Raw genomic sequence first — 118627 nt, 5'->3', positions numbered from 1 at the left:
ATTACATGCTTTGTAATTACATTTACTGAATAGGTCCATGTTAATAAAATTAGCTAAATAGATTGGCTATTATCTATAAAAGAATAAAAAAAGAAATATATATAAAATTTGCCCATCAAGTATAAGACGTAGAGTAACTGCCAGATATGTATCAGACTCACGTTTGAGAAGACGGAGAAACGTCTGTTATAATAATAATAGTATTTCATGTGTACAATTGCAAATGTATAGTAAAAATACGTTTTAACCTTAATAATATTTCTTCTTGAACTATTGAGGAAAAGATTGTCTTGGCAGATATTCCAGATGTCACCTTGTCGTAAGTTACATATCTTTGTTTATAAGGATTTTGGGAGTAGGAGGGTTGAGCCAGTTTTATTATGAGTTACACATACTTTCAGATTAAAGATTGGCTAACTTAGAATATTATGTTACCACTTAGTATATTTGGCATTATAAACAGGCGAACTTTACCTAATATCCAAGCATTAGAATGAAAATCAGTACTTGTTTCAAACTCATATTTGGAAACATTCAGATATTTTGGAGTGCTGCAAATATAATCACTGATTTATTTCAGTTTAGAGTAGTTATGACTTGGCATTATCCCTAAGGTTTCATTTGACACCTTTTCGACTTTGTGGATGATAAAGTAAATCCATCACTTTTGCCCACTGGAGAGTGGTTCTTGGGGTAGTCGTGCATGGGGTCAAAGAGACAAACACCTGCTTATGGTCGTGAACAGAAAGTTATTTTTTAGACAGCCACTCCAAATGGAAAGCTCCGTTACTTCTACTGTATTCATGAAGATCTGATATTTGAGGCAAACTCTCCATAAACGTTTGTTAATAGTGATGAGACAGGTCACTTATTCCATCCAAAGTAGTGGTGGGTCATGATTTCATATGTTGAATATGTGAGAAAGACATGTTCTACAATTTTATTTTTGTAAATCTTCACATCTAAAAAAGAGAAGAAGATACTACTGATACTCTCTTAGTGTGCAGCCAGAGAGAATATTCGACTAACAGTCTTGTCTCCTTACAGTATGTTCAGAACAAATTCGGACGTGTTCCGAGTTTATTGGTACTTCATTAGTTTAGCAAAAAAAGGAAAATGTAAATCTCAAAGGTTAGTTATTTGCTGAGGTATATGATGATAAAAGATCTATTTGCTGACAGTTATTTTGTGTATGTGATAATATGTATATATATTTTATATAAGTATATATGTTACATTGCCAAATACAGCTACAGAGTACTACATATTATTTTGAAAGTTCGCTTGGTTTTGGGGCTGGTCCAGTGGCATAGTAGTTAAGTTCACGCTCTGCTTTGGCCGCCCAGGGTTCGCTGGTTTGGATCCTGGGCGCGGACCTGCGCACTACTTATCAGGCCATGCTGTGGAGGCGTTCCACATATAAAATAGAGGAAGATGGGCACAGATGTTATATCAGGGCTAATCTTCCTCAAAAAAAAAAATTTGTTTTGATCCTTGGCAGCATCTCTCGAGTCCTTATTGTATGTGGGGTGGTGTGCCGACCTCCTGTGGGCGTTATCTCATCTAATCCTCATAATACACCTTGTGCCGCACTGTTGCTTGGCCATTGAGAGGAACATGTCTGCAGGCGGGATGCCAGGTTGTGAGTCCTGGTTCTCCGACTTGGTGTTTGACCTTGGGCAGGTTACTTCAAGTTTCTGTGCCCCAGTTCTCTCATGTTTGAGAGGGCGATAGTCACCATGTGTACCTCAGAGGCTTGTTGAGGGCTCGTGGAGCATTGTATGTCATGCGTGGAATGGAGCGGGGGCCTAGGACATCTTGTTCTTCAGCTTCTCCTCCTCTTCCCAGCTTTACAGATGAGGAAATTGAGGCTCAGAGAGCTTGAATAAAATACACAAAATCACACAACTAATGCTTCTAGCAGAAAAATGCACTCTCATTTTCTGATTAACAAGGATGCAATGCAATATTTCAAATTACTGAAGTGCCTTTAAAGGTGGATGGTCATAACTACAATCATAGTTATTTAAAGATTACAGGCTTTGTTTAAAATTGGAAGTCAACAGTATAGAGATTACAAAAAAGAAAGATTCTCCATCTTTCATAAGAAGATCTCATAGTCTGTCCACACTGATCCACATTGATCCTGACGGCCGAGGGGTGCCTGGCCCCTCACATTGGGAGCAGAGTCCTTTTCATGTCAGTAGAAGGGGCTGTGTAATGGCAGATTCAGAGTACTTCCTGAGAGTGGCATGGAGTAGAGTAATACTTGAAATTATCCCACTGATGGTCCTCACTGAGGGAAATCCCAAACTGTGAAATAGTCGGTGCTGTGTCTCTACATGTACGTCATCTTAAGCAAATTCCCTTCCCCGATTGAGCCCTCCTGTTTTGATAAAATGAGGAGAGTACTCACCTCATAGAGTTTAGTAAGAGTCAAATGAGATGATAGTTGTAAAAATGCATTTTTATTTAAAGTTTACCGTAAGTGTGGGAAATTCTTATGATTCTTACTAAATCATTTCAGCTTTACTTACTGTCTATAAAGTGTGAATAAGTAATTGTCCCTTATTTTCTGATGCATTTTGGGACTCAAACACATGATTATGAGGAATATTTATTATTAAACATTTTCTCAGTCATTCAGGATCATACTTATGTTGTGTTCTATCCATACATACTTGAGTTACTCTCTATCTAGGTCACAGGACAGTTTCTTAATTTTATGGACAACTAACCAGTTTTCATTTGTTCGTGACCACCTTCATTCTTCTTGCTTACCTGCACCCATCTTTTATAAGGTCTTTGAAGTTTGTTGCAGGGAAGATGGTCGAGAAAATTGTGTTCTTCCCACCCACCGGCCCATCCCAATGTTTTATCCCTGGCCAGAGTGGGAAATACCATTAACCACTATCGGAGGCCATTTCTGGTCTGTATAATGGAGACAAGGATGGAGAAAGAAGCTGATTTAGAAGGAAGAGCACTTTCACATTAAGTATCCATTGAAGAGAACCAGAACTAAAGGGGACGTTTATGTCAGGCTACTGGGTAGCAAAGGTGAGGAGAGGAGAGGGGAGTGCGTCTCTTCCCGTCATCTGGAACGCATCCGACTGTGGGGGGGGTGGTTGTTTGCTTGCATTGGCGCATTTGATTTTATTCTGGATGATGGTGGCTGAAGTTGGACCTTCTAGAGAGCCAGGCAGAATTGCTAGCAGCACAGTCATTGTCCCTTTTAAAGATTTCTGATGTGGTGATCCCGTTATTGGTGCCAAGGTCTTCTAAAACTGCAGGCAGCACTGTGCCTTCACTTTCCAAGTATTCCCTGAATGCCCGCGCTGGGCTCGGTGCTCTGCCAGGGGCTGGACTGCCACAGTTGTTTCCAGAGGTGCCGCTCAGGATGTACAGAAAGCCTAGTGAGGAATCCAGCAAAGCCAGACACATGTCAGGAAATGAAGGGAAGGCCTCACCATGGTCCCATAAGGACTAGTGACTACACAACCATCCCGACCACGTCCCTCGTTCAAGTCTTGGCAGAGACTATAAGTATGATGCTGGAGGGGCCTGTGTGGGCACTAACTGTTTCTGACGCAATCCATTATTGGCTTGCTCTTTGTGGGAGGCCACTGTTCCCTGAACCAGAGAGTAAAGCAGTTGCTGCTGCTCCATGGGTGAGGTCACACCACTGACAGCACTGCCAGTTACACGCTCTGTGTGTCTCTGAAAAGTGTAGCTTCTGTTGTTCAGATGGTGGGAACACGGTTCTTTATCAGTTGTTCTGTCTTTTAATGTTTCTCATTTGTGAAGGTGATTTGGGGGAGGAGAGACTGGGGAGTAAGAGGAGGATGGGGCGAGAGATGGATTCAGAGCCAGGTCGCTGGGGTTTGAATCCCTCTGGCCGCTCCGCAGCTGAGTGACCTTGGTCAGGTTCCTCATCTCTGTGCCTCAGTTTCGTTAGTTATAAAATAGAAATGATGATAATGCTGCTTACCTCCTAGGGCTATTGTGAGGATTAAGGGAAATAACCCATGTGAAGCCCCTGGATTAGAGCCTGTCGCATCCTGAGCACTAGGTGTTAGCTGTTGATATCGGTGCTCCAACAAATCCGGATGATCCACAATGACAGCAGTGAACCGTGTCCCCAGGAGCCCCAGTATTAAATTGGGCAGCTAAACTATCAAATTGGTGTTATACCTGTGCCTTTTATTGTAAACCACCTCAAACACCATGTCCATATGGATGTCCATAAGTGAGTTCTGCCTCGCACTAGAACAAGTAACATTTTTTTTTTTTAAAGATTTTATTTTTTTCCTTTTTCTCCCCAAAGCCCCCGGTACATAGTTGTATATTCTTCATTGTGGGTCCTTCTAGTTGTGGCATGTGGGACGCTGCCTCAGCGTGGTTTGATGAGCAGTGCCATGTCCGCGCCCAGGATTCGAACCAACGAAACACTGGGCCGCCTGCAGCGGAGCACGCGAACTTAACCACTCGGCCATGGGGCCAGCCCCAAGTAACATTTTTATTTTAGGTTTTTGGTATATTGGTCTAATTTGGCATATGACAGACAAAAACTGGACACTGTGAAATGAAATAAAGAATATTTTGAAAAATCAATACCAGACAATGTATCCCTCTCTTCTTGTGTGCTAATATTTAATATCTTTACTCTTTTTGGTCTCTGTATTTCCTCCCTGTTCTCTATTTCTAGAAGTTGAGATAAATAAAGGATTTCAGATCTGAAATAAATCCAGTGGAAAGTGTCCCTCCGTGCATCTTTGCCTCTGGTACCTCTTGTCTCTGTGGTCCCTAACATGCTCTTACTCTGGTTGTCTGCTGGTTTTCTAACTTTCTTGATTGTGTCACTTTGGTTCCTGATGTGTTTTATTACTGGCCGCTAGCTCCAATCTCACGTAAAACAGCAACAGGGCTTAAACTGAACTCGGCCTCAAGGCAGAGCAGTGTACAGAAATATCAGTCTGAGAGTCAGGAGACCTGGAGTTGTGGCCAGGTTCCAGATGTGTGACGGTGGGTCACTTCTTTCTGGATCGCAGCGTCTTTTGTGACACGGGGCTGAGTCACATGGTTGCTGAAGTCTTTCCATCCTCCAGTCTGTCATTCCCCGGTATCCTCCCTGCCCCCTGGGCCTGATGCATGGGGCTGCCTTCAACCACTCCTTCCACCTGTCTCCCCAGGCTAGGCTGCTTGACGGTTTCTTTGGTTTCTTTATCCTGTCTTCATCGGTGTCCTCCCTCTCTTCATGCCCCCCCAAAAGCCCCCTACACTGAGTGCTGGGCCAGTATGACAGCTTCCCAGTTTCCCTCTTAGAACATGTAAGTCACACCCTACTCTCCACATCTGCACTTTCTTCTGTGGGAGCCACAGTCCCATGTGGCCACCGAGCCCTTGAAATAATGCATACTTCATATTTCAAAATTAGTACAAAAAAGATTGTAAAATAGTCCATTAATCTTTATATTGATTATGTATTGTAATAATATTTTGGATATATCATGCTCAATAAAATATATTAAAATTAATTTCACCTGTTTTACTTTTTAAAATGTGGCTACTAGAAAATTAAAAATTGCATATGTGTCTGGCATTATGTTTCTGTTGGACAGGCCTAGTCTACAAGATGGCAAAGGTCAGGGGCTTTTCCCTCCACTGTCATGTCCTGAGGCTCCAGCGCAATTCCAATTCCCGGCACAGTGAGGGGCTCAGCAGGGTTTCTTTAACTCGTTCAGTAGATACAGATCTGAGCGTTGCCTTCATCATTGTGATACCAGATTAAATATCAGTTGAAGGTTTTCTGAAGCAGCTATGTTTTAATTTTATAGTCTGAAGTCAGCAAATTCTTTTAAAAAGTAAATGACTTAATCAAATTTACTAAGTGATACAGAAGTTCTCATTTGGAAGGACCATCCAGTTATTGATGCTCTTCCAGACAATAAAGCACAACCAAGAAACAAAATCTGAAGAAACATGACAATATTGAGATGTATTCATTCTGAATTGGGCTTACAGTGGCTACTACATTCTACTAGTCTCTGTGTTTCTTTGTATCTTTAAATTTTTCTGAATTTAAAAATGTTGAATCCAGGCACATAGATTGTTTTGTTTAGCAGTATTATCTGAAGGTGATTCTATATCACATCACAATCACTAGTTAAATATGTCACCACTTTTCCTTGATCACTAGCCCAAGTATGAATGGAATCAGTAAAATCTTATGAATGCAAGTAATTGAAAAATCCTCTTACAAGTTTCTCTCTGGTATAGCTGAATGTAATCAGTGAATGTTAAGTGGTGCTATGATTCCAAACAATTCTTGGAAATATTTGTTTGTTGCATCTGCTTATAATGAAGAGCAAAAAATGTATTACTTCTCTCTGCTCCTTTCATCCCAAAGAAAATTACTTGGGATGAATTGTGTTGAAAGACAGTGTGTTTATAGTGGCCTCAGAAGACACATTAAAAATGCTGACAGCAAAAGAACAAGACATTTTAACAAGGTAGCAGTTAATAATTCCAAGAAGTGCCTAGGAAACAAGATAATTCCCTCTGAGTTGTTAAAAGAACACGTTTGTAATCTAGTAAATAATTTTGGCACTTTAGGTTAGGACTAATGGTTACAGATGAGATCAGTTTCTAGACAGGTCAGTGCAGTGAGACAACCCAGAACCTTGAGTGGGGGAAAGACTGTATCGGGGGAGGCGAGCACCCCTGGCTCGCTTTTCAGATGCAGAAACGACCATGAGGACTGCAGGAAATCAGAGCTCACAGGTCGAGGGGTCAGTAATAGAGACAGAATGAGAACCTCATCTCCTGATCCTCTGCCCGTTTGAACTATAATCACCAAATCTTGATGTGACTTTATTATAAGGAGTATAATATGCATAGAGGAATATATTCATATCTAATTTCATACCTATGGAATATATGTGTATATACATATATGTACAAGATTTACCATTGATAAGGACTTTTCAGACAATGCTGAATTGCCTTTCTTCACATCTTTAATGTCGAGTCCAGGATCTAGGTGACCTTCTCTGAAGAGGCCCTCCACGAATTGTAGGTGGGTGACCTCCCACTCTGTGCTCAGTGGCACAATGAATGCTTCAAGCAACCTCACCCTGAAGCCTCGCAGTGAATTTGGAGGCAGCTGACTTTGATGTAAGTGGTTTATCCTTGGGTTCCTTAATTTCCGCACATGCCCAATTACCATCTCTCTTAACCTCTTACAGAAATCTTCACTTAACAAGAACATATTACATTTATGTGCATTTTCCTGCCATATTCGTCTGTCTCCACCAGACTAGGGCAGCACTGGGTCTTTACGTAAAATGTTTAATCAAGAGTGTAAAGTATTCTATATTTGACAGAATTCTCAAAGCATCAGCCATATCCATATTCAAATAAAAGCCCCACTCATGATAATCAGAATAGCTGTCCTTTGTTTACTCTCTAATAGACACTGTGCAAAGTGCTTTACAAATATTCTCCTTTAATTCTCACAATAACCTTGTGAAGTGGGTTAGGGGTCCCAAGATGTCCTGCAATGAGTATTTATTACCTTTTTAAAATCTCATCGTCCAAAAGCAGAGTCAGGTCCTAAAAGATGGCTGACATTTGCTCTTATGCCGCACAGAGGAGTGAAACCGGTCTGCGGAGGCTGGGAACAGAAAACCGCCCCCCTGCTGCTGGGAGGCAGGGTTTCCCAGTCTCCTCCCAGTGGCCTCCTCGTGTCACCAGGGAAGTCACTAGCATGCCTCTGTCACTAGTTTCATAAACCGAAGGCAGCTGTGCCCAACCGGCTGAATCATCAAGGATCTGAACACCCAGCGTTGCCCTGGGTGACTCGCGTAACTTGTGTGGGCCTGTCTTCTAGTTTGGAAATGGAGGGAACTGCTTTGCAGAGAGATCATGGCACTGAGTTAAACTCACACCCTGGGCAGATGGCAGGCACAAGATAAATGGTAACCGTTATCACAAGTCATGATGGTGAAATTCCCAACTGCATGCTTGCCACCCAGTGTCATGGTGAAGATCAAGGAAATGTAAGTAAAAGCACTTAGCATGACTGCCTGGCACACAGTAGGTGGTCAACAGGTGTCTCTTCATAATAAAGAATCTTACGGTCTCTTTCCTGTAAACTCAACCCATTGAAGATGGAAATGATGGCTCTTGCTTTCGCTACGGAAGCCAATGACCGATGCCTGGAGCTGGAAAAAGAGTTACCTCCTTCCAAATTTGGTGAAAGAGTAGCTGTCTTTTACAGAGCCTCATTCTGTTTTTCTTCTGTGGTCTCATCGGTGGTGAGGGGAGGACTAGTGGGCTAAGAACAGGCATCTTGACCTCTCCTGGTTCTACCCCGGGAGACAGAGCAGGAAAGGCTGAGAAATCACAGAGGCCGGGGCCCCACTGCCTTATCTCCTCCAGACCTCATCAGTGCTTTATGGCAGAGCTCCTGCTGTTACCCACGTTAGCAATGGGGAGCCAGCGCGTTGGAGAGGAGAGTCATCTGCTGGAGTCGCCCTTGAACTGCCAGGTGTGACTCCAAAGTCTGTGCTTTACCCTCTGTGCTATTATTGCCCTCTAGTCTTGAGCCAAAATCCAGTGGAAAGCTGGCTCTGAAGACTTAAATTCCAAGGGCAGCCTAGGGGTTTAAGGGGTAAATGAAGCCACTGATAGCTTCCTTTGAAACCATAAACATGGAAGAGAAGAAAAGGCCTTGTTAATAGGCTCGTGCAGTATCTTAGGTTTTCACATGAAACAGTACTTGAAGCCTATCTCGACACACCATGTGGGTGGTGGTGTGATTCCTCTGCATCGATGGACTTTGGGGTGAAAGGCAGGAATTCAAGTCAAGGGAGTGGATGGGAGAGAGAGCAGGAAACCCCGCTGAAGGCGGACTTTGAATTGGAGTTCCTTTGCCACGATTGCCTGCCACCCCCTGGTGGCCACTTAATGGTTGGAAAGTGCTTCTCAAAGGCAAGGACCTCTGGTGAGAAGTCACGCTCACCAGGTGGCAAACCTTACACCTGCAGGCCCAGATGCTCCCACAGATGCAGGGGATCCAGCACAGTCATTTGGAGCAGAAAGGAAACTACCTTACCAGCATCTTCTCTCCTTGCTCCCAACCTGAAGGATTTCATCTCCAGTTAAATGCACCCCGGCCTCATTCACTGCTCCATGCGCCATAAAAATGTCATCACATTTGGCAGGCTGTGCCTCGCCTACTGGCAATTCGCAAAGCCCCGCGTCCTGCCAGCTCTGTGCTTGCTCATTCCCTGCTGGCCCCAGTCCCTCCCTTGGGGCTGCGTCCTCTTCTGGGTCACTTGAGGCACTGGGAACTCAGTCCTGGCTGGAAACGCCCCCGGAGCCCTGGGAGCAGCATTGGCAACATCCCATTCACTCCGATGGGACAGTGAACTAGCAAGAATGTCTCTGCGGCTATGTGTCTGGGTGGGATGTGTTTCCAGTCCCCTATAAAATGTTTCAGCTCCATTTCGGTGAGGTAACCATCTCCCGGAGGCCTGTCAATAAACGCATGGCAGACGAGGGTTCTGGCCTCCCTGAGCAGCCTGCTTAGCCTGTTGTTACCTTCAGCCACATCCATATGGACAGGCGGGCCTGGCTGCAGAGGTGGGAGCCTCCACTCTCCCTGGACCAAGGGAGCCCGCCCCTCAGGGCTGAGTGGAGAATGCAGAGGCCCCTAGTGTGGGCCAGTGACTTTCAGATGGGGAGACAGAGGCTGGAGTGGTAACAGCCTGGCCCGGTCACCTCTGAGGGAACCGGAACCTGGGTCCCCGACTGTTAGTCCTGTGGGACACAGTGCCATCAGGTGTTTTACTTGTCTTGCTTCATCCTCCCAAGTCTATAAAGTGGGCATCATTGTTCCCACTTTACAGACAAGAAAACCAAGTCTCAGAGCTGGGAAAAGACACGGCCACCGTTGTAGAACTAATCCCTGAAAGAGCTGCTGGGACTTGCTTGTATGTGTACTTGTCTGCAAAGCTTTGGGAGGCAGATAACAGGGAGGGGGTCGTTTCAGGCCAGGGGAACATGGGAGAAACCAATGTCAGTTGTTGAGACGCCCAGGCTGTGGCATTTTGTTCGTGCAGCCCCAGCTGACAGGACGCAGGTTGTGTGCCTCCCCACTGGAAGGGGCCTCCTGGAGGATTTCTCTGCACGCGGTGAATTAAGGAGCTGTCAGGACCCCAGGGATCAGGCCCAGGGCCCGAAGTGCCCTAGGAGGCTGTTATTTAAACTGGATATTGCTGTTTCAGTTCATTTTACATCGGGGGCAGAAGAAAACAAACTGGTGATATTTTAGGGTTGCGGGGAAAAGCCTCTATCCTTATCGGACAAGAAGACCATTCTCAAAGGTGATCAAAATACAGCCCAGGGCAGCTGGGAACGCTCTTTCTCTGAACCTCTCCCCAGGCCTTCCTGTTTATCCTGGGACCGCGCATCCTGCAGGCACTGACGGCAGAGGATGTCAGTCACAAACCTGCTCGGAGCCAGCGCACGCCCGTCCCAAGTCAAAAGTCACAGCAGCGGGCCCGGAAAGACAGTTTCCACAGGACGAGTCAAAAAGGCGGCACCTTTTCTGCCCATCGAGGGATGAGCCGCCTGTGGTAGGAAAGGATTTACAACCAGCCTCGTAAACACCGCGAGCCCCGGCGCCTGGCGTGGGGGAAAAGGCCCCTCCCGGGGACCCGGAGGCGTAAACAGCTCGGGTTTCCGCGGGGGATGGAGCCGCCTGAAAGGCCAGGCTGACGGAAAAACAAAAACCGACAGCCCGACTTCCGAGCCGGAGCCGCAGCTCCTGGGGAGGGAGGCCCCGCGCGCGCAGAGGGGTCGGGCCGGCGGCGCCGCGCCTCGTGTGCGCCCCGCGGATGCGCGGCTGCCGGAGCGCGCGGACGGGGCGCGCGTTGCAGGTGGTGATTCTCGCCGAAAGCATTCTAGCCTCTGGGACCCGGCAATGATTCTGGCTGCACACTTGTCCCCAGACAGGCTTCCAGATTTAGGACATTGTATTTGGGTTTTTTTCCCCTTGCTCCTTCGAGTTTATTCGAGCTTTGCCTTCCCTTCCTGCTTCTCTCCTTTAATGTGCCTCCCAGCTAAGGCGGGAGCTGTGGGTCCCAGACCGGGGATTCGGCACCATCTAGTGGCCAGCGGAGAGGTGTCGGCTCGCTGAAACTGCCTGGGAATAATAACAACTAGGCGTAGATCCAGGTCGTCCAGCATGAGTTTAAATAACAAAGATCAACAGAACAGAACAAAAACACTGACAACAACAACAAAGGACACAGTGAGCGCTCGGCGTCAGATTAATACCGAGGACATGGGGGGCCCTGCAGCCAGGCCCAACGAGGCCAGGTCTTCCATTCTTTCCTGGCCCTGCTTTAAAAGAAGCTGTGAGTGGGAGGCCTGGGCTTGACCCAAGGAGGTTTGCACCATTCTGCAGACCCCCGTTTCTCTCCTGCCTACCGTCTGCTCCAGAGCAGAACTTTTCCACGACTCTGCTGTCTGTTGGAGAGTGGCTTTCCGGCGCACTCCGGCCGTCATCAGTCATGGGTGCTTGTGCAGTGTGGGGAGAGGGTGGGTCAGACGCACCCCTGATGGCCTGGTTCTTAAATCTGCCAGGTCCATCCTCAGGAGACTGAGTCAGTAGGTCTGAGAGGAGCCCGGAAACTCGCTTTTTTAACCACCTGCCAAGTGATTGTGACACAGGAGGTATGTGGATGTAGGAATGAGGCCCATGGAGGAGGGGAATGGCTCCTAACCGTAAACCCGGGACGACAGATTACTTGTGTGTAGTTGACCTCATGCTTGCTGTCAGAGCCACCTGCTCTCATAATCTCGTACACCGGTAACATGGGGCCACCTCCTCCAGCTAGGATGTAGTCACTGCCTTTTGGATGGCGTGAGGCTGTCATCTCTCCAGAGGAGACCGGTTGTTGCTGGGATAACCGGCTTAGGTCAAGCTGACGTGTGGTGGAGGGGCTGGTTTTCACTCTGTGCAAAACACTTAAAAATAGATATTCCTGCTTTCTCTTTGGACACCAGAGGAAAGATATTTACTGCAAACATAAAGCAAGAGGACAATTTGCAAGAGCTGCTGAGGGGAATCTGAGAGAGCCCAGCCTTTGCGTCCTGTGGTGCACCGGGATTTCAGAAGCCAGGAGACATGGAGGAAACATCCCTCGCAATTCTCCTTCCAGTCATCCCTGTGCTTTCATAGAACAGTGGAAAACCATGCTCCTGAGTGCACATGGCGAGATCTGAAGAAGGTCCTGGGAGGAAAGGCGTCGCGAAATCTTATTAAAACTGGTTAGGGTCCCACGGATAGCCTGCAACAGATCGTAGTTCTGAGGGTTTCCATAAAAAGGTATTCATTTTCAGGTTGAATGAAGCTGGCACAGACAGGAAGCTGATGAAGCGCTCCCACGTCCAGTGGTCATATGAGTGTGGGCCCCCTGCCGCCAATGGGTGGCTCTGGGGAAGAGTTTCTCTGAGTCTTAATTTCCTCATTTGCAACATGGGAGAAAGATAACAGTTCTTTCCCCGTTGGATTGTTGGGAGGCTCATGTGACATGACACATGACAAATGCTCGATAAATGTTTGCTATTATGACCTGAGAAAAGTATAATTCATTCAAAGAAGTCCAAGGAAATCCAGGTAAATTTTAAGCCAGTATATTTTTCTGTGAATGGGAAACTATCATCTTTAGGCTAAAAAAAAAAAAGAACTATGTTATTTTTCTTTTTTGGTTTGGTTTTTCCTTAAAAAAAAAAATAGAAAAAGCAAAAAAACTGTCCCCAAACGTAAGCAAGCAAATGAACTAAAGGAAATTTACAACCATGGGGAGTCATGAAATTGCAAGGCGTCCCTGGGGACGAGTGGAAGCCCATTGCTCCATTGCTCCAGCCCATGGAATCATTCAGGAATGTCCTCCCCGGGACTGGACAGAATGATGCAGGCCGATTTTCCATCTGAGATGTGTGCAGTGCTGTGAGGATGGTTCCCACTGGCCACTGACCAATCTGAGGCCTGTGACTAGGTGACTGCTTTCTTTCCATGTGGAAAAACCACTTTTAATGGGAGAAATCAGGGTGGTGGAATCTTTCGCGTCTCATGATGGTCAGAAGCATTTCCTAGTTCTTCTCTCCGGATTCCGACCACCAGAAGGCATTGACCTTGTTGAAAGCATGAAAGTCCATCTGCTATAACTAGAATTTTCCCCAACCGCAGCCCTTTGACTCAAGTTGGGAGGCACTGTTATGTGGATGCTGCTCATCCTTCCTGGGGCTGCTGCTCAGGGAATGAATAGAAATTGGCTTTTGCACAGGCAACTGTTGAAAGAGCACTGGATTCCGTCAGAGAATCTGATCTTAAATGCTAAGGGCCATTTACAAATTGTGTGATCTTGAGAAATTCTTCCTTTTCAGCTTCTGTGTATTTATCTGTAAAATGAGGTAATAAAAACTAACAGGGCTACCAAGAAGAATAAAACCGAGGAATATGAGGTTCTATTATCCAGCTCGATGCATAAGTATTAGTTGAATATGAGTATGTGGGAGGGGATGGGGTTGACATGTTGATAAGCTTAAGACTACCAAGGGATTGTGGAAACCATAAGGACAAACTTAGAATGTTCGTAAATATAGGTCAAATACTTCCATTTACTCAGTAAGCTAGGTCAGCGCAGGGCAGCATTGTCAGCATGGATACAGGAGAAGTTAGTCTATTTCCTAGAGACTTCCAGAAAAGTCTCCAAAACTTTAGATGCCTGTTACTTTTTAAGAATGGTGGCCTCAACAGGCTTTCCCTCCAACATAGCTGCTATGGATTGAACCATGTGCGTTGGAAGAAAAACAGGAGATGTGCAGCATGAGGGTCAGAGGACTGGGCCAATGGCAGGCACACACAGACCAGGCTAGCAGGGGAAGGTCGACTGAGTTCCAGTCTATTTGGTGCAAGTTTCTGCCTGATACAGGCGCACTATATTGGATGGCAGCAAGTAACCCCATGGAGTCCTCTCACTGGGGATGTGTAAAATGCAGGGGAACCCTGAGAAGGGGGTGCCCTTGAGTTAAACTGGATTCTGGGCTGTGGGGAACCTCTGCCCTGCTTCCACGTACATCTGGCTGTGCTCCCCGTTCTCAGAAACCGAGAGACCCTGAATCCTCTGTGGCTGACCTTCCAATGACCTGTTCCAGATGGTGACGTCTGCATATCTGTTCCTTGCAGCCTTTACGACTCAGATCAATACATTCTTGTAACCGTAGGTCCTAGGCAAGACAAACAGCTTTTGTTTTAAAGCATCAGATGTTGGATTCCAGCCACTAGACCACCAGGGAACCTAAAGCAATCAGATATTGGAGACACCAGTTAAAAAATAGACATTCAATATAGTGCATAGGAGGGAGGTAGAGTTTTGAGAAATGAGAGAGCAAGACGGCAGGAAAGCCAGCGTTTTCTTGTTGAAATGAGGCTGGCATGACCGCCATGACACTCCTGGGCTACGATTTCCTGCTCTGCCATGTGGCTGGGGAGGTGGAAGAGCAGAGAGCCTCCAGCAGAGCAGAATTCCAGGGACTCTGACCGCCCTGAGGATCAAGAGCTGTCGGACGACGGCTGATGAAGGCTTTCCATGAAAAGCCTGCAGAGGAGTCAGAAGGACTCACTGCTGCGAGTTTGAGAGTGACTTTGAAGGGGTGTTTTGGTCAAGTCTGAGGAGGGAACAGTGGTTGGATGGAGGAAATGCTTAGTATTGGATGGTAATGGAAGACTGTTGAGAAGGGTTTCTAATTGCGTGGAAGTATATATATACTTAAAAATGTAAGTCCTGATTGTATTTCACGTCCATCGGGGTAAACACTGGCACAGAGGGGAGACAACATGAAGACACCCAGGAAGATGCCACGTGAAGACAGAGGATTGGAGATTGGCATCGACAAGCCAAGGAATGCCCAAGCTCCCCAGCGAACAACCAGGAGCTGAGAAGACGCCAGAGAGGATCCCACCAGGGTTTCAGAGGGAGCTCAGCCCTGCCCACACCTTGATCTTGGACTTCCAGCCTCCAGGACCGGGAGACAATGCATTTCTGTTCTAAGCCACCTAGTCTGTGGTGCTTTGTGACGGCTGTCCTAGGAAGCACACACAGGTTTGGATAAGGAGGTTTAGCTAATGAGGAATTCTAACTCCTTAGAGAATGAACTGAAGTGGAGAAGTTGAGATTCTCTTAGGTCCAATTCATCATTCTCTGGGTAGCAAAATTGATGGGCCAAAGAGAAACCCACTGCCAAAGGCAGTTAATTCTATTTTCAGGTGAAGTTCCTAAAAATCGATAAGCATATGAAAGCTGGCTATGCACACCAACATCTATAAAGTAGCAGGATTCACACACGCATAATTTTCTAGATGAACTAAAACAGGTGAATTAGAAAATTACTGTTTACTTTCAAAATGTATAGAATACCTTTAAATAGTAAGATTGCTATTGAATTTAAGATTACTTTTTTACTAATAGTATTTTATTTTATATGAATATTTGAGTTGCATGTCTGTTATGTAAAGTGCTGGATATCAATGGTTCACTTCAGTGCGAATTTGTTATAAAACCATCAAATGTACCTGATGAGTGTTTCACCTGCTCTCATCTACAGAAGAAAACAATTTACTCACATGTTCTACTCTAAACTTTCCTGTATCTGTCTATTAAGATTGTCTCCCTAAGTGTTAATCTCGGGAAAAATGTAATTGGTCTAGTTCCAGTTATTATGAAAACCAATAATCATAAAATTTCATTTTTAAAAGGATTTGATACAGACTGAGAAGAAGTTATATTAGGATAGGCAATAGGCTGCATAAACTTCCCAGGTTGACTCCTTTCCAATAAGTCACACAGAACAGAACACTTTACTGCTCAATTAGGACTTTTTCTATGAAAATAGAATCCTTGTGCTAGATCAGAATTTACCAAGGCAGATTAGAAGCCCCTTAGAAATGCCCAAAGGATGCCTTGCACAGGCTCTGAAATGGTTTCATACCAGGAACAAAATTGACCAAGATGCATCCATTGCTATTTAATCTTCTCAAGCAGACTGAGGAGACTCAAACTTGTCTGTTCTTTTCTTAACTGTGTCTGTGCTGAGAAAAAAGTTGAAATAGAAGATTATCAGGCCAGATGTCTGCTCCTTCCACCCCAGTCATGTTCTGATGACAATTAGCAAACACTAGGAGTGATGTTGGGGGGCCCATCCATACTCTGTCTGCTTTGGGACATTGATAAAGTTGTGAGTCTGTTCAGATGCGCACCTGACATTCATCCCTCAGCCACTCATCCATCCTTTCATTCATTCATTCAACTGGCATTTCTTAAGCAGCTTCTCTGTTGTGCTTGATACTACATTTCCATCAGATCATTTCTTTTGCTTCTTCATTGTGCAAAGAATAGATTAGACTTTAAGCCACAGCAGAGGCTGTTAAATGGTTCATTTCTTTAGTGCTCCCAAAACAAGTAGTGTAAGTTATCTCGTTCAATTACCTTAATAATTGTTACTGTTTTCTCTCCATTGTTTTATTTTATTTTATTTTCCAACAACTTTATTGACATAAAAATTGTATATATTTAAGGTGCACAACTTGATGTTATAGTATAGATGCATTGTGAGAAGACCATTACAATCAAGCTAAATAACTTATCCGTCACCTCTGCGCAGTTAGCATTTGTGTGTGTGTGTGTGTGTGTGTGTGCGTTGTGAGAAGGTTTATATTCTCATAGCAAATTTCAAGCATGTAATACAGTATTATTAACTATGGTCACCATGCTGTACATTAGATCCCCAGAGCTTGTTCCTTTGGCATAACTGAAACTTCCACCCTTTGACCAACTTGTCTTCATTTGCCCCTCCCCCTATTGTTTTACATAAATGACATCAGAGAAGCTGTGAGATTAAAGACCTTGCACAAAGTCACCATGTTATTGAGTCCTGGAGCTGCCACCTTAATAAGGTGTAAGGGGAGGTAATAGGTAAAATAGTTTCCCAGTTTTTGTCCCAACTTCCATCCAGCCATAGATATAAAAGCACTTGTCCCTAGTGCTTTTGAAGAGTTCAAAGCTCATGAGAGCTGACTGCTCCCTGTGCATGTTTCTTCCCAATTCCTTGGTCAGTGACCCCGGGTTGGTCGCTTGCAGTTGGCTGTGGTGGGAGTTTTTACACCATGGTAATTGACAAAAACTACAAATCAGGGCTCCCCACTCCCCTGCCTGAGAACCACTCATTTAGCATTTAGAGCCCACCACCAGGTCAAATGGGAATGACTGCCTTGCCGCTTGCTAGCTACATGACGCTTGGCCAATCACTTAACCCCTCTGAGTCTTGATTTTCCCGTCTGTGTTAGTTCACTCGGCTGCCATCACAGAGGGCCACACGCTGGGGGTCTTAAACAGCAGGCGTTTGTTGTCTCACAGTTCTGGAGGCCAGAAGTTCAAAATCAAGGTGTCAGCGGGGTTGGTTCCTTCTGAGGGCCATGAGAGAAGATCTCTTCCAGGCCTCTCTCCTTGTGGATGGCCATCTCCTCTCTGTGTCTCTTCACAGTCGTCCCTCTTTGTGTGTCAGTCTCTGGACGCCAGTGCTATAGACGGAAAGTTTATGTTCCCCTCAATTTCATATGTTGAAGCCCTCACGCTCACCGGGACTGTATTTGGAGATGGGGCCTTTAAGAAAGTGTTAAAGTTAAATGAGGTCATAAGGGTGGGGCCCTGATCCAATAGGATTAGTGTCCTTATAAGAAGAGATCCCAGAGAGCATGCTTTCTCTCTCTTGTCTCTGTTTCTCTCTTTCTTTACACGTGAGCACACACACACACATGCACACTCACACTCAGGAAAGGCCATGTGAGGATGCAGCAAGGAGGCAGCCGTCTGCAAGCCAGGAAGAGAGCTCTTCCTAGAAACCGAATCAGCCAGAGCCTTGATGTTGGACTGGCAGCCTCAGAACTGTGAGAAATACACTTTGATGGTTTAAGCCCCCAGCCTGTGTGAGGGTATTCTGTTTTGGCAACCCTAGGAAACAACACGACTGGTCATACTGGATCAGGGTCCACTCCAGTGACCTCGTTTTAACTTGATGATCTCTGTGAAGACTCCCTCTCCAAATCAGGTCACATTCTGAGGCCCTGGGGTTGGGATGTCAACATATGAATGCTGAGGGGACACGGTTCGGCCCGTAACATTCTCTAAACATGGGAGCTAAGCATATTACCCATCTCACAGGCTCGTTTCAAATATTAAAAATGCATATAAAGCACCTGACGCACAGTAGGCCCTCAGCAGTGGTAGCTTTTGTTCCCATAACTGCAAATCAGCATCTAGTTTATGCTCTTGATCCGCTCCCAGTGCCTTCCCTTTGCTCCATTACACTAGTGGGGCGGAAATGACTGCTAAGCGGGAAGGGAGTCAGGAGAGAGGACCACAGGGTCTACACTCCTGGAGGAGGCCCAGTCCCTGGACCCATCCAGAGAGCGGTGGCTATTGAACTTGGCCATGGGCACCATGTTGAGCCTTGCACAGACCTGTCGCCTGTGATAAATGCTCTGGGAATATTAGAAGGCCTTCCCGAAAGACCAGTAACCACGTACCTTTCTTTCTTCTCTCATCTACTTTTAAAACGTTATGGCAAAACACACACAATCAAATTGATCATTTCAGCCATTTTTAAGTGCACAGTTCAGTGGCATTAAGTACATTCACATTGTTGTGCAACCGTCACCCTCCATCTCCAGAACTTTTTCTTCTTCCCAAACTGAAACTCTGTCTCTGTTAAATAATCACTCCCTGTTCCCTCCTCCCCAGCCCCTGGCACCCACCATTCTACCTTCTTCTTTTTTTCCCCTTCGCTTAATTCATTAATTTAAAAAAAAATTTTAATTTTTTATTTTTGTTGAGGTAACATTGGTTTACAACATTATATACATTTCAGGTGTACATCATATTTTGATTTCTGTGTAGACTACGTCATGTTCACCAACCGAAGATTGCTTACAATCCATCACTGTACACATGTGCCTTATCACCCCTTTCGCCCTCCTCCTTGCTCCCTTCCCCTCCAGTAACCACCAATCTAATCCCTGTATCTATGTTTGCTTGTTGTTGTTTTTATCTTCCAATTATGAGTGAGATCATACAGTATTTGACTCTCTCCATCTGACTTATTTCACATAGCATAATACTCTCAAGGTCCATCCACGTTGCCACAAATGCCAAGAGTTCATCTTTTTATGGCCGAGGAGTATTCCATTGTGTGTATATATACCACGTCTTCTTTATCCATTCATCCGTTGATGGACACGTAGGTTGTTTCCACCATTTTGTTTTTTGTCTTTATGAATTTGCCAGCTGTGGGTACCTCATATAAGTGGAATCATACAGTATTTGTCCTTTTGTGACTGGCCTATTTCACTTAGCATAATGTTCTCAAGGTTTATCTATGTTGTACATGTGTCAGGATTTCCTTCCTTTTTGTGGCTGAATACTATTCCATTGTATGGATGGATCACCTTTTACCTATCCGTTCATCCTTCAGTGGCCACTTGAGTTAATTCCAGCTCCTGGCTGCTGTGTATCTTTCTTGAGACCTCACTCACCCTCAGACCCACATGTTCTAGGCTCTTTCCTCCTTCTCACAAATCCTCACATATAGTTGCTAGTCTACAGTTGCCATTTATAAATTATGCTTTTTTCCTTAAAAATTGCTTTAGCTCATGGAACCAAAAAAAGAAAAAAACAACGGAATGCTAAACACACCATCCGTGAGTGAGTTACCTCCTGAGGGGGCAGTGGGATAGATGCAAGCGGGTGGTGATGTCCCAGCTCTCAGGGGCAGCGCTAGCCTCACCGATTCATGATATTATGTTACACGCCCTTTTTTATATATCGAATATGAGGGCAATAATATGGGAAATTTTTCTTCAGCCTAGTAGTTTTCCACGTTGACATTGGGGTGAGGTGCAAATGGTACAAATTATCAACTGATTTGGCTGAAGTTCACCTGGTTTTGTTTCAGGAAGTGACCCTTTTCCTTTTTTTTTTTTATCCTCAAGAGGCAAAAAGCCACCCAGCCATGCTCACTAGCAGGCAGTGGAGCAGGGAGGGCCCTTCCCTCCGCTGGGTCTCCCTTGGAGCCTGTCGTGCTTCTCCGAGTCTCAGCTGAGCCTCCAGGACCACACAGCCAGGTTCAGACAGAGCCGCAGGCTGGGGTCCTCCTGGAGCATCGTCCTCTACTCTCTGTCAGCTCTGGCGAGGTGGCCTCTGGGCTCACAGGTGACCACCACCTTGTGCACTCGTGTGTCCCTGGCCATCCTTCCATCCCTATCCTCTCATCCTGCATTCATCGCCTCTCGGAAAGAAGTGCCACCACCACACTCCAAGGCAGGGCTGGGATGGGCACGTGGTCTCCAGCCCTTTCCTCCTCTGCAGCCCCAGCGGTGGCAGCTCCAACCCCACTGGACACAGCGCTGCGAGCCCGTGGTTTGATGCTGTCAGGAAGCTTTCTGACAACGCAGCCCACATTTCCTCTTCCTTAATTACATCCCATTACTCCTACTTAAATCTCCTTGTGCCAGGCCAAATAACTCCTTTTCCTGCTGTTGATACCTCTCAGATGTTTGCGGGCTGTTACCACATTCCCTTCGCCCTTGGTCCCACTGTGGCGAAATTCCACTGATTTGGCTGGCCCAGTCTTTCTTCCTAAAGCGGTCCCTCCTGTCCACTCACTCTGGGGCTGTCTTTTGGGCTATCTCTACCATGCACAGCCACATGCACACACTCACCAGACACAACTCAACAGACTCGAACATGCACGCACACACCCACTCACACCCCACCGTGCACTCTCCCTTGTCTCTCATTCCACTGCACACACTTCTCTCTATATTTCACAGTCCGTCTGTCTGCCTCCAAGAGTCAATGCAGTCACTCAACAGGCAAGAAAACTTGTGATTTGGCTGACCCAGCCAGAATTCTTTTTGTCAAATAGATAGATTTTATGTGTGTGTGTGTGTGTGTGTAACATTAGCCATGAGCTGACATCTGTACCAGTCTTCTTCTATTTTATATGGGGTGTCGCCACAGTGTGGCTTGACAAGCAGTGCTAAGTCCGTGCCTGGGATCCAAACCTGTGAACCCCTGGCCACCGAAATGGAGCACGTGAACTCAACCAGTATGCCACCTGGCCGGCCCCAGATAGATAGATTTTTAAAACCACCTTTCATCCTTGATGCCTCAACTCCTTTATTCTAACAGAGGCTGCCATAATTAGGATGAAATAATTCTCCTTAATGACTAAATGAGATAATAACAGTGGGACAGCCACCACCTCCCACCCTGTCTAGCTTTTTGTTTGAGTTGCATTCATTCAATCAACAATCATTTATGGAACTCCTTCCATATGTCAGAAGCCATGCTAGTTGATTACAAATCAGACAGCCAGGGTCCCTGCCCTCGAGGAGCCTACAGCCTCATTATAAACAGAAAACGAGAATGCAGACAAATAACTATGCATCATACCTGTGGTGAGGGCTGGGAGTGAAACAGGCTCCTATGGAGAGCGTGCCCTTGGCACCAGCCTCAGTCCTTTCCTCCCATGATCCATCGTGTCCTCCCTCCTACTCAGCCTTCATGCCTGGGGCCACACCCTTAACTTTGTTGTTATAACAGGTGCCATCCCTCCAGAATCCCAATGTCCAACACCCCACTTTTCAACCACTGCCTTCTTTCCCTGCTGCTCACTCCCTTGAGCACCCCAATTCCAGCCGTCCTTTGATGAAGGTCCCCCCCAGCCCCAGGCGCCAGGGTAGATCCCGTGGTTGTCATCACAGTGGCTGTCTTGTATTCATCCAGTTCCCCTGCGATGCTCTGCTTTGTCCTTCTCTTGTGACAAAGTCATGGCCCAGGGGCAATGCAGCTCCCACTGTGTGTGACCCCGAGAGGCTGGAGGAGACTGGACAGCACTGTGCCTGTCCTTGTCTGGGTCTTGGTCATTGTTCCTGCTGAAAGCTGCCCAACAGTTATGTTCTACGTTCCCGGTTAGTCACCCACCCCTCCCTAGGTCATGCTGCCCCCTCTCTGCTGCTTCTGCAGGTGACCTTGCGTGCTCTGGCTCCCAGCCCTGCATGTCTGCCAGAGCCTCTCTGCTAGCCAAGGAGACCACTCCCCGAAGTTCTCCTCTCTTCTGCACATTGGGCTCCCCTCTCAGCTGGCTCAATCCCCCTGTGTGCACACATGCTGCCATTTCTCCCTTGCTAAAAACAGAGCCAAACCCCAAACCCTTCTCTAACCCCTGTTCCCCTTTCATTTATAGCAAAACCTTGAAACGGCCTGCTGCCCCAATCACTCTCCTCCCATTCCTTCTAGAAACCTTTCTAAGCTGGTTTACCCTGACCCCTCCCCTGGAACCGCTCCTGCCATGGTCACCAAGGTCCCTGCATCGCTAAATCCAGTGGTCATTTCTCTGCCCTCAGAAGATTTGACACGGTCAGTCACACTCTTCCCCTCAAAACGCTGTCTTCACTGGGCTTCCAGACCCACAAGAGCCTGGCCTTCTAGTGTCCTGGACGCTCCTTCTCTGCCTCATGTGCATCGTCTCCTCTTCTCTCCAAACTCCTGCAGAGTTCAGTCCTTGGTTGTCCTCTCTTTGCTGTCCACACTCCCTCCCTGATGACCTCCCCCAGTCTCCTGGCTTTACACACAACCCACAAGCTGACCAATTCCAGCAGTGTATCTCAGAGCACACCTGTCCCCGAAGGCACTGTTGGTATGTTCATATGCCTGCCCTCCGTCCCCATGCAGATGTTGGATGACACTTCACATGAAACCAAATGGGAGATCTGATGCAGGGTGGTGGTGTCAGTCAATACTCAGCTACTTGCCTTTCTTTAAATCTTATTCAGTCGTGTACTGTATTTACCCAATATGTGTGAAGTAAAGTGTGAATGCACTACAGTTGTCTTAATAAATTCTTTGTTAATTTAGTTTTATTTTTTTTTTAGCATAATGGCCTCGAGTTCCATCTATTTTGTTGCAAATGGCAGGATATCTTTTTTATGGTTAATTTTCCATTATATATCTAAAATATATTTCATATCTATTATATATTATAAAATATATAAATATATTATACACGATATAAATATATGTCTATATGTCACATCTTCTTTATCCATGCATCTTTTGATGGGCACTTAGGTTGTTTCCATGTCTTGGCTATTGTTGACAATGCTGCAGTGAATGTGGGGGTGCACATATCTTTTCAAGTTAGTGTTTCTGTTTCCTTTGGATAAATACCCAGAAGTGGAATTGCTGGATGACATGGTAGTTGTAGTTTTAGTTTTTTGAGAAACCTCCATACTGTTTTCCATAGTGGCTGCACCAATTTACATTCCCACCAACAGTGCATGAAGGTTCCCTTTTCTCCACATCCTTCCCACACTTGTTATTTCTAGTCTTTTTGATAAGAGCCATTCTAACAGGTATGAGGTGATATGTCATTGTGGTTTTGATTTGCATTTCCCTAATGATGAGTGATGTTGAACACCTTTTCACATACCTGTTAGCCATCTCTATGTTTTCTCTGGAGAAATGTCTATTCAGATCCTCTCCTCATTTTTACATCAGATTGTTTGTTTTTTTGCTATTAAGTTGTATGAGTTTCTTTTTAACATTTTTAAATGTACATTTCAGTCACATTAACTACATTCACATTGTTCTGCGTCCGTCATAATCACTATCTATCTCCAGGAACTTTTTGCCTCTTTTAAATAGCCTTTCTACTGTAGAGCAGTTTTAAGTTCACAGCAAAATTGAGCAGCAGATACTAAGATTTCCCATATACCCCCTACGCCCCCATGTGCATAGCCTCTCTCATTATCAACATCCCCACCAGATGGTATATTTGTGACAACTGGTGAACTTGCATTGACACATCATCATCATCCAAAGTGCATATTTTACCTTGGGATTCCCTTCAGCTGTTGTACATTCTATGGGTTTGGACAAATGGATAATGACATGTACCCACCATCGTAGTATCATACACAATAGTTTCACTGCCCTAAAAACCCTCTGTGCTCTTCCTATTCATCCCCTCACCCCCCAACCCCGGCAACCCCTGGTCTTTCTACTGTGACCACCATTTGCCTTTTCCAGAAGGTCTCATAGTTGGAAGCATACAGTATGTAGCCTTTCAGATTGGCTGCTCTCACGTGGTCATATGCATTTAAGATTCCTTGCTGTCTTTTCACAGCTTGATAGTCCTCTCCAGAAGTTTGTCATCATCCCAAATTGAAACTCAGTAAGGCTTATATTTCTTAATTGATGTAAATTTGATCAAGAAATAGCCTCTGAAGAGCTTTTCTGTCCAGTGCTATACTAGGGTGTCACCAAGGACTAAATGACCTGGATCTTTCCTTTATTTCAATATCCCAAGTAGCCATCACCTTAATCAAATGATTTCAACAGAGAACTAGACGCATGATGTAAGGAAGTGCTCTCCTCCCTTTCTTAGGGGGCCCCTTCTCTGCCTCGTCCCCATTTCCACCTCCTCCCTGGCGTCCCGCTTCCTTCCTGTCTCATTTTCTGTTTCATAATCAAGTGTTTCTATGAGAGTATTAATCAGATGGGCGAGTTTATGGTATGCTAACAAACAACAAAACACCAAAAATCTCAGGACTTAGGACAAAAAGGTTTTTTTTCTTGCTCAGATTACATGTCTAGTAGGGTTGACAAGATGTCCCTGCTTATGGCAATCCCTTAGAGACCAGACTTATGGAAGCCCCACTGCAGCACGTGCTCCCACAATCCCTGTGCCCGGAAGAGGGAATGTAGCTAATACCACACTAGCTTTTAAAACTCCCCCCGGAAATGAGACGCATCATACATCATTTGCTTTTATATTTCATTGCTCAAAGCAAGTACATGGCCATGCCTAAGCTCAAAAGGGGCAGGACATACCCTAATTCCACATGAAGGAAGGAGAGCAGAATTGGAACATTTAAGGTAATCCCTAATGACCATCATAATGAGCATAGAACCATTAAAACCACTATGCATATGAACGTTTTTTTAAAGGATTCAGATGATCAAATCTTTGTCTAAAATCCTGATTCCCCAATTTCTTCAATATGTAACATCTTATTATGCAGTCTTTGTTGGAAAAGTGGCCTGGTAACATGCTGGGTCTAATTTACACCCTTTCCTGTTGTGGGAGAAGCAACACCGACTGTCAATGTTTACAGGTGAGTTGGTGCCTCTGTGGCCACCAGGTCGCTTCAACCTGCTTTGGGATGATTCCTAAGTGAGTTTCAAAGAATCAGCAAACTTGATAAATAAAGCCAAGAGAGGTGCAGGTCACATGGGGCAGGAGAAGTGACTGTGTGCATCCTCAGTGGGTTGACGAGGCTTTGAAGAAGAGAGTGAATGTGTCTGGGGGATGATGGGGTGAGGGGTAGAGGACCACGGGGAGATGCTGGGGTCGGTGAGGAACCGGGATCAAAGGATCAGACAGAGTGGGTTCCGTTCCCGATTCTGCCAAATGCCAGCTTGGGACACTGACAGAATCCCTTAGTTTTTCTAAACAGCGGTTTCGTTATCTGTAAAATGAGGATACTATGACCAATTTGAAGATTAAGTTGAGATGATGCATGTAACATCCTTAGCAGAGTGCCTGGCTCAATGAATGACAGCCACAGTTATGATTTAATGTCATAGCCATAATTTATTCTAGGCATTATAGCCACCTGGATAATTCAGCCTTCTGACATGCCCACCTCCCCAAAAAGTCCCCCATAACTGAGAGAGAAGCTTTGATTGTTCTAATCTCCTCTTCCCCTCCCCCAAGGGAATTAATGAATGTCCCACTTGAGTTCAAGCCAAGAGCCATGCCCGCCATGACCGAGCGAGATTTCCCCTCGTATGCCAGCCCCACGCACGGGCTGGGGCCGCATGATGGTTTGCACTCTTCCAGGTTTCCATTTTCCAGGCCGAAATGAATTGACAGAACTCCCAAAACAGGTTGCAAAGAGAGCAGCCACCCAGTGCTACACTGCACAACTGTGTCTGGCGGACACAGACAGGCTGCACCTTCAGGGGCTGAGGAGGGACGGGAAGCCTCTGAAGCTGCCTTGACACCTATTTGGATGCCTCCAGTGTTCATCCAGGGACTGCTTCCGCACTGCTCCTGCCAGCACTGTTTAATGCAGGCACTGCGACAGCTCCTTTCCCAGCTTTTCCAGCAGATGCCGTTTTTCCTAAGATCTACCATCATCCCAGCTAATGCAGGGCTGCGTTCCCGCAGGCACCCAGGCCTCCGCCAGCAGGAATTTTTGGTTAGGTTTTGTGAGAGGAATTCAAAGGCCCATTTGTGTGACTATCTGGCAAACATCCCAGGCCCCATGGAAGCCTTTTAAATTGGGGACGAAGTGGAAAATTAAGCCCTGAAGGTAACTACCTTCCTGCAGAGAGCGAGACCAATCGATTAGGTAACTGAATGTGCAAATCCATCGAGGGGACTTAGAAGCACTGACGTCTAGCATTGGGTTGCTGGGCACAATTGTGTGAGTTGAATTTTGCAGGAGGCGCCGGGCCGGGGGGGAAGGAGGGAGCAAACCCACCCAGACAGGGAAGTTTTCCTGACTCGTGCGCAGAGGCCATAGGGCTAGTGGGGGCTCAAATCTGGGCACCTGCCATGCGGTGAGCGCAGGGGACATAGAGAGGAGGGAAGTGTAGGCTCAGCCTCAGGGACCTGAGAATCTAGAGAAGGGAAGAAACTAGTGTCCAGAGGGAGGTTGCTGAGGACTGGCTGGCAGTGATCCGGAACCTGTGTGGAATCTCAAATAGGATGCATGTGTCTCCTTTGTCTCCCGCAGAGCCGTGCCATCTCCCCGCTGGGAGCTGGATGCGGAGGAGGCTGGAACAGCCAGCAGAGCCTCCTGGACTTCTTCTGTTTTCCTCTGAGCCCACGGTGGCCCCCTGCCCCGGTATTGCCTCTAATCTGGAGGGTGTGCTCTCTGGACCTCGTCCCAGGGGGCCGAGGTTTCTCCCAGGGCTGGAAGGCTTTTCTCTGTGTGTGGCGGCTGGAAATGTTTCAACTGAGGGCAGGAGGAGGCTCTGCCAAGACCGTCTGTCCTTCCTCACTGTCCTCCGAGGCTGCACCGATGGACGGCGTCTTCCTGCAGCGAAATCTGTCCCTTGGGGCCCTCAGGCTTCTGAGGAAAGACGAGGGGAGGCCACATCTGTGGGTATTTGCTGTGGCACCTTCCTGGGGCTGCTCTGTGAGGCTGGTTTGTATTCCGTGGTGTTTTCCTTGGCTCATCACCAAACACAGCTTGCTTGGAGGTGGAAGAAACGAATTTGTTAACAATTCTCAGGCAGAACAGGCCAGAGGGAGGTAGGGGGCAGAATTAGAGGCAGAACTACGGCCAAGACTGCAGGCCGAGTGACAGGCCCTGGTCCAGCTGCTGCCTTGGCCTCTGGCCTCAAGCCAAACCTCACCCTCATGCCCTTCAAGGCCCCTTCCACCAGGAAGCCCTCCTGCTGTTCCACCCCATTACCAGCACTCTTCTGCCTCCAGGACGAGGCCTCCACAGCAACTGGCTGGGGCTCGATTTGTCATTTTGATTTGGTTTTGTTCTCAAGGTGGAGCAGCCCTGTTTCAAAGTCCCCTGCTCCCGAGTTACAGGGGTGAATGTTTCCTAAGCCCAGGGCACCGTTGTTTGTCTGTTTTGTTTTTAATAGACTTTACTTTTTTAGAGTAATTTTAGGTGCACAGCAAAATTGAGGAGAAGGTACAGAGGCTTCCTGTATACCCTCTGCCCCCCAACATGAACAGCCTCCCCCACTATCCACATCCCAAACCACAGTGGTCCATTTGTTCCAACTGATGAACCTACACGGACACATCATCATCACCCAGAGTCCAGAGTTGAATTAGGGCTCACTCTGGGTGCCATACATTCTGTGGGTTTGGACAGATGGATAATAACATGTATCCACCTTTATAGTATCAGATAGACTATTTTCACTGCCCTAAAAATCCTCTGTGCTCCACCTGTTCATCCTTTGCACCCCCCACCCCAGGCAACCACTCATATTTTTACTGTCTCTACAGTTTTGCCTTTTCCAGAATGTCATATAGTTGGAATCATACAGTATGTAACCTTTTCAGAGTGTCTTCTTTCACTTAGTAATATGCATTTAAGTTTCCTCCATGTCTTTTCATAGCTTGATAACTCATTTCTTTTTAGCCCTGAATAATATTCCATTGTCTGGATGGACCACAGTTTAGTTTTCCATTCACCTACTGAAGGGCATCTTGGTTGCAATCAAGTTTTGGCAACTATTAATAAAACTGCCATAAACATTGGTGTGCAGGTTTTTGTGTGAACAGAAGTTTTCAGCTCCTCCTTTGGGTAAATATCAAGAAGCATGATTGTTGGATCATATGATAAGAGTATGTTTAGTTTTGTAAGAAACCACCAAACTGTCTTCCAAAGTGGCTGCACCACTTTGCATTCCCCCCAGCAATGAATGAAAATTCCTATTATTCCACATCCTCGCCAGCATTTGGTGTTGTCAGTGTTCTAGATTTTGGCAATTCTAGTAGGTGTGCGTGGTATCTTGTTATTGTTTTAATTTGCATTTCCCTGAGGACCTATGACGGGAGCATCTTTTCATGTGCTTATTTGCCTTCAAGGCATCTTTGTCCCACACAAGAACAGAGTCACTCTGGGATCTGAGCACTGGCCTTGGTTTCAAGCTCCTCGTTCCTGAAATTAGGGAGTGAGCTTCTTGAGAGCAGAGCTTATGTCTCCTGTTTGCCCCCCACAACCCGCGCCGGGTCAGAGCTTGGCCCTGAAGAAGCTGGGAACAGCAGGTAAGGGCCATGTCTGCTTGTGTGACCGCTGACCTTCAACTGTGGAATGGGGCGAACAGTAGAATCTACCTTAGAGAGGCATTTCCAGTAGCACATGTGCTCGTATCGATGAAATAGCAAGAGCCTGGCCCCTGGAAAACGCTTAGGAAAGATTTGCTGATGGTGACAATGACTATTCAACTTGCATTTTGGAGAAATGACCAAATTCCATCAGTCCACAGGACAGCTGAGCTAAGACAGGGCAGCTGATGTCATTCTCTGGCCAAGAAATATGAAGCCATCAACCAGGGAGCCTTCTTGTGTCTCATTATGACTATTTTTTCTAAAATGGGGGCCTAGGAGTTTTTGGGTGATAGGTAGGTAGTAAAGGTTAAAATAAACCAACCATGTCATGGTGGCAGTTCAATTAACTCCACTTCCCAAAGAATATGGCTGGAAAAACACAGTTGCAATTTTAGGATTAAATTTAGAGATTAAGAGAAATTGCCTAATTATGGGATTTCACCCAGGAGTCAAGCTCAAATGTCGGCAAAGGGGTCAGCTGATCAATAAAGGACCCGTTCACGTGTCGCTCACTCACTTTCTCGACTCCAGGCCAGGCGAGCCGGGGGCTGGCCTTTTTCCTCACACCATTAACACGGACAATTAATGAAACTCTGGAACAGACCCAGACGAAAACCTTGTTGAGAACACTTCCTCTCCACTTCACCGGCACAAACATCTATTCTGGGTTTGGGCTGTTTTCCAAGTTGGGTTACATGATGATAAACAAGTTTTTTTTGGTAAGTGAAATTTTAACCGGGTACTTCGCAAAACACAATTACAAAAAAATATTTGAAGAAGCTATTAAGTGGAAAAGTTAGAGACGTAAAGAAGTGCATGTGGTTATGAAAATGTTTTCACTAAGCTCTGTTTATTCCTTGGCAGAGCCGTACTCTGACAGATTTCTGACCAGGAATTTGCCTTTCCCATAGATTTGGGGACTTTCTTGTATAGACTATCAATAATTATCTATCTTATTTTAAGGATAAAAATGGAAAGTGAAAAGTTCAAGAAATCAATTAGCTGGCTTGAATTTGCTGAGAAATTCAGGATAATGTTCATGGTAGAAATTTGAAAAGTAAATCAACATAATAAGAAGAGGTAAATTAGCCCAGAATGACAAAATGAAAGGATGGTTCCCATGTAACCTCATAAATTTCCTGCTCAATGCATTTCAAGTCTCTGATTTCTAATAAAATTCTCATGAGAACATAGTATTACTCCATAAAAACTCCTGAACTCTCCCCATGAGAACCAGCTGGTTTATAAGGGCACATGGGTTCACGGCTGTGGTTTATTTATTAAAAATTTCTCAGTAAATATATCATGGTCCACTGGATAGGCCCCCACGATTATGGGGAGGCCGTGTATCATTTCTGCTGTCCCCGAGTATTAAGAAAAACAAGAAGAAGCACGTCAAGAACTCTCTGGGCCAGAAAAAAACTGTAACCTTTTTTTTTTTCCCTAAAGAAAGTCCTATGTGAGCTGCTCCTTGCCATTACCTTTGACCTTTCAAAAGTCTGAAAATGCCTGCCCTGGTGGTTGACAGTGAGCCCTACAAGATGCAGAATGGGGGCTGGGTGTCGTCCTTGTCCCTGCCATGGAGCATGCCCTCCTGGGGACATAGGGCAGGCAAAGACTGCCACGTGGGTATTGCAGATTTTGAGGGATTTCAAATGTGTCATAGAAAAGATGTGCATTTATGTGGAGTCATGAAGATAATGAATTCATGGCTTACTCACCTCTCCCCACATGCCTACCACCTGGAAAAACAGTGCTCACTAACACACTGTGTTTTTAATCTGTGCCAAAAGCTTGGCTAAGTGTTACCCTACTTGACTGTACACACAATCCTATAACATGGGCTGTGTATCACCTTCTTCTTCTTTTTTTTTTGGTGAGGAAGATTGGCCTTCAGCTAACATCTGTGGCAATCTTCCTCTATTTCGTATGTAATATGTTGCCACAGCATGGCTTGATGAGCGTTGTATAGGTCTGCACCTGGGATTCAAACCCAAGAACCTGGGCTGCCAAAGTAGAGCATGTGGACTTAACCACTATGCCACCGGGCCAGCCCCATCCTCATTTTAGACAGAGGGAAACTTCACACAGAAAGGTCACATACCTCACAAGGGATGGAGCAGGGACTCAAACCCTGGAAGGTAGAGTGACCAACCAGACTTGAGGGAGGTCCACCCAAGGAGGGTGACGTGAACCATGGAGCCTGTTAAGGTTTTATCCTACTCACCCTGGAGCCTCTTCCAACTAACCCACAGGTTCGGATCTACAGTTGCAAAGCCCTGGTAATGGGTTAAAAATTGTGCTGATCTGTTCACGGATGGGCCGCATCTGATCCTCACAGCAACCCTGCGAAGGAGACGAGCCCTCTGCCTTTTGTGCGACTGTCTTCCACTGGACTCTAGCACTCAAGAGCTAGACCTTGTGTTGTCAGCACTTGGTGTGGGGCCTGGCACATATAGGTGCTCAACTAAACGTTTCAACGGATAAGAAGAGGTTTTGGTCCATGGCTGAGAAGAGCATAATTAGAAAAATTTTTAAAAATAGACTTTGTTATTTTAGAGCAGTTTTAGATTCACAGGAGTATTGAAAGGCAAGTACAGAGATTTCCCGTATACCTCCCTTCCCCCCACACACGCACAGCCTCCCTGACTACCAACATCCCCATCAGATGGCACATTCCTTACAACCACGAACCTCCATTGACACATTATCATCACCCTACGTCCGCAGTTTACATTGGGGTTCACTCCGGATGTTTATTCTGTGGGTTTGAACAAATGTTTAATGATGTGTATTCGTCATTGTAGTATCATACAGAGTAGTTTCATTGCCTAAAAATCCCCTGTTTCTGACTATTCAACCGTCTCTCCCATCCCAACCACGGCGACCACCGATCCTATTACTGTCTCCACAGTTCCGTCTTTTCCAGAATGTCCTATGGCTGGAATCACACTGTATGTAGTTGTTTCAGATTGGCTGCTTTCACTCAGTCACATGCATTTAGGCTTCCTCTGTGTCTTTTCATGGCTTGATGGCCCATTTCTTTTTAGTCCTGAGTAATATTTCATTGTCTGAGAAGAGCACAATTTTCACCTCATAGAAATGAGAAGCACTTTCTAGATCCATAAAATGTAGACTAAACGCGGGAGCTAGGGATACCGTAGAACTCGTGTCACCTTTCACAGCTCACTGTCCCTGAAGAGACACAGAAAATGCCTTTTTTTCCTTAATGACAATAGCCATAGGAGCCTGATTCATGGGTCCCCATAATAAAAATGAGCCTATCTGACCCCGTTACATAAAACCTGGGCCAGGAATTGTGCGGGTCCAGCCCCAAGAATGAGCATGCTTAGCTTCGTGAGTAAGCCCTTGCTGGATACGTCATAACTGCTGACTTCAAATTTGAGGGCACTTGCTATTGACAATGTGAATTCGTATTTTCTTTTTCCAAAAAATAGATAACTGCATTTGAACACCTAATCATCTCAATAAACCCTTAAGCACAGGACTTCAACAAAGACAGGTCCTCCACTTGCCGGGAAAACGCAGCAGGTACTGCCTGTGTCAAGCCTTTCACCAGCCCATGTATGGTCCACATGGGGTGTTTGTGTGTGTGACTGCAGGCAACGAATTGAGACTCAACCAACCAAGCTCACACTGAAAAGGACAAGAGATGGAGCGTGATTCATGAGAACTGGCCTCCAGGAAGTGTGCGCGTCTATGCGAGGCTGGCAGTGGGCTGATGGAGGCACAAGGGCGCCACCTACTGAGCAGGGAGCCAAGTGCCAAGCTTGAACTAAGCTTCCAGTCCTCCGTGGTCCCCGATCTCTGTCCAAGATTGGGAATTATGTGAGATTACAACAGCATTAGGTCTTAAAGCAAAACATGAATGTGAAGTATGCTTAACTCCATAATATACGACTATTCAAAGAGCGCCCCAGAATGCCCTCGTTAGGAAAGTTGACAAGATTGATAGGTGCCTAATGCATTAATGTGTCAGTGCAGTGTTGATCTCTACACAGACCCGGCTCTTTGCAGCTCAGAATTATGGCTAAATATTATCATGAATTAAGTGAGAGAAGGAGGCAATTGCCCATTTATCTTAAACCCAAGTCAAAACTAAGCCAGATTAAGCTTTTAGCTGACAGTGATTTTAAAAAAATGACTTAAAACCCTGAAAGTTTTCATAACCTTACAAAATTCAACTTGGACCTTTGACCACCTAGCTCCATTACTCAGATTAATCACATTACTTCCTGACGGCTGGGGAAAAAATATATTGACCTTCAAATTCTTAAGACATGTGAGAATGGAAAGTGGGGTCCAGATATCCGAGTAGAACTTTCTCTTTGTGATTCACTTTGCAATGTGATTTAAAGCCAACACGTGATCTGCAACCTGAATTGACCCCTCTCCCTTCACTATTCCTAGATATTCTTGGGACAAGAGGGGAAGACCGGGACCTAACATTTTTGAAATTCCTGTTTTGTTTATCAGTTGTTTTGTAAGGGTCATTTTATCGCTGTGCGAACCTACAAGGCTGGAGAAGTGTCTCTGCCCCACCCGCAGGGCTCCATGGATGAAGTCTTTGCCCCTCCTGTCCTTCAAGGTCACAAGACCATGGCAGGATGCCCCAAAGTGATTTCATGGCTTTGGAGCAATTCCTGTAAAACTTCTTAGTAAAAACAAGCTTAAGCCTCCATCGGGGTGCCATATGCATTTGCTGTGGGATGAGTCAGTATCCAGAACATGGTGTGGAGGTGTCTCCCTTCTTCTGTGGTCTCAGGAAACATGGCTCTGACTATATAGGATGACTCTCAGACTCCACTCCAAGAGGGCAGCTAGGACGTCAGCTTGAGGGGTGACAGAATGAGCAGAGGACCTGTCACTGGGGTAAGACAGTGCATACCCATCGCCTCAGTGGCCACACATAATTTCATAATCTAGCCAGACCAACAAACAGCATCCTTGATTTTTAGAAGAGGAAACTGAAGCTCAGAAAGATGAAGTGATTTATGTACAATCACAGAATTAGCTAGAAAAAGAGCCGGAAGAGAACCCGGGTCTCATCTCCCGCAGTGATCTCCCCACCACGCTGTTTCCCTCAAAGGCGCAGGGAGCCCAAAGCTCATTTCTTCCTTGGTTGACCAAACTTCAGGTATGAGAAAAAAAAAAAAAAGCAAATCTCTGTTCCTTTATTGAACGCTCCATCTTTTAAAGTAAGTTAAAGACAAAGGGTCGCCTTTAAATCCAAAATTTTCAGGTCAGAGTGACATCCTTGATTGACCTTGGTTGCTTGGTTGTTGTTTGTGTTCTTAGTTTCAGTTTAAAGAACACACTAAGCACAAAAGTCCGTGTTGTTTATTCCACCCCCAAGCTCATCTTCCCCCTCTGACCCTCCCCCAACTCCCAGCCTGGCCAATTTGTAAACAAATCCACAATGGGCTGAAAACCTGTCCATGGCTTACTCCAGCTGGAAAGAATTGTGTTCCACCAAGATTTAGATCCATTTATAATGGAAACCCTGACGGCAATGTTGTAATTACAGTCTCGCCATAATGAATGGATCCGTGTGGTCAAAGTCAACGATTTTCCATGGTATTTTTCCATGGGAAATTTCCTCCCTAAGAGATGTTAACTGAAAATCTGGATTATGGCTCTGACTTCAGAACAGGATCTCTCCTGATTGCGTGTAGCTTGAAGTCAACAATTCTATGGACCTTGTGGTCATGCTTAACAAGGGGGACATTAGTCAGATTGATTTCTGCAAGATTGATGGGGTGGGGGATGGGGGCTTAGTGGTATAGGAGCTTATTTCAGGAAACGCATTTTCTCCCAGATTTTTAACCGCAGAGGATTTTCTCTCCTCTCTGACCTGGTGGCTATGTTAAAGTAGAAACAGTGAATGGGGCTAATAGTATGAGTGTGACCAGTCATCCTTTCTGGCCTGGAACTATATGGTTTTAGGCCTAAAATCTCACCTTCCAGAAAACTGCCCAGTCCTGGGGACACCAGGGTAGTCGGTCATCCTAAACAGTATGGAAAGTAGAACGAGATTAGGGAGGACAGAAAAGTAACAGCCTATTTTAAAGAGAGCCACCAGACTGGGTTTTAAAACAAATCCTTTCTTGGTGCTTAAAAAACCCTAAGTGTAATCAGCATTTAGCTTGAGAACTGACTCAGGAAACAGCTCAAAAGGAATTTAAAAATTTCATGCTTGGCATAGCAGAATATAATACGAAAAACCAAGACCGCTGTTCTGCCTGACAATTTCTTAGGTTAACCTACCCCCTTGGTCTACGGAGCATGAGCAGAAACGAGGTGTTTCACGGGGGGTTCACACCCTCCCAGGGGGCTGCTGCCCAGGGCCTCATGGCTCCAGGACTTTCTGCAGGCAATTGACTGCTCTGTAAACACCCTCTCTCTCCTCTAGGAGAGAAGGGGCTCGGAAGCCAACTAGGGGAGCCGGGTTTCCTGTCTCGACCCCACTCAGTGCCCTACTTTCTGGATCTTCTCTCAGGTCGCTCCAGTTGCCTTTCCAAGTGCTATGAAAACCCCCTACTTTTAGGAATTGATAGGCCGACTGGGGTTAAAAGACAGGAAGGAATGTAGACTCAAAACTAAGGCAGAAATGGGCAAGCCAGGACAGAAATACGGGTCATGGAGCCCCTGACAACTCTGTGGCATGGTGAGCGGAAATGTGTATCAAATCTCTTTTTTGACTTTTAAAAACAGAGACGTCAGGGTGTGACCATTAAACCTGTCTCTGGAGTTAGAGGCTCCAGGGTGTGCGTTGAATCTGTTTCTGGATTTATAAATCCACAGGTTTGGGGAGGTGTGCGTTGACTTTTCCTGCTGTTTTAAATTCTACAGCCATGAAGTCCAGGATCGCGAAACGGAGAAACAGGACACGAGTGAAATGGTGTCGACTGGCTTCGGTAGACTATTGTTCTAACATCGCCCATGGAAGTTGGGCTTGGCTCTGTGACTTGTGGAGGCCACACAACATGGGCAGGAGTGGCAGTGCATCGCATTTCCACCTGCCCCTCTGGGAACGTCTGACCAGCGTGTCCACTGCCATCTACCCCAGAATGGGGTGCACACGTGACTTTGACCTGCAGCCTGACGAGGAGCCCCCATAGATGACATGCAACCCAAGTGAAAAATAATCACTTGCTGTTTTATGCCACTGAAGTGTTGTGCTCTTCGTTATGCGCCCAAAGCTGACAAATACACCTGCTTTTAAGGAAGGAACTTAAGCCAGGTACATCATATCTGATTCTTTTCCAGCTGTACCACTCCAGTATGTTACAAAACGGCTATAACAAGGTCTTCTAAAGTTGCCCTCTTTCCAGGCTCCCTTTTGATGTCATAAGCAGACAGAAGATGTAAAACTTCCATTTGTATTTTCCTGCTTCTTACCAGAAGTACCTGCAATGAACTATGTCGCTGTGCCTGCAAAAGCCAAGGAAAGATGTTAACCAGCAGTTCAGATCTTAAGTAACTAGATACATAAAAATAAATTTTATTTTCCTCTTGTTTGAGGGGTGAGGACAATGACAAAAAGCAGGCACACATTTAAAAGGACCACAGCTTGGGTGTTTGATATAGAGGCCAAGTGCCCCACAGCCTGTGAAGGATGTCCTGAGGGCGTCGTGTGGTGACTGTGGTTGTTCCCAGCTCCCCCAGGCTGGTCTCTCCACGATGCGCTGGCTCGGGGAGCTGATTTTGGAGACAGCACTGTGAGCTCCATGTCCTTGGCTCCCGGTATGTCTGGCCTGGCAGTACCAGCCAGGGAGTGGGGACAGGGCATTCATTTCCTTGACTTCCTCTTGCCAGGTCACTGTGGGTTGGCCTCAGTCCCTGCCAAGACCACAGCGCAGATCCCTTGGCGACCGGGCAGCAGCTAGTGCCCTCCTGGGTCTGATGGTGGCCCCCTCTCCTGCCCCCAAGGGCGTGACAGCAAGCTGGGGTGCTGCCCAGCCACCCCTCCTTGGTTTCTGCAACTCCACCCCACGACGTTGCAAACAGTCCCTTTATTAGACTTTCAATTACCCTATGTGAGCGTGAGAGACGCAGTCCCGTTCTGAGATGCCGGTGTCCTCCGCTGAAAAGGCAGGGGGTGGTAGTCGGTTTGCAAAGACCCGCTTCCAAAATGGTTGTCAAGAAGCTTTGCTTATGAGAGGTAAAATCCTTAGTCAGAAATCAGAAGAACCCAGACATTCAGCTCTACTTATGGGGTGTTTACTGAGTGCCTGCCACGGCCATCCGTCAGGCCAGGCCTCCCCAGGGCGAAGGGCTGGAGAAACGAGCCTGCCGCAAGGAGGGTACAAGGTTACGGAAAGATTTAGGGAAATAAATCAGCCCTGATTCCCAGCAGGTCCTGGAGAGCCAGGGTTGCCTGCTTTTGGTGGAAACGACAAGGAAGGGAATATCTGTATAGCCTGTAGTGTTTACGGAGACCAGAGTCCTTTTGCTGCTTCCTGTGTAGCTTCATGGGAGAAGAGGGAAGTGAGAGAGGCTTAAACAAATGTGAAAAGTAGGTGCCACAGCAGATATAGGACAAATGCTCTTAGAGCCATTACCATGGGAGCAATGCACGTTTCCGAGTTCTGAGTGACAGCCACTCCCTGAAGCAGTAGCGTCAATACACTAGAACAAACATACCCCACTTGACCTAACAAACAGCGGTCAAGCCACTACTGACATTCTGAGGGAGGAAAGAGCAGCCCTGACATCTGGGAGCTCGTCTGATGCCCGCAATCAGGCCACATGTTCTGTTGGCCACAAAAGATCTCACAGAATATCAGCTTCAATAAGGCCACACGGAGACCTGATAGATGAGACAAAAGTAGGGTCACCACGCAGCCTGCAAAACACCACACCCTTTGAGTCCAGAGGGTGATGCTGCTTCTTCCCCAATCACAGGTTCCTTCTCGCTCTAGTCTGCCCTCTCTGTAGATGAGGTTTATTGTGATACACGATAGTAGAATTGCACCCAGTCCAGAGGGATCCCCCACTTCCTCGGGCCCTCTCCAAATCCACCCAACCAAAGCCCAAATCCTCTAAGTCCTTCTAACACCCTCTTCCTGAGATGACCCCCTGGGTGCATTCTCCCTCACTGCCATGAGTCATAAACTCAGCTGGCTCAACGCTAGATGGTTCCTGGTGGTCCCTGCTTTGAGAGCATTGGCACTGCCAAAGTCTGCTGATGCTCCAAATGTCGTAATTGTGCTCCATGAATTCTGGCCACAGAGATTAAGACAAGCAATATAGTAATGCAGAACGCTCTGTCCAATAACTATCTTTCTCCAGGTAGCGGTGAGCATTCAGTCCGTGGCAAGCCTTCGGGGTAGAGGGGAAAGGCCAGACATCCTGGCTCAGAGAAGGCCCTTCTGTCCTGGGCAGGGTCACCAATGCTGCTCTCCACATCCCCCTGAGAAAGACTCTGTCCTTGACCCAACACTATTCAGGGTCCTCTGGACTTGTCACTAGGTCTTCGTCCTTATTCCTCTCTGCATTGTCCCATTTTAGCAGGAATCCTGCTAAGTGAATTTAACCAGAATCCCCTGCCCCCAATATTTGATCACCTTCTCTATCTAGTCAAATTCCTCATCCCCCATGACACCCAGCTGATGTCTGACCACCTGGCCCTGCCTTCAGCAAGATTCCCATTAAGTTGATTTAGCCTGAAGCTGCCAAGGTTTCCTCTTAGTAATTTTCCACCCACTGAGCCCACCCTGCTCCTTGGCTATAAACCCCACTTGTCCATGTGGTATCTGGAATTGAGCCCAGTTCAAAGCAAGGTCTCTTTTCCCCTATTGCAATAGTCCTCAAAAAAATAATTTTTTTTACTGTTTTAACTTCTTTCCAGCTCTGGTTTTCCTGATTCTCCTTCCATCAGGCTGAGACCTGAGGTCTCCTGGGGTGGAACGTCATGGATCTCCGTGGGCTGGATATTCTAGATGACTCAGAAACCTGGCTGGCGGGCGTCTGGAAGGGCGGGGAGGCTGACGTGCCGTCTTCAGATCCCCCTCAAGGCGCTGGTTTTGATCCTCTAGTTCTTTTCTTCTCCCTGAGGGAGGAAAACTCCCCAGAACAGACACTGAAGTGTCTGTGGCCCCCACTTGCTCTTGCACAGAGTCATGGGGTCAGGATCTAAAAGATCATTTTGAGCTGAATTTTCTAGTCCTTGAATTCCCTCCATGGCCTCTGGGCGAAGGGACTGTCCAGGCTTTCTTGGAGCACCTCCCATGAAGTATAACCCCCTTGACAACTGACAGGGCCTTTCCGCCTCCGGAGAACTCTGCCTTGAAGACCCCATGGTGAGCCCTGATGTGCTTCTCAGGGTGCGCGTCACCCTGCAGGAAAAACCCCAAGTCCTCTTCACAGGATGCCCCGTCCCTGAAGACGGCAACCGCGTCATTCCTGCCGAGTGAGCCTGCTGCCGGTTCCCGCAGCCCCGTCTCGGAGTGGACACAATAAGCTCACCAACTCGCTTCCCTGCTGAGTGTTTGCTGAAGCTCCTCGTGTGCAGCTGTGCTCCTGGTGACTAGCATTCAGTAGACGCTCAATAAGCACTTTTTAGAATTAAGTGTCCATTTATTAATCTTCGCTAACAAATATATGTATATTTTCTGATTGTTTTCACCACCTGGGGATACACTTTCTGGAGGTGTGAAATGAATAGGCCATTGGAGAGGCCCACACTGGTCTACGGGCCCCTTAACAGCAAATAAACACCTTGGTTTCTGTCTACTTAGTGCCTGCTGTATACTCAATACCAATCTCTTAAATGAGTGAATGAAGAGGATTTCTAACCTGTTCAAGGGCTGGAAAGTTTGAAGAGAATAAGCAAATTCCCTGCATGCCACCTCTACCTTCCCCCATGACACAAAGGCCCTTCGAACAGGATATGCACTGTTGTGGACTGAACTGTGTCCCCTTGAGGCCCTAACCCCTGATGTCATGGTGTTTGGAGGGGGGGCCTTTGGGAGGCGATAGGTTTAGCTTGGGTCATGAGGGTGGGGCCCTCATGATGGGATCAGTGCCCGAGTAAGAAGAGACACCCCAGAGCTTGCTTCCTGTCTCTACCGTGTGAGGACACAGGAGAAGGTGGGCGTTTGTGAGCCCACCTGCAAAGGGGTCCCCCCAGGAACTGGATTGCTGGCAACTTGATCTTGGGTTTCCAGCCTCCAGAGCTGTGAGAAATCAATGGCTGTTGTTTAAGCCCCTGGCTTATGGTATTTTGCTATAGCTGCTTGAGAGCAGTGAGACACACACAAAGCCACAATTCATGGCTAAAGCAGCCGCGAATTAATTCACCCTATAGTGTCCCAGTGCCTGCTCCGTGCCAGGCCCTGTGCTGGGCCCCACAGAACTCAAAGCTAGGATTTGCAACCCTTCGTCAGCCTTCACAGGAGCACCTCATTCAAGTTTAGCAAGGGATCACCAGAGGGCAAACCCCTGAGGACCTGGGGCAGAAGGCAAGGTCATCACCAAGGGCAATGCTTGAGTTGTCTGGGAGGAGGAACAGGGGGTGGGGGTCTGCTAGGAGTCAAGGAAGAGGCCCAGGTTCCTGGTTGGGTGTGAGACTGGGTGGAGGAGGAACCAAGATGCTACAACAGTATCGGAGAGTAACCGCGGATGGTTTTCTGTTCTGTTAATAAACTCGCCTTACTCTGTATTTACCTGTTGCTCCAAAAGTGCTCAGTCACTGTCTGCTGTCTCATAGTGGCTTATGTGGCTGGCAATGGAGATGCTGATGGCCCGAGAGCTTCCTGCAGAAAATGTTGGCACATGCTCTTGGCATGTGCGAGTTGAGCTAGTTTACTCTACAGGGAGTAGAGCCTCTTTAGGGCTCGAATATTGTCCGTGAACCCAGAGGTGTTTGGAAAAGGTAAAAAAAAATCACTTCTTGGCCTTTTGGCTAAGATCAAGTGTGTAGAAAAGGTAAAATGGGCCAGAACCACATAGTACCCAGCCCTCCGAGTGTGGACTGCCTTCCACTTCAATGGTTTATGATTGGACTTCCTTAACGGGCTATGAAGGAAAGTTTACAGAAATGATGCAAATATTGATCCACAAAGAATGCATTTAAGGGGAAGAGTTAGAAAGAGAGAGCACGAGGGGAATGAGACATTAATTCCCCTCTCGTTGGATGAACTTAAATCACAGAGAGTATCTCACTCTGAATGGAGGAGGGAGCAGAGTTTGGAGATAAAGGAAATGGAGTGTAAAGTCAGTAGCAGAGAAGAGGGACCTGACACAGAACTTCTGGCTGCCTGGTGAGGAGGAGAACGGTGTGTTTAACAGAAAAATGTCATTTAGGCTCTGCCAAAGAGATAGAGGAATCTCAGAATGGAATCTGCTTAGATTCCAACTTAGGTTGGTGATTGTAAGCATACATTTCACATCAACTTCTAGAAAGGGCTTGTGTTATCTTAGCACAAGATTTCAGAAAATAATGTAGCTAGAATACATTAAAAAAAAAAAGAGAGATTAATAACCACCTAGTGTCTGGAGAAGCTAGTTGCAATAAGAACCCAGAATAAAATAGGACAGTGGGTTTTACCTTTGAGTTTCCTAGAAGCCAGAGCAAAAGAAAAAAAAAAAAGAAAAGAGAAAAATAGGGATGATATAGTTTGAGAAAGGAAGCAGGCAATTTTGACTGGAAGCCTTTCCTCCTCCCACACTGTGTCAAAGAACGTCTTCCATGCATACATGTGGTATGTGGTGTTCACAGGGGATCTTAGAAATAACCTAATCTGGTTCTCTCAGTTTTCAACTGTGCAGAGGTCGAGAGGGCCACGTGATGGACGCAAGGGCGTAGGTGTCAGCAGTGGGGTTCCTCCGATCTCGACACCCGATGGCCAGCTTGGCTTGCCAGCCTGCTGTGTTATCCCACCATACCTGAGGTCAGATGAAGAAACTTGTCTCGGTCTTCAGCCTCCCCCTGCCGCTGCAGTCCCTCTGGGTGGACTCAGACTTGGGGGTGGACGTGAGGCAGGGCTCGTCTGCGGGCCTCAGGCTCACCTTTGGCAGTGACATCTGTGTGCCAGTGGTACAAGAAGGGTTCAGGTTCCTCGTGGGCTCCTGCTGCTCTTCACGCTCTGAGCCACCTGGGGCTCTGCCAGGGAAGCCTGCACTGGGGCGGAAGCTTCTACCTGGGCCCGTGCCAAGGATTGGGCTGATGTTGGCCATGGTGATGGGAAAGGGCTGAGTGGCCGGCCGAGGGGAGGCAAGCTGGGCAGGGCTGCCCTTTCCCAACCTCCTCCCAGAATGGAGTGTCTTTGGAGTTGCCTGCCCACCTTCTGGGTTTGAGCACGTGACCTCTTCAGTGGTGGCACTGAAGTACAGCGTGGAGCTCTCCTGTCCTTCCCCTCCTCTCGGCTGCCCACTCGCACCCCTGCCCCATGTCCCAGAACCAGCCCCGGCTCCTTCCTTGGGGCTGCCCTCCTGTGGTGTAGCTGACAGCTTCTGGGCGGGAGCATCATCATGGTTATCACTGGCAAAAGAGACATAGGTTGAGGTTTCCAACAGGTTAGAGGCTGCTTTCGGGATGCCTTGAAACTCAGAGCCTTTCTCTGAGGTCAGGAGGTCATGGGGCAATGATGGGAGCTCTTGCTGGGAAAACGGGGGCTTCTGCTGCTGGTAGTGTTGGCTCAACTGCCATGCAGGGGGACAAAAACATCCAGGATAGTTGTCTCCAAAGGCTGCATTGATCTTAGACACATTTCCTGTTTTTAGGGCAAGTTTCATCAATAGCCAGTGGTGGTGACCTAGGAAAGAGTCTTCCCCAACAATCTGGCTTTCCAGCCCAGCCTCTGGGGGGCCCCACTGTGGACTGGGGGGCTTCCCCAGACTTGTCAGCTCATAGCCTTCCTCGTGGCTCTCTGCTGGGCTCCCCGGCCTCTCCCCAGCTGGAGCCGTGGCCCATGGAGAAGATGCTCTCTCTGCTTTATCACCCCCTGAGGTGTCACAGGACTCCCTTACAAAGCCCTGACAGATGTCTGTGGATTTAGGATGTAGCAGGCTGTAGTAAATTACCAGCAAGACACTGCCTGAAAAAGAAGCAGCAAAGAAAAGAGAGCACAAGTTATGTTCTTCGAAGTCCTGTATCTTCCCTGTTGTTGGCAGAATTCTAGGTTCTGGAATTGTGAGTAGAGTAATACAGTTTGGGATCCCAAACAGGGCTCTTGTTGGAACATTGGAACTGGATATTTTGGGGATAATTTAAGAAGCCTCCAGCTTCCAGAAACTGACAATGTTTCGTACTTAAAAATGCAATAATAAAGTTTAATCCTATTGATTCTGTGTCACTTCTTCTTTTAGGGTGGCTCCAACTGAGCACTCTGGATGTGTATGTGGGTCCGTGTGTGCATGTGTGTACAAGCGTGTGTATATATGTGTGAGATGTTTGATAGAAATTCTAATTGTACTGTCAAACAACTGGACACAAATATTCAGCATTCAACAATCCACACATTGGTTTAAGGAGGGGGAGGTAAGGAATAATCTCAAAAACAAGACCCAAGCAGAGGTTAAACATTTCCATCAAAAATCTCCTATCAAGGAATTTCCATGAGCAGCAACAACACTTCCTCTGTGCATAAACATCTTAATCACATTGTTGTCAGTTTAATTTATTTTGATCAGAAGTGTTGACTACGGCAATAATTTCTTTAACAGAGCATTCCAGTAATCCTCCCACGTTATTTCCAGTTTCCTGTTGTACTGGAGCAAGTGCCTAGTGCAGGGCGCTTGTTATAAACAGCATGAAACCTGAAATAGGCTGGGGGAAAAGCCTGGGAGGGGGCCGGGAAGTCCCAGCGCCACAGGGCTGGAAGGAACCTGACCGATCCCCTCACGTCCTCTTCTAGTATCTTTGGGGGATGAGGAGAGGGGGATAACAAAGTGGGCCTCGAACTGGGAAACGAGACGGAATTCCTGCATGATGCGTGTTGGCTCTGCAGCCTTTGCTGCTCAGACCACTTCTGGACGTTGTTCTGAAGGCTCACAGTTGCTGGTGAGAGAGACGTTAGAGCCACCCAAGGCCAAGAAAGGGGAACTGAACAAGTCCCAAATACATGTATTAAGTGAAGAGAGACTTTCTGCAGGGCTACATCATTTGCAGGGCTCTTGGTTGCAGCCTGAGGCTGGCATGCAGTAGGTACTCAATAGATGTTGGTCAAGGAAACCCAAGATGTGAGCCAGAGCTGCCTGCTTTAATGCTTGTGCTCCTTTGACTATGATTCACACAAGATCTTCCCGCTGAGGACTCCCTCCAGGGCCCCTTGGGAGTCAGGGGTTCAGGCAGCTCCAGGAAGCAGAGCGGCAGGACCAGCAGGCCTGGCTCCATCCGAGCCCCTCTGGCCGTCTGATCCCCGGGTGCTGAGCCTTGGCCCCCAGCTTCCACTCCCCGCACCCTGGGTCAACAGGTTGAGAATGAAATCACCTTCTCATTGGAACTAAACTAGGTGGGGAACCAGCGCAGTGGCTCCCAAGAGTGCGACACACTTTGGGAATGGTGTTGGACATCTGGATTGCAGTGTTAAAATGTGTAAAGCAGCTGGGGGGGGATGTTTTTACTCCCTACGCTGCAGTGCCCGCAGGCCTCAGTTATGCCTCCCGAGAACTGGAACATCCAATGAGCGGTTAGTCTTCCCAGCCAGCAACACCCTTCATCCCAAGTGTCATGTGCCCCAGGCCCTCAGGAAGGACCGATGAGAGGTGCCAGGAACACTCAGACTGATGTGCCAGGTGAGTGAGTACAGCTGGGTCACACCTGGGCAACCAGTGGCCTCAACTTTCTCTGTCATTTACACACACACAAGCAGCTTAGAAATCAGCGCCCTGCTATGCAAACTAATATTTTAAAAAGGACTACCAGATGTCCTTCAACAAACAGGCAAATGGCTAGTGAACTGTGCCTCGGCACCATGGAACAGCACTCAGCAATAAAGGAAGGGACTGGTGATGCCCAGGACAGCCCGAGTGAACCAGAGAATTACGCTGAGTGACGAGCCAGTGTGCAGAGTTTACATAGTATACGATTTCATTTGTGTGACACTGTTGCAGTGACAAAGTTATAGAAATGTGGAACAGATTGGTGGTTGCCAGATGTTAAGGAGGGGTTGTGAGGAAGCAGGTGTATTTAAGAGAGAGTAACAGGAAGGGTCCTATGGTGACAGAAATGTTCTCTCTGCATCTTGAATGTGTCAGGCAATATCCCGGTTGTAATACTGCGTTATAGTTTTGAAAGATGCTACCATTGTGGGGAACTGGGTAATGGATACAGGGAGGCCTCTGTATTCTTTCTCTCCTTTCTCTCTCTTTTCTTCCTCCCTCTCTCTCTCTTCTTTCTTTCTTTCTATTTCGCCTCTCATCCTTTCCCTCCCTCCTTCTTCTCCTCCTCCTCTTTCTTCTTCTCCTCTCCCTCTCTCCTCTTTCCCTCCCCCCTCAATCTCTCTCTTTCTCTTTCTTTCATGCACAATTTTGAAACATTTTCCTGTTCTTTATCTCAGCACCTCCCATGGATCCTCCTAAATCTGGCTCGAGTTATCTCATTGGTGAATTCTTTTCATGCATTTCCAGGTACATCAGTTGTCCTTGTGTCATTTCTCACTTTATACTTTTTAAAAATTTTTTCAAAAACATTTATTGATGTGGATATCTCTGTATTATTTATTAAAACCACAATTATCTAAAAAAAAAAAAGAACTTAATTTGAAAAAAGAAGGGGCTGACTCAGCCCTAATCTCTAACTAGCTATGTCTCGTGCCATCTACTGAAGAAGGTCGGAGCTTAAAGCCCAGGTGGTTTGTGGCTCTCGAATACTTGTCTTAAGGCCACAACGTATGAATCTGCTCTGTCCCCTGAATAGTCTCGTCATCTCTCTAAACACTGGGATGCTCAAGGTCATTTCCTTTCCCTGGTCAGCTACTTGCAAGGGTACTCTGACCCCCAGCTGCCATGAGCAATAAAAGGACTCGAGTCCCCTGACACCCATTTCTCTGAGTCAGGCCCCAGGCCTGTCCAGGTGGTGCCCACCACATCCACATGCCTAATTCGGGATGCAAGTGACCAGAGGGCTTTGGGGTGAGGGTGGGCGCTCAGGCCCATGAGTCATTGCAGATGACTGAGGAGTCTCTGCACTGGATGGTGTTTCAGAAGGACGAGGACCCTCATGAGGCATTTGGGTGGCTGTCCAGGACAGTCTAAGCACAAACCCGCAGAACGAGAGGCTGTGGTCGCTGAGCCAGCACGTGCTGGCTTGGGGCAGTGCGGGCTGACAGCAGGGGCGTTTTTTATTTTTATTTTCCAAGTGTAGGAGAGGAATTCCCTTTGGAGCTCACATCGATCTTAAGCCAGGTTAACACAGTGGGGACAGCATCGACCCTGGAGTCCCTCACTCATTTATTCATCCATGAAATGTAACTGATTATCTAACACTGCCAGACAGCGTGCTAGATGCCTGAATTGGAGCTGGGTGCAAATCCCAGCTTTGCCACTTAGAAACCGTCTGATCCTGTGGGACGTTACTTGACTTCCTCTGTGCCTCACCTTCCTCAACTCTAAGTTGGGGGCAATTCAGCACCATCTCCCAGGGTTCTTGTTGACACACAGCACGTGGTGCAGTGTCAAGAACATCCCTGTTCTGCACCCCGATGCCAGGATGCTGAGGTGGGAAAGGAGAGAGCAGTCACGTCTTTGACTCCTGCCATCGCTGCAGGGACGAGCCTCGCCCATGAGGCATTTTGGAGAGAAGTGGACAGCCCCTGCTTGCAGTTCTGAGCACAGCCAACACGACAGACAGAGGCTGAGTTCAGCTTCTCACGCTCCGGTGGGGATGGCCTTGCCGCCCACGGTGCAGCGAGTCCCATTCCTTGGTCTCCATGTAACCACTTCTGAGCAGTTTCCTACCCTTGGAGCTAGTTCAATGTGAAGAAACAAATTGGGGGCAGGGAGGGAGGGAATGAGAAGGCAACACTGGGTCTTACCAATCAGAAATCCAGACAAGGCTCCTGCTGTGGTCCACAGGCTGGTCCACGAGGCCCCCTGGAGAAAGTCAGTGGCCAATAGCAAAAGGATGACGTTCTCCAGCAGCATTATCTGTGGGACCAAAAGGAGAGTCACCACACCTAGTCAGGTGCACCTGGCCTCAGGGATGCTCCCCGTCCTGCAGTGTTGTGGGCTCTGTCCTCAGTGCCCACTGGGGCTCCCATGGCTGACCGGGCCCTCCTAGAAGCAGAGTCAGGGTCCAAGAGAGTTTCTCTGGCACAGGGGGATTCTCCTTGTGCTCAGTGCAGCTCATTAAAATGTCTGCAGAATATAAAATCACAGGAAATGTAAGCACAGAGCCCATATGGTACGGTGGCTCCCCTTGGTGAGTCAGATGGGGCTGAGAGAGGAGACTTTTACTTCCAGCTTTATATATTCAAATTCTCATGTTAACTGGACCCATATACCAGCTTTGTAATACAGTAAGTAAAATTATCTGCAGAGCTCACAGTCCCACTGAATTCCTATAAGTTAGAGTCACAAACTTTCATAACTTTAGAATCTTTTTTTCCAAATATTTGCCTCTTTAAGGGTAGATTTGGCCTGTGGCCACCAGGTGGCACCAGGGAGAGAGCGGCTGCTGGGTGCACATGGATCCTCCCTCTGCATCCAAAATGGCCACAGCTCTTCTAGAAGGCTCTTTGCACCTCCCATCTAGGCTGGCTTATTCACCTTGGTTTCCAATTTTTAACTATAAAACTATATTTCTTAAAATAAGTAAAGAAGCTGGACATAATTCAAATATGATATATTTAAATACTGTGTATGAGACATTAGAAATACTAAGTTGTAATACTGTTATGCTAAGTCTTTGAAAGCTTTGCCATGGTCATTCATTGGCTTCATTTTAACTCTAGAAAAGCCGAATTAGGAGAGAATTAAAAACGTTACTGGCAGCTGCTTAACAATCCTGAGAATGCCTTTGGGCTCCGGGTGGCAGTGTTTCAAAGGTTCAGCAGGCTTTATTTCCAGACTAAAAGGCATTGCCCAGCAGCCCAGTCCATAAAACTTGGAGTTGTTCTCATCCTACTCCTTAAGTCAACTACATTTTATCAGCTGTCTGGTCCTGCTGATTCCAGTTCTTAGGTTTGTCTTAAATCCATTGCCTTTTTCCTGTCCTTACTGCCATTTTCATAGTTCTGATCCTATGACTTCCTGTCTGAGTCCTACCATGTTCTCTGTCTTCATTCTCTCTCTGCAATCTCACCTCCACACCATTGCTGGGTGATCTGTTTCACCTGCAGATCACACCTTGTCATCACTCCTTAACATGCCTCAAAATAGCCCCATCTCGACTCAGGATCAAGTCTGCACTCCTCGACAACACAGGCAATCCTATTTACAATGTATCGCAATTTTCCTTTCCAGGGTCATTTTCCAACATGCCGCCCCCAAAATGACTGTGATATGTTGTGTAGCAACTTGACTGGGCTAAGGGATGACCAGAGAGCTGGTAAAACATCCCTGGGTGTATCTGTGAGGGTGTTTCTGGACGAGATGAGCATTTGAATTAGTAGTCTGAGTAAAGATCACCCTGCCCAGTACGTGTGGGCATCCTCCAATCCTTTGAAGGCCTGAATAGAACAAAAAGGCAGAGGAAGGATGAATTTGTTCCCTCTCTTCTTGAGTTGAGACATCCATTTTCTTCTGTCCTCAGACATCAGAGCTCCTGGTTCTCCGTCCTTCGGACTGGGGCTAATCATACCACCAGCTTTCCTGGTTCTCCAGCTTCAGAAGGCTGATCTCAGCTTCCATAAACAGGTGAGCCAATTCTCATAATAAATCTCCTCTTACATATCTCTATATATCCTATTGCTTCTGTTTCTCCAGAGAACCCTGACTAATACAATGACATTCCACCGACAAAGACTCTCCTGGACCAAACTTGACTCAGACAGGCTCCCCCAAGCCCTCTTCTTGTGAGGCCTCAACCTGCAGACTCTTAGCCCAAATGATTTCATACCCCCTCCCCATGCACATTAACAGACTTGAACAAACACTAACATAGTTTCTAACAGCTCAAGGTCGCATCCCTAGGATGATGACCGTAGCCCCAGTTAAGTTCCTGTCTAAGAAAGCTCGACGCTGCCAGGAAAGTTTATTTGTTCCATCCAAAACCTGGTAAAAGGCAGATAAGCCTGGAACCCTCTCTCAGGGCACTTACTTTAGAACATTTGTAGTTATAAGTCCTTTCTCTGCCCCTTTGAGATGTAAATTCTCTCCCATCCAGAACTGTCTTCTCAAGGACCTGAGAACCACGGAGACGACTCTCCCAGCTCGGTGGGCACCCTGCTCTATAGGAAGACAGGAGAAGAGTGTTTCCTCTCCCAACAAGCGCCAGTTAACAACGCAGATGGTACAGTCACACTAACCACCTCCTTTCCCACTTTTGGTAAACTTCCACTTCCCTGAGTCTGCTCCAGCCCCCGACATCCCCCGTCTGCCTCACTCATTCTCCCTCTAAAGCACCATCTCCTCTGCACAAATTGAGGTTGGGGTCAGTTCACGCTGGACCCTCTTCCCTGCTGCAATTGGCTTAATGAACTCTGTTTTCTTCGCCTTTAACGAGTGTCTGGCTTTGTCTGTCTTTGTCCTGTGCACACTCACTTTCTTGTAGACTCCTTGATACTTCATGGTCTTTATTTTCCTTCTGTAGCTTTGCCTGAAATGCCTCAGCCACTCCCCACCATGCTCGACTTCGGGCAAACCGTACTCGTTTCCCAAGACCCAGCTTTTGTGAAGCTTTCCCTGACCTTCCTCTTTCGGCCTCTCATATTCCTGCAGGATTTTGATAGCAGCGTTTCTCTGGTCACAGTGGATCCATTCATGTGTTCATGCCTCTGTGGCCACCGAGACATGACCTTCTCACACTGGCATCTGAGTCTGTTTCCAGCACTCAGAGGAAACTGGAGATGCATGTTTAAGTGAATTATCAATGACGAGCGAAGGAGATTAACCGAGCTTTCTAGGACATTCACGAATTACCCAGAGGCTGGTTTCCACCTCCGTGAAGGAGGACGTGAGTATAGCTAAGGGCTTCTCAATTAGGCGTATCATCAGCGCTGCCCAACGCTCTTTCCAAAACACTGGTCCAGGGCCCACTCAGACCTGCTGGGTCAGCATCGCTGATGAGGTGCCTGAGAATTTGTACGTTGGAAAAGCGGGGCTGGGCCCTGACAATGTAAACACATTCAGTCCTCATCCTCACACAATGAGATGGGCGTTATTATTTCTGGTTTTCAGATGTGGAACTGAGGCTTGGTGAGGCCCTGTGACTCACCCAACATCACAAGTCCTCTTTGGTCTGTTGGCCCCATGGCCCGTGTGGTCACTAAGCTAGACGGGGCTCTCCTAAAACTGGGAAGTGACCATGCCACCCACCTTCTCCGGAATAGGAGCTGCATGTCCCCCTTATGTTCGTTCACGTCTCCGTCCTGGAGCGCCTGCTTCCCGGAAAGTCTCTGCATCTTTTATGATCAATAATGGCTGCTATTTGTCAGGTATTTTGTGCCAAGTTGTTTATTATTTTATTTAATCTTCACAAGGACCCTCAAAAGTAGGTGGATCTTATGTAATCATCACAGGAATGCGGAGGAGGGGGCAGCCTCATTCCTGATGTATGGATGAAAAAATAGGTTCAGAGAGTTGACATTCTTGGCCAAATCAGTCGGTACTGGTGGTCGGCAGAGCCGGGGTTCCGATGCAAGCTTGTCCGATTCCAAAACCTGTGCTCTGAGGCCCTGGGCTGCATCTTCTCTCCTGTGCCGTTTGCAATGCAGCTTAGCTTCCACCTTCTGGTCAACAGCGTCTCTGGTCATCCCAGCGGGAAGTGATATTCACCATATTCCCCTGTGTTCTAGGCATGTTTTCCTCTCCCAGCATTTACCCATGATTGGCATTGTTTGTTGGTTATTTGCGTACATAGCTTCTCTCTTCTACTGGACAAGAAGCAACCAGAACACAGACATTATATCACCCTTGTGGTTCTCACACTGCTGGGACCCGGGCTGGAACTCAATAACAATCAAGTTGATTAACAAGGACACTGTGTATATGATACAACGGAGTAGAATCGGGATTATATTTATCAGGTGGGCTGATACAGACAGTGTCTAAGAAACATCGCCAAATCTGCCAGTTTTTGCTGCGGTAACCATGTGGAACAACTGCTTGTCAGGTTACTATTTCCAGAGTCCATCATCTCTGTTCAAGACTATAATTCCCTCTAGAGTTTTTCCTAAACTAAGCTATCCCTTCTTAATAGATGTGCATGCACAGGCGCACACAGGCACACGCACACATGCGTGTGTTCTATATATACAGTAAAGGTTGGCATTAAAGAAGGCCACCATCACTACTTGCCGTGTAGAACGTGGCCATCCTATTTCTGGAAGGGCTGTCCCAGAAGTTGAGGTAGCAGAAGACGTACACGGCTCCCACAAGCAGGTTGAACAGCCTCCAGTGGCAGGTGCTGTCGATGATGTCACTCTGTTGTGCCACCAGCCAGAAGGTCATCACCAGCCAGTGAGCACCTGGAGGGAGGAGGAGAGTCAGGGTCCACACGGGGAGATGGGAGGAGGTTGGGCAAGGACCCAGAAACCAGGGCCTTGTGACCCTCCTCTCTGTTCTGACCGCACCTGAGTCAGCATCCGAAAAGAGATTCAAGGGGCACGAAGAGCAACACATTTGATCTTTGCACGGATTATCTCATTCGATCCTTATAAAGGGCAGCTGACCTAATTTGGGGATGAGCAAACAAAGACTAGCTTCCGTAACACTCACCAAACCTTACGGACTTGTGCCCTTTGAGATCTGGAAACTGTCTGACGAGGCAGTTCTAAACTGATTGCCCCATTTTTTTAAATTGCTGCTGCAAGAGCTAAAACCCTCTGCGTCCAAAGGAAAGATCTGGATGTGGCCCAGCTGTAATTTTTATCCCTTTATTTTAAGATGAATAATATCATACTGGAGTTTGATCTGAATTAAAAAAAATGAATATAAAAGTAATCTCTCTTTAGGAGCACTATTTCTTTCAAAAATTTCTCCTTTCTATCAATAAATGTATTAATGTTTGCTTTAGGCTCCAGGTCTAAAGATTTCTAATGCCTCCAGTTCTCCTTAAACAAGGGCACACTGTTCCTTCTTGCAGAGCGTATTCACTGATGGCCAGAGATTCCTCTCCTTGGCAGGGACTACAGGCCCCTCCAGGGCTCTGCACAGTCAGGCAGACTCCTTGTCCTCACCGTTCACATCAGCAAGTGACTGGACTGAGGACCGAGGGAGGGTTTGGGTTCAGTGGAGACGTCCTATTTGAAACAGGCCAAAATTCAGCATCCAAATGAAATGGAGGGCTTTGGGAGGCTATGAGCAATATCACATATATAGTGAATACTTTCGTATTGAGTCAGGGTAGGTGGGACCCTAAGCCTCCCTCCCGTTTGAGTGACAGCCTGATTTCAGAAAAGATTTCAGCCTGAGATACAGAACGCAGTCTTCCGAGGAGCCCTCACAGCAGCCAAAGCTGTGCTCTGGAGCTGGCTGGGACTTTGAGGGTTGGGCTATAAGCTATGGGCATGTTTCTCCAAAGAGAGCCACCAGAGGTTCCTCCCCTCCTTGCGCATCCATGGGGGCTGGAGTCCACTCCTCCAGGCCCTTGAATCTGGGCTGGCCGTGACTGCTTTGATGGATGGAAAACAGCAAAGCCGTGCTGAGCCAGGGCTGGGCGAGCTTCAAGAGGACTGGCAGCTTCCACTTCCCTTCTCTTGGAATTCTCAGCAGCCATGTCCAAAGTCCAGGCGACTTTGCAGAAGAGAAAGGGCACAGGAGGGACTCTGGGGCACCAGGCGTATAAGCAAAGACGCCGTCCATACGGCCAGCACAGGGGGCCTCCCTGTGAATCCAAACACCCATGTGAGGTCCCCTAACAAGAACCCCCTACAGCCCATTCATACATCAGAACCAGGATTGATGGTTATCAGTGGTTATTTTAAGCCGTTAAGTTCTGGGGTGGTTGGTTACACAGCAATAGACACCTGGAGCTCAAGCTCGGCTTACCTCCAACAACTAAAACCCAGATGTGGTAAGTTTTGAAGAACAGAACCAGACTGAGGACGCGGGCTGCCAACATGCCCATCCTCCAGAGTTGCTGGCAGAGGAGGGCAGCCCACGGCATGGAGAGGCGACCTGGCTTCATGGAGTCCATGGAACGAGCATAGCACACCAGGGCCCAGGACAGCGCGGACCAGGAGCACAGGGCGCTCACCCCTGGAAGGGAAGGGACAACAGTGTTTGTGGGACGTCTAACCTCTTATTAAAAAAACCTGGCTTTACGAAGGGTATTCCTCACCAAGGCCCTGATGGGCGGGTAACACAACTCTGTGTACAAACGCGCACGACTATGTGCGGGAAGAACCGAGGACGAGCAGGAGAGGCTGCCTCTGCAAACTGCAGTGGGGGCTCTTCCGCAGCGAGCGAGCTGGGCTCTTCCCTTGTCACCCTTTAAGCAGAGCGCCTGAGTCTCTGCTCCTCTAAGCCCTCCTGTCTCAGCTCTGTTATGAAGAAGCATATCCTCGGGGCTCTGAACGTGGTATTCCATCCCAAATGTACTTTGCTGTTCAACCCATCGGAAGGAGGTTTAATCAAAGAACTCAAACCAGAACATCAAACTGTACCAGGCCCATTGAAAAGGATGGATGGACGGACAGCCAGGACTCTCAAGCATTTAACTTATGCACATATCAGTGTGGACACTCGGCAAAGAGAGAAGAGAAGAGAAAGGAGACGAGGGGAGAGAGCAAGAAGCGACTGAGAAAACGAGAGAGAATGAGCACGCCCACGCCCTGGAGAATGTGCGAGCCCGGGACACACATCTGCTGGGCCCTGAGCTGCTCAGTTTCCGCACGGTTCTCGAGGTGTAAGCTTCTGGCTGCGCTGAGTTACTCAAGTTACTAAAGTTGCAGAAAAAACAGACACATTGATCTTGCTGAGAAGCAGAGTGTGGCACCTTCTCAAGGTGTTTTCAGGGTCATTTGAGCATCCACAACTTCTACCTTAGGGACTGACTTTGGAATCCAAGCCCCAGGAAGGAAGCCCCCTCACTCTGAACTAATCGCCACAAACGGAAGCTAATTTTAGCCATCCCCTTGCACTAGTGAGCTCGGGCTGCCCTAATTCTCCCAAGCAGAGGAAATCTTAGATTGTGGGGTTTTGATAAATAAGGCACTCGTTTCTGTCCCCCTTGAGAAGTCGGACTGTCTATGCTCAGTGGTGGAAGTCACTCACCTGGCACAACATCAGTGAAGTCCGAGGCGAGAAAAACATACGTTTGAAGCAGCAGGTGGGGCCCAGCCTGAAGCAGGGCTTCTAGGAGGCGGAGGGCTGACAGGTCGGCCTCCTGCAGCAGCAGCTGGCCCCGGTGGGAGGCCTTCCACTCCTTCGACAGAACAGTGCATGCGGCGTCCCAATGCCTGAGGAGGAGCAGGGGTGACATGGTGCTGAGCCAGAGGGTGACAGCTTAATTAGGACACCGCCCCTTTCCTGGCTTACCATTTAGAGACCTTTCGCATTCTAGAGAATAACCTGTCTACACACTAGAGTCTCTGAGCTCTGACTCTAGCCTGAAGATGCCAGCTCTAATCCAAATGCTGCCATGGGTAATCCTGCTCAGCAAGGCCTGGCCGGCGGACTGGCAAGCTGCCCCCGTGCGGGAGGAGGGCCAGGAGCTGAAATGAGGCTGAAGCAGACGCAGCTTAACAGGAGGGGCTAGGTTTGCAGGGGGCCAGTTGCCAAGCAGCCCCCTACCGAAGGGCCAGGCCTTCACAGGTGGACAGCAGGAAGGGCAGGCCACTCTTGAGAGTCTGCAGGACAGGGCTGGCCGGGGCCACAGGGACACTCCAGTGCCCCCAGGCTGGGTGACCTCCCCACGGTCCAGGGAAGGGAACCAACACAAGAGAGAGAAATTAGGAAATGTTCTTGTTTCATTCCATTTCTCATAGGCCCGTCCTGGGAACCTCTCCTGAAGCTCCCATCTTATGAGAGAGGTCTGGAAGGTGCCATGGGCCACCAGCCTGTGCCCTCTGAAGGCTCGGGTGGCAGAGATGAAAATGAGGCCACTCCCCAGGCACTGTGCACTTGGGGTTTCCACAGCAGATTCCCCCCTCACCCTCCAGTGTCCCCCCTCGGTCTACGCCTGAGCCAGGACGGGGCGATTACTACACCTGCCTGCACAGGCGTGGGCGTGCCCACAGCCTCCATTTGGGATTGCAAACTTCCATGTCGAACAAGTTAAGAAAAACTAGAAATCATTTTAATTTAAGGACTCCTGAATCAGAGCTGGATGCCCCTTTAAAGTCACCTGGAAAGCCCCCTCCCGAAGGACCCCCGAGGACTCTGGCTGTGCAGATGACACACCAAGCTCCGGTCTCTGCTAACACTTCTACGGCCAGAGCAGAAGGGGGTCCTCTTTGAAACGGCTTTATTCACGGTACCCAGGGCCCAGGAAAGACACGTAAGAAAAACAGTGCTCCTTTCTCACAATTTGGAGTTGTGGAGTGAACTGACTTCTTACTGAGTCTTTGAAGCTGTGATCTCTGACACAAACGTCATGTTAAGAAAAAAAATATGAAACCAACAAGTGTAATCGTGACGGTAGGTTGCAGCTTCGCTTTCGGTCTTGAATCATTGGTTCAATTGCTCGTCCCTCTTCCTACCCTCCCGGAAGCCTCCATTCCTCCCATATGCATTTTTATTGGGCTTCTTTTCCCACCTCGGAGACTGTAGAAGGTGCAAATGAAATGAAAGATGTTCCCTGGAAGCCCAAGAATCAGTCGTGGAAGGAAACCATACACATGTGAAAAGTTTGAGTAGGAAGAAAAACACGTTAAAGTGAGCAGCTTTAATTCACTTTAAGGGAGTTTAAGGGGAGAGTGACGGGGTGAGACCCAGGGAGAGGACAGTGTGGGCAGGGAAGCCTTCCTGGGAGAGGAGGACAGGCCGTGGAGCAGAGCCTGAGGGAGCAGGTGTGGGTCCAGGGGGTCAGTGGGGCAGGACGAGGGCCTGAAGTGGAGGGTCCAGGCTGGGGACAGTGAAGGGGAGCCGGACAGTAGAGGCCTCTGTGGGTCTAGTGAGGGGTTGGGGTTCCTTCCAGGAAATGGAGAACCAGGGGGATGTGACTCAGCTGGTTTTCCTGATCCCACTGCAGAGGGAGGGATTCAGGCTGCGAGGATGGAAAGCCGTCAGGGTGCCCAGGTGAGAGCTGAGGCGAGATGGGGGGGGGGGGGGGGGCGGGATGGAAAGGAAGCAGTGGTGTTGGGTGGTCAGCAGCTCCCGTCAAATCCCATCATCGTAGTTGCTGCCTCATTCGGGTCCTCACAGCTCCTGTCTGGACTTCTGCCCGCCTGCCTGGCCCTCAGTCTCTCCCACTCTGCTCCATTTCCTTCTCCCTGCAGCCATCTCTCGAAAGGCCTAATCTGAGCAGTTTATCTCCTTGCTTAAACTTTCCAATGGGTCTTTGACACATGGAGGATAAAACCCAAACTCCTCACCTAGTACACAAGTTCCTTCACGGTTGAGCCCAATCTATCTCCGACCCCCTTCCTCTCATCCAGAACATTCTTACCCTACACCCACATTACAACAAACTTCTGGTTTCCAAGCACACCATTTCCAGCACGCCTTTCTGCCTCTGTACCAGCTGTGGCTGCTTCCTGGGTCAGAAGTGCCTCCTCCTCCCTCGTGGATGGAAATCCGCCTCATCCTCAGCCTTCACTCAAGGCAGTGGTTCCCAAACTCGAGTGGACATCGGAGCCACTTGGAGGGCTGCTCAGTACAGGCTGCTGGGCCCCAGGCTCTGAATTTCTGATGAGTGAGACAACGTCTGCAGAACTAGGAGAAGTTTGCTGTGACGTGATGTTGGTTGGTCCAGGTGCAGTTCGACAACGCGTATCTTTAACGAGTTCCCCTGGTCCATGATGTGGATGCCGGTGCGGGGACCGCTCCCGAAGGCAATCCTCGGGGCACCCCCAAGACTGCAAACTTCTTCGCTTTGTTCTTCTGAGTTCACTGTTTTGTTCCCAGTTCAGCCTCAGATATTGTATCTTAATCATGTGTGTCTCCAGTCCCTTCGGTCACACATAAGTTAGTAAATGTGGACAAATCAATTCTGAGCATAAGGAGGTGTGTTGAGGACGGTCTAAGATTTCTAGTTGCATTAAGAACATATGCTCTGGGTTGACATTTGGACACATGACAAATTATCTTAACTTAGGCCTTTTGAATGAAGTTTCTCAGCAAGCTCTGATCTTTCCTAATTAGCAGCTCAAGTAAAAAGCAAACACATCCACTTCACCTAGAATAATCGATCATAGTCCCATGACTTGAAAAATAAGCAATGCTTCTCTCCCTCTTAACGCTTTTTGGGGATGTTAAAGCTGAGATAGCAAACAGCTCAAGATTTGGCTATGGCTGGGCTTTTTATTTCAATTTTTTTATAGTGGTAAATACATGTAATATAAAATTTACCATCTTAACCATTTTAAGTGTACGTCAGTGTTATTAATAATTCAAATTTAATAATTTATTAAATTATATTGATTTAATAATAATTGAATCGAACTTAATAATTTATAATAATTCATAATGGTGTGCAATCATCACCACCACCCATCTCCACAACTTTCTTCATCTTGTAAAACCAAAACTTTGTACCCATTAAACAGCCACTCCCCATTTCCTCCTCCTCCCACCCCCTGGCACCCACCATTCTACTTTCTGTCTCTGTGAATCTGACTACTCGAAGTGGAATCATATAGTATTTGTCTTATTGGGGCTGGCTTATTTTACTTAGCATAACGTCCTCAAGTTTCATTCACCTTGTACCATATTGCAGAATTTCCTTCTTTTTCAAGGCTAAATAATATTCCATTGTGTGTATACATTTTTCTTATCCATTCATCTGTCGATGGACACTTGGGTTGCTTCATGTTTTAGTTACGGTGAATAGTGCTGCTATGGACATGGGTATACAGATATCTCTTTGAAACCCTGCTTTCAATTCTTTCAGGTCTATACTCAGAAGTGGGATTCCTGGATCATAGGGTAATTCTATGTTTAATTTTTTGGAGGAACGGCCATACTGTTTTCCACAGCGGCTGCACCATTTTACATTCCCACCAACGGTGCACAAGTGTCCAATTTCTCCACATCCTCGCCAACACTTGTTTTCTGTTTTTTCGATAGTTGCCATCCTAATGGGTGTGAGGTGGTGTCACATTGTGGCTTTTGTTTGCATTTCCCTGATGATTAGTTATGTTGAGCATCTTTTCATGTGCTTATTGTTATGGCTGTATTTTACATACTTTAAATATTAAGTTTCTACTATCTGTGCTGAGCTTGCCTTACATATCCTTAAAGTTCACCTCCACTTTCTTTCTAAGAACTTTTAGCTTCCACTGAAAAAAAATTCCTAAACCAAGACACATGCTAAAGATGAGAAGAGTTAGGGACTCTTCTAGCACCTCATGCTGAGTTTCCAAATGGATTCATACGCTTAAAAAATGAAAACGATGTTGGTAACATATAGCATTTGAGTGGAAATAGAAAAGCTAAATAGAAAAAAGTAACTAACTTTGTTTACACAAGTAGTCACTAATGTCGGGCGCTCTTGAATAGAGTCAAATTTAATATTAGTTTACTATGTATTATTTGGCATTTAAAAAAGGAATATATTTATGTTTTAAGTCCTCGTATTTTTCATAAGCTACCTTAACTCAGGAGGTTTGTATTTATTGGTTTTTCTGTTCTTAGTAGATTCTTCTGCTTTGTTATGAAGTCACTTAACATGATCCCTTTTTAGATGCTATTCAGGATTGTGCAAAACACAATTGATTTGGCTCCTCCTACAGGCACTTTTGTGAACTGCAACCACCCGAAAAGCTCCTTTGCAGGCCCTGATTAGAAACAGTCTTCAAAATTCAGGCTGGCTTTGCTGAAAGACACTGCTGCCCCCAGGGTTTTCTTTGTGAGAATCCAGTGAGCTGGTGTCAGGAGCAGGAACAGATCTGCTGCTTTCTATTTAACTGTCAAAGCTTTCTGTAAGGAAGAAGATTTCTGACTGTTTGGCTTACTTTTAATCTCAGAATCATTGCAAACCATGTAGCTCTTATGCTTGCACTGACTGTTTGAAATCTTAGAGCCAAATCTGTGGTTCATCTCAAATAATCGTATATTTGGCTCTATCTTCTTTTCTAACATTTCCTCCCTTTTCCTGACTTTCCTAACTTATTTCTTTTCTGTTTTCCTCTCCTTTTAAATTACATATATTTTTAGTCATCTTAACTTTGTTTGAAAATCACAAGAGATATAGATGAGTAGTTGTTTTTTTCCTAATTTCTAATTTTCATGTCCCTATTCACATATCTATTTCAGTTTTTATTATGTTTAATATTCATGACATCATTTGAGAAACTCCTGTGGGAGTGTGGGGAAGATGAGAGTGTGGAGTCCCCGTCGGACACCAGCAGCAAGAATCTGGACACATCAGGGGACTGATGTGGTCCCCATCACGGGATCAGTTCGGCCCCAGGGGCCCCACAGAGCTCCAGAAGGCACATTCATGTGGCATTTATTCAGGAAGCATCTCTCCGGTGGCCGGTGTTGACTTAAGTCTCCTTTGAGCTATCAGATGTTTGCTTGGGTGAACGCTGAATCACTTTTTCAATAGGGTGTCTGTCCTCGAGGTCACATTCTTGGTGATTACAGGGGCCCGACCCCTTAGGTTTCCTCCCCAGGCCGGGCTGAGGGAAGGGCTGATGTGGTAGGTAGTGCTCAGCAGAGGCCCCATCCTCTGTGAGTCGAGCGAACAAACCATCTTTGCTCTCTTCCCACTAGTAAGGGTCCAATCTTCTCAGAGGAACCGCACTGTGTGGACACAAAGGCCCAGGTTTGGGCAAAATGGCTGTGGCTCAAATGTGCTTCTGCTGTCTTTAGAATCTAGGGTTCCAGCTCCGAGGGCCCATGAAATCCGGGGGGGTGGGGACTGATGTCCTTCTCAGCAGCACCCTCGGCCTCTTACATGAGACTCTGCTCTGGGTGAGAAGGGAATCATTCCCTCCTCAGACTCACCTCAGAATCAGAAACTCACTTCATCTCCTTCAAGGAAAGCCCTGGGACTAGCTCGAAGGCACCAAGAAGAGCCAGGAGCACAGCCCGAGATCCGAGACTTGGCAGTGACTCCCTAACACCCTTCCAATCTGTGGGGTCTCCAAACTCACGAACACTTGCTGCACGGCTTCACTGACAGGATCCCCCTACTTTTCTCCCTTCTTTTATTCCTGACAACTCAATGGAATATGAGGCAGCTGAGAGCTGAAATGGGCCTTTTACATCAACCACAGACAGATCTCTCCTGACACTCCAGGCATGCAGGTACCCCAGTGAGAAGATTACCTTACCTGAAGAGGGGACCACAGGAAATCTCATCAAGATGGTGATGTAGGCAGACTCTGAACTCATCTCCATTCATGAACACCACCAGGTTACTATAATTCTTGGGAAAATTACCCCAGAGTGAGAACTGAAAACTAGATAAAAAGAACCCCTACAACCAGGGGCAGTCCTGACTGAGGCGTAGAGGCAGAAATTCCTTTCTGGAGAGAAAAAAGTCACCTGTGCCAGCCATGGAGCTTCATAGCTGAGTGGGAGGAGCCCTACGGTACACAGCCTTCCCTGGAGGAGTGGGGACCTGAGCGGGGGTGTGTTACTGCTCTAAGCATCCTTCAGACTCAGCACAACTGAGACGAGTCTCATAGTATCTGGCTTTGCGAGCTATTAACTACAAAGGGGAATATCCCCAGAAAAGCTATCAACATAAGTGAAAAAACCCAGCTCTTAAAGGGCCCATGCACAAATTCACCCATCTCAGAGAGCAACTTAAAATCACCAAAAAGAAAGGTACACAATCCTTTGGTGAAAAGAGACTCACCTGGTAGGCTCTGGGTGCACCTTGGTGAGAGGTGAGACCTCTCCAGAGACTGAGACATTAGTGACAGCCATTGTTGTAACCTAGTACAGGCATGCTGACACAGATGCTGGCAGCCATTGAAGTTATTTCCCTGGCCTGTTAGCCCAGATGTGTGCCATGCCAAGTAGAGTGCCAATTTAATCCAGCTCAGCCAGGGCAGGCATCTTTCCCTAGGGACTGGCCCCACCCAACAGCAAACCCTCAGACTACTTGTCGGCCTACATAGTCTGGGTGCCTTGATCCTCTGAAGGCAGGTGAGTGTGTCCACCTCTGTGGGGCATGACCTGCATGAGGACCAGGTGAACTGTGGGGGTTTGGGTGTCTCTGCAGTGGGACAATTGGATATGCTCCAGGGGTTCAGGAAGTGTGCACAGACCAGGGCTGCATTGACGGTGTGTGTGGACCTGCACGGGGTGGGGCTTATCAGTGGCAGAAGACCTGTGCTTCACAAATAGCCATAAAATGGATCAGCCCCAACTTCCAAAGCCTCAAACAATTAGGGGCTCCCAAGCCTGGGGCCAGCACCACCCAGCTGCAATCCTGAGAGAGCTGATAACAGGCTTGCAGGCTTGAGGCCTACAGCAACTGTAAGCCCCTGAGCCTAGCAACCAGCCATGCTGGGGGCCTTCACATAGTAGAAAAACTGCAACAAGAGTGTGCTGTTAGACCTTGGAGCCACACCCAATTTACAAATAGTCAGCCAGAAAGGGAAAGGCTAGACTCCCTGGATTCCTGCAGCAAGATCAACCTGCCACAGCAGAAGGATACATGTAGCCCACACAGGGGTCACTCCTGGAACATTTGGACTGGTGACAAGAGGGAAGCACACTGCTAGGCCTCAAAAGGCATCCCTTACATAAGGCCACTTCTCCAAGAGCAGGAGACACAGCTGACTCACCTAATATATAGATATAAGCACAGAGAAAGAGGCAAAATCAGGAGGAAAGGAATCATTCCAAGCAAGGGAACAGGACAAAACCCTAGAAAAAGAACTAAATGAAACAGAAATAAGCAATCTACCTGACAAAGAGTTCAAACAAAAACTCATAAGGATGCTCACAGATATTGCGAGAAGACTAGATGAACACAATGAGAATGTCAACAAAGAATTGGAAAATATAAAAAAGAACCAATCATAAATGAAGAATACAATATTGGAAATGAAAAATTCACTAGAGGGACTTGATAGCAGAGTAGATGATACAGAAGAATGGATCAGTGATCTGGATGAAAGACTAGAGAAAATCACCCAAGCTGAACAGATAAAAGAAAAAAGAATTTAAAAGAACGAGAACAGTCTAAGGGACAATATCAAGCACATTAACATTCAAATTATAGGTGTCCCAGAAAGAGAAGAGAGAGAGAAAGGGGCAGAGAATCCATTTGAAGAAATAATGGCTGAAAACTTTCCTAGCCTAAGGAAGGAAACAGACCTCCAAGTACAGGAGGCACAGAGAGCACCAAACAAGATAAACCCAAAGAGGCCCACACCAAGACACATTATATTTAAAGTGTCCAAAATTAAAGATAAAGAGAGAATCCTAAAAGCTGCAAGAGAAAGGCAACAAGCGGCATACAAAGGAAACCCCATAAGGCTATCGGCAGACTTCTCAGCCAAAACCTTACAGGCTGGAAGAGAGTGGCATGACATACTTAAAGTGCTGAAAGGAAAAAACCTACAGCCAAGAATACTCTACCCAGCAAGGTTATCATTCAGAATCGAAGGAGAGATAAAGAGTTTCCCAGATAAGCAAAAGTTAAAGGAGTTTATCACCAAGTAACCAGTCTTACAATAAATGCTGAAGGGACTTATTTAAGTGAGAAAGAGAAGATCACAAATAAGAATGAGAAAATTATCAAAACAAAACCCAACAGGTAATAAAATCACTGATAAAGCAAAAGTAAAGTAAAGGTAGCAGATCAACCACCTGTGAAGATAATATGAAGGTTAAAAGACAAAGCACTAAAATGACCTATTTCAATGATAAGAGGGTAATGGATAGACACACAAAATAAGAGATTAGATATGATTTCAAAAACATAAAATGTGGAAAGAGGAGAGTAAAAGAGTAGAGCTTTTAGAAAGAAGTCAAAATAAAGGGACCATCAACTCAATATAGATTGCTATAAATGTAGGTTATTATATATGAACCTCATGGTAATCACAAACCAGAAAGCTATAATAAATAAAAAAATAATTAAGAGAAAGGAAATCAAATATATTACTAAAGAAAACCATCAGATCACAAGGGAAGAGAGCAAGAGAAGAAGAAAGGAACAGAAAAGAACCACTAAAAATCCAGAAAAAAAGTAACAAAATGGCAATAAACACACATTTCTCAATAGCTAATTTAAATGTCAATGGACTACACGCTCCGATCAAAAGGCATAGGGTGGCTGATGGGATAAAAAAACAAGACCCATATACATGTTGCACACAAGAGACACACTTCAGACCTAAAGACACTCACAAACTGAAAGTGAAGGGATGGGAAAAGATACTCCATGCCAATGGCAAAGAAAAGAAAGCTGGGGTAGCAATATTCATATCAGACAAAATAGACTTTAAAACAAAAGCTGTAACAAGAGACAAAGAAGGGCATTCTACAATGATAAAAGGAACAATCCAACAAGAGGCTATAACACTTGTAAATATCTATGCACCCAACATAGGAGCACCTAAATATATTAAGCAATTGTTAACAGACATAAAAGGAGAAATAGACAGTGATGCAATAATAGTAGGGGATTTTAACAGTCCAGTTACACCAATGGATGTATCATCCAAACAGAACGTCAGTAAGGAAACATTGGCCTTAAGGAACACATTAGACCAGATGGACTTAGTAGATATATATAGAACATTCCATCCAAAAAAACACCCAGAATACACGTGATTTTCAAATGCTCATGGAACATTCTCCAGGATTGATCACATATTAGGCCACAAAACAAGTCTCAATCATTTTAAGAAGATTGATATAATACCAATCATGTTTTCTGACCACAAAGGTATGAAACTAGAAATCAACTACAGGAATAAAAACAGAAAAGCCACAAATATGTGGATACATGCACACCTATGTTCATTGCAGCATTATTCACAATAGCCAAGACACGGAAGTGACCTAGGTGCCCATCAAGGGACGAGTGGATAAAGAAGATGTGGTACATAGACACTATGGACTACTACTCAACCATAAGAAATGATGAAATCCAGCCATTTGTGACAACGTGGATGAACGTTGAGGGATTTATGCTAAGTGAAATAAGTCAGGGGGAGAAAGTCTCATAGCGTATGATCTCACTCATGAGTAGAAGACAGAAGGTAAAAACGACAAACACACAGCAACAGACATTGGACTGGTGCTTACCAGAGGGGAAGGGGGAAGGGAGGAGGGCATAAGGGGTGATCAGGCGCACATGTGTGGGGATGGATTGTAATTAGTCTTTGAGTGGTGACCATGATGTAATCTACACAAAATTTGAAATAGATTGCGATGTACACCTGAAATATATGCAATGTTATAAACCAATGTTACTGCAATTAAAAAAGAAAAAGAAAAGACAAGGAGAAAAATTAAAAAAAAAAAAAAGGGGACCACAGGTAAGCCTAAAGGACACTAGGCCAACCAGGTGTCTTTTTTGTGGGAAAAACTGGCCCTGGCTCCCAAATGGCTTCTTCCTGCAATAAAGCCTTGATGCAAATGTCACCAGGCCAGCTCCGCTCCTAGTCTGTGGTTAAATCTACGCCACTTCTGTGACTATGGTAGTAGGTGTTTAAATGGAACGGCCTTAAGCAGGTCACCTTCTATGGCTCCAAGGCCTTGAGCCATGAATGGAAACAACAGAAAGATAGAATTTGGCTGAAGTCAAGGAAAGCTTTGGAAGGGCCATAGCTATATAGGGTAGGAACCCCTGATGATAGAGATGCTCCAGGAAGTGCAGGCTGGAAGAGGGGGGCCCATATTGGAGCAAGGGTTCCACGTGGTGGCTCTGAAAATCGCCCATCCTTGAAATTCTAGGACCATAGGATAGAGTCCACGTGCACAGAATAGCCCTCCTACTGCACTCATGCAATCCTGCCTCAGAGTCGAGAGGAGGCTGCCAGTCCTTACCGCTTCCACACGCCAAGCTGTAGGCCGTGCAGCAGGACCAGCAAGCAATGACCTTGATGTCCATCTGCTCGGAACCACAGATAACTCAGGCCCTGTACCAAGCAGCCGGGCAGCAGCACAGCCAGGGCCAGTCCCCCCCAGAGGAGCTGTCCTGCGGAGAAGTAGTAAACCACAGTGCAGAGGCCTGCGGGAGGGAAAAGGAAAGACCAGGGTCAGGGGAAGGCTGGAGGGAGACTGGGTCCCCAGCCAGCACTGCATCCCTGTCCCCAGCAGGGCTCTGGGCTAGACCCAGTCCAGAGGGGCATGAGGTTGAAGGAAAGGCCAGGCCTTTCCAGGGTACCCAGAGGATCAGACACCAGGTCCTAGGAAGGGACAGTTGGATGGCACAGGACAGCAGGAGCAAAACACACCTGGAACCTGGTGTGTGCTCAAAAAATGTTAAACCTCCTCTCTGTGGCTGCTGTCTTTATTTTATCTTTGAGGATGGTAGGGTAGAGAAACAGAGTTGAAAGTGTGAGACAGATCCAGGTCAGGATCTGTGTCCCTGTCACTGACAGTGGGGTGGGAGCTTGTATCTGTCCAGCACCAGCATGTGCACGATGCACAGTCATTGTTTTATGTGGCTATAATTCGGGTTTTCCATATTAAAAGTTTAAAACGGATTTATGGTCACACGAAGCTGCAACAGTGGAAAGAGAGCACGGGCCGTAGTATAGATAGGAATCCTGCGGGTGTGGACAGAGGAGCCAGGGCTCCAGCAGCCTTTCTTGGTCCCCAAGCCCTGTCATCTGTTCTATCCACCCTGGGCTTCGTGCCACACACTGCAAACCAGGGTACCTGCACAGAAAGTCGGTGGAGGAGTTACTGCTCCGCCCAGGCTGAGGATTGCTGAAGTCCTGGCTGCTCCAGGCTACAACAGAAGGGAGCATATCCATGCCACCAAACGGGGTGGGTGCTGAGACGCGGGGGTCCTGTCTTGTCTTAGCCCTTCTCGGAGGGGGCGCTGGACCCGGGAGCTTTGGTGCCGACCTCACAGGGGCTCCTGGTGTGGCTTTGAAACAGCGCGGCGGGGGCGCCCCTTTGGGGACCCACAGGGATGGCTGTTCAAACAAGGGACCCCACTAACCGGTAAGCAGCAACTGGCTCCTAGGGATTTAGTTGAAAGTCTGCGCCAGCGAGGGTCTCTGAGTGCGTGGGTGCTTGGGAGCGGCGCAGGGTCCCAGGGGGTCCCGAGGCCAGGGCCTTATTAAATCCACCCCAATCCCCGGGGACCGCGCCAAGGAAGAGGCGTCTGCAGGGAGCACGGCGGAAGTGGGCGGAGGCTTCCTCTCTGGCACCGAATGAGTTACCAGTTCAAACTGGAAAGGCGCTAAACAGTGTTGCCGTCTTGTGTGGCCGGGACCCGGCTCCTCGCGGCACTGGGGTGTCCCGGGCAGGTCGCCTCTGACCGATCCTAAGCCCCGAAACGGAGATACAGTCCTCCAGGGCCGCGCGGACACCGAGCCCGGTCCTACCCCCCACACAACTCGGGTACCCAATCGGCCTCGCCCGCCGCTGAGACCCCCAGGCCGGCCCTGGTGGTGGGAGAGCAGGGCGCACTCGCGGCGGTCTTCAGTGCATCTCGCACCCGCAGCACTTGGCTGAGTCCAGGAGCCCGTTCTGGAGGGAAGGGCGGCTACACGCGCCCAGGCTCCAGGAGAGGATTATGTATCCTTGGGGGACCAAGCATCCACGGAGGATCATGCATCCGCGGGGAGACCGGGCATCCCAGGTGGTCTCATGCACGGGGGACCATGCATCCTTGGTGGGAATCACGCATCAACAGCAGGATTGTGCATACGCAGGGATCCACGAAGGACTGGACTGGGGTGCTCAGCCCGGCGGGAGGGGTGCCGCCCTGCACGCACTGGCCCGCAGCGCTGTGCCCGGGCATAGATAGGCTGCCTGCACCTACAGGGATGGCGCGTACGTCCGGGGGCATCTGGGTGGGTTAGAGTGTTGGAGGGGTGAGCACTGCAGGCGCCCAAGCCTTGGCTGCCCCGCACTCACGCGCGCTCTCGTCGGCCGCCAGCAGCAGGGCGGAGAGCCCCAGGACCACCGCATGCATCCTCCGCGCCGGGCCCGCGGCCCCCACCTCCTGCCGCCAGGCCCGCCTCCTCGGCCCCCGCCCCTTCCCCTGCCCGCCGCCCCAAGGCGGGGAGATTTCCGGCCAGAGACCCGCCTGCCAGGGGCATTTGGGCCTGAGCTGTTAGGATAACATGTCTGGTTCTGCTTTACCCAAGTTGCCAGCAGGGCGGGGAGGGAGGGCAGCGTTTCTGGTTCCCAGGAGGAAAGTACAAATCAGATCCCGCTTCATCATGTGGGCAGCAGCCTTTTCTCTGCTCTTCCCAACCTTCTAATGGGCCCTGGAAAAGTGCTTCCTGGTGGTTGTGACTGCAGGTAAGTTAGTCAGGGGGTGGTTAAACTGGTCACCGCCTCTGGGCCACTGAAAGGCAGTCGGGTACCCACCAGTCAGAGAGTGCCCGTGTCTGTGGGAGGAGTGGGATTCCAGGCCTTAATTGGTCCTTAGAAGTCTTACAGGGGATGTTAACTGGCTACTTCTCTGCTTCTCTTGCCCAAATCCATTAGGGTCTCGTCCTCACTAAAGATTTTCCGGATGGGCTTGAGAGTTAATCTAGATTCCAGGATGTAAGACGGAAAGGTGGGTGGTGGAAAACCTTCTCTCAGGATCTTTATCTATTTGTCCCTCTATCTATCTATCCATTTATCTAAATCTGTCGTATAATTTAAGGAAGAAGTGGTACTTTGGCATGCTGATGGTGATGACGAAGATGGAGTCTTTAACTCCTAAATCAGGCAATAGCCAAACTCTTGCTCCTTTTTATTTTGGGGAGTTTTTGGTGCCGTCCTTGAGTCAAGGGCGTTTCCCATCCCCAGGACCTTGCTGCGCTGATCAGGTGGTGGGTGAGGTGGAGCGCTCCCTCCTTCCCTGGGCAAGTCCTGCAGCAGAGCCACCCGCCGTGGAAGAACGCACCCTCTTGAAGGGAAGAGCAGAGTGGACGGTGCAGCTGAACCTGTGAAACTCTTCTGATTGTTTCCCATTTACCAGAATAACACCACAGAGTCAGACATCTCTGGTTCCTCCCTACAGTTTCACTGTGCTTCTGATCAAATGCTTTATTTCCTTAAAGGGAATGTTTACTTATCCTGAGAGCCTTTCCTCCCCTCCTCATGCCCAGTTTGCCATCAGGCTTCAAAGCATTTCCTGTTTTCTCGTCAGAAGTTCCAATTCTCGTCTTCTACATCTCTCTCCTTTTCAGAGAGTCAGCTCTACCACACAGACAATCAAAATGTCCTGTAAATATTCTGAATCTCTTCCCTCTAATCCAATACAAGCGTGCAGTCCCGAGGTCTGGGTTTCCAGTCCTTCAGCTTCATGTCCCCCAAAACCTTATTGACAAAGTCCCACTCCTCTCCTCTGCTACAACCTCCCCTTTCATTGATTCCAGTCCCCAGATGCTCCTTTCCAAGTTGTCCTTCAAAGGGAGAATGTCACAGTTTGTACACACTGGGAGCAGGACCCTAGCTGCTAGAAAAGGAATATAAAATTGAAATCACGTACAGGAGTTAGGATTGGGAGTAGGGGGTGTTTATGGTTGAGGAGTGATCACTGTGGTATTCCATATACTCCTCAACATTTCAAGTTTTAGAACAAAATGTTTGCCCTAATACCTAGGTGTTATTCAAGGCATCTCCACGTGTCCCATATTTCATATGTGCAAAAAAGAAGGCAAAGCTTTAAAAATTTGAAGGTGGGTCTTTGTCTTGGGACAGCAGCAGTATGAATAAGAGCTCTAGTCAGTGTCTTCTGTCTTGAATCTGTGGGAGGTGTTTTTCAAAGGAAAAGTAGAAAACATCATGGGGAAAGTGGTATATTGTCCCTGGGGAATAGCCTCAGCTCAGAAAATAGTGGTTCCCACCCCAAATCAGAGCCATGGGATGAAGTAGACGGTGAGTGGGAGTGGGTGGAGCAGAAATCTCAGAAGGTAGAGAAGCGTGTCTGACTAAGTGTCCACACCTGACCCCTTAACTAAGCCTTTTGTGGCAGATATGAAAAAGGGACCACATTTCCTTCCATCTTCACGTGATCACCTCTCTGCCACGTGACTTTGCCACTTCTGCAATAAGAGGAGAAGCTTTTTCTTCACCCCCTGGGATTTGGCTGGCCTGTGAGTTCCTCTGACCAAGAGAATGTGGGAGCAGTTATGTTGCAGGAGTTCCCAGCGCAGGCCCAGAGGCCCCGCAGCTGCTTCTCTCTTTCTCTGTCTCCGTGTCTCTATCTCTGTCTCTCTATATGTCTCTGTCTCTCTATTTCTGTCTCTCTCATTCTCTCTCTCAGCACCCGGATCCTGTCCTGTGAAGAAGCTGGACCAGCCTCTGACCATCCAGCCTTGATGTCCCCTCAGTTAGACTAAACTAGAAGGGACTTCCTCCTGATTCCAGGCCCCTGACTTCCCCTTCCTCAGAGCATTTACTTAGAAAACTTGTCACTGTAAACTCTTTCTCTGTCCCTTGGAGAGGTATATAAATCTTTTGAAAAGTCTCTTGCCAGTTTTACAGCCCAGGAATGTCTTTCTTAGGGCCACAGGGCTCCTCTCTGAAATGTGACTGGGAAAATAGAGCTGCTGTCTCCTTGTCTCTGGGGGGTAGTGGAGGCCTAATTTGGGGACCTCTTGGAGGTACAGCCCAACTCCAGACATGAGTGAGGCCATCTGAGACAGCCCAGTCCAGTCCCAACGCCGTAGGACCGCACGTGATCTCCTCTGGGAGAGCCAGCCCAAACTACTGGGCCACAGAATGAGTAGCACCTAAAATCTGTGTTGGTTTAAGCCACTTCTGGTTGGAGTGGTTGGTTACGCACTAATGGATGTGGATATCCTTCCATTGAGTCATGGTTATGGTGCCTGGACGGAAGTAATTTGACTCAGCTTGCCGAACTGCCAGCAAATCGAGTATCGTCCCTCAGCTCCAGACAATTCTTCAAAGCCCACCTTGTGAGGCCAAGGTTGAGAGTCTGCAAAGCGTGTTCCTCCTTTGCCTGCCACGTCCCTTGGGTTCTGCAGACAGGAGCCACAGAAGACGGGAAGGAAGAGGAGGAGAGGGTGATTGCTCTTTCTGCTGGCTTCCTGCCCCTGTTCTGGATGCCCCAGCAATGGCTCTCCGCCCTGGAGCTTTGATGCTTCCAGGCTGTCTCTGTTGGTACTCCTGGAGCCAGCATGTGGTGCCCCAGAAGAGCTCCCGGAGAGGCAGGCTTGTAGCTGGGTGAGGGTCCTTCTCCGAGTCCCTGGGTTCTGGTAACCCAAATGTTTTAACACTGTTCTCCCAGTCCTTGGGGTGGGGGCTGCATGCTGTGGTTGTCTCCCCACTCTTCCTGTTTTGCTTTTTGAGTTCTCCAACTCTTTCATCCAGTTCCCTCCCTGTGGAATTCTCCCTGTAGAAATTTCTAGTTCAGATTCTATAGAGACACAATCTTCAAAACTCTAGTGACTCAAAGGTTGCTCCTATGTGGCACGGTGCAGTGAAGTAAGTAGTGAGAGGAAAGTCACCCCAGCTCCCCCTTACCACGGGGTTGTGCCTAGGATCCATGGATAGAGCTGACTGGAAGGCAGATGATGAGAAAAGCTAATGGATTGTATGAGCATCGGGGGAGAAGGCCAGGAAGCATCAAAACCCAACTGAAGGGAGAAGGTATTGAGAAAATTTCCAGAGTGTATGTCCTTTACCACATCACAGGATTCTGCTTGAGCACCGTCTCTCCTCCTGCCTTCAGCATCCAGGTGGTGGTTATAGCGTCATGAAATGGCTGTCCCAGCTCACAGAAGGAAGAGGGATTGCAGGCCAGAGCAATTTTGCAGTGTCTGCTGACCTCAGATCTAGGACCTTTCTGCTTATGTGTCTCCCTTTTCAAGACTTGCTCAGACTCTCCATCCTTTCCTGCCTGAATCTCATTTGAACTTGTTTGGAGGAGAGGATCATGAGCGGGGAGGGTGCTGCTGACGTGAAGGGCATATGCTGCCAAAGGGGCATATTTAACTGCCAGGAAAGTTCTGGAGATCATGAAGCTCAGGCTCCCAACTGCAAGATATGTTTCGTTTGGACGAATTTGGAAGCATCCTCCTACCAGAGACAAGGAACTACCTGTGAGTATGTTTGGGGCAATGGCTCATGCCCACACTGTCCCTCATCACAGACCAGGCAATATCTCTGGGAGAAGCAGACCACTCTGTCCCATGAGTCAGCAGCCTTCCTGAAGATGTGGGGTGAAGTGAGGGAGGAATGTGGGGCAGCTCCCTCCCCTCCAGCAATCTGTAAACGGGCTGAGTCCAGTGCTGTGTCTGTGTCAGGGGGTCTGAGGACATCGCTGTTCTCTCCTCCTTTGTAAGAGCTATTACAGGAGGTGGAGGAATTCCTTGGTGCAGGTCCTACCGAGAGTGTTAATAACAAACTGACATTAATTACCAATAGAAAACACAAAAAAGAGGCTCATGCAGGCCACCCAGTATAAAATAGCACCTCATGGACACTAGGCATCCCCTTGCTCTGCTTTCTTCTTCTCATCACAGGTGTCACTTAATGAGTTGATTTTCTCATTGTCCATCTGCCTCTACTAGAATGTCATACCAGGAGGAGGGATGTTATCTGAGTCCTTCATCCCAGGACCTGGCAGAGAGGCAACACAATAAATACCAGTGGTGTGAATGCATGCAGGGGTCTGCGGTTATAAAGGATGGTGATTTGCAGACATCCTGTTCCCTCAGCCAGTCATTGTGCAGACTTTCCCTTCTCCTCTCCTCCACCCTTTAGGATTCAACAGCTCTGCTCGATGGATGTTCAGGGAGAACAGAGGAAGAGGTGAATAAGCCCCATGGGTAGCAGGAAGGGGAGCTACAATTAAGCTGGGGAAGGGCCTTCCCTGTGGGCATGAACACAGCATGGACATGCAGGGTGTGTGCGGTGAGATGATTAGACAGCAGGAGAGGGCAGGGGGCAGATGCAGCAGGAGAGTTAGGCTGTGACTTGGAGCGTGTTCTGATTAAGGGGCTGTGGGCAGAGGCGGGGGCTCCAGAGGTCTACATAGGAAGCATTTAGACAGAGCAGTGAGGTGGAGGGTTTGGGGGATGTTTTTGAAGCTGCATTTGTTTTGCAAGTTCTCGGCTTTATCTCTAGTTCATCCTTCCTTGGTCAGCTGTAGGGAGGAGCCTGCAGGAGATGATGGGGGTGTTAAAGACCCCGCCTTCACCTCCCCGACTCAGTCCTGGTCCTGGGTGTAAAGAGAGACACTAGCCTCCAATGACACAGAGGTCCCCAGGGAAGGGAAAGATCCGGATGAAGTCCTTCGGGGACTTTCAGCACAGATGGCATTATAGGGTCCCTGCCCTCTAAAAATTCCAAAAATCAGTACAGTATAAAGGGCAAAATAAGTATGAAGGACTCCAGAAAATTCTGATTTTCTCTACAAGAACTAGTCATGCATGATATTTTCAGCAAGCTCCTCCACCAGCATCACAGCCCTGGACTATACTTGGTAGGACTCTGGGTCTTGTCTCCAGAGCAGAACCTTGATCCATCTGGACAGTTGTCCAGAGAATCTTGTCTCTAAGGCAGCATTTGTGAAGGTCTGAGCCTTCTCCTGAGCCGAGTTAAGCCCCTCACACAACACACAGGCTCATATTGGTAGAAGGGCCCAGGATACTCTTTGTGGTTGATGGAAGAGTGGCCATCATTGTACCTCTCTCCCTGAATCGGACCTCAATGGTGTGACTATGCATGTCCTCCCGTCTGCAGGTGGAGTCTGTTTCCATAACTCTGGAGTGGCCCTGGCCTTTTGCCTTGCTTTGGTCAAGAGAAGACAGCATTGGGGTCACTTATGAGCCTAGACTTCAAGACACCTTGCGTGGTTCCTCTGGTTCTGCTGAGACCCTGGAAACCACGATGAGAACAAGCCTGGGTGAGTCTGAGATGAGACGAGACTCAGCTCAGAGTTTCCCATTGTCTCAGCCAGAAGGCAGCCCCAGTCAACCTGGAAGCTGACTGCAGGTGTAGGAGTAAGCCCAGGTGTTCTGTGATGAATTGTGTCCCCCCAAATTCATATGTTGAGGTCCTAACCCCTAGTACCTCAGAATGTAACCTTATTTGGTGAAAGGTCTTTAAAGAGGCCATTAAATTAAAATGAGGTCATTAGGGTGGGCCCTAAGCCAGGATGATTGGTGTGCTGACAAGAAGAGGAAATCTGGACATAGGTGTGCACAGCGGGAAGACCATGGGAAGACACAGGGAGAAGTCAGCCCTCAGCAAGTGAGAGAGAGAGGCCTCAGAAGAAGCCAGCCTCGCTGACCTCTTGACCTTGCACTGCCAGCCTCTAATTGTGAGGAAATCAATTTTTATTGCTTAAACCACCGAGGCTGTGGTGCTTTGTTATGACAGACCCAGGGGACTAATGCCTGGTAGATGTGACCAGAAGAATCACTCACCTGAGCCCCGCTCCTCTTGCCCACCATGTAATCATGAGCTTACTCAAGAGCAGGGTGTTTTAAGCCTATATGTTCTAAGGGTGGGGTCTCACAGAATAAGGTGAATTCCTGATTGAATGTCCCTCCTTTTCTCCCCCTGCACACACATCTGCCATATACGGGGACACCACCGTCACCTTCCCATAATTAGGGATCTTGAATCCCCTCTTCCAGCACACACCTGAAACTCCAACATTTCCATGTAAAAGCATCTACCATCTCAGGCACGCCAGGCCTCCCCTCTCCTAGGCCCGCCTTGCACGCGTCAGTTCCCTCTCTGCTTCCACACACACGTCTCTCCCAGACACCGTCACATGTAATAATCACTTTTTTCAAATACAGCACAGGTCATTTCTTTACTTTTGGGAAACAATACCACAGCACTTTCAGAGTTACAGTCAGGCCTTTATTTCATTCTCCGGGCTCCTTGTCCTCCCATGTTCTTCAGCTCATTCCCAGCGCAGACAGCATTTCTTTATCCCAAACCAACAGGTACCAAGATGGTGATGATTTTCTGGGCAGTAAAACCATTTACACTCGGCCTCTCTTTTATAGCACTCCTTCTCTGAGTCTACATCCTGGACCTGGGCTGTGGAGAGGAAACTCTTTGAGTCACACAGTCAGGAGCAACATTCCCTGTGAATTCGGGGTCATGACATGTGCACCGCAGAGCCCGCAGGAGAGGCTCCTTCTGCAGGCGCCTCCCTCAGAAATCCTACGGAGCCCCGGCTCCTTCTGCTCTGCTGCCACTGCTGCGTTGGTTCCTGGCGGGCAGGACAGCCTCTGCTCTAAAGAGGGCAGGTACTGAAGTGTCTGCCCTGAATGCTGACTCAAGGCTCCCCTGCCTGCACCCCAGCGTCCAGTCCCTGCTCAAGATGCTCAAGGGGACTCTGTGTAGCCTCATGCAGCCTGATGAAGACCAACCCACAATGCACACCCCTACATGCCCTGGGCACAAAAGGGCAGGAGAGATTGGGTCAGAGGAACAAGGCAGAAAGAGCAGACAGGCGTCAAGGACCTTCTGTCCTGCCATGTTTTGTGCAGCATCCAGGCCTCAGGAGGGGCTGGCATGTGGGCCTGTCACCATGGGCTGTCAGACAGAGGCCACAAAAAGTAAAAAGGCAGGAATCACAGAGGGGGAACACACCTGGCGTGTCTCTGCTGCTCTGCAAGGCCCTGCCTAAGTTCTCCCTTGTTTGCCCTCAACCAGACTCTGTATGATTCTGGGGTTTGTCTTCCTTTTCAGGAGAAGACAAAGTTGAGTCTGAGGACAGCTCGGTGACTTGTCTAAGTACACACTGCGAGTCACCATTGGAGCTGAGAAACACACAATGGTATTTTGGCTCCTGGGTTCAGCTCTCTCTTATATCCTGGGCTCTCTCCCTGGCACGGAAGTTGGACAGCAAATGAGCCCTGGGGCCGGCACCTCCTACGTGGTTATTATCCCCTTGGCCTGTTCCAAAGCCAGCCACACCTGCCAGCCTGAAAGCCTGGCCTGGCCTAGTGGTGTTGTCTCTAGCTACTCACTGGGTCCATGTCAGGGAAATGACTCCATCCTTAACCTGAGAGATACTGAGGACCATGTTTCAGTCCATTAAGATCAAGCTAAGAATCTCCCCTGAGACATTCATTCTTTGGTTGATGCTCTCCATGATGCTCAGATTTATTACTTATTTCCAGATCCTGAGCCACTCCCCCATACGGCCTGGTCCCCATTCCCTGGGCATGAGACCCCTGAGACCCCACACCAGCCTGGTTTCAGAGCTCACCTGTGGCAAAGTGAGGAAAGAGGATGAAGCAGGTCAGGAGCACGAAGCAGAGGCCCCGCATGGTGAACGCCGGCTGGATGCTGGGTGGTGGGAAGAGATGGAGGAGCTGCTCTGAGACTGGGACCCAGCGAGGCTGCTGCAAGTGGGGGGAGCCACTGTTTATATGGCTCCTTGGTGATTGCACAACATTTGATTCTGGAAGCTTGCCTGCTATGATCCTGATTACAACACAACTATTGATGTCTGTATCTGGGACGCTGTCCTTTACCCAACCCCCCTCTCTCAGACACACTGTTCAGGTGGGAATGACCTCACTTCCCGCTCCGGCGTCGGATACTTGACCCACACACCTGACCTCAGAGAGTGTTCAAGGTTGTACCCCTACCCAAGGCCCCAGCAACTAGAGGGGAGATTCCATTCACCAAAATGATGATCGGGTTGAGGGGAAGGTGGTTGTGGTGGAAACTTCCATGACTGTGAAGCTCAGTATGTTTGTTCAGTCGTTGGAGAAATAAAAGCTCTTATTGTCTTGAAAGGTACAAAAACAATGTTGCCCCAGGATTGCAGCAGCCCTCTCACTTTTGTAAAGAAGGGGAGCTGGGCATAAATCAGACACTGGTGAAAATATCCTGGGTTCTTGCGAACTTGGTCCCCAATGGGTCCAAGGACCCCTAAGCCTGACCTTCTGGATTGCTCCAGCTGTGGCCCTTGTTTATTTCTTCCAGCTTGAGCTGAGTTCTTGGTTATATACAATTGCAAGTGTGTTGGCTGACACATGAGATTTGAGGCTTCAAGGCAGACAAAGCCCAGTCATGATGGGGGGCTCAGCATGGTTGGTGGGGGACCCTAGGAACAGAGTTGCACTTTTGTAGTAGTCAGGTAAAGCAGTGCTTTCACATCTGATATGGGGGGAGTGTTCTGGATTCCTGTTAGATATCGCGGGACCCCTGGAGATGCTTGGGGGAGGTATTTGCAGCCATAGCTTTGCTGTGCAGTCTTCATGCACATTCTCATGGGCCTCCTCTGCTGTTCACGCCTGCAGTAGAAGCAGGTGTGGCATGTCACAGTGGTCATGAGAAGGATAAGTGCACAAGTGATCTGTCACGATTTTCTCCCATAACAGCAAGTCCTGACAAGATGGACCCTCTTGTTGAAGTAGTGAAGTCTCTTCTTTCTCAGTGAAAATAAAGACAAACATAAGCTGTTTGCTAGTTGCTTTTTAACCACAACAAATTCGGAAGGAGCATGCCCTGTATGAAACAACAAGGTAAAGGTTCAAAGATCGAGGTTTCTCCCTCAGGCGAGGCAGAAGACTCCAGTCCCTGGTATTTGGAATATAGGCCACAGTACTTGTTTTGGGATGGATCACTGGGTGTGTGGCACATCCTTGCTTTTACCCAGATTTGAACAGCAGAATGGCCCCTTGGCCCAAGCAGATGTAGATGAAGTGTGTGGTTTCCTGTGTCACGTAACCTGAAGGTCCTCCCCACAAGGCAGTGCCAGGTGGGGTTGTACTTCTCGTCAACGTCCTTCTCCATAGGGGCCACAATGTCCTTCTCTGTGTTGTGTTTCTCCAGTGCCTGGTGGGGGTTAGAGCTGGATTCCTTTCCTGAGGCCACTGTCACAAATGATCATAAATGTAGTTTATTCAAACAACAGAAAGTGATTCTCTCAGAGCCGAAGAGGCCAGAACTCTGAGATCAGTGTCCCTGGGCCGAAGTCACGGTGTTGTCTGGGCCACACTCCCTCAGAAGCTCTAGGGAGAGTCTGTCCTTTGCCTCTTGCAGCTTCTGGTGGTTGCCAGCAGCCCTTGACTTTTTGTCACACCCCTCCAGTCTCGGCCTCTGTGGACCCGGTGCCTCCTGCTCTTCTGTGGGTTCTGATTTCCCTCTGTATATCTGTCTTATGACTTGTGCTGGTGTTTAGGGCACATTGGAAAAGTCCAGGATAATCTCCCATCTCAAAACCCTTAACTTAATCACATCTGCCATGACCTTTTTACAAAATAGGTCCGTTCACAGGTTCTAGAGCTGACAGCTGATGCCCTGGCATCATTGTTCAGCCTTCCACAGGGGCTTTCAGATGTCTCCAGTTTCTTCAAAAAGGACCAAGGAAAGCAAGGCTCAAGCTTCATGGTCACAGCACGGCATCAGCCTTATGTGGTGGCAGGAAGTTGTCACCCACCAGACCAGCGGCTGCTTCCAGAGAAGCCTCTGGAGCTGCCTTCCTGCTCCAAGCTGGGAAGGTGGGAGCCATGGAGGATCCACACCCACAGCAGGGACATGACGGGCTCTTTTTGCTGACCCCTGGGGAAGGATCAGGAAGCAGGGCCTCACCTTAGATTTTGAAGTTCAAATGGGGAGACTCCCCCCTGGGTCTGACTGATCTGGGTCTCACTGGCCTTCCCATCACGGGAGAAGACATTTCCCAACACTGCGTGGGCAGTGCTGGCAGAGTGGACCGTGGTCAATGTTTATCCTGTTATTTCATCAGAAAGTCACTTTTCCCACTGTCCACTTGTCACCAGAGTTCTGCATTCCTCACTGACCTATTGCTTCCCAGGAGGTGGAGAAAGGTGGGCTGTCCATGACTTTCATTGTCAACAAGTCCTCAGTAATGTCAGGAGCTCTGCTCCTCCTAGTTCTTTACCAGGGGCGAATGAAAGATCTGATTTTGGATGGGTGATTACTGTAGCACTAGTTTAAAGTGAACTGACAGCAGATCTCTGGTCCAGGCTCACAGGGGAGGATTATACTGTAAAGGGCAGAACAAGGTCACTGAAGGTAAGGTGTATGATTTGTGTTCTTCACAATCATGGCCCACATGTGTGTGTTTCATGTGACAAGGCCCAGATGCAGGTTTGCTGTGTGGAATGACAGACCTCTCACATCTGGGGTTTCAGCCCCAAAGTCTTCCATCACAGTGTGCATAGGGCCACTTTTTCTCCCCGAAAAGAAGCAGCTCAAATTTGCTGAATGAGGTGAGGTACCATAGACACTCCCACTGGGCCTGTTTGTGAGTCCTCCCCTGGCTCAGAGGAGGCCCACGTGTGGCCCTTGGGAGTTACCTTTCACAATGGTGTCTGGGAAGGTCCTCATGGTCCATGTTGTCCCTGCCGGGCCGCCTCACCCAGCTCTCAGCATCTCTGGTCACAAGGCTTCCAGCTCTGATTCTCAGGCTGCTTGCGTTTTCCCTGGAGGACCAGTAAGACTTGTTTCTCTCTCAGAGAGAGATGCATGGGAAATCGAAGGTTTATTTACACAAGTGCTCACTCATGGCAGGTGTTCTTGAATAGAGTCAGACTTACCATTGATGAATAAATGAAAATCAATCGGATGTATTGGAGTATATGAGGAAGTCATGTGACTTACAACTAATTTGGCCTGACCTTGTTTTTCCAAAGGGGCCTGAGGCAGTCTGTGGAGCGTGCATTGTCCATCTGCTTGAAACATTTACTATGACCCAAAGACAAGAATGATGCCCTTAAAGATGAGGATGTAACTTCCCCCCGTATCAGCATTTGTTTAAGGATTAACATCTCTTCCTGGGAACTAAGCATCAACTACCGACCTTCTGTGCTCACCTTGGGACCACCGCCCTGCTGTGCCAGCGAAGATCCTGTGACAGTTTTAAAGAGATATTCTTGTCATGTGTGATGTATGCCCTTTGTGCTAAGAGGGTCTATAACCACTCTGTACACCCCACTTCTTTGTTGCCCTTTCTTCCCTTGGGAAGAAAGGCCACTTGGCTACAGTCCTCAAACTTGGCTCATAGTAAGCACACCCCAATTTTGACTTATAGATTAACTATGTAAAATTTGCATTGACATTTCTTGGTGTCACTGCAGCAAGATTTCAGAGAAACCCAGCAGAAACCACTTGGAATCTACACTGAACCGGCCTTTGGTATAAACTGCCCATTGGCCCCAAAGAATCACTGCGTTCTTCAGGTGACCCTGGTGAGATCTCCCGAAACTCAGACCTCTTTATTCTAAGTCAATAGTCCAGAGTTTATATGAGCTGTTTCCAACTTTAAGCCTGGGTGTCTTATTGGGATACTGGGTCATACCCTAGATAAGAGGAACCTGTGGGAAATTCCTAGGAAAGGGAAACCTATGGGAATTTCCTAGGCCTTGGGAGCCTATGGGGCGAACTTTGGAGTGAATAGGCAGGCTGACTTTTAATTGGGCTTTAAATTTGGAAGAATTGTGTATAAAGTCTGATCAAACTGCCTGACTGAGAAATGAGAGCCTGAACTTGTTCAGCTCTGAAGAGAAGGGCCACCAGCTTCTCCCAGCTGTAAGGTGTTCTGAGGTGACTGAGAACCTCATGGGAGTGGCAGACCCACTATACTGCCCCTAGGAATTGGTCAGACTTTATAGTAAAAACAAACTAAAAGAAAGAGGGGAAATTGAGCTTCTAAAAGCCTACCATTCCCGAATGGGCAGCCTCCCCTCGGCACTCTGGCTGGCTTCATGCTGAAACTTGCAAGTGCTTAATGAAATGGGGATAGCTGTAAATGGTTGACAAGATAACCCGGAACGATTTAAAGTTGTCTTATAGATTAACTATGTAAAATTTGCATTGACATTTCTTGGTGTCACTGCAGCAAGATTTCAGAGAAACCCAGCAGAAACCACTTGGAATCTACACTTCTGGGCTCCTTTATAAGATCCAAGTAAGAGGGAAATTGTTTTAAAAGTCCAGCGCCCCACCTTCCAGCATAATTGCTCAACTAAAGGTTCCAAAAGCTGTAAATATTTACAAAGAAAGAAAAAAAAATTCCTCCCATGCTTGTTTGTGTCCTGAGGGCTTGACTCAATAATTGTCGGGTCAAGGTCTCTATATACAATCAGACAAAGCGTAGTGGCACCCCATTTTGTAGTCAGAGATAGTCAGACAGAAACGTGGGTTGCAGTCATTCTTGGGTAAGGGCCCTACCAAACTGTCGCCAGCCTCAGAGGAATTATAGCTGTCAACAGAAGGAGCATCCTGATTAGATCAGATTATTTAAGAGGTGCACTTAAAAGCAAAACCTTCAAAATTCCAAAATAACCTTATTGAAAGTTTTATTGCAAAAAGCTAATAGAAAATTAAGTTATAAAAGGTACCTAAGGGAAAATGTATGGGACCATAGTTTACAGACACCATCAAAATATACTCCCAGAGTTAATGAGACTCTGAGAGGCATTCTGGGAGACTGCTGTGTTAAAGGTAATGGAATTATTCAATACTGTCAGGTAGTTACTGTTTGTCCCTCTGAAACCTGACAGGACATTTGAAAGTATTTAGCACCTTATGATGACAAATTCAGCAAAACTGGAAGCTGATATTCAAAGCCTGATCAGAATTTTTTCGACTTCTTCACTAAGTTAAAATGAAACTAAGCACCCAGAGGGAAAGAAGCCAATTAGGATGAGGGAGTTGGACAGGTAGATTGACCTCCAATGTCATTAAAGTTGCAACCCAAATTTCTGAGAAATTGAGAGCCAGTCTCTTCAACTTACAAAACTTTGCAAAAGTAGCAAGCAGTTCTAGAGGCAGTTCAGATTCCACCCATTTCCCTTATCTCAAAAAGGCTTATTGCCTCACCTTTCTGGGAACTGTCATCCAGCCCACCTCCTATTCCTAAGATTGAGGAAAAAACAAAGAAAAAACACAAATGCATAAAGGTACGTGCACGCCTATGTTCATGGCAGCGTTATTCCCAACAACCAAGACTTGGAGGCAACACAGGTGCCCATCAAGGGACGAATGGATAAAGAAGATGTGGTATTTATACACAATGGATACTACTCAGCCATAAGAAATGATGAAATCCAGCCATTTGTGACAACATGGATGGACCTTGAGGGAATTATGCTAAGTGAAATAAGTCACAGGGAGAAAGTCAAATACTGTATGATCTCACTCATATCCGGGAGATAAAAACAATGACAAACAGATAGCAACAGAGATTCGACTAGTGCGTATCAGAGGGGAAGGTGGGAGGGAGGAAGGTGAAAGGGGTGATGACGTGCATGTGTGTGGTGATGGAGTCTAAGTCTTTGGGTGGTGAACATGATGGAATCAACACAGAATTTGAAACACATTACGATGCACACCTGAAATATATACAATGTTATAAACCAATGTTACTGAAGCAAAAAAAGAAAAAGAAAAAGAAAAGAAAATGGGGACAAAGAAAAAAAAGAGAAGTGAACCACAGGTAAGCCTGCAGGACACTAGGCCATCCACATGTCATTTTTGTGGAAAAAACTGGCCCTGGCTCCCAAACGCCTTCTTCCTGAAATAAATACGATGGAAATGTGACCAGGCCCACTCCGCTCTCTAGTTTGTGTGTAAATCAATGCCACCTTCTGTGACTAAGGTAGTAGGTGTTTAAATGGAACGGCCTTAAGCAGGTCACTTTCTATGGCTCTAAGGCATCGAGCAATGAATGGAAACAACAGAAAGACAGAATTTGGCTGAAGTCAAGAAAAAGCTTTGGAAGGGCCACTGCTGCATGGGGAAGGAACCACTTGATGATAGAGATGCTCCAGGAAGGGCAGGCTGGAAGGGGATGCCCACATCAGAGCAAGGGTTCCACGTGGTGGCTCTGAAAATTCCCCCATCCCTGAACTTCTAGGACAATATGACAGAGTCCACGTGCACAGAAGAGCCCTCCTACTGCACTCATGCAATCCTGCCTCAGAGTCGAGAGGAGGCTGCCAGTCCTTACCGCTTCCACACGCCAAGCTGTAGGCCGTGCAGCAGGACCAGCAAGCAATGACCTTGATGTCCATCTGCTCGGAACCACAGATAACTCAGGCCCTGCACCAAGCAGCCGGGCAGCAGCACAGCCAGGGCCAGTCCCCCCAGAGGAGTTGTCCGGCGGTGAAGTAGTAAACCACAGTGCAGAGGCCTGCGGGAGGGAAGAGGAAAGACCAGGGTCAGGGGAAGGCTGGAGGGAGACTGGGTCCCCAGCCAGCACTGTTTCTCTGCCTCCAGCAGGGCTCTCAGCTAGACCCAGCCCATGAATGTGCAGAGCCAGCTGTCAGTCCAGGACAGGTGTGAGGTTGAAGGAAAGGCCAGGCCTTTCCAGGGGACCCAGAGGATCAGACACCAGGTCCTAGGAAGGGACTGTTGGATGGCACAGGACAGCAGCTGCAAAAAACACCCAGCATGAGGTATGTGCTCAAAAAATGTTAAGCCTCCTCTCTGTGGCTGCTGTCTTCATTTTACCTTTGAGGATGGTAGGGTGGAGTAACCGGGTGGGCAGAGTGAGACAGATCCAGGTCGGGATCTGCATCCCCATCAGTGACAGTGGGGTGGGAGCTTGTATCTGTCCAGCACCAGCAAGTGCACGATGTATAGTCATCGTTTTATGTGCCTATAATTTAGATTTTTCCATATTAAAAGTTTAAAACGGACTTATGGTCACACGAAGCTGCGATAGCAGAAAGAGAGCACTGCCCGCACGCTGTACAGATAGGAACCTGCGGGTGTGGACAGAGGAACCAGGGTCCTGCAGCCCTTCCTTGCTCCCCGAGCCCTGTCATCTGCTCTAACCACTGTGGGTTTCCTGCCACACACCGCAAGCCAGTGTCCCTGCACAAAAAGTCTGTAGAGGAGTCACTGCCCCGCCCAGGCTGAGGAATTCGGAGACCTTTGCTGCTCCAGACTAGGGGAGAAGGAGGGAGAATACCCACGCGACCGCCTGGAGTGGGTGCTGAGACGTGGGGGTCCTGTCTTGTCTTAGCCCTTCTCGGCCGGGGGGCTCGACCTGGGAGCTTTGGTGCGGACCTCACAGGGGCTCCTGGTGTGGCTTTGAAACAGCGCGGCGGGGGCGCCCTTTTGGGGACTGACAGGGATGGCTGTTCAAAGAAGGGACCCCGCTAACAGGTGTCAGGAACTGGCTCCCAGGGGTCTAGTTCAAAGCCTACGCCCGCGAGGGTCTCTAAGTACGTGGGTGCTTGGGAGCGGCGCAGAGTCCCTGGGGGTCGCGAGGGCGGGGGCCTCCTTAAATCCACCCCAATCCCCGGGACGGCGCCAAGGAAGAGGAGTCTGCAGGGAGCAAGGCGGAAGTGCGCGGAGGCCTCCTCTCTGGCACCGAAAGAGCTACCAGCTCAAATTGGAATGGCACTAAACAGTGTTGCCATCTTATGCGGCCGGGACCCGGCTCCTAGCGCGACTGGGGTGTCCCGGGCAGGTTGCCTCCAGCCCGTCCTAAGGCCCTAAGCGGAGAAAGTCCTCCAGGGCCGCGCGGACACCCAGCCCGGTCCCATCCCCCAACCCCTCAACTCGGGACCCTAAGCTGCCTCGCCCACCGCAGAGACCCCCAGGCTGGCTGTGGTGATGGGAAAGCAGGACGCACCCATGAGGAGTTCAGCACATCTCACACCCGCAGCACTTGGCTGAGTTCAGGAGGCCGTTCTGGATGAAAGGGCGGGCTCCAGGCGCCTAGGCGCCAGGCGAGGATTATTTATCCTTGGGGGACCATGCATCTGCGGAGGATCGTGCATCCGCAGGGCGATCGTGCATCCGTGGGGGTCTCATGTGATGAGGATTTTTAGGCTGGTTACTTTTAAAACTACAGATAAGAAGCAGGCTCCGAGGAGTGGAATTTGTTTGCCCTTTGACTCACATACCCATGCCTTAAATTTAGCCCTAACCCTCAACTTGGGGCAGCAGCAGGAGCTCTGACTGCCCGTGGGTCCTGTCCCCACGCACCAGCTCTGCCTGCCCATGGGCCCTGTCCCCATGCCAGCGGGGGCAGCAGAAGCACCGGCAGCAGAAGCTCTGACTGCCCGTGGGTCCTGTCCCCATGCTATTCTATACTATTCTCTAAATAAAAGAGCACTCCTGCCAGATCTTGAGAGTCTAAGAAATCTTTCTTTCGACTCCTCGGCTCACCGACCCCGCATCATCATGCACGGTGCACCATGCATCCTTGGGAGGAATCATGCATCCACAGTAGGATCGTGGATCCGCGGGAATCCAGGAAGGACTGGACTGGGGTCCTCAGCCGGCGGGAGGGGTGCCGTCGTGTTTGCACTTGCGCGCAGCGTTGTGCCCGGGCATAGATAGGCTGCCTGCACCTACTGGGATGGCGCGTGCGTCCCAGGGCATCTGGGTGGATTGGGGTGTTGGAAGGATGAGCACGGCAGGCTTCCAGGCCTCGGCTGCCCCGCACTCATGCGCTCTCCTGTCGGCCGCCAACAGCAGGGCGGAGAGCCCCAGGACCCCCGCGTGCATCCTCCGCGCCGGGACCCCGGCCCCCACCTCCTGCCGCCAGGCCCGCCTCCTTGGCCCCCGCCCCTTCCCTTGCCCGCCGCCCCAAGGCGGGGAGATTTCCGGCCAGAGACCCGCCTGCCAGGGGCATTTGGGCCTGAGCTGTTAGGATAACATGTCTGGTTCTGCTTTACCCAAGTTGCCAGCAGGGCGGGGAGGGAGGGCAGCGTTTCTGGTTCCTAGGAGGAAAGTACAAATCAGATCCCGCTTCATCATGTGGGCAGCAGCCTTTCCTCTGCTCTTTCCAACCTTCTAATGGGCCCTGGAAAAGTGCTTCCCGGTAGTTATGACTGCAGGCAGGTTAGTCAGAGGATGGTTAAACTGGTCACCGCCTCTGGGCCACTGAAAGGCAGTTGGGTACCCACCAGTCAGAGAGTGCCCGTGTCTGTGGGAGGAGTGGGATTCCAGGCCTTAATTGGTCCTTGGAAGTCTTATAGGGGGTAGGGGGGTTATCTGGCTACTTCTCTGCTTCTCTTGCCCAAATCCATTAGGATCTCTGTCCTCGCTAAAGATTCTCTGGATGGACTTGAGGGTTAATCTGGGTTCCAGTGTGTAAGATGGAAAGGTGGGCACTAGAAAACCATGTCTCAGGATCTCAATCTCTATCTATCTATCTATCTATCTATCTATCTCTCTAAATCTGCCCTATAATTTAAGGAAGAAGTGGTACTTTGGCATGCTGATGGTGATGATGAAGTTGGAATCTGTAACTCCTAAAGCAGGCAATAGCCAAACTCTTGCTCCTTTTTATTTTGGGGCAGCTTTTGGTGCCGTCCTTGAGTCAAGGGTGTTTCCCATCCCCAGGAACTTGCTGCACTGATCAGGTGGTGGGTGAGGTGGAGCGCTCCCTCCTTCCCTGGGCAAGTCCTGCAGCAGAGCCACCCGCCGTGGAAGAACGCGCCCTCTTGAAGGGAAGAGCAGAGTGGACGGTGCAGCCGAACCTATGAAACTCTTCTGGTTGTTTCCCATTTACCAGAATAACACCACAGAGTCAGACATCTCTGGTTCCTCCCTACAGTTTCACTGTGCTTCTGATCAAATGCTTTATTTCCTTAAAGGGAATGTTTACTTATCCTGAGAGCCTTTCCTCCCCTCCTCATGCCCAGTTTGCCATCACGCTTCAAAGCCTTTGCTGTTTTCTCATCAGAAGTTCCAATTCTGATCTTCTAGGTCTCTCTCCTTTTCAGAGAGTCAGCTCTACCACACAGACGATCAAAACGTCCTGTAAATATTCTGAATCTCTTCCCTCTAATCCAATACAAGCGTGCAGTCCCGAGGTCTGGGTTTCTAGTTTTCAGCTTGATTTTCCCCAAAATCTTTTTGTCAAAATCCCACTCCCTCTCCTCTGCTACAACCTCCCCTTTCATTGATTCCAGTCCCCAGAAGCTCCTTTTCCAAGTTGTCCTGCAAAGAGAGAATGTCACAGTTTGTACACACTGGGAGCAGGATTCCAGCTGCTAGAAAAGTAATATAAAATTGAAATCACGTACAGGAGTTAGGATTGGGAGTAGGGGGTGTTTTTGGTTGAGGAGGGATCACTGTGGTATTCCATGCATTTCAACTTTTAAGACAAAATATTTCCCCTAATTCCTACGTATTATCTGAGCATCTGGATGTATCCCATATCTCATATGTTAAAAAACTAGGCACTGCTTTAAAAATTTGGAGGCGGATCTTTCTCCTGAGACAGCAGCAGTATGAATAAGAGCTCTAGTCAGTGTCTTCTGTCTTGAAGCTGCGGGGGCTGTTGTTGAAAGGAAAAGTAGAAAACATCTTGGGGAAAGGGATTATTTTCCCAGGGCAATAGCCTCAGCTCAGAAGAGAGTGGTTTCTACCCCAAGTCAGAGCCATGAGATGAAGTAGACGGGGAGTGGGAGTGGGTGGAGCAACCTCAGAAGGTAGAGAAGCATGTCTGACTAAGTGTCCACACCTGACGCTATATCTAAGCCTTTTGTGGCAGATCTAAAAAGGACGACGAATTCCTTCTATGCTCGCGTGCTCAGCTGTCTGCCCTGTGACTTTCCCACTTCTGCATTAAGGGGTGGAGCTTTTTCTTCAACCCTGGAATTTGGCTGGCCTGTGAGTTCCTCTGACCAAGAGAATGTGGGAGCAGTTATGTTGTATGAGTTCCCAGCCCAGGCGCAGAGGCCCCGCAGCTGCTTCTCTCTTTCTCTCTGTCTCTCTCTCTGTCTCTCTCTGTCTCTGTCTCTCTCATTCTCTCTCTTAGCACCCGGAGCCTGTCCTGTGAAGAAGCTGGACCAGCCTCTGACCGTCCAGCCTTGATGTCCCCTCAGTTAGACTAAACTAGAAGGGACTTCCTCCTGATTCCAGGTCCCTGACCTCCCTGTCCTTAGAGCATTGACTTAGAAAACTTGTCACTGTGAACTCTTTCTCTGTCCCTTGGAGAGGTATGTAAATCTTTTGAAAAGTCCCTTGCCAGTTTTACAGCCCAGGAATGTCTTTCTTAGGGACACAGGGTACCTCTTTGAAATGTGACTGTCTGGGGGATAGAGCCGCTGTCTCACTATCTCTGGGGGTGGTAGGGACCTAGCTTTGGGGATCTCTGGGGAGAAAGAGCCCAACTCCAGACATAAGCGAGGCCGTCTGTGACAGCCCAGTCCCGTCCCAATGCCGTATGACTGCACATGATCTCCTCTGGGAGAAGCAGCCCAGACTATTGGGCCACAGAATGAGGAGCACATACAATCTGTGTTGCTTTAAGCCACTTCATTTTGGAGTGTTTGGATACGCAGTAACAGACATGGATGTGCTTCCATTGGGTCATCATTTTGTGGCGTGGGCAGGACTTGTTTTGACTTAGTTGGCCAAAGCAACAGGAAAAATGAGTATCACCCCTCAGCTCCAGAAGATTCTTCAAAGCCCACCTTGTGAGGCCAAAGTTGAGACTCTGCAAAGCGTGTTCCTCCTTTGCCTGCCCTTGGGTTCTGCAGACAGGAGCCGCAGAAGATGGGAAGGCAGAGGAGGAGAAGGTGATTGGTCTTGCTGCTGTCTTCCTGCTCCTGTTGTGAATCCCCAAGCAATGGCTGTCCACCCTGGAGCTGAGGTCTTTTAGGCTGTCATTGTCGGCACTCCCAGAAACAGCCCATGATGCCCTAGAGGAGCTCCCAGAGTGGCAGGCTCGCAGCTGGATGGGGCTCCTTCTCTGAGTCTCTGGGTTCTTATAACTCCAATGTCTTCTCTCAACTGTGCCAGTCCTTTGTTTGGGGGCTGCATCCCGCCACTGTCACTCTACTGTTCTTGTTTTGCTGTTTCATTTCTCCAACTCTTTTATCCAGTTCCCTCCTTTGAATTGTCCCTGTGGAAACACCTAGTGCAGATTCTATAGAGACACAGTCTTCAAAACTCTAGTGACTCAAAGGCTGCTCCTACGTGGCCTTGAACTAAGTAGTGCGTTGAACTAAATAGTCAGAGGAAAGTACCGCAGCACCCCTTTACCAAGGGATTGTTTCTAGAATCATGGATAGAGCCGACTGGATGGCAGATGATGAGAAAAGCTAACGGATTGTATGAGCATCAGGGGAGAAGGGCATGAAAACTCAAAACCCAAGTGAGGGGAGAATGTATTGAGAAAATTTCCATAGTTACATCCTCACTACGTCACAGGATTCTGCTTGAGCACCGTCTCTCCCCCTCCCTGCAGCATCCAGGTGGTGGTTAGAGCATCATGAAATCGCTGTCCTGGCTCACAGAAGGAAGAGGGATTGCAGGCCAGGGCTATTTTGCAGTGTCTGCTGACCTCAGATCTTGACCCTCTTCTGCTTATGTGTCTCCCTTTTCAAGACTTGCTCAGACTCTCCATGCTTTCCTGCCTGACTCTCATTTGAACTTGTTTCGAGGAGAGGATCATGAGCGGGGAGGTGCTGCTGACGGCATGGGCATATGCTGCCAAAGGGGCATATTTAACTGCCAGGAAAGTGCAGAGATCATGGAGCTCAAACACCAATCTCTAAAGTGTGTTTTGTTTGGATTAAATTGGAAGCATCCCCCTACTGGAGACAAGGAACCACATATGTGTGTGTTTGGGGCAATGGCTCATGCCCACACTGTCCCTCATCATGGACCAGGCAGTGTTCCTGGGAGGAGCAGGCCACTCTGTCTCATGAGGCAGCAGTGCTCCTGGAGACTTGGGGTGAAGGGAGGGAGGAACGCGAGGCTGACTCCGTGCCCTCCAGGAATCTGTAAACAGGGTGAGTCCCTTATTGATTCTGTGTCAGGGGTTCTGAGGACATTGTTCTTCTCCTACTTTGTAAGAGCTGTTACAGCAGGTGGTGGAATTCCTCAGTGCATGTTCTACTGAGAGTGTCAATAACGAACTAATGTTAATTGCCAATCGAAAAGAGAAGAAAAGTGGTCATGCAGGCCACCCAGCATAAACTAGCACCTGGTGGACATAGGCATCCCCACCTCTGCTTTCTTCTTCTTCTCAGCACGGGTGTCACTTAATGAGTTGATTTTCTCATTGTCCATCTGCCTCCACTGGAATGTCATACCCAGGAGGAGGGATGAGATCTGAGTTCTTCACTTCAGGACCTGACACTGATGCAACACTCAATAAATACTGGTGGCGTGAATGCATGCAGGGGTCTGGGGTTATAAAGGATGATGATTTGCACACATCCTGATCCCTCGGCCAGTCACTGTGCAGACTTTTCCTTCTCTTCTGCACTCTTTAGCATCCAACAGCCCTGGTGGATGAATGTTCAGGGAGAACCCAGGAAGAGGTGAATAATTCTCATGGGTAGCAGGAAGGGGAGCTGCTATTAAGCCAGGGAAGGGCCTTCCCCGTGGGCATGACACAGCATGGACATGCAGGGTGTGTGCGGTGAGATGATTAGACAGCAGGAGAGGGCAGGGGGCAGATGCAGCGGGAGAGTTAGGCTCAGACTTGGAGAGTGTTCTGATTCGGGGGCTGTGTGGGCAGAGGCAGGGGCTCCAGAGGTCTATGTAGGAAGCATTTAGATAGAGCAGTGAGGCTGGAGGGTTTGGGGGATGGTTTCGAAGCTACATTTGTTTTGCAAGTTCTTGGCGTTATCTCTAGTTCATCCTTCCTTGGGCAGCTGTAGGGAGGAGCCTGCAGGAGATGATGGGGGTGTTAAAGACCCCGCCTTCACCTCCCTGACTCAGTCCTGCTCCTGGGTGTAGAGAGACACGGCCGCCTCCAGTCACATAGAGTTCCACAGGGAAGGGGAAGGTCTGAATGAAGACATTCAGGGGCTTTCAGCACAAATGACGTCATAGGGCCCCTCCCCTCTAAACATTCCAAAACCAATACAGTGTGAAGGGCAAAAGAAGTATAAAGGAGACGAGAAAATTCTGATTTTTCTCGGCAACAACTAGTCATGCATGATATTTTTCAGCAAGTTCAACCACTAGCATCACGTCTGGGACTATACTTGGTAGGACTCTGTGTCCTGTCTTCAGAGCAGAGCCCGGATACATCTTGACATTTTTCTAGAGAATCTTGTCTCTAAGGCAGCATTTGCGAAGATCAGAGCCTTCCCCCTAAGCCAGTAATCCCTCTCACACAACCCACTGACCCATAAAGGTAGAAGGGCCCAGGATACTCTTTGTGGTCGATGGAAGAGTGGCTATCATTGTACGTCTCCCTGAATTGGACCTCAATTGTGTGACTTTGCATCTCCTCCCCTCGGCAGGTGATGTCTGTTTTCATTACTGTGGAATCTATGTGGTCAGAAGACTTGCTTCAGTCAATAGAAGACAGCAGAGGGGGCCTGTTATGAGCCTAGACTTCAAGACACCTTGCATGGTTCCTTTGGTTCTACTGGGACCCTGGAAGCCACGATGAAAATAAGCCTGGGTGAGTCTGAGATGAGCTGAGTCTTGGCTCAGAGATTCCCGTTGTCTCAGCTAGAAGGCAACCCCAGCCAACCTGGAAGCTGACTGCAGATGCAGGAGTAAGCCCAGGTGTTCTGGACTGAATTGTGTCCCCCTAAATTCATATCTTGATGTCCTAACTCCTAGTACCTCAGAATGTAATCATATTTGGAGATTAGATTTTTAAAGAGGTAATTAAATCAAAATGAGGTCATTAGGGTGGGCCCTAATTCATGATGGCTAGTGTACCGATAAGAAGACAAAGTTTGGACACAGGTGTGCACAGCGGGAAGACCATGGGAAGATACAGGGAGAAGTCAGCCATCAGCAAGTGAGAGACAGAGGCCTCAGTAGCAGCCAACCTCGCTGCTGTCTTGATCTTGGACTGCAAGCCTCGGAAATAGTGAATAAATAAATTTTTATTGCTTAAGCCACTGGCTGTGATCGTTTGTTATGACAGCCCCAGAGGACTAATAACCTGGTAAGCGTGACCAGAAGAATCACTCAACTCAGCCCAGCTCCTCTGGCCAACCATGGATTCATGAGCTCAGTAGGTACTGGCTGTCTTAAACCACTACCTTTCGGTGTGGGGTTTCACAGAGTCAAGTGATAAACTTTTGAAGGCCCAGGAAATGACTCAGCATTAATGGAAAACAGAATAAGGTGAATTCCTGGATAATACCCTCCTTTTCTCCCCCTGGACACACATCTGCCATATATGGGGACACTACAGTCACCTTCCCATAATTAGGGATCTAGAATCCCCTCTTCCAGCACACACCTGAACCCCAACATTTCCATGTAAAAGCATCTCCCATCTCAGGCACTCCAGGCCTCCCCACTCCTAGGCCCGTTATGCACGTGTCAGTTCCCTCGCTGCTTCCACACACGTCTCTCCCAGACACTGTTACATGTAGTAATCACTTTCTTAAATGCAGCATGGGTTGTTTCTTTATTTTCAGGAAATAATATCACAGCACTTTCAGAGTTATAGTCAGCCCTTTATTTAAATCTCTGGGCTCCTTGTCCACCCATGTCCTTCAGCCGACCATCCACGCAGACAGCATTTCTTTATCCCAAACCAACAGGAACCAAGACGTTCATGATCTTCTGGGCAAGAAAACCATTTACACTGGGCACCAGCCTGAATGCACTCCTCTTCTGAGTCTATGCGCTGGGTGGAGGCTGTGGAGAGGAAAATCTTTCGGTCACTAAGTAGGGACTAATATTCCCTGTGAATATGGGGACATGACACGAGCCCTGAGGAGCCGGCAGGAGAGGCTCCTTCTGCAGGCGCCTCCCTCAGAAACCCTATGGAGCCCCCGCTCCTTCTGCTCTGCTGCCACTGTTGCATTGGTTCCTGGCGGGCAGGACAGCCTCTGCTCTAAAGAGGGCAGGTACTGAAGTGTCTGCCCCGAATGCTGACTCAAGGCTCCCCTGCCTGCCCCCCAGCATCCAGCCCCTGTTCCAGATGCTCAAGGGGACTCTGTGCAGCCTCACGCAGCCTGATGAGAACCACCTCACACTGCACAGTCCCAGCACGCTCTGGGCACAAAAGGACAGGAGAGATTGGGCCAGAGGAACTGGGCAGAAAGAGCAGACAGGGGTCAGGGGCCTTCCGCCCTGCTGCCCTCTGTGCTGCATCCAGGCCTCAGCTGTGGCAGGGGTGTGGGCCTGTCACCGTGGGCCATCTAGTCAGAGACCACACACAGTAAAAGGGCAGGGATCACAGAGGGGGAGCACACCTGGCGTGTCTCTGCTGCTCTGCGAGGCCCCTCCTAAGCTCTCCCTTGTTTGTCCTCAATTAGACTCTGTACGACTCTGGGGTTTGTCCTCCTTTTCAGGAGAAGACAAGGTTGAGTTTGAGGACAGCTCAGAGACTTGTCTAAGTGCACACTGTGAGTCAGCATCAGAGCTGAGAAAAACACACTGGTGTTTTGACTCCTGGCTCCAGCTTTCTCCTTTATCCTGGGCTCTCTCCCAGGCAGGGAAGTCGCACAGTAAATGAGCCCTGGGGATGGCACCTCATTATCCCCATGGCCTCTTCCAAGGCCTGAAAGCCTGGGCTGGCCCCGTGGTGTTGTCTCTACCTACTCACTGGGTTCATCTTCCAGGGAAATGACCCCAAACTTAGCCTGAGAGTTACTGAGGGCCATGTTTCAGTCCATTAAGAGCATGCTAAGAATCTCCCATGAGACATTCATTCTTTGGTTGATACTCTCCTTGATGCTCAGATTTATTACTTATTTCCAGACCCTGAGCCACTCCACTTATATGGCCTGTGTCCCATTCCCTGGGCATGAGACCCCCGTGCCCCACACCAGCCTGGCTTCAGAGCTCACCTGTGGCAAAGTGAGGAAAGAGGATGAAGCAGGTCAGGAGCACGAAGCAGAGACACCGCATGGTGAACGCCGGCTGGACCCTGAGCAGCAGGAGAAGATGAGGAGCTGCTCTGAGACTGGGACCCAGCGAGGCTGCTGCAGGCTGAAGGAGCCTCTATTTACAAGGCTCCTAGGTGCTTGCACAACATTTGATTCTGGAAGCTTGCCTGCTGTGATCCTGATTACAACACAACTATTGACTTTTGTGCATGAGACACTGTCCGTTATGCAACCCCTCTCCCTCAGGCACACCGCTCTGGTGGGAATGGCTTCACTTCCCGCTCCTGTGTGGGATGCTTAACCCACACACCTGACCTCAGAGAGTTTTCCAGAATGGACCCCTAACCAAGGCCCCAGCAACTAGAAGGGAGATTCCATTCACCGAAATGATGATAAAGGGTGGGTTGTGGTGGAAACTTCCATGACTGTGAAGCCCAGCATGTTTGTTCAGTCATTGGAGAAAGAAAAGCTCTTTTTGTCTTGAAAGGTACAAAAACAACATTGCCCCAGGATTGCAGTAGCCATCTCGCTTTTGTGAAGAAGTGGGTCTGGGCATAAATCAGACACTGTTGAAAATATTCTGGGTTCCTGGGGACATTGGTCTGCATAGGGTCCAAGGTCCCCGAAGGCTGACCTTCTTCTGGATTGCTCAAACTGTGGCCCTGGTTTATTTTCTCCAGTTCAAGCTGAGTTTTTGGTTATCTGCAATTGCAAGTGTGTTGGCTGGCAATGAGATTTGAGGCTGTAAGACAGATGAAGCCCAGTCATGATGGGGGGCCGCGCAGGGTTGGTGGGGGCTCCTGGGAACAGAGCTGTGCTTTTGTAGTAGTCAGGTAAAGCAGTGCTTTCACATGTGATATGGGGGGAGTGTTCTAGATTCATGTTAGCTATCACGGGACCCCTGGAGATGCTTGGGGGAGGTATTTGCAGCCATAGCTTTGCTGTGCAGTCTTCATGCACATTCTCATGGGCCTCCTCTGCTGTTCACACCTGAAGTAGAAGCAGGTGTGGCATGTCACGGTGGTCATGAGAAGGATGAGTGCACACTTGACCTGTCACGATTTGCTCTGATAACAGCGAGTCCTGAGAAGACCAGACTCTCCTGCAGCAGGAGTGAAGTCCCTTCTTTCTCAGTGAAAACAAAGACAAAGGTAAGCTGTTTGCTAGTTGTTTTGTAACCACAACAAATCAGCAGAGAGCATGCCCTGTATGAAACAACAAGGTAAAGGTTCAAAGATCGAGGTTGCTCCCCTAAGCGAGGCTGAAGACTCCAGTCCCGGGCATTTGGAATTTAGGCCTCAGTCCTCGTTTTTGGATGGATCACTGGGTGTGTGGCACATCCTTGCTTTTACCCAGATTTGAACAGCAGAATGGCCCCTTGGCCCAAGCAGATGTAGATGAAGTGTGTGGTTTTCTGTGTCACATAACCTGAAGGTCCTCCCCACAAGGCAGTGCCAGGTGGGGTTGTACTTCTCGTCAACGTCCTTCTCCATAGGGGCCACAATGTGCTCCTCTGTGTTGTGTTTCTCCAGCACCTGGGTGGGGGTTAGAGCTGGATTCCTTTCCTGAGGCCACTGTCACAAATGACAAAAACCTGGTGGCTTCAAACAACAGAAAGTGATTCTCTCAAAGCTGAAGAGGCCAGAACTCTGAGATCAGTGTCCCTGGGCCGAAGTCACGGTGTTGTCTGGGCCATGCTCCCTCAGAAGCTCTAGGGAGAGTCTGTCCTTTGCCTCTTGCAGCGTCTGGTGGCTGCTGGTACCCCTTAACTTTCAGCCACATCTCTCCAGTCTCGGTCTCTGTGGACCCAGTGCCTCCTGCTCTTCTGTGGTTTCTGATTTCCCTCTGCATCTGTCTTATGACTTGTGCTGGTGTTTAGGGCACATTGGAAAAGTCCAGGATAATCTCCCATCTCAAAACCCTTAACTTAATCACATCTGCAAAGACCCTTTTACCAAATAGGTCCGTTCACAGGTTCTAGAGCTGACAGCTGATGCCCTGGCGTCATTGTTCAGCCTTCCACAGGGGCTTTCAGAAGTCTCCAGTTTCTTCACAAAGGACCAAGGAAAGCAAGGCTCAAGCTTCATGGTCACAGTGCTGCATCAGCCTTATGTGGTGGCAGGAAGTTGTCACCCACCAGACCAGCGGCTGCTTCCAGAGAAGCCTCTGGAGCTGCCTTCCTGCTCCAAGCTGGGAAGGTGGGAGCCATGGAGGATCCACACCCACAGCAGGGACATGACGGGCTCTTTTTGCTGACCCCTGGGGAAGGATCAGGAAGCAGGGCCTCACCTTAGATTTTGAAGTTCAAATGGGGAGACTCCCCCCTGGGTCTGACTGATCTGGGTCTCACTGGCCTCCCCATCACGGGAGAAGACATTTCCCAACACTGCGTGGGCAGTGCTGGCAGAGTGGACCGTGGTCAGTGTTTATCCTGTTATTTCATCAGAAAGTCGCTTTTCCCACTGTCAGCGGGCCACCAGAGTTTCGCATTCCTCACTGACCTATTGCTTCCCAGGAGCTGGAGAAAGGTGGGCTGTCCATGACTTTCATTGTCAACAAGTCCTCAGTAATGTCAGGAACCCTGCTTTTCGTGGTGCTTTACCAGGGGCGAATGAAAGATCTGATTTTGGATGGGTGATTACTGTAGCACTAGTTTAAAGTGAACTGACAGCAGATCTCTGGTCCAGGCTCACAGGGGAGGATTATACTGTAAAGGGCAGAACAAGGTCACTGAAGGTAAGGTGTATGATTTGTGTTCTTCACAATCATGGCCCACATGTGTGTGTTTCATGTGACAAGGCCCAGATGCAGGTTTGCTGCATGAAATGAAAGACATCCCACATCTGGGGTTTTTGCCCCAAAGTCTTCCATCACAGCACTCATGGGGCACATTTTCCCCACGAAGAGGAGCAGGTGAAATTTGCCACATGAGGTGAGGTACCACAGACACTCCCATCAGGCCTCTTTGTGACTGCTCACCCAGCTCAGAGGAGGCCCCCGTGTGGTCCTTAGGGGTTACCCATCACATTGGCATCTGGGAAGTTCCCCAGTGTCTATGTTGCCCCTGCTGGCACCTCACCCAGCTCTCAACATTTCTGGCCACAAGGCACCCAGCTCTGCTTCTCAGGCTACCTGCATTTGGCCCTGGAAGGGACCACTGAGACTTGGTTCTCACTTGGAGGGAGACACATCCAAGGTTTAAAATCGAAGGTGTATTTGCACAGGTAATCACCGAGGGCAGATGTTCTTGAACAGAGTCAGGCTTAACAGTGATGAATAATGAACAATAATCAGTGCTTCAGGACAAATGTAGCTTTCCCAACACAACACACAAAAATGTTTCCCTTCTTTAATATAATTGACTGAAAACATAAATGTTCCTTTCCTTGAATACAAGGTGTTTTCCTTGTGAAACTTTTAGTAGCTTTAATGGCATACATTAATTAGAATTTTTAACCCTTTCAGACCCTAGGTTTTAGTGAAAACTAAGAAGTAAACAGTTATGAATCATCTTTTACATTAGCATTCTATAACTTGGCAAATTTACAAATGCTTTTTATTATTTTTGGAAGCATGCTACTTCATAGTACAATCTTTGAATAAAATGCAAGACATGTTTACTAATAGATTCAAGGATTTTTTAGTTTCTCTGTAGTAAGAGGCCCAAAGTAGACACACCTATCTACTCTAATTAACATCACGGATTTTATCTGCCATGGAAATGACCTAGATATGCAATAAATTTCAGCATTTAACTCAATTAGCAAAACTCTAAGGTTTCAAGTTAATAAAAGGTTTTGAAATTATTTTAAGCCCATACACCATAACACAGAGTGACTGTTAAAAATTTCACCTAACTCTCTTATCATTTTCACGTCTATTTAATTTACGTTTCCATATTGATAATTCTAGAAATGTATTTATGTTAATCAATCCAACAAAGTAAAATAAGCTTCCTCTTGCCAAAGATTGTTTTATATCATGTTAACTTGAAAAACATTTGAGTTTGTTTCTGATACATTTATGGAAATGCTTGCTTTCAGAACCCTAAATAGAGCTCTTTGCCATCTGGAGGTAAGATATCACACGTATATGACATATACATAGACACACCACAGCTGTTGTTTTAAAATTACCGAGATGAATCATGTGCAGTTGTGTAAAGCTCACTAGTTATGAAAGAATAATGGAATCCAAATTTTGTTTTAAGCCCTTTCAAGCAATATTTGTGAAGAAGACCCACAAGATGCTAGATTTCAGGCAAGGGTGCATTATGGCCATTTTTCTTGAATATTTCCTTCCTTTTTCCTCAATCTTAGAAATTGGTGATGGGCTGGCTATCAGTTCCTGGAAAGGTGAGGCAATAAGCCTTTTTGAGATAAAGGAAATGGGTGGACTCTGAACTGCCTCTAGAGCTGCTTTATGCTTTTGCAAAGCTTTGTAACTTGAAAGGAGTTGTTCTTAATTTCTCAGAAATTTGGGATCAAACTTCAGTGACATTGGAGGTTAATCGATGGGTCCAACTACATCATCCTAATTGGCTTCTTTCCCTCTGGGTGCTTAGTTTTATCTTAACTTAGAGAAGAGGCCAAAAAATTCTTATCAGGCTCTGAATATCAGCTTCTAGTTCGGCTGCATTTCTCGTCATATGTTGTTAACTCCTTTCACATGTCTTCTCTGGTTCCGGAGGGACAAAGAGTAACTACCTGGTGGTATTGAACAATTCCATTACCTTTAACATAGCTGAGTCCCAGAATGGCTGTCGTAGTTTCATTAACTCTGGGAGAATATTATGGGGGTGTCTGTAAAGACATGGCACAAGATATTAAATGCATGGCTCATGCAGTTAGATCAAGGAATGTGTGAACCAACTTTTCCTAAAGCAGATTTCTTACATCACTGTCAAAGTCTCATTGAGACACTATAACAAAATGAGAGATTGGCAGCTGATCCTTTTCACAGTGAGCTCCTGAAAGATGAAGACTTTAAGAATCATGGACTTCCAGCTGGAGATTTCGCTTTTTGAGAAACACACCAGATAAAAGACTCTTTTCAGCCCTGTTGGAAAGGAGCATAATAGGCCTCTCCACCTGAGTGGGTTTCATTGCCTGTTTTTGATAACGAGCTTCAACTGACAAAGGCAAAATTCTCCAAACCAGATGAGAAGAAGACGGCATTTGTTACAGGCAGCTGTGCCAAGACTCCGGACCCGGCCTGTATTTCCAACCTTATATCTCCTCATGTAAACCTTTGTAATGTGTAAACTGTACACTTGTGTTATAATTGTTCCATTTAAGCTTTTCAGAATACTACCATCTTTCAAGAAAGTCACTGGTTTGGAACAGACTGTTTTTGAAGTACAGGTGTTTATAGAGTAGCTCCTAATGGGACTCAGTGTTTATGATGAACAAATCTCTGGCCTTGGCTGCTGCCTGGATGGTTAAAACACTGAACCTTGAATTTCCCTTGGAAACAGGGAAGGATTCTCTCTGAGCGAACATCTGTTGCCCATCTTCTGCTCTTTAAGGTCAGATGGTCTTGTGGAGTGGTCCACTGGTATGGCCACCTAGCAGCTATATTTTTCCTTCCTTGGGGCTTCATCTTCCATGAAGATGTCGTGTCACATTTAGAAGCCCTGACTAAATTTACTCAACAAGCTGTTACTGATAGCCAAGCAGGGTTGACCTTATTAAATACTGAAACGTTTTCAATGGGAAAGGCTGGCCATCAAAATAGAATTTCCTTAGAAATTCCATCAACATCCCAACATGATATATATACAATGATTCCGACTGGATGCTGTGCTTTTATACCTGACGAGTCTTTCAACGTGTCATCTCTGCTAAAGCACATGGAAAAGCAAGTGAATGCCTTAAGTGATCTTACACCCAGTCTTGGTTTGTTTGGTTGGCACTCTTCAGGTATTGATTCCCTTTTTTGATCCAGATGGCCATTCTTATTTCTACTTCTCTTTGGAATTCTTGTATTAGTCATAATATTCAAACTGAATACTATTTCCTTTACTCAGTGAGGTAAGACTGGCGTACAGGCTTGAGTAATTCTTTTGCAGTGACTTGAGATGGTCTATCGATCTTACAACCCTTTTCTCTTAAAGACTGTTCCAGAGAACTCAAGTTAATGTTAATCTTTACAAATAATGAACTTTCATCATTGTTATTGGACCCATTCTACAACTGGAAACAATGTGAGCCTGAAGAGTCACGTAAAAACAGCTGTACAATGTTTGTGCAATGATAAAAGCTTAACAGAAAAAGTATTTAGCCTATGAAATGCTTCCTCTGTTAATATAGACCTGTATGCTTATCAGACTATTTCCCACCAGTGTGGATAACTGGCCATATCAATGAGATAAAGGCCTGGCACTGAGAAACATGATGGGCCCAGAGCAGGCAGCAACCATCTTGGTGCTGAGGGAGGATGCTTTCAAAATCAATGCATCCTAGAAGGCATCACTCTAAGTGACTTATCTCAAGTAATCAAAGATTTACTGAGCAAAAGGGTGATAATGATGAATAAATCAAAATCAATAGGATATATCAGAGTATATGAGCAAGCCATTTGGTTTAAAACTAACTCTGTCTGACCTTGTTTTCAAAGGGTTCTGAGGTGGCTTATTGACTAGGCATTGTACATCTGCTTTAAACGTTTATTATATACCAAGAGAAGAATGGTGCCTTTAAAAATGGGGATGGACCTTCCCTATGTATCAGTATTTCACGAAGAACAAGGATCTCTTCCTGGGATCTAAGGATTAATTACCAACCTTCTGTGTTCATCTTGTGACCATTGGCCTATTGATCACTGATCTGCTGTACCTTGTAAGGATCTCATGAGAGTAGTAATAGAGAGACTCCTGTCATAGACGCTGTATGCTCTTTGTTCTGAGATGGTAGATAATCACTTTATACACCCCACTTCATTGGTGCCCTTCCTTCCTTAGAAGGCCCCAGGCCATAGTTCTCAAACTTGGCTCATAATAAATTGACCCCAATTTGACTTATACATTGAGTATTCATTATTTGCATCAACAACATTAATTTAGTATGCATCATTTAGAATAAAAAGGAATAATAAATTTACATTTTAAGTCATATTTCTCATAAGGTACTTTATCTCAGGAGGTTTGAGTTTTTCGGCTGTTTGTAGATTCTTCTGCCTTGTTATGAAGTCACTTACAGTGATCCCTTCTTAGATGCCAATCAGGACTGTGCAAAACACAATTCCTTTGGCTCCTCCTACAGGTGGTTCTGTGAACTACAACTTTCCCAAAGGCTCCTTTGCAGGCCCTGATTAGAAAAAAGTCTTCAAAATTCACCCTGGCTGGCGAGTGTGTCTGCCTCTGAGGGGCAGGGCCTGGGTGAGGACGAGGTGAACTGTGTGGGGTGTGAGTGGAGAGGAGAGGGCCTCTGCAGTGGGGTGACTGGGTACCCTCCAAGGGGTGAGGAAGTGTGCACAGACCAGGGCTGTGTTAACAGTGTGTGTGGATCCATAGGGGGTGGTGTTTATCAGTGGCAGAAGACCTGTGCTTCACAAACAGCCACAAAAGAGATCAGCAGAACCTTCCAAATCTGAAACAACTGGTGACTCATGTGCCTCGGTCCAGTCGTACATAGCTGCAATCTTAAGAGTGTGGACAACACCCTTGCAGGCACGAGGCCCACAGCTACTGTAAGTCCCTGAGCCTAGCAATCACTACTCTGGGTGCCTACTCATTTAACAGGGAAACTACAACAGGAGTGTGATATTAGAGCTTGTAGCCAATGGTGCTGGGGCTCCCCTAACCCTATTTATAAGCAGCTGGCAATGGGTGTAAAGCCTAGACTCCCCGGGTAGCTACAGATATAGCAAACCTTCCACAGCAGAAGGACACAAGTAGCCCACACAGGGGTCACTCCTGGATCATCTGCACTGGTGATAAGAGGGAAGCACACTGTTGGCCTCAAAAGGCATCTCTTTCAGAAGGCCACTTCTCCAAGACCAGGAGACTTAGCTGAAACACCTAATACATAGATATAAGCACAGAGAAAGAGGCATACGTAGGAGGCAAAGGAATATGCTCCAATCAAGGGAGCAGGAGAAAACTGCAGAAAAAGAACTAAATGAAACAGAAAGAAGCAATCTACCTGATGAAGAGTTCAACCAAAAGGTCATAGGGATGCTCACAGATACTGGGAGAAGATTGGATGAACACAGTGAGAACATCAACAAAGAATCTGATTATATAAGAAAGAACGAATCAGAAATGAAGGATACAGTACTGGAAATGAAAAACTCACCAGGGGGACTGAATAGCAGAGTAGAGGATATGGAAGAATGGATCAGAGAGCTGGATAAAAACTAGAGGAAATCACCCAAGCTGAAGATAAAAGAATAAAGAGTTAAAACGAATGAGAACCATCTAAGGGAAGTGTGGGATAATACCAGCTATCTTTTCTGACCACAAAGGTATGAAACTAGAAATCAGCTACAGGAAGAAAATCAGAAAAGTCACAAACATGTGGAGAGCAAACAAAATGCTACTGAACAACGATTGAGTCAACGAAGAAATCAAAGGAGTAATGAAAAAATACCTGAAGACGAATGAAAATGAAAATAGGACATGCCAAAATCTATGGGATACAGCAAAAGTGGTTCTAAGACAGAAGTTAATAGCAATTCAGGCCTACCTCAACAAACAAACAAAAAAATGAAATAAACAATCTAATAGTGCATCTAAAAGAACTGGAAAAAGAAGAGCAAACAAAGCCCAAAACCAGAAGAAGGAAGGAAATAATAAAAATCAGAGCAGAAATAAATGAAATAGAGACTAAAAACAAAAAGAAGAAAAGAAAAGAAAAGAAAAGAATCAATGAAACCAAGAGCTGGCTCTTTGGAAAGATAAACAAAATTGACAAACCTTTATCCTGACTCACCAGGAAAAAAAGACAGAAGGCTCAAATAAAGAAAATCAGAAATGAAAGAGGAGACATCAAAAGGGACACTTCAGAAATACAAAAGACTGTAAGAGGATACTTTGAAAAGCTATATGGCAACAAATTGGATATTCTAGAAGAACTGGATAAATTCTTAGAATCATACAATTTTCCAAAACTGAAGCAAGAAGTAGAGAATTTGAATAGACCAATCACCAGCAGTAAAATTGAAACAGTAATGAAAAATCTCCCAAAAATAAGAGTCCAGGAGCAGACAACTTCCTTGGTGAATTCTGCCAAACATTCAAAGAAAACTTAATACCTATCCTTCTCAAACTCTTTCAAAAACTTGAAGAAGAGGGGAAGCCTCCTAACTCATTCTATGAAGCCAACATGGTAATGACACCAAAACCAGAAGGGACAACACAGAAAAGGAAAATTACAGGCCAATATCACTCATGAACATTGATGCAAAGATTCTCAACAAAATACTAGCAAATTGAATACAACAATAGATTAAAAAAGATCATACATCATGATCAAGTGGGATTTGTTCCAGGGATGTGCAGGGATGGTTCAACATCTGCAAATCAATCAAGGTGATACACCACATTAGCAAAATGAAGAATAAAAATCACATGATCATCTCAGTACATGCAGAGAAAGTATTTGACAAGATACAGCATCCATTTATGATAAAAAGTCTAAATAAAATAGATAGAGAAGAAAAATACCTTCACATAATAAAGGCCATATATGACAAACCCACAGCTAATATCATTCTCAATAGAGAAAAACTGAAAGCTATCCCTCCAAGAACAGGAGGCAGACAAGGATGCCCACTTTCACCTCTCTTATACAACATAGTATTGGAAATTCTAGTCAGAATGATCAGGCAAGAAAAAGAAATAAAAGGGATCCAAATTGGAAAAGAAGAAGTAAAATTGTCACTATTTGCAGATAACATGATTCTATATATAGAAACCCCTAAATAATCCACTAAAACCCTTATAGAAATAATAAATGAATACAGTCAAGTTGCAGGATAGAAAGTCAACATACAAATATCAGTAATATTTCTATACACTAACAACAAAGTAACAGACAGAGAAATTAAGAATACAATCCCATTTACAATTGCAACAAAAAGAATAACATACCTAGGGATAAACTTAACCAAAGAGGTGAAAGATCTGTACAGCAAAAACTATAAAACATAGTTCAAAGAAATTGAAGAAGACACAAAGAAATGGAAAGACATTCTATGCTCTTAGATTGGAAAAATTAACATGGACAAAATGTCCGTACTTCCTAGGCAATTTATACATTCAATGCAATCTCTATCAAAGTTTCAAAACATATTTCACAGAAATAGAACAAAGAATCCTAAAAATTTATATAGAACAATAAACGACCCTCAATAGCCAAAGGAATCCTGAGGAGAAAGAACAATGCTGGACGTATCACCTGCCCTGATTTCAAAATATCCTACAAATCTATAATAACAAAAACAGCATGGTACTGGCACAAAAACAGACACACACATCAATGGAACAGAATTGAAAGGCTAGAAATAAACCCAAACAGCTATGGACAGCCAATTTTCAACAAGGGAGCCACGCGCTACCATGGAGAAAAGAGAGTCTCTTCAATAAATGGTGTTGGGAACTGGACAGCCACATGCAAAAGAATGAAAGTAGACCATTATCTTACACCATGGCCAAAAATCAACTCAACGTGCATTCAACCTTGATGTAAGACCTGAAACCATGAAAGTTCTAGAAGAAAACATAAGCAGTGCACTCTTTGACATCGGTATGTGCAGCATTTTTTCAATACCATGTATAACATGGCAAAGGAAACAGTAGGAAAAAAAAAAAACAAATGGGAGTACATCAGACTAAAAAGCTTCTGCACAGCAAGGGAAACCATCAACAAAACGAAAGACAACCTAACAATTGGGAGAAGATATTTGCAAACCATATATCTGATAAGGGGTTAATATTCAAAATATAGAATGAACTCATATGTCGCAACAACAAAAAGCCAACAACCCAATTAAAAAATGGGCAAAAGATCTGAACAGAGATTTCTCCAAAGAAAACATTCTGATCGCCAACAGGCACATGAAAAGATGTTCACCATCATGAGCTATCAGGGAAATGCAAATCAAAAAAACAATGAGATGTCTCCTTCTCCAGTCACAATGGCTATAATTGACAAGACAGGAAACAACAAGTGTTGGAGAGGATGTGGAGAGAAGAGAACCCTTGTAAACTGCTGGTGGGAGTGTAAACTGGTGCAGCCACTATGGAAAACTGCTTGGAGATTCCTCAGAAAATTAAGAATTGCTCTACCATATGATCCAGCTATTCCACTGCTGGGTATTTATCCAAAGAACTTGAAAACACAAATGCATAAAGATACATGCACCCCTATGTTCACCCCAGCCTTATCCACAATAATGAAGACTTGGAAGCAACCTAGGTGCCCATCAAGAGACGAATGGATAAAGAAGACGTGGTATATATACACACTGGAATACTACTCAGCCATAAGAAATGATGAAGTCTGGCCCTTTGTGACAACATGGAGGGAGCTTGAGGGAATTATGCTAAGTGAAATAAGTTAGAGGGAGAAAGTCAAATACCATATGATCTCACTCATAACCGGGAGATAAAAACAATGACAAACAAACAGATAGAGACAGAGATTGGACTAGCGGTTACCCGAGGGAAAGTGTGGATGGAGGAGGGTGAAAGGGGTGATTAGGCCCATGCGCGTGGGCATAGATTGTAATTAGTCTTTGGGTGGTGAACATGATGTAATCTACACAAAACTCGAAATATATTACAGTGTACACCTGAAAGTTGTATAATGTTACAATCTAATGTTATGTACAAAAAAAAGAGAAAGTAACAACCCCCCCCCCCCAAATTTAGGATTTATCATACTAAAATACAAATTAAAAGAAAATTCAGCCTGGCTTTGCCGAAAGGCACTCCTCCTCCTCCCGTGTTGGCTCTGTGAGAACCCAGTGGGCTGGTGCCGGGAGCAGGAAGGGACCTGCTGCTTTCTATTTAATTGTCAAAGCTTTCTCTAAGGAAGGAGATTTCTGACTGTTTGGCTTATTTTTAATCTTGGGATCATTGCAAACCATGCAGTTCTCATGCTTGCACTGGCTGTTCCACATTTCAGAGCCAAACTGGCTCACCTCGAGTAATCGCACGTTCTGGCTTTAGCTTCTTTTTCAACACCTCCTCCCTTTTCTCACTTCTGTTTTATTCCTGTTCTTTTAAATTCCATATTTTTTTAGTTACCTTAACTTATTTTTTAAAATAAGAATTGATATAGATGACTAGTCATTTCTGCCAACTTCTAAGTTTTATGTCTCTCTTCACTTCTCCATTTCAGTTTTAGGATATGTAATATTCATGGCATCATTTAAGAAACTTTTGCAGGAGTGTGGGGAGGACAAGAGTGGAGTCCCCGTCGGACACCAGCTGCAAGAATCTAAGCACTTACGGGGACTGATGTGGTCCCCATCTCTGAAGATGGCACTGGATCAGATGGGCCCCAGGGGCCCCACAGAGCTCCAGAAGGCACATTCATGTGGCATTTATTCAGGAAGCATCTCTCAGGTGACCAGTACTGACTGAAGTCTCCTTTGTGCAATCAGATGTTTGATGGGGAGAATGTTGCTTCACTTTTTCAATAGGTTGTCTGTCTTTGAGGTCACATACTTGGTGACTACAGGGGCCCAACCCCTCCTGTTTTCTCACCAGGTTATTCTCAGGGCAGGGGGTGACATGGTAGGTAGTGCTCACAGAGACCCCATGCTCTGTGAGTCCAGTGAACAAACCATCTCTGCTCTCTTCCCACTAGCAAGGGTCCAGTGTTCTCAGAGGAACTGCACTGTGTGGACACAAAGGCCCAGTTTTGGGCAACATGGTTGTGGCTCAAATGTGCTTGGGGTGTCTTTAGAATCTAGGGCTCCAGCTCTGAGGGCTCATGAAATCCGGGGGGGTGGCCTGATGTCCTTCTCAGAAGCAATCTCGGCCGCCTACCTGAGACTACTCTGGGTGAGAAGGGACCTGTTCCCTCCTCAGACTCAACTGAGATATCAGAAACCTCACTTCATCTCCTTCAAGGAAAGCCCTGGGACTAGCTCAAAGGCACCAAGAAGAGCCAGGAGCACAGCCTGAGATCCGAGACTTGCAGTGACTCCCTAACACCCTTCCAATCTGTGGCGTCTACAAAGCCGTGAACACTTACTGCACGGCTTCACTGACCGGATCCCCCAACTTTTCTCCATGTTTTATTCCTGGAAACTCTATGGATTAGGATGCAGCTGAGAGCTGAACCTGCTGATTTACGGCAATCACTGCCACATCCCTCCTGACACCCCAGGCATCCAGGTATCCCAGCGAGAAGACTACCTTACCTGAAGAGGGGACCACAGGTAAACCGGCAGGACACTAGGCCCATCCAGGCTGCTTTCTTATGGAAAAAACTGGTCCTGACTCCCAAATGCCTTCTTCCTGCAATAAATGCTTGATGTAAATATCACCAGGCCCTCTTGGCTCTCTAGTCTGTGGGTAAATCTATGCCACTGACTGATGTTCACTGACCAATGTCATAGGTGTTTAAACGGAACGGCCTGCAGCAGGTCACCTTCCAGAGCTCTAAGGCTTCGAGCAATGAATTGAAACAACAGAAAAAGAATTTGTCTCAAGTCAAGAAAAAGCTTTGGAAGGGTCACAGCTGCACTGGAAAGGAGCCCCCCGATGCTAGAGATGATCCAGGAAGTGCAGGCTGGAAGAGGGAGGCCCGTATCAGAGCAAGGGTTCCACATGGTGGCTCTGAAAATTCACCCATCCCTGAGCTATAGGACCATGTGATAGAGTCCACGTGCACAGAAGAGCCCTCCTACTGCACTCATGCAATCCTGCCTCAGAGTCGAGAGGAGGCTGCTAGTCCTTAGCGCTTCCACACGTGAAGCTGTAGGCCGTGCAGCAGGACCAACAAACAATGACCTTGATGTCCATCTGCTGGGAACCACAGGTAGCTCAGGCCCTGCACCAAGCAGCCGGGCAGCAGCACAGACAGGGCCAGCCACCTCCAGAGGAGCTGTCCTGCGGTGAAGTATTAAACCTCAGTGCACAGGCCTGCGGGAGGGAAGAGGAAAGACCAGTGTCAGCGGAAGCTGGCCTGAGCCTGGGTCCCCAGCCAGCACTGTGTCCCTGCCCCCAGCAGGGCTCTCAGCTAGACCCAGCCCACAAGGGGGCAGAGCAGCTGTCAGTCCAGAGGGCCGTGAGTTTGAAGGAAAGGCCAGGGCTTTCCAGGGGACCCAGAGGATCAGATACCAGAGTTCTAGGAAGGGACTGTTGGATGGCACAGGACAGCAGGTGCAAAAAAACCCCAGCATGAGGTGTGTGCTCAAAAAATGTTAAGCCTCCTCTCTGGGGCTGCTTTGTTCATTTTACCTTTGAGGATGGTAGGGTGGAATATCGGGGTGGGCAGAGTGAGACAGATCCAGGTCAGGATCTGCACCCCCGTCTGTGACAGTGGGGTGGGAGCTTGTATGTGTGCAGCACCAGCAAGGACACGATGCACAGTCATCTTCTTATGAGACTATAATTTGGGTTTTCATATTAAAGTTTGAAACAGATTTATGGTCACACCAAGCTGTGATAGAGGAAAGAGAGCACTGCCCAGGGATACAGACAGGAATCCTGCCGGGTGGACAGAGGAGCCAGGGCTCCAGCAGCGCTTCCTTGGTCCCCAAGCCTTGTCATCTGCTCTAACTACTCTTGGCCTCCTGCCATACACTGCAAACCAGGGTCCCTGCACAAAAAGTCTCTGGAGGAGTCACTGCCCTGCCCAGGTTGTGGAATGCCGAGGCTTTGTCTGCTCCAGGCTGGAGGAGAAGGAGGGAGAACATCGGCGGGACCTCCTGGGGTGGGTACTGAGACGCGGGGGTCCTTGTCTGGTTTTAGCCTTTCTATGCAGGGGCGCTGGACCCTGCAGTATTGGTGCGGAACTTGCACGGGCTACTGATGGGGGTCCGGCCCAGTGCGCCTTAGAAACAACGCGGATGGGGTGTCCCTGGGGGAGGGGTATCCACAGGGATGGCGGTTGAAACAAGGGACCCCACCAAAGGGTCCCCAAGTATGTGGGTGCTGGGCAGGGGCGCAGGGTCCTTGGGGGTCTCGAGGCCGGGGGTCATTCAATTCATCCCCATCCCGGGGGACCCCGCAAAGAAAGATGCGTCTGCAGGGAGCCCGATGGAAGTGGGTGGCAGCTTCCTCTCCTGCTGGGAAGGAGTTACTAGTTCAAACTGGAAAGGCGCTAAACAGTGTCTCCATCTGGTGCGGCCGCGACCCGGCTCCTCGAGGGATTGGGGCGTCCCCAGAAGATCGCCTCTGGCCCATCCCAAACCCCACAGCGGAGTTACAATCCTCTAGGGCCGTGCGGTCAACAAGTCCCCTCCCAATCCCCAACCCAATCCAGGTCCTCAAGCGACCTGCCCCGTTGCCGAGACCCCCAGGCCGGGCGCCGTGGTGGGAGAGCAGGGCGCCCCCACGCGGGCCTTCAGCACGTTTCGCACCCGCAGCACTTCACTGAGTCCAGGAGCCCGTTCTGGATGAAAGGGCCGGCTACAAGCGCCTAGGCTCTAGGAGAAGATTCTGCATCCTTGGGGGACCAAGCATCCAAGGAGGATCATGCATCCGTGGAGCGATCGTGCATTCGTGGGGGGCTCATGCACGAGGGACCATGCATCCTTGGGGAGAATCAGGCATCCACAGGAGTATCGTGCATCCGCGGGGATCCACGAAGAACTGGGCTGGGGTGCTCAGCCGGCGGGGTGGGGTGCCCTCGTGTCTGCACTGGCACACGGTGCTGTGCCCAGGCTTAGTCAGGCTACCTGCGCCTGTAGGGTTGGAGCTTGCTTCCTGGGGCATCTGGGTAGGTTGGGATGTTGGAGGGGCGAGCATGGCAGGCGGCCGGCCTTCGGCTGCCCTGCACTCACGGGGGCTCTGCTCAGATGCCAGGAGCAAGATGGAGAGCCTCAGGACTCCTGCGTGCATCCTCCTTGCTGGGCCAACGCCCCGCCGTGGTGCCTCCTGGGCCAGCCTCCTTTGCTGCCACCCCAAGGCAGGGAGGTTTCTGACCAGAGATCCAAATGCAACAGGCATTTGGGCCTGAGCTCTGAGGACCCGGTGAATGGTTCTACTTTATCCTAAGTTGGTAGCAGGGTGGGAGGAAGGGCAGCGTTTTCAAATCAGATCCAGCCTCCAATGTGGGCAGAGGCCTTTTCTCTGCTGTTTCCAACCTTCTAAGGGCCCTGGAAAAGGACTTCTTGAGGGTTAGTGACTGCAGGTAGGTTAGTCGGGGGGTGGTTATGATACCAGCTCAACACAAGGTTGACATAAGGGACCCGTACTGTAGAAGAGAAACCATGTTGTAACTTTGAATGACCTCTGAGTGACTAACCCAGCAGGACATGCACCCTCCAGGAGACCCACCTGCTTTGTGGATTTTATGACCCCTGCTGGTGCACGTACCTCCCAGATGTGATAAACGATAACTTTGTTCTTTTGAGTTCCTTAGGAATGTGATGACACCTGAACAGAGAGTCTATGCTGAGAGCCATTGTCAAAGACAACTGAAAGAGCTGGTGTGGGGACTCCTGGGTCATTCCTAATCCCCTCCCCTGTAACCCACTGTCCTATATAACTGCTTCCAGATTCTGTGCCCCGCTTACGATGGTCCTTTTGGACATTAGTTGGCCATCTTCTCTCTTGTTAGCAAGCTGTAACAAAATGCCCTTTCTCTGCCACCATCTTGCCTCCTGATGGCTTTTCTCTCATGATAAGCTGATCAGGCCCTTAGTGCCATAAGAGAAATCTGGGAACTGTAAAGGGACAATAATTCCTGCTCATGACTAGTTGACCTCTGATGAGTGATTTGTTGGATAAGCCCCTAGAGGCCACTGAGACTGCCTTTGTCCTGAGGATGTGCCCTTCCTGCTCTCCTGTGCCCATGCCAGCTGCCTCCTAATGCTCCAAATGGTGGAAACAGAAATGGCTACTTTTGGTGGGTCGAGGGGCTCACACCCTGAAGTAGGGTAAATTGCCTTGGTGTTGCACCACTGAGATCTTTCCTTCCCCACCCATCTGCGGTACCCTCTTTGAGAGAGGGGACCATCAGGTTAATAGGGTGCCCTGCCAGAGTGGGAGGAGCAATAGGACTTCACCCGAAATCTAGGAACTGGTTCACTGGCGTTTGGTTTTTCTATGTTTGTGTTTGTGTCTGTGTCTTTAAAGAGCTACAGAATCTGATGTCGTTTGGGTGAGTGACCTCGTTAAAATGCACCTGTGCCTAAAGTTGTCTAATATCTCCTCAGGATCGTGGGTTAGAGGCCCCACTGGTGAGATCTGGTTGCTGGGTTAAAGTCTCAAGGCTGGGATTGTGGGAGACAATTTAAGGGGGTCACAGCCGCTGGGGCACTCAAAAGGATTGGGTTAGAGTCCTGAGCTCTGGGCTAGGGTCCCAGAAGTACTGGATTTTGGTGTCTTTTCAAATTTGTCTATGTCTGACTGTTCTACTTGTTAAAATCGGCTGCCTGGGGACTGAGTTTCTCAGTGATTGTAACGAACTCTCTTTAGAAATTACCTTGTTTGTTGTGGCCACCTTGGGAAAAGCCCTTAAAATGGGGATAATTGTAAACAGCTGGCAAGATCACCTGGGATAATTTAAAACTTCAGTGGCCATTTTGGGCTTTTTTTGAGCCTCCAAACCAAGGAACAAGGGAAAGTCTTTACTCTTTAAAGAGTCAAGGGCTCCACCTTTTGACTGAAAGTTTCCAGAAGCTGTAAATGTTTACAGAGGACAGCAGAATCTTACCAAGCTTGTTCTGTGTCCTGAGGGCTTGCCTTGATAACTGTCAGGTTGTGAGGGGAGGGGGCGGGAGGGGTGTGTCTCAAAATATGGTCTGACAGAAATATGGTTGCTCCCCATTTTGCAGTAAGAGATAGTTGGACAGAAATGCAGGTTGCACTCCTGCTTGTGGCTAAGAGTCCTTCCAAGCTGCCGTCAGCCTCATGGGAATTACATTGGTCATTAGAAGAAAGCCTTGGTCGGGCCTTCATTGTAAGGGCTTTGATTTCAGGGATGCTTGAAATTTTCACTATATGATTGTAGCTGCAACATAAATATACTTTTGCCCAGCTTGTCTAGATTCTGAAACAATGGGAAATGCTAATTCCATCCCGCCTGTAGCTCCTTAGGCTGCATTCTCCTGAATTGGGCTCCTTTTAGCTGTAAGTAGGCAGTATGAGCTACTGAGGACTCATTGCCTCGATCCTTGTCCTCCCAGAGACAGCCAGTATTTCTCCTTGTCTCTGTTCTTGTGTGTGTATCATTTGTCACAAAAATGGAAAACCATAGAGCAAGATGCAGGCCCTCCATAAGCCTGTTGTCTGGGGTGGGCCTATAGGCTTTGCTGCAGGGTCTGCCCATGCAGTGTGTGCATAAGGTGGATTCTGTTGCTAAGGGCATCTTGGAAGCCAAAATGGCTGGAATATTGGTGGGCATGGGTCGAGCAGTAAAGAGCCATTAAGGCGCTCACCACCTCGAGAAGTCTCTTACACAATCCCCAGCCCTGTGGCATCTCCCTCCTGGGTATTAGCTGGCTCTGAGAGACCCAAAGCATAGCTAAAACTCTTAATGTGCCTATGAGATGAGATTTTTTTCTTTTTGTCTAGTGCTGTGTCTTGAGGGCTTGGCTTTGTGACCTCCCTGGTCATGAGGGGTCCAAGTGCATGGGGGCCTTTGTCGTCTCAACCTTTGTTCCTTGGTAGTGCACTACCATCTGTGCAGCAGAAGCCTTGCTTTCTTGGACTATTTCTGGGAGGGAACTTTCTGGATCTTGTGAGGGCTGCTCCTTTCGCACTCTCTCTTGGGGACGCCTCTTGCATCCATAGTCAAAACTGATGAGTTAACTGATCAATTAAAAACTGAGAAGGCAAATAAGACCCAGAAACTCCATCTTGGAGGAAACTTGAGTGGTTTCTCTGTGCCTTTATGATGTAGTTGGACAGGTAGATCGACCTAAATGTCATTTAAGTTACAACCCAATTTCTGAGAAACAAAGACCAATTGTCCTTAAGAAAAATCCTTGCCAGACTGGAAATTGAGCTCTAGAGAACCTTCAGATTCTACCCACTTCCCTTGTCTCAAAGAGCTTGCAAATCTTCTGGGGAATACCTGGCCCATCGGTAATTCCTAAGACTGAAGAAAAACAAAAAGGAGAAGAGCGGCCTCGCCAAAAATCTTGCATCTTGAGTGTCTGCTGCACAAATATTAGTAAAAGGGCTTAGAATCTCCTCTTCCAGCACATACCTGAAACTCCAACATTTCCATGTAAAAGCATCTCCCATCCCAGGCAACCAGGCCTCCCCACTCCTAGGCCCTGTCACGCGCACATCCATTCCCTCTCTGCTTCCACACACGTCTCTCTCAGTCACTGTTACAGGTAGTAATCATCTTTCTCACATACAGCACGGGTCATTTCTTTAATTTCAGGAAATAATCACAGCACTTTAAGAGTTATAGTCAGCCCTTTATTTCATTCTCTGGGCTCCTTGTCCTCCCTGTTCTTCAGCTCATCCCCACTGCAGACAGCATTTCCCTATTCCAAACCAACAGGTACCAAGACGTTGATGAGCCTCTGGGCAAGAAAACAAATAACAATCGGCATCTCTTTTATGGCACTCCTTCTGTGAGTCTACACCCTGGACCCGGGCTGTGGAGAGGAAGATATTTCAGTCACTCACTGGGAGCAGTAATCACTGAGAATGCGGGGTCATGACATGTGCACCGCAGAGCCGGAAGGAGAGGCTCCTTCTGCAGGCGCCTCCCTCAGAAACCCTACGGAGCCCCCGCTCCTTCTGCTCTGCTGCCACTGCTGCGTTGGTTCCTGGCGGGCAGGACAGCCTCTGCTCTAAAGAGGGCAGGTACCGAAGTGTCTGCCCTGAATGCTGACTCAAGGCTCCCCTGCCTGCACCCCAGCGTCCAGCCCCTGCTCCAGATGCTCAAGGGGACTCTGTGCAGCCTCATGCAGCCTGATGAGAACCAACCCACACTGCACACCCCGACATGCCCTGGGCACAAAAGGACAGGAGAGATTGGGCCAGAGGAAATGAGCAGAAAGAGCAGATGGGGTTAGGGGCCTTCTGTCCTGCCATCCCCTGTGCTGCGTCCAGGCCTCAGGAGGGGCTGGGGTGTGGGCCTGTCACCACGGGGCATCCAGTCAGAGACCACACACAGTAAAAGGGCAGGAATCAAAGAGGGGGAACACACCTGGCATGTCTCTGTGCCTCTATGAGGCCCCTCCTACATTCTCCCTTGTTTGTCCTCAATCAGACTCTGTAGGACTCTGGGGTTTGTTGTCATTTTCAGGAGAAGACAGGGTTGAGTGTGAGGACAGCTAGGTGACTTGTCTAAGTGCACACTGTGAGTCAGTGTTGGAGCTGAGAAAAACACACTGATGTTTTGGCTCCTGTGTCCAGCTTTCTCCCTTATCCTGGGCTCTCTCCCAGGCAGGGATGTTGGACAGTAAAAAAGCCCTGGAGACAGCACCTCCTACATGAAGTTATCTCCATGGCCTGTTCCAAGGATAGAAAGCCTGGCCTGGCCCAGTGGTGTCATCTCTACCTACTCCCTGGGTTCATCTTCCAGGGAAATGACCCCAAACTTAGCTTGAGAGATACTGAGGGCTGTGTTTCAGTCCATTAAGAGAAAACTAAGAATCTCCCTTGAGACTCTCATCCTTTGGTTGATGCACTCCTTGACACTCAGCTTTGTTACTTATTTCTAGAGCCTGAACCACTCTGCCTATACGGCCTGGTCCCCATTCCCTGGGCATGAGACCCCCGTGCCCCACACCAGCCAGGCTTCAGAGCTCACCTGGGCCAAAGTGAGCAAAGAGGATGAAGCAGGTCAGCAGCATGAAGCAGAGGCCCCCCATGGTGGTTGCTGGCTGGACCCTGGGTGGCGGAGGAGGTGGAGGAGCTGCTCTGAGACTGGGACGAGCGAGGCTGCTGTGGGTGGGAGGAAACTCTGTTATAAGGCTCCTGGGTGCTTGCACAATAGCACTTGTTTTGCAACCTTGCCTGCTATGATGCTGATTATAGACAACTATTGATTTCCGTACATGGGACCCTGTCCGTTACCCAACCCCCCTTCCTCAGGCACACCATTCATGTGAGAGTGGCCTCCCTTCTCACTCTGAGGTGGGATGCTTGACCCACATATCTGATCTCAGAGAGTGTTTGAGGATGGACCCCTAACCAAGGCCCCAGCAACTAGAAGGGAGATTCCATTCACCAAACTGATGATCAGGGGTGAGTTGTGGTGGAAACTTCCACGACTGTGAAGCTCAGCATGTTTGTTCAGTCATCGGAGAAAGAAAAGCTCTTTTTGTCTTGAAAGGTACAAAAACAACATTGCCCCAGGATTGCAGCAGCCGTCTCGCTTTTGTAAAGAAGTGGATCTGTGCACAAATCAGACAGTGGTGAAAATATCCTGGGTTCCTGGGGACATTGGTCCCAAAGCCTGACCTTCCTCTGGATTGCTCCAGCTGTGGCCCTTGTTTATTTTCTCTGGATTGGGCTGAGTTTTTGGTTATCTACAATTGGCTGGCAATGAGATTTGAGGCTGTAAGACAGAGGAAGCCCAGCAATGATGGGGGGCTGGGCAGGGTTGGTGGGGGGTCCTGGGAACAGATCTGTGCTTTTGTAGTAGTCAGGTAAAGCAGTGCTTTCACATGTGATATGGGGGGAGTGTTCTAGATTCCTGTTAGATATCGCGGGACCCCTGGAGATGCTTGGGGGAGGTATCCGCAGCCATAGCTTTGCTGTGCAGTCTTCATGCACATTCTCATGGGCCTCCTCTGCTGTTCACGCCTGCAGTAGAAGCAGGTCTGGCATGTCACGGTGGTCACGAGAAGGATAAGTGCACAAGTGATCTGTCACAATTTTCTCCCATAACAGCAAGTCCTGACAAGATGGACCCTCCTGTTGAAGTAGTGAAGTCTCGTCTTTCTCAGTGAAAATAAAGACATACATAAGTTGTTTGCTGGTTGTTTTGTAACCACAACAAATCAGCAGAGAGCATGCCCTGTAGGAAACAACAAGGTAAAGGTTCAAAGATCGAGGTTGCTCCCTCAGGCGAGGCAGAAGACTCCAGTCCCCAGCATTTGGAATTTAGGCCTCAGTCCTCGTTTTTGGATGGATCACTGGGTGTGTGGCACATCCTTGCTTTTACCCAGATGTGAACAGCAGAATGGCCACTTAGCCCAGGTAGACGTAGATGAAATGTGTGGTTTCCTGTGTCATGTAACCTGAAGGTCCTCCCCACAAAGCAGTGCCAGGTGGGGTTTTACTTCTTGTCAACCTCCTTTTCCATAGGGCCCGCAGTGTCCTCCTCTGTGTTGTGTTTCTCCAGCACCTGGGTGGGGTTAGAGCTGGATTCCTTTCCTGAGGCCACTGTCACAAATGACAAAAACGTGGTGGCTTCAAACAACAGAAATTGATTCTCTCAGAGCTGAGGAGGCCAGAACTCTGAGATCAGTGTCCCTGGGCTGAAGTTGCAGTGTTGGCTGGGCCACACTCCCTTGGAGGCTCTAGGGAGAGTCTGTCCTTACCATCTTGTAGCGTCTGGTGGCTGCTGGTACCCCTCGAGTTTCAGCCACATCCCTCCAGTCTCGACCTTCGTGGTCCCGGTGCCTCCTGCTCTTCTGTGGTTTCTGATTTCCCTCTGCATATCTGTCTTATGACTTGAGCTGGTGTTTAGGGCACATTGGAAAAGTCCAGGATAATCTCCCATCTCAAAACCCTTAACTTAATCACATCTGCAAAGACCCTTTTACCAAATAGGTCCGTTCACAGGTTCTAGAGCTGACAGCTGATGCCCTGGTGTCATTGTTCAGCCTGCTACAGGGGCTTTCAGAAGTCTCCAGTTTCTTCACAAAGGACCAAGAAAACCAAGGCTCAAGCTTCATGGTCACAGCACGGCATGAGCCTTATGTGGTGGCAGGAAGTTGTCACCCACTAGACAAGCAGCTGCTTCCATGGATGCCTCTGAAGCTGCCTTCCTGCTCCAAGCTGGGAAGGTGGGAGCCATGGAGAATCCACACCCATAGCAGGGACATGACAGGCTCTTGTTTGCTGATCCCAGGGGAAGGATCAGGAAGCAGAGTGTCAGCTTAGATTTTGAAGTTCAAATGGGGAGACTTGCCTCTGGGTTTGACTGATCTGGTTCTCACTGGCCTTCCCATCACGGGAGAAGACATTTCCCAACACTGCGTGGGCAGTGCTGGCAGAGTGGACCGTGGTCAATGTTTATCCTGTTATTTCATCAGAAAGTCGCTTTTCCCACTGTCAGCGGGCCACCAGAGTTTCGCATTCCTCACTGACCTGTTGCTTCCCAGGAGCTGGAGACAGGGGGGCTGTCCATGACTTTCATTGTCAACAAGTCCTCAGTAATGTCAGGAACCCTGCTTTTCCTGGTCCTTTACCAGGGCTGAATGAAAGGTCTGATTTTTGGGTGCGTGATTCTTGTAGCACTAGTTTAAAGTGAACTGACAGCAGATCTCTGGTCCAGGCTCACAGGCGAGGATTATACTGTAAAGGGCAGAACAAGGTCACTGAAGGTAAGGTGTATGATTTGTGTTCTTCACAATCATGGCCCACATGTGTGTGTTTCATGTGACAAGGCCCAGATGCAGGTTTGCTGCGTGGAATGACAGACCTCTCACATCTGGGGTTTTTGCCTCAAAGTCTTACATCGCAGCGCGCATTGGGCACTTTTTCCCCAAGAAGAGGAGCAGGTGAAATTTGCCACATGAGGTGAGGTACCACAGACACTCCCATCAGGCCTCTTTGTGACTGCTCACCCAGCTCAGAGGAGGCCCCCGTGTGGTCCTTAGGGGTTACCCATCACATTAGCATCTGGGAAGGTCCTCGGGGTCCATGCTGCCCCTGCTGGCACCTCACCCAGCTCTCAGCATCTCTGGCCACGAGCCTTCCAGCTCTGCTTTTCAGGCTACCTGCATTTGGCCCTGGAAGGGACCACTGAGACTTGGTTCTCACTTGGAGGGAGACACATCCAAGGTTTAAAATCGAAGGTGTATTTGCACAGGTAATCACCGAGGGCAGATGTTCTTGAACAGAGTCAGGCTTAACAGTGATGAATAATGAAGAATAATTAGTGCTTCAGGACAAATGTAGCTTTCCCAACACAACACACAAAAATGTTTCCCTTCTTTAAAATAATTGACTGAAAACATAAATGTTCCTTTCCTTGAATACAAGGTGTTTTCCTTGTGAAACTTTTAGTAGCTTTAATGACATGCATTAATTATAATTTTTAACCCTTACAGACCCTAGGTTTTAGTGAAAACTAAGAAGTAAACAGTTATGAATCATCTTTTACATTAGCATTCTATGGCTTGGCAAATTTATGAATGCTTTTTATTATTTTTAGAAGCATGTTACTACATAGTACAATCTTTTAATAAAATACAAGACATGTTTACCAATAGATTCAAGGATTTTTTAGTTTCTCTGTAGTAAGAGGCCCAAAGTAGATACACCTATCTACTCTAATTAACATCACGGATTTTATCTGCCATGGAAATGACCTAGATATGCAATAAATTTTAGCATTTAACTCAATTAGCAAAACTCTAAGGTTTCAAGTTAACAAAAGGTTTTGAAATTATTTTAAGCCCGTACACCATAACACAGAGTGCTTGTTAAAAATTTCACTGAACTCTATCATTTTCACATCTATTTAGTTTACTTGTTTCCGTATTGATAATTCTAAAAATGTATTTATGTTAATCAATCCAACAAAGTAAAATAAGCTTCCTCTTGCCAAAGATTGTTTTATATCATGTTAACTGGAAAGACATTTGAGTTTGTTTCTGATACATTTATGGAAATGCTTACTTTCAGAACCCTAAATAGAGCTCTTTGCCATCTGGAGGTAAGATATCACACATATATGACATATACATAGACACACCACAGCTGTTGTTTTAAAATTACCGAGATGAATCATGTGCAGTAGTGTATAGCTCGCTAGTTATGAAAGAATAATGGAATCCAAATTTTGTTTTAAGCCCTTTCAAGCAATATTTGTGAAGAAGACCCACAAGATGCTAGATTTCAGGCAAGGGTGCATTATGGCCATTTTTCTTGAATATTTTCCTTCCTTTTTCCTCAATCTTAGAAATTGGTGATGGGCTGGCTATCAGTTCCTGGAAAGGTGAGGCAATAAGCCTTTTTGAGATAAAGGAAATGGGTGGACTCTGAACTGCCTCTAGAGCTGCTTTATGCTTTTGCAAAGCTTTGTAACTTGAAGAGAGTTGTTCTTAATTTCTCAGAAATTTGGGATCAAACTTCAATAACATTAGAGGTCAATCGACCTGTCCAACTACATCATCCTAATTGACTCCTTTCCCTCTGGATGCTTAGTTTTGTTTTAACTTAGAGAAGAGGCCAAAAAATTCTTATCAGGCTCTGAATATCAGCTTCTAGATCGGCTGCATTTCTCGTCATATGTTGCTAACTC

At 47.6% G+C, this 118627-nt stretch overlaps 1 protein-coding gene and 5 long non-coding RNA genes across 9 annotated transcripts; 2 read left to right on the top strand and 4 right to left on the bottom strand.

Annotated features, from left to right (window-relative positions):
* Nucleotides 1-34179: 34179 nt before the first annotated feature.
* Nucleotides 34180-67388, bottom strand: XKR5 (XK related 5). 4 transcript variants are annotated; one of them, XM_070253267.1, is made up of 8 exons: nucleotides 67252-67370; nucleotides 65203-65386; nucleotides 54349-54533; nucleotides 53122-53331; nucleotides 51430-51599; nucleotides 47007-47118; nucleotides 41917-43067; nucleotides 34180-36459 (listed from the first exon to the last, which is right to left on the bottom strand). In XM_070253267.1, exons 1-7 carry the CDS (start codon nucleotides 67307-67309, stop codon nucleotides 41923-41925), a joined length of 2064 nt encoding a protein of 687 aa, XP_070109368.1. In that variant the 5' UTR covers nucleotides 67310-67370; the 3' UTR covers nucleotides 34180-36459; nucleotides 41917-41922. The 4 variants fall into 4 exon arrangements, with proteins under 4 accessions (XP_070109368.1, XP_070109371.1, XP_001494077.3 ...); XM_070253270.1 differs by lacking the exon at nucleotides 67252-67370 and adding an exon at nucleotides 66329-66519; XM_001494027.5 differs by lacking the exon at nucleotides 34180-36459 and having other exon boundaries at nucleotides 36514-43067; nucleotides 67252-67388.
* Nucleotides 67389-67402: 14 nt separating this feature from the next.
* On the top strand, nucleotides 67403-73210 carry LOC138921078 (uncharacterized). Its single transcript, XR_011433339.1, has 4 exons — nucleotides 67403-67641; nucleotides 68140-70364; nucleotides 71033-71402; nucleotides 73048-73210. It is a non-coding gene; the product is annotated as an uncharacterized lncRNA (long non-coding RNA).
* Nucleotides 73211-74156: 946 nt separating this feature from the next.
* LOC106782651 (uncharacterized) lies at nucleotides 74157-77920 on the bottom strand. Its single transcript, XR_001379918.3, has 2 exons — nucleotides 75542-77920; nucleotides 74157-74361 (listed from the first exon to the last, which is right to left on the bottom strand). It is a non-coding gene; the product is annotated as an uncharacterized lncRNA (long non-coding RNA).
* Nucleotides 77921-83284: 5364 nt separating this feature from the next.
* On the top strand, nucleotides 83285-99325 carry LOC138921079 (uncharacterized). Its single transcript, XR_011433340.1, has 3 exons — nucleotides 83285-83424; nucleotides 90489-90652; nucleotides 92923-99325. It is a non-coding gene; the product is annotated as an uncharacterized lncRNA (long non-coding RNA).
* Nucleotides 91594-107151, bottom strand: LOC106782650 (uncharacterized). The gene is made up of 4 exons (XR_001379917.3): nucleotides 106615-107151; nucleotides 106428-106524; nucleotides 93012-96312; nucleotides 91594-91854 (listed from the first exon to the last, which is right to left on the bottom strand). It is a non-coding gene; the product is annotated as an uncharacterized lncRNA (long non-coding RNA).
* A 5438-nt stretch (nucleotides 107152-112589) lies between these two features.
* LOC106782649 (uncharacterized) lies at nucleotides 112590-114125 on the bottom strand. Its single transcript, XR_001379916.3, has 2 exons — nucleotides 113957-114125; nucleotides 112590-112793 (listed from the first exon to the last, which is right to left on the bottom strand). It is a non-coding gene; the product is annotated as an uncharacterized lncRNA (long non-coding RNA).
* Nucleotides 114126-118627: the final 4502 nt, after the last annotated feature.

The sequence above is a fragment of the Equus caballus genome, chromosome 27 (genome assembly GCF_041296265.1).
Source record: "Equus caballus isolate H_3958 breed thoroughbred chromosome 27, TB-T2T, whole genome shotgun sequence".
Lineage (NCBI taxonomy): Eukaryota > Metazoa > Chordata > Mammalia > Perissodactyla > Equidae > Equus > Equus caballus.
This window is presented reverse-complemented; position numbering and strand designations above follow the sequence as displayed.

What these genes read in the sequence shown, in the direction of transcription:
- XKR5 (XM_001494027.5), bottom strand. Translation starts at nt 67,309, where the DNA reads ATGCATGCGGTGGTCCTGGGGCTCTCCGCCCTGCTGCTGGCGGCCGAC. An exon ending in CTTCACTGATGTTGTGCCAG is followed by an intron (nt 53,332 to 54,348) that starts GTGAGTGACTTC and finishes CTTCCCTTCCAG; the next exon opens with GGGTGAGCGCCCTGTGCTCC. An exon ending in GGATGGCCACGTTCTACACG is followed by an intron (nt 47,119 to 51,429) that starts GCAAGTAGTGAT and finishes TTGGTCCCACAG; the next exon opens with ATAATGCTGCTGGAGAACGT.